This window comes from Lissotriton helveticus, assembly GCF_964261635.1.
Source record: "Lissotriton helveticus chromosome 1_1 unlocalized genomic scaffold, aLisHel1.1 SUPER_1_unloc_53, whole genome shotgun sequence".
Taxonomy (NCBI): Eukaryota; Metazoa; Chordata; class Amphibia; order Caudata; family Salamandridae; genus Lissotriton; species Lissotriton helveticus.
The window spans coordinates 765,066-909,244 of NW_027611696.1; the positions used below are offsets into that span (position 1 = coordinate 765,066).

General features: G+C 47.5%; 1 pseudogene across 1 annotated transcript; it reads left to right on the plus strand.

Annotated features, from left to right (window-relative positions):
- Positions 1-2,806: 2,806 nt before the first annotated feature.
- On the plus strand, positions 2,807-92,433 carry LOC144806211 (uncharacterized; annotated as a pseudogene). The gene is made up of 4 exons (XR_013605726.1): positions 2,807-2,951; positions 19,660-19,724; positions 88,528-88,642; positions 89,759-92,433. The product of XR_013605726.1 is annotated as an uncharacterized LOC144806211 (transcript).
- Positions 92,434-144,179: the final 51,746 nt, after the last annotated feature.

Here is a 144,179-nt window from a genome sequence, read left to right on the forward strand (position 1 = left end):
GTGGTAGCGATACCTAGGGCTTTGCAGAATTGTTTGAGTTCTTTATGGGTGTACTCCTCTAATAGTTCTTTCTGGAATTCTGCGGTTGTTCCGGCTTCTTTAGTAGTCATCGTGGTTGTGGGTCTCTGTTAGTAGTGGCGAGTTACTCGTTGTACGATTTGCGCGGGCTCGGATCCCGTCGCTTGCCACCAATGTTGGAAAGGCGACCCCAGGGGAGACAGAAGGTGTCTGACTGTCCGCCCCGAGACCCACCTCTCTGTATGGAATAGGCCGAGCGCCGTAGGGAGGCCTCCTTGGCGAGGCTCCTCTCCTACAATCGTAACAGTTGAGCAATCACACTACTTACAGATGGACACCACACAGGAGGAATATTCACAAGAATCTTTATATAAGCAATTAAGGCAAGTTCTTCGCAGGTTAGCAGGCAAGGATCGAGGGATCCGTAAAGTCTTGGTTTCGGGGAGAGGGGGTAGCGGGACAGTCTTGGCACCAACTGGTGCGTGGATAGTTCAAGGGGTCAGGCCGTGACAGCGTCAGCAGGGCCTCGATGATAGTTCAGCTCGGTCAGGCCGCGACAGCGTCAGCAGAGCCTCGAAGATGGTTCAGTTCGGTCAGGCCGCGACAGCGTCAGCAGGGCCTCGAAGGTGGTTCAGCTTAGTCAGGCCGCGACAGCATCAGCAGGGCCTCGAAGGTGGTTCAGCTTGGTCAGGCCGCGACAGCGTCAGCAGGGCCTCGAAGGTGGTTCAGCTTGGTCAGGCCGCGACAGCGTCAGCAGGGCCTCGAAGGTGGTTCAGCTTGGTCAGGCCGCGACAGCGTCAGCAGGGCCTCGAAGGTGGTTCAGCTTGATCAGGCCGCAACAGCGTCAGCAGGGCCTCGAAGGTGGTTCAGTTTGGTCAGGCCGCGACAGCGTCAGCAGGGCCTCGAAGGTTCCAGGTGCAAGAGTTCGGATCAGGATCAGCCGCGACAAGGTCAGCAGGGCTTCGACTCCAAGATACAACTGAAGTCCTAATCCAGGGCTGGCCCAGATATAGGACTGGAGTCCTTTGATGTCCGGACCCTCGCGCCTGGGGTCAGAGGGGCCGGGATGAAGGTGTCCAGACACCCAGCAGGGGGGTGGAGCCAGCGCCCAGGGAGGCTGAAGGGCGATCGATACCAGGCGTCCGGGGATGGCTGGAGGCCCCTCGAAACTCCCCTCTTCCGGGCTCCGCCAAGTGGCCACTCTACCACCTGGGAGGATCTTGGTGCCTCGATGTCGGGGCTTCGCTGAGGCCGGGGCCAGGGATGGCTGCGGCCACGTGCTCGGGACGTGATGGGCCCAAGGTGAGTCGGGCCGGAAATGGTGGCCTGGCATGGTCGCCAGACCGGTGGTGTTGGCGAGCAGGGTCCGCCGGGGTCCCAGGGGGGAGAGCCGTGGGTTGCCAGGGGGGCTTCTCTCGTCGATGGTTCGTGTTCAGGGGGGTCGACAGCGGGTTGACGGAGGGCCGATGTCGTCCCAGGCCCGCCATGCGGGAGGGGTAGGACCACGCCACGAGGCCGAGTCCAACAGGATTCCACGAGGACCCGCTGCCTCTCACACTCCCTTCCATCTCTTCCAGCCAAGACTGACAGCCAAAGCCCAGACTGACAACCACAGCCCAGACTGACAACCACAGCCCTGACAGAGGATTGATTTAAACACGGCCTCACCCTTTGTAAAATGGCACAAGAACTGTAACAGTGCCTCAGCTGTTTAAGGTGAGGAATGAGTGCGGTTTTGATTCCCCTGATATCCAGGCCACGATGCGCAGCTCGGTGATCTCCTTACCCACGAAGACAACGGTCGCCATTGCATAGAACGGAGCAATCCGCTGAAGAGCGCGAGTATAAACAGCAGCATCACACTGCCCAACAGCTAGCTACAAGCTGAGAAGTACAAGTAAAACAATTGCGAGCCAACCACGAGTTTATTATCACATCACGCAGACTGTCACATCTAAACCCCCAGGTCTTTACCGGCGCCAATGCTTGTTTCCCATATGAGACCCTGTCTCCATGGACTGCGAGCGTCTTAACAAAAATCACCCACGTCCGTGTCTTTACAGGCGCCAATGCTTGTTTCCCATTTGAGACCCTGTCATGGACTGTGAGCGTCTTAGAGAAACACCCATGTCTGTGTCTTTGCAGGCGCCAATGCTTGTTTCCCATACGAGATCCTGTCATGGACTCTGAGTGTCCACCCATGTCTGTGTCTTTACAGGCGCCAATGCTTATTTCCCATACGAGATCCTGTCATGGACTCTGAGTGTCCACCCACGTCTGTGTCTTTACAGGGGCCAATGCTTGTTTCCCATACGAGATCCTGTCATGGACTCTGAGAGTCCACCCATGTCTGTGTTTTTGCAGGCGCCACTGCTTGTTTCCCATACGAGATCCTGTCATGGACTCTGAGTGTCCACCCACGTCTGTGTCTTTACAGGCGCCAATGCTTGTTTCCCATACGAGATCCTGTCATGGACTCTGAGTGTCCACCCATGTCTGTGTCTTTGCAGGCGCCAATGCTTGCTTCCCATATGAGACCCTGACATGGACTGTGAGTGAAACAACCATGCCTGTGTCTTTGCAGGCGCCAATGCTTGTTTCTCTGCTGGAGCCTGGTTGCGGCGGTTCCATCAGCAGCCACCAGAGGGCGCTCCTCGCCTGCTGATGAAACCCACTGATCTGCACATAGGATGTAAGGAGAAGAGTTTCCTCTTCCAGGTCGGCAGCTGCAGAGACAGCACCAGCAGCGGGGAGGACATCACTTCCTGTCTCTCCTTGTGTGCAGCCTGTTGCAGAGGAGGAAGGAACCTCATCTGTCTGTGCAGTTACCTTCATCTACAGACCCCCCTCAGGCCCCAGATCTCCACCTGCCCCACCAGGGCCCCCCAGGAGGGGGAGAGAGCCTGGACATGTCTGCACAGGTCTCTGCTCAGGTAGGAGATTGTCAGCAGCTTCTGCTGTGTTTGTAGAAATAGACTGAATAATCCTGGAGGGAATCTCTGCAGGAGCCGGGCTGAGCTGGGCTCTTCTATCCGGGGGTCCTGGGCCTAAGCTGGGCCCTTCTATCTGGGGGCCCCTGGGGCTGAGCTGGACTCTTCTATCTGGGGGACCCTGGGAATGAGCTGGGCTCTTCTATCCGGGGGCCTTGGGGCTGAGCTGGGCTCTTCTATCCGGGGCCCCTGGGCCTAAGCTGGGCCCTTCTATCCGGGGCCCCGGGGGCTGAGCTGGGCCCTTCTATCTGGGGGCCCCTGGGGCTGAGCTGGACTCTTCTATCTGGGGAACCCTGGGAATGAGCTGGGCTCTTCTATCTGGGGGCCCTGGGGCTGAGCTGGGCTCTTCAATCAGGGGACCCTGGGGCTGAGATGGGCTCTTTTATCCGGGGCCCGTGGGGTTGAGCTGGGCTCTTCTATCTGGGGGCCTCTGGGGCTGTGCTGGGCTCTTCTATCTGGGGGCCTCAGTGGCTGTGCTCTTTTATCCAGGGGCCCCTGGGGCTGCGCTTGGCTCTTCTATCCGGGGCCCCTGGGGCTGAGCTGGGCTCTTCTATCCGGGATGCCCCTGGGGCTGAGCCGGGCCCTTCTATCCTGGGCCCCTGGGGCTGTGCTGGGCTCTTCTATCCAGAGGCCCCTGGGGCTGTGCTTGGCTCTTCTATCCGGGACCCCTGGGGCTGAGCTGGGCTCTTCTATCTGGGGGCCCTGGGACTGAGCTTGGCTTTTCTATCCGGGGGCACTGGGACTGAGCTGGGCTCTTCTATCCGGGACCCCTGGGGCTGAGCTGGGCTCTTCTATCTGGGGGCCCTGGGACTGAGCTTGGCTTTTCTATCCGGGGGCACTGGGGCTGAGCTGGGCTCTTCTATCTGGGGGCCCCTAGGACTGAGCTGGGCTCTTCTATCTGGGGCCCCTGGGGCTGAGCTGGGCTCTTCTATCTGGGGTCCCTGGGGCTGAGCTGGGCTCTTCTATCTGGGGGCCCCTGGGGCTGAGCTGGGCTCTTCTATCCAGGACCCCTGGGGCTGAGCTGGGCTCTTCTATCTGGGGGCCCTGGGACTGAGCTTGGCTTTTCTATCCGGGGGCACTGGGGCTGAGCTGGGCTCTTCTATCTGGGGGCCCCTAGGACTGAGCTGGGCTCTTCTATCTGGGGTCCCTGGGGCTGAGCTGGGCTCTTCTATCCGGGGACCCTGGGGCTGAGCTGGGCTCTTCTCTCCGGGGCCCCTGGGGCTGTGCTGGGCTCTTCTATCTGGGGGCCTCAGTGGCTGTGCTCTTTTATCCAGGGGCCCCTGGGGCTGCGCTTGGCTCTTCTATCCGGGGCCCCTGGGGCTGAGCTGGGCTCTTCTATCCGGGATGCCCCTGGGGCTGAGCCGGGCCCTTCTATCCTGGGCCCCTGGGGCTGTGCTGGGCTCTTCTATCCAGAGGCCCCTGGGGCTGTGCTTGGCTCTTCTATCCGGGACCCCTGGGGCTGAGCTGGGCTCTTCTATCTGGGGGCCCTGGGACTGAGCTTGGCTTTTCTATCCGGGGGCACTGGGACTGAGCTGGGCTCTTCTATCCGGGACCCCTGGGGCTGAGCTGGGCTCTTCTATCTGGGGGCCCTGGGACTGAGCTTGGCTTTTCTATCCGGGGGCACTGGGGCTGAGCTGGGCTCTTCTATCTGGGGGCCCCTAGGACTGAGCTGGGCTCTTCTATCCGGGGCCCCTGGGGCTGAGCTGGGCTCTTCTATCTGGGGTCCCTGGGGCTGAGCTGGGCTCTTCTATCTGGGGGCCCCTGGGGCTGAGCTGGGCTCTTCTATCCAGGACCCCTGGGGCTGAGCTGGGCTCTTCTATCTGGGGGCCCTGGGACTGAGCTTGGCTTTTCTATCCGGGGGCACTGGGGCTGAGCTGGGCTCTTCTATCTGGGGGCCCCTAGGACTGAGCTGGGCTCTTCTATCTGGGGTCCCTGGGGCTGAGCTGGGCTCTTCTATCCGGGGACCCTGGGGCTGAGCTGGGCTCTTCTCTCCGGGGCCCCTGGGGCTGAGCTGGGCTCTTCTATCCGAGGGCCCCTGGGGCTGAGCTGGGCTCTTTTATCCAGGGGCCCCTGGGGGCTGAGCTGGGCACTTCTATCCGGGATCTGTGCACTGCATCTTAGTGCACTATGAGGAATCTGTGCACTGGAGCTGCCCGTGCAGGTAAAGGTGGTGGGGCGGGGTGGGGTGGGTAAGGGAGTCAACAGCCGACGATGAAGGAAAATTCAAATTAAAAAAAAGAAAAACGCTTTCCTTGCGCTTGCTTATTTTTAATGCGTTTCCTTTTTGAACCTCTGGTACCTTTCAAATGCCATTGTGCTAAATCGACATTGTACCCTTGCACGGATGCATGAATCTGACACTATCAGTGTGAGAATGGATGGATCAGCCTTCTGTCATGTGAGCAGCAAGGCGTGAATATCTGCGAGCTGTGCAGTGCGGTCACCAAAGTTTTTAATGTGAGTCTATAGTGGTTTGAAGTTGGCGTTTTCACAATTTCTCTGCATGCAGCACATGTCACGGAGTATTTCTGTGTTATAATCAACCACAGGACGTGCAGAGCCATCTGTATAGAAGACTCTCTTATAGTCCTCCGTGGGTAGGATATTAGGACTTTGTGGTATATTTTGTGTATAGTGCATAAATTCTTAAATGCCGAGAGTCAGATCATACTCAAATGTTATATCAACTCCACTTAAAGATGCAGGCCATTGCGTCATCATCTGTTGTGGCCAGTAATTTCACTATACACTCCCCCCTGGTCAGGTGTCATTCCGTGCCATCATCTGTTGTGGCCAGTATTATTACTATACACTCCACCCTGGTCAGGTTTCGTTCCGCGTCATCATCTGTTGTGGCCACTATTGTAACTATACTTTCCGCCCTGGTCAGGTGTTGTTCCGCGGCATCCTCTGTTGTGACCAGTATTGTCACTATACACTCCGCCCTGGTCGGGTGTCGTTCTGCGTCATCATCTGTTGTGGCCAGTATTGTCACTGTACACTCGGCCCTGGTAGGGTGTTGCTCCGCGTCACCATCTGTTGTGTAAATGTTGTCAATGTAAGATGGCGCCTCTGGATCTCTCTGTAAGAGTTCCATAATTGATGCTGCAAATAAACCAGGACTATTCTTAAAGCCACTGGCAATCATGTATAACAGAACTGAGAAAGAGCTTAGACACTCCCTCTCAGGCGCTATATTTTGTCTGAAAAGTCCATTGTACAGCTTATGAGAGTGTGTGTGACTTTAATCTAAAACTATTCTGCATGTTCAATCAGGTTTTAAAACTGGAAAAAGAGGATTATTCAATGTACAACTACAAGGCATTATAATGCCGTGATCTTCAGCTGACCGCGGATAGCTTTAATGTTGTGTTTGCTTCTGGCTTCGGAGGATATTGAGCCTGTTTTGGGGCTCAGCAATGACCTGTAGAATAGATTCTTTATCCCACCCTTCTTGGATTCCATACAGCGCTGGAGCCTACTTTAAAGCTTACTCACACGCATTCTTTTCCCTCATGTCCCCGGGTTTGTAGGAGGAAAATGCTAACAATTTTACCTCCTCTCCTGAGGGCTCATCCCTTATGAAGGCTTGGGACTGTGACCCTCTGCAAGAAGGATGTTGTCGGCAGCTGATAAATGTGGACAGAATATAGCTTTAAATGTGTGTATGTATAGCTCTCAATTAGTATTTTTACAATCTGAACACTATCTGGAGGATTTACATGTCCATCAGATTTCCAGACTGTATGTATTCTTCAGTCTGACTCACCAACAGAAGTTCTCGAAGAATCTGGTGCACTATTTTCCCTTCAGCTGGCTGTCCACCAGCGGCGTCACCCAAATCCTGTTCCGCAGAAGAATCCGTCGTTTGCAGGGCATTTTCTTTAGTTAATCAAGTTCCTTTCTTTCTTTTTAAAGTGAGTAATAGAGTTCAACCTTTCTCTTCTGTCTTTACACTAACCTCAGCATCTTGTCCTGTTTCGCTTTTCTGATTAGTACACTCACTTTTCTGTGGTATTCGGTCCGTCCACTCCTCTTTGCCCAAAAAGAACGAGAAGTAATGCTATTAGAATACAGATGCCAGTCTGGCTGTTATATTTTTGTATGGCCCGTCAAATTGTATCCACCTTGCCTGGACTTCTGAGTTGATGGAAATCCAGTCCTTTTCTTTTTGTGTTACTGTCTTTTTCGTCTTTTTACATCCTTTCTAGTCTCTGGTGTATTTTTTTCCTCACCAGAACCCTCAGTCTAATTTTTTGTTGTGAGCTGCGGTTTGATGGCTCGTGACCCCAAGGTGTCACGCCCACAGAAGTATATGTTTCAAAATCATTTTAGGTGGCTCCTATTCACACTCTTGAACAGGGATTGCTGCAGCCTCTGGCGCATAGCCAAAGCCGCTGCTTCTCGGCTCAGCATTATTGAGGAAAACTGTTTTAAGATTTCCCATTCATTTAATTCCTAGATCTAGGGAGGGTGCAGCCTTCTACTCATTTGTTCTTGCCTTAGTACATCGGGTGTACCGCCCATGACGGCGTGCCATGGTTAGTACGGTTGATACTTCATCTCATTCCTAGATATAGGGCTGGTGCAGCCTTCTACTCATTTGTTCTTGCCTTAGTACATCGGGTAGTACCGCCCATGAAGGGGACGTCTCATCGCCACAATGCTGCTCCTCTGGTTGGTGTTGCAAGCGATCCAGAAGGCAGTTTTGTTGCTTTTTACAGGCACTTTGCCCATAGGCGCGCTTATAGTCCGTGGACAGATTGCTTGTGTGGAACCCTGAGTCTGTGGTACAGGTCCGACTCAACCCGCTCTGCTTGCTTTGTTCTGCAATACATACTGTCTGAGCCACCTATACAGGATACTGTGTGTACCGAGCCAGGACGGTATCAGGTGACCCCACTTTAGGGAACCCTGTCTGACATTCTGAGGTATGTGGGGGCTAAGTGACCAACAAACCATTCTTGTGACTGAACGGGTGAAAGGGTCCACCGGGTCGTGATATGCTTGGGGCTGAGTAGGAACGGCTGCATCTTTGTAGGAGTGGAAAGCGTAGTATCGGCATCTATAGGATCAAAGTTCACCCATGAATAAAACATTTCAAAGGCATACACTGCATGTGCATGTACAACAAATGTTACTGCCCCCCTGTGCTCAATGTTGCCTCTGTCTTCACAATGTTGTGTAACTTCTGCCCTGTAATTGACTCCGATCAAACCAGGAGCTTCATGTTTAACCCCTTCGACGCTCATGACGAGCCCAGCTCGTCATGGAGTTTCCATTGACTTCAATGGAAATTACATGGGAAGCCATAAAACACCTTAGCATCCAAGTGGTTAAAGAACCATTTCAACTAACGAAAGATCCAATGTGCAAATACCACAGATTTGTTTGGATTAGTAGTTTTGTGCTGAAAAATTCCCCTAATTGTTCGCTCTGGAAAAAAAAATCTACCTGAAATGTTTGTTAACTGCTCACATTGACCCTTTAATTGCTGGCCCCTCTCTCTCCCCTCCCCCACGTGCTGAGCACTTTCTTTTAACGTATTTTGGGTAGTTTGTGCTTAGGATACATAACTTTTTTTCACAAAAGGTACCCATGGCAAATTTGGCACCCTCTTATGTCTAACATCCAGGGGATTGTAAAGGTACCCAGGGTTTCTGGATTCCCCTGGAGGGGACCCAGAAAATAGGCAAAATAGGGAAAAAGTGCTCCAGAGAAAACTGTTTTTTTCCCTATAAATATCATCATCGAACTGTTTCTGTGCTAAGGTCACCATCTTCCCAGCTTGTAGGGACAAAAACAATTTTTTTACAACAGTTTTAGCCCATTTTGCCTATTTTTTGTGCTCTCAACTTTCTTACAGTTTTTGGTGGAATCCACTGTGAAACCCAGGGGGGATCCAGGAAAGTTGCAGATTTCTAAAAGGAGACAAAACTCAGAATTCACAAAGGGGTCATATGTGTAGATCCCTCAAGATTTTCCCAAAGATGCTGACTGTTGAAATAACGAAATATTGAAAATGAGTAGGACAAAAATGCCGTTTGTGACAACATTTTCATCTGTGAATTTCTGTCACAATGGCCAATTTACAAAACTGTTATTTGTACATCTCTAAATTTGAGGGTGCCCATACGAGAATATGATTCAGAGGACTGAGGTGTTCTGGATGGTGGTCTGGAGTTTGTGTAGCAGGGTTTTGTTGATTCCGGCGTACAGGGCGTTGCCGTAGTCCAGTCTGCTCGTTATGAGTGCATGGGTGATTGTCTTTCTGCATTCAGTGAGGATCCACTTTAAGGTCTTGCAGAGGATGTGGAGGGAGTTGAAGCAGGTGGAGGCGAGGGCGTTGATCTGGCGGGTCAAGGTTTGCTGTCTATGACATTCCTGAGATTCTTGGCATGGGTGGTGAGGGTAGATGTTCGTCCTGTCTTTAGTAGCCACCAGGTGGAGTCCCACGCTGATGTGCTTTTCCCAAAGATCACGGTTTAAGTCTGTCAGTGTTTTAGACAGTTGATCTTCATCTAGTGGGCAATTCCAGTCACACAGGGATAAAACTTCATCTGGGTACTGGGCGTCTTGACCATGAGAGACAGTTGTGTGTCAGTGTAGGAGAGAACGTTGATGTTATGAGAGTGGATGATTCTAGCTAAAGGGATCATGTATGCATTAAAGAGGGTCGAGCTCAGGGAAGATCTGTGTGGAACTCAGCAGACAAGGTCACCGGCATGCAACGTGTACGGTGACAGGATGACTGACTTGGTTCTTCCAGTCAGGAAGAAGCAGATCCATCGGAGTGCGTCTCGTTGGATTCCTATCTCCTGGAGGCGTTGGATAAGGAAGGGATGGGAGACTGTCTCAAACTCTACAGAGAGGACCAGGAGAATGAGATCACCATGTCTCTTGTGTCCAGAGTCATGCGGATGTCATCCTGGGCTCCTCGCCCTCCGCCTGGGACGACTCCTGGTGGCCCCCCGCCCTGGGCACCGCACCCAAACCGACGGACCACGCACGCAACCTGGGCTTCATCCTGGACTCCTCCCTCTCCATGACCAGACAAGTCAACGCCGTCTCCTCGTCGTGCTTCAACATCCTGCGCATGCTACGGAAGATCTTCTGGTGGATCCCCACCGAGACCAGGAAGACTGTCAACCAGGCCCTCGTCACCAGCCGACTGGACTACGGCAACGCCCTCTACGCCGGAACCACTGCCAAACTCCAGAAGAGACTCCAGCGGATCCAGAACGCCTCAGCCAGACTCATCCTCGACATCCCACGAAACAGCCACATCTCCGGACACCTGAGAGACCTGCACTGGCTCCCCGTCAACAAAAGAATCACCTTCCGCCTCCTCACCCACGCACACAAAGCCCTACACGACCAAGGCCCGAGCTACCTCAACAACCGGATCAACTTCTACGCTCCCAAGCGCCACCTCAGATCAACCAGCCACGCCCTCGCCGCCGTCCCCCGCATCCGAAGAGCGACAACAGGAGGAAGGTCCTTCTCCTACCTGGCCGCCAAGACCTGGAACTCCCTTCCGACCGACCTGCGCCTGACCCAAGACCACCTCTCCTTCAGGAAGAAGCTCAAGACCTGGCTGTTCGAGCAGTAAAGGCACCCCCCCCTCCTAGCGCCTTGAGACCCTACGGGTGAGTAGTGCGCTCTATAAATTTATTGATTGATTGATTGATTGATGGCAGGGATGTGGACAGTTTCCAAGCTGTGATTGGGGCTCAACCAGACTGAGTGGTTTTGAGGAGATGGTGGTCCTTGAGGTATTCAACAAAGTGTCTGTTGACCATTTTCTCCAAGACGTAAACCAGGAATGGTCGCAGGGAGATCGGCCTGTGGTTGTCGAGCGTTTAAGGGTTTGAGGGGGTTTCCTGAGTAGTGGGAGGACAGTGGTGTGTTTCTCTTAAGTCAGAACTTCTTCCAGGTCTGTACGAAGATCAAGAAATCCACCTTCAGGCACCACCAACTCTGAATTCTGTGTTAGCGCAGAGTATTGGAGTGGCCAGGCAAGGGAAAGGGGTTTAGGGGATATGAACTGCGAGGAGCGAGATTTTAAAAAGAGAGCATACATAATATTCAGATGGAACCTAAGTTTTGAGTTCCGCATAAAACATCCCCCGCTTTTGAAGGATTAGGCTTTTTTACCCTGTTTGGTGAACTTAGAACTCTCTCTCTATATATTCTGTTTTTTGAGGGTTTCTCTTTGTATACGGGTTCTCTTAAAATTAGGCCGCAAGATGAAGGGGATCAGGTGAAGTCACTTGTTCAACGCTAACCTTTTAACACCTTAGCTACACCCGATTCTAGACACTGCTACAAGGATACATTCCGTAAAGAGTTTCATTAAACATTTCTCTCCCTCTCCTTCAATAGTTCAACGCCCCAGGTTAAGTCATCTGGGTGCGAAAGAAAGTTACATGAACTGAACAATAATATTCATGAATCATGTTCTTTATTCTTCAGCCAAACTGTTATGTCTCTATGGAGCTGCCTTCCCTGGAATTGTTTCAACTAATAATGGTCTTTAGTGGCAGCGCAAGAAATCAGGTTACATTTAGTCTATTCCTTCGAGTTAGAACTAAACTATGATGAGGCTTGCAACGCTAAAAAGTTCGGCCGACTCAGCCCTTACCAGGGGTTTCACTCTCTCCCAAGTGGAGGCCGGATCTCTGGCAGGGCGGGCGTACTCACCACCAAAGCACTCAGCTGAAGAAACGTTGGCCAACAAACTTCGTCAACAAAACTGAGTGATCCAGTTTATCGCGGGAGCTCAGGAAAGAAGGGGTTACTTCGATCATTTCCTGGAATAGTAATCAGATGGTTCTGAACAGGCACCATTTTAGACTCAAACCCCACCCAGCATGGTCACCCAGCATGGTCACTCAGTATGGCCTCCCAGCATGACCACCCAGCATGGCCACCCAGCATGGCCACCCAGCATGGCCACCCAGCATGGCCACCCAGCATGGCCACCCAGCATGGCCACCCAGCATGGTCACCCAGCATGGCCACCCAGCATGGCAACCCAGCATGGCCACCCAGCATAGCCACCCAGCATGGTCACCCAGCATGGCCACCCAGCACGGTCACCCAGCATGGTCACCCTGCAAGGCCACCCAGCATGGTCACCCAGTATCGTGACCCATCATGGCCACCCGGCATGGCCACCCAGCATGGCCACCCAGCATGGTCACCCAGCATCGCCACCCAGCATGGCTACCCAGCATGGCCACCCAGCATGGTCAGCAATCGCTGCTTTTGGGAATTGCAGTGCAGATGCACGATCGTTCTCTGGAACTTAATAATTGGCAATATTAGTCCCAGTGCAGGGGATCCACGTCAGTCAGGGAGTGGAGAGGATGGTCGCCCCTCCCTTTCCCAACTCGTCATAGGGGGTGGATTCATCCCTATGACGAGTGGCGAAAGGGTGGGTTAGAGGCTGCAGGCAAACAGAAAGCTGGGAGCTTGAGTCTGTGCACTTTGTGTTCCGGACTTTAAAGACACACTGCGCAGACTCGAGGCGTCGGCTTCCCGCGCGTCTTATGATGACTGGAGCACGTGGGAGCAGGGTGCCATCATTCATTCGCAGCTCCAGTGCCTGTGTTTCACTGGCTGCCAGGAGGTGAGGAGCAGACACTGTGGTCGCACTGCAGCTGCATGTCCGCATCCCCTACAAGCTGCCCTTCCTTGCCCTGGCCTGATCCGAAGGTTACACCTGCACAAAGGATGCGTCGTCTGCGCCGGCTCTCCGCGGCTCCTCAGGGTGATATCAGCTGCTTGTAGGTTTATTCTTGTCTTCATTTAGAGGTGCAGTCCATCCTGCAGGGTACTCCGTTCTCTCTCTGCCTTCTCTGCAAAGCTTGGGGAATATTTAAAGTAAGAGGGGGCCCTTTGTGCAAGGCCGTAGTGGTCTCTTCCATGCCTGTGTGTGTTCACATTCGTATAAAAATGTTTGTAGGAAACTTATCAATGTAGTGAGTAGCGACCTTTTACTCATGACTGCTGACCGGGGCAAATGTTCACCACTAATGTTAAATGAAAGCACGGCAGAGAGTCCTAAAGACAGAGCAGCAGCAGGAGTCTTAGCGTGTAGATTATTCCTGTGTCGACACCTGCTGGGAAAATTCATATTTAACTCACAATCACATGGTGCTTTAAATTAAATAAATACACTTCCAGAACATGTATGGGGCTACCAAGTTCTACATAGATATTATCATGCATTAAACCAAACTAGTTTTTTAGGTCTCGCGTACGCAACACGCATAGGAGGAGACCTTTAGTTATCAATTTCCTTTTTCTGCCAAAAATGTGCACGCTTTGCATTGCTTTCAATGGCAACGTGTGCACGTTTGGTGATTCCCTTGTGGGAGCGAGCTTTGAAACCATCTGTTTGTAATTAACAGATGGTTCGTGCTCGCTCCCGCAAGGGAAACAGGTGCAGGCCCCTTCCTCTCTCCCCTGCCCCTACTGCCTCCTCCTGTCCTCTTGATTTTTTTACTTTTACTGCGAGGCGTGCGCGCTTGTTTTTAAATGCAGTAAAAACAGAAAACAGTTAACTTTTAATGGTTGATGTTCTACCCTTCCCTAAGGACCCAAAGTAAGTGAGCAAGTGTATGAACCAAATTGTCTTGTGTTCCCTGTGGCTTCTACAGCACACAGTGTGTGTTGCCCAGGTTGTATGAATGTGAGGGCTGGCTAGTTGTGTGGGATGGAGTCTTGAGGATGGGTTGGGAGGGTCTGGGCTTGCCAGATGAGTTGTTTTTGAACCGTTTGTGGTGTCATGGAGTTCTTAAATCCTGACTGTGTTCTTGGAAGCTGTGGTGACGGGGTTTGCCTGGCCTTTAACAGAAAATTATGCAGGCCTTTGATCCCAGGCCTTGCCGCCAGGGTGCTGGACGAGTTTCTTTTAAAGTGGCTGCTGCAGTGAAATTTTTAAAGCAACCAGCTATTTCAGTTATTGCACATGGGATGGATGCATCCGGTGTTCTGCTGGCAGTTTTAGGCACCAGAATATGCCATTCAGACACACTTATTCAAACTCATCATTTCCTGTGATATAGCATGCTGTCGTCCTACAGCTGGTGAGCTGTGTAACCAGAATTGACTGAAGAAGACACAACGGTCGGTCCCGGCACCAGTGATCATTATAACTAATTGTTCCATGTATATCATGATAGAAATGTAAGTAAGGTGATGTGAAGGAACTGTCCCCATGTCGCGGTACTCAGACGGCTCTGCCCGCGTGTTTACCTAGCAGGCTGTGGGCAGGTGGGTTGTGAGTGTAAGGCGAACACCTAAAGATATAGCGCCTAAACTAAAACATGGTGGATATTGGCTAAAACACAGAAACAATCTACATTGTTCAAAGAATAGGCATGGTGGGGTTATTCGTCCCTAGATTGGGCAAATGGATGCCATGTGCGTCTGGTTCAGAGGGCCCTGAAGCATGTTTGTATGTCCACGCAGCTGTGGCTATAGAAACGGGTGAGGTGTTTAACCCGCTGTGATGTATCCATGTAGGTGCGTTGTGGCAGTAGTAACGGGTGAGGTGTTTAACCCGCTGTGATGTACCCATGCAGGTGCGTTGTGGCAATAGTAACGGGTGAGGTGTTTTACCCGCCGTGATGTATCCATACAGGTGCGTAGTGGCCATAGTAATGGGCGAGTTGTTTAACCCGCTGTGATGTATCCATACAGGTGCATAGTGGCAATAGTAACAGGTGAGGTATTTAGCCCGCTCTAATGTATCCATGCAGGTGCGTTGTGGCAATAGTAACAGGTGAGGTGTTTAGCCCCCGTGATGTATCCATGCAGCTGCGTTGTGGCAGTAGTAACGGGTGAGGTGTTTAACCTGCTGTGATGTATCCATGCAGGTGCGTTTTGGCAGTAGTAATGGATGAGGTGTTTAACCCGCTGTTTGATTTGATTTGATTTGAAAATAATTTGTAGAGCGCGGCTAACACCATTAGGTTTCTTGGCGCTGTGCTGGGGCGTAGAGGAAAAGGATGTGAAACAAAATCTAAGGGTATGAAATAGTAAAGAGGAAAGTTTTAAGAAGTGATCTGAGCTGTGATGTATCTATTCAGGTGCTTTGTGGCTGTAGTAACGGTGAGGTGTTTAACCTGCTGTGATGTGTCCATGCAGGTGCGTTGTGGCAGTAGTAACGGGTGAGGTGTTTAACCTGCTGTGATATATTCATGCAGCTGCGTTGTGGCAGTAGTAACGGGTGAGGTGTTTAACCTGCTGTGATGTATCCATGCAGGTGCGTTGTGGCAGTAGTAATGGGTGAGGTGTTTAACCTGCTGTGATGTATCCATGCAGGTGCGTTGTGGCAGTAGTAACGGGTGAGGTGTTTAACCTGCTGTGATGTATCCATGCAGGTGCGTTGTGGCAGTAGTAACGGGTGAGGTGTTTAACCTGCTGTGATGTATCCATGCAGGTGCGTTGTGGCAGTAGTAACGGGTGAGGTGTTTAACCTGCTGTGATGTATCTATGCAGGTGCCTTGTGGCAGTAGTAACGGGTGAGGTGTTTAGCCCGCTGTGATGTACCCAGGCAGCTGCGTTGTGGCAGTAGTAACAGGTGAGGTGTTTAACCCGCTGTGATGTACCCAGGCAGCTGCGTAGTGGCAGTAGTAACGGGTGAAGAGTTTAACCTGCTGTGATGTATCCATGCAGCTGCGTTGTGGCAGTAGTAACGGGTGAGGTGTTTAACCTGCTGTGATGTATCCATGCAGCTGCGTTGTGGCAGTAGTAACGGTTGAGGTGTTTAATCAGCTGTGATGTATCCATGCAGGTGCGTTGTGGCAATAGTAACTGGTGAGGTGTTTAGCCTGCTCTGATGTATCCAGGCAGGTGCGTTGTGGCAATAGTGTGAGGTGTTTAACCCGCTGTGATGTATCCATGCAGGTGCGTTGTGGCAATAGTAATGGGTGAGGTGTTTAACCTGCTGTGATGTATCCATGCAGGTGCGTTGTGGCAGTAGTAACGGGTGAGGCGTTTAACCTCGAGTGATGTATCCATGCAGGTGCGTTGTGGCAGTAGTAACGGGTGAGGCGTTTAACCTCGAGTGATGTATCCATGCAGGTGTATTGTGGCAATAGTAACGGGTGAGGTGTTTAACCCGCTGTGATGTATCCAGACAGGTGCGTTGTGGCAGTAGTAATGGGTGAGGTGGGCAGAGGAGTTGATGCCTGTCCAGGGGTGAAGAGGAGGAGAGGCCTGTCCAGGGATGCAGAGGAGGTGAAGCCTGTCCAGGGGGAGCAGAGGAGGTGAGGCGTGTCCAGGGGGTGCAGAGGAGGTGAAGCCTGCCCATAGGAAAAGAGAAGATGAGGGCTGTCCAAGGGTCTGAGGAGGTGATGCCTGTCCAGGGGTGCAGATGAGGATAGGCCTGCACAGAGGGTGCAGAGAAGGTGAGGCCTGTCCAGGGGTGCAGAGGAGGATAGGCCTATCCAGGGGTGCAGTGGAGGTGAGGCCTGTCCAGGGGTCAGAGGCGGTGAGGCCTGTCCAGGGGTGCAGAGGAGGAAAGTTCAGTCCAGGGGTACAGAGGAGGTGAGGCCTGTCCATGGGGGTGCAGAGGGGGAGAGTCCTGTCCAGAGTGCAGAGGGGGAGAGGCCTGTCCAGGGGTGAAGAGGAGGTGAGTCCTTTTGAAGGGGGTGCAGAGGAGGTGAGGCCTGTCCAGGGGAGCAGTGTCTCTCTTCGGGCCTGTGCATAGCGCCCCAAGGCTCAGGGCGGAGTCAAAGGCGCTATATGGGGTGGAATGAACTCTGGGCTCCTCTGTCCTTAATGAGAATCCTTCACCGAGAGGCCTGTACAGAGGAGGGGCAGAGGAGGAGAGGCCTGTCCAGGGTTGCAGAGGAGGAGAGGCCTGTCCAGGGGGCAGAGGAGGTGAGGCCTGTCCAGGGGTGCAGAGGAGGTGAGGCCTATCCAGGGGAGTGGAGGACGTGAGGCCTGTCCAGGGGTGCAGAGGAGTAGAGGCCTGTCCATGGGAGCAGAAGACGTGAGGCCTGTCCAGGTCTCAGAGGAGGAGAGGCCTGTCCAGGTATGAAAGAGGAGGTAACTCCTGTCCAAGGGGGTGCAGAGGAGGAGAGGCCTGTCCAGGGGTGCAGAGCAGGTGAGCCCAGTCCAGGGGTGCAGAGGAGATGAGGCATGTCCAGGGGTGCAGAGGAGGTGAGGCCTGTCCAAGGGGGTGCAGAGGAGGAGAAGCCTTTCCAGGGGTGCAGAGGAGAGGCCTGTCCAGGGGTGCTGAGGAGGTGAGGCCTCTCCAAGGGTGCAGAGGAGGTGTGTCCTGTCCTAGGGGGTGCAGAGGCAGAGAGGCATGTCCAGGGGTGCAGAGGAGGTGAGGCCTGTCCAGGGGTGCAGAGGAGAGGCCTGTCCATGGGTAGCAGAGGAGGTGAGGCCTGTCCATGGGTAGCAGAGGAGGTGAGGCCTGTCCATGGATAGCAGAGGAAGTGAGGCCTGCCCTGGGGTACAGAGGAGGTGAGGTCTGTCCAAGGGGTGCAGATGATGTGAGGTCTGTCCTGAGGGGTGCAGAGAAGATGCCTCTCCAGCGGGAACTGGGGAGGTGAGGCCTATACAGGGGGTGCAGAGGAGGTGAGTCCTGTCCAGGGGCAGGAGAGGAGGTGAGGCCTGTCCAGGAGGAGCAGAGCAGGTGAGTCCTGCCCATGGGTAGCAGAGGAGGTGAGGCCTGTCCTGGGGGCAGAGGAGGTGAGGCCTGTCTACGGGGTGCACAGGAGGTAAGGCCTGTCCTGTGATACAGAGGAGGAGAGGCCTGTCCAGGGGTGCAGAGGATGTGAGGTCTGTCCTGAGGGGTACAGAGAAGATGCCTCTCCAGCGGGAGCTGGGGAGGTGAGGCCTATCCAGGGGGTACAGACGAGTTTACGCCTGTCTAGGGGGTCCAGATTTGGTAAGGCCTGTCCAGGTGTGCAGAGGAGGTGAGGCTTGTCCTGGGGAGAAGAGGAGAGGCCTGTCCAGGAGTGCAGAGGAGGAGAGGCCTCTCCAGGGGGTCTGACGAGGAGAGGCCTGTCCAGAGGAGCTGAGGCCCTCTCCAGGGGTACAGAGGAGGAAAGACTTTTCCAGGGGTGCATGAGAGCTGAGGCCTGTCCAGGAGTGCAGAGGAGGCGAGGCCTGTCCAGGGGTGCAGTGTCTTTCTTCAGGGAATGTGCATAGCGCCCCGAGACTCAGGGCGGAGTCAGAGGCGCTGGATGGGGTGGAATGAACTCTGGACTCCTCTGTCCTTAATGAGAATCCTTCACTGAGAGGCCTGTCCAGAGGTGGGGCAGAGGAGGAGGGGCCTGTGCAGGGGTGCAGAGGAGGTGAGGCCTGTCCAGGGGTCCAGAAGAGGTGAGGCATGTCCAGGGGTACAGAGGAGGTGAGGCCTGTCCAGAGCTGCAGAGAAGGTGAGGCCTGTCCAGGGGTCCAGAAGAGGTGAGGTCTGTCCAGGGGTGCAGAGGAGAAGAGCCCTGTCCAGGGTGCAGAGGAGGAGAGGCCTGTTCAGGGGTGCAGAGGAGATGAGGCTTATCCAGGGGGCAGAGCAGGCGATGCCTGTCCAGGGGTGCAGAGGAAGCGAGGCCTATCCAGGGGTGCAGAGCAGGTGAAGCCTGTCTAGGGGTGCAGAGGAGGAGAGGCCTGTCCAGGGGTGCAGAGGAGCTGAGGCCAGTCCAGTGGTGCAGAGGAGGTGAGGCTGTCCAGGGCTGCAGAGGAGGTGAGGCCTGTCTAGGGATACAGAGGAGATGAGGCCTGTCCATGGGTAGCAGAGGAGGTGAGGCATGTCCATGGATAGCAGCGGAAGTGAGGCCTGCCCTGGGGTACACAGGAGGGGAGGCCGGTCCAGGGGTGCAGAGGATGTGAGGTCAGTCCTGGGGGGTGCAGAGAAGATGCCTCTCCTGCGGGAGCTGGGGAGGTGAGGCCTATCCAGGGGGTGCAGACGAGGTTAGGTCTGTCCAGGGTGTCCAGATTTGGTGAGGCCTGTCCAGGTGTGCAGAGGAGGCGAGGCCTGTCCTGGGGAGAAGAGGAGCTGTGCATGAGGAAGTGAGCCTGTCCAAGGTGTTGCAGAGGAGGTGAGGCCTGTCCAGGGGGTGCAGAAGAGGTTAGGCCTGTTGTCAAGGGTTTAGTTTACTGACAGTGCAGACACTCCCACGAGCAGAACTATGAGATTTTTTAAATTCCAAAACTGGTTTTCCCACAGCCACCAACTGAAGAGTTAACTAGTGGCTTTGCAAACCCAGCCGGGGGGAAGGGTAATGGGACAGAGAAGAGACTGCCTGACCTTCGGGCGCTTCCACTCTTTTTCTTACTTTCTGCCGTACTCCGTTTTTTGTCTTTCTTACTCCCTCTCTATCTTTAAGCATGAGTAAAAATCGCTGTAATAGAAAAGCACACCATTACTAATTCCCTTCAATTCCTTCTCCACTTTCTTACTCTCTCTCTCTCTCTCTCTATTTCCTTAGCCAGAGTGCCTATGGCTTTTGCTCCTCTTCTATTCTTCAATATAAGTATTTTATTCTTTGGTAACCTGCATTATAAACAACATTTTAGCACCCTTTAACTCTGTGAGTTAATTTATTCCTTTTCAATCATTCGTTCATTCACTCTCTGCCTTACTTTCTTATCTTCTGAATTCTTGTTACTTCTCCCTTAGGCACCTTCTGGAGCCTCCGCCGTCAACCAAGCAACGAAGAAATCAGGAACTGAAGTATTCAATGGGTAAGTATTTATTCTTCTCTTTATATTTCTTTTTTCCTATTTACTTTAAATTGGTATTTCTCTTTAGTTCTAAATTACCTAACTAAGCGACGCACCGAAGAACTCTAACCTGTGCCTAAGCCTGGCACAAAATTGCACTTTTTCTATCTAACTAGACTACAGAAAGAACGTGACTAAGTAATCGCTGAAAATCTGTTGGTGAAGTGCCTCGGTTCTAAAATCAACCGGCGCACTTCACAGCTGGTCTAGACCTCATGTCTATGTCCAGGAACTCAGGACTAGACCGGCAACTTCCACCGCGGTCCTCCCTGTTGGTAGTACAGGGGAGAATGCCCGGTTACGTGCTATAATCACCCGCGACCTTTTGCGAGCGGGTGACCTTTGCAATGCCGGTTCAATGGCAGATACTACGAGACAAAGAAGAGCTTTGATTCCTTTTTCCTGCACCCTGACACCTGTCCAGGGGGTGCAGCAGAGGTGAGGCCTGTGCTGTGCTGAGGAGGTGAGACCTGTTCAGGGAGTGCAGAGGAGGCATTTGACTCCCTGGAGTAGCCTTTTATGATCGAGACGTTTAGGCGGTTTGGTATGTCAGGGAGTTTGAGATCACGTATGTAGCTGCTGGGCACACAGCCTATGGCCTGCGTTTATGTAAATGGGCTCAACTCAGACGCCATTCAGATCACCTGGGGCACTGGGCTTAGTGTTATAATTTCTGATATCTTCGTCTCAAACTGGAGGGTCGCTAATTTGAATCCTGGTTGGTGCACTAGGGAATAGTGACTTGTATATTTTTACAGTGCTGTGACGTCTGCCCGTGAGAGACAGCACTTTGAATAGGAAAGCCAATAGTTTAAAGAAAGAATTAAACAAAATATAAAATAGGCTACACAAATTATAGGATGGGCTGTACAGAGTATAAGATCAGTCAAGCATAATTTGTAAAAAGAGAAAAAGAGAAAAAGTGTAAATTCTTACTGTGCTATCACATGTTACATTTTTAGTAACCACAATCATACTGTAGCTAGTGTTAACCTTTTGTTAAGGTTTCCATTAAAATACTGCATTAAAGAAGTACTGGTAACACCCTCACAGTAATCTTAAAAAAAATTACTCTTTGTCACCGTGAACCTCCAGGTTTGTCGCTCCCTCGGGTGGTCTGCTCCATTGCCCGCACTCATCTAGTGCAGCTCGGTGATGCCAGCACAACTGGAACAGCCTGGCAGGGTGCACACATCTCAGCTATAAAAGTCCTGCTAGTTGGGTGGCCGGAGCTGCCAGGCAGCAAGGATCTCGAAGTGAGTGTCCACATGCCAGTTTGTAGATCGTGTTAGCAACCCAACCATATAAGCATACTACGATTCTTTGCAGCCACCAAACAAGCAAACTGACCCAGGAGTTACAAGTTAGCCATGGCGGCTCCGGGTCATTGCTTACATTGTTGGCCCCACCCAGGTCTCTGGCCCTCTGGACAGCTATCTAAACAGAGGACATGCCCTTTTGAGAAGCTGGTAACCCCAGTGCTTCTTCGAACAGTTCTTTTATCATGGCGCTCCATTTTAAGCGACCAACTCTCACCCCAATGGCCTCCTCAACATGGTGCGATGTTTGGGTGACGTTCGTTCCGCAAAGTCCTGAAGCGTGCATAAAGCACAAGCCCGAAATCCATCAGCCTACATCTTCCAGGATCAACACCTAACGAGAAGAACAAACGTAGAATTCAAATGTTTTGATAGATCAATGTCATAGTCACAGTTTCATGCGTTGTAGTAATTCACCGTATTATCCGGCCTTTTGTAATTAGGCGCTCCTACCTGGAGACGGTGGTTATGTGGTCATATTAATAAGGGGTTATGAACTAACTTGATACTTCGGCTTTTCCTTAACCTTTGTGTTGTTCTAAAAGTACCAGTAACCTTCATAAGGCATGTTGGTAAGCTTTATAATGTTGTCTATCAGTTGTCGCTTTATCCCCTTCTTGTAAAATATGCAAGCCAAACTTGAAATAAGTACACTTTGTTGTGAGAATAGCTATTGTTGCCGCTGATTTCTTTTATTGCAGCACAGCAATGCCTCTATTATAAATCAAACATTAATTATTCGAATAGTGTTCATTTCATTCCAGAGTGACTTTTGCACCATTAAGGTGATAAATAATACGTTGACCTCAAATTTGAGTTGGATGAGTTTATCCTGTTAGACCCCTGAGTCATTCGTTGTCATTTTCTAGTGAGCGGCCTAGGCTCTAGAGGATCATAGGGCTCTCCCCCTCCCTTTGCTTCGACAGTGTTTGCCTTTAGAGATGCTGATATGCAGTGCGGAGACCTGCACTTAAGCAGCTCTGAATGAGTGAATGAAATCCATGCTGGTGGTTTGAGCTGGGAACGTGCCTTTCATGTTTATTTCTTCCATCCATCCTCCTGTCCACATTGTCAAATCAGGGGACAGAGGCACAGAAAGAGTAGGATTTGCCTAGTACTAAACAGTTTAAGTCTGACGAACACAGGACTACTTTTTCCAAAGGTTATTACTTGGCCACGTTAAATTCTGGTGAATAGTCCATGAGAGTGGGCGCTGTGTACCCCTCCCCCCCACCAGAGGCAATGTCTATGTGGTAATCAAACTCTCGTGTCATCGGTAGGCTAAGGGTAAGATTTATTCACCACTCACCCAACTGCACCAGGAACGTAACTGCTGGGAACACTCCTGGCAACGCATCAACAACAACATTCCAGGAGCCGCTGGAAGGAATCTTTAGTTACAGACGCATCACCACAGTCTGGGCCCATTTTTAAAAGCACGGTTTTACTTACAACTTTAGGATGGTAGTAAATACCCCGATCTTGGACATAAATGGGGGGAGGCATAAATTTACTTAGTGATTCCTAAAGCTCAATATTTTACAAATTGGTAAGTCAGGGTTAAACACAGAGTCTCCTGGTTGCACAGTTTCCTAGTGCAGTAAACCACACGTGGGGTGGTGGAGATCGTGAGGGAGAGGCCGAGGGACTACAATCCCAAGATAAGGACCTGTATAGTGGCCCTGTCGAGAAGTAACATCTGGTGTTTATTTCCAGCATCTTTAGGTAAAGTGGTAAAGCCGGGATTAGATGTTATGTCTCCCCTCGGCCCCTCCTATGATGTTTGGTCTGTGTGTAAAGGCGCTTTCGTGTTCTGGATTCAAGTGAGGTGCAGAACCCATTTCAGGTGTCTCCCTGTATCTAAGTAGCCTCTAAAGTTGTGTGCTGTTCCATAACGTTAGTGATACTCTGCATTCTCTCCTCTCACTGCATGTCCCGTCGCTGCTTTTTACAGTCGCTCCTCATATTGAAATTCTTTGTAAAGCAGATGACCCTTGTAGGAAAATTTATAATATCTGTGACACCCCTTGGTACGTAATATCCCGTACCTGGCACAAAAAAAACTGACTCTGCATGATTTACTATATGGTAAATACTTCCTTAAAATATTGCTAATTTTGCCCATGCTTCAGTCCATATGAAACTAGTCTTTGCCCTCCCACCCTCTTGTCCACACAGTACACTAGATCACGCCAGGTATTACATGCTCACCTGCATCAGATTCTCCTAGCGCCTGGCAAGTGTTATTGCATTGTTTGCATTAGATTCAACTAGTGCCTGGCCTGTGTTATTGCATTGTTTGTATCAGATTCTCCTCGTGCCTGGCTTGTGTTATTGCATTGTTTGCAACAGATTCTTCTAGTGCCTGGCCTGTGTTATTGCATTGTTTGCATCAAATTCTCCTAGTGCCTGGCCTGTGTTATTACATTGTTTGCATCAGATTCTCATAGTGCTTGGCCTGTGTTTTTGCATTGTTTGCTTCAGAGTCTCCTCGTGCCTGGTCCATGTTGTTGCATTGTTTGCATCAGATTCTCATAGTGGTTAGCCCGTGTTATTGCATTGTTTGCATTAGATTCTCATAGTGGTTGGCCCGTGTTATTGCATTGTTTGCATCAGATTCTCTTGGTGCCTGGCCCGTGTTATTGCATTATTTGCTTCAACGCTGGTGCCTGGCCCATGTTATGGCATTGTTTTTGTCAGATTCTCCTAGTCCCTGACTCATATTATTCCATTGTTTGCATCCGATTCTCCGAGTGCCTGGCCTGTGTTATTGCATTGTTTGTGTCAGCTTCTCATAGTGCCTGGCCTGTGTTATTGCATTGATTGCATCAGATTCTCCCAATGCCTGGCCTGTGTTATTGCATTGTTTACATCAGATTCTTCTAGTGCCTGGCCTGTGTTATTGCATTGATTGCATCAGATTCTCCCAGCGCCTGGCCTGTGTTATTGCATTGCTTAAGTCAGATTCTTCCTGTGCCTGGCCTGTGTTATTGCATTGTTTGTGCCAGATTCTCCGAGTGCCTGGCATGTGTTATTGCATTGTTTGCATCAGATTCTCCTAGTGCCTCGCCTGTGTTAATGCATTATTTGCTTCAATCCAAGTGCCTGGTTCATGTTATTGCATTGTTTGCATCAGATTCTCATAGTGTTTGGCCCATGTTATTGCATTTTTTGCATCAGATTGTCTTGGTGCCTGGCCTGTGTTATTGCATTGTTTGTGTCAGATTTTCCTACTGCTTGGCCCGGGTTATTGCATTATTTGCTTCAATCCAAGTGCCTGGCCCGTGTTATTGCATTGTTTGCATCATATTCTTCTAGTGCGTGGCCCATGTTATTGCACTGTTTGCATCAGATTCTCCTCGTGCCTGGCCTGTGTTATTGCATTGTTTGTGTCAGATTTTCATAGTGGTTGGCCCGTGTTATTGCATTATTTGCTTCAATCCAAGTGCCTGGCCCGTGTTATTGCATTGTTTGTGTCAGATTCTCCTACTGCTTGGCCAGTGTTATTGCATTATTTACTTCAATCCAAGAGCCTGGTCCGTGTTATTGCATTGTTTGCATCAGATTCTCCTAGTACCTGATCTGTGTTATTGCACTGTTTGCATCAGATTCTCATAGTGCTTGACCTGTGTTATTGCATTGTTTGCATTAGATTCTCTTGGTGCCTGGCCCTTGTTATTCCATTGTTTGCATCAGATTCTCTTGGTGCCTGGCCCGTGTTATTCCATTGTTTTTGTCAGATTCTCCTACTGCTTGGCCCGTGTTAGTGCATTATTTGCTTCAACCCTAGTGCCTGGCCCGTGTTATTGTAATGTTAGCATTAGTTTCTCTTGGTGCCTGGCCCGTGTTATTGTATTGTTTGCATCAGATTCTCTTGGTGCCTGACCTGTGTTATTGCATTGTTTACACCAGATTCTTCTGGTGTCTGGTGTGTGTTATTGCATTGTTTGCATCAATTCTGGTGCCTGGCCTGTTTTATTGCATTATTTGCTTCAATCCAAGTGCCTGGCCTGTGTTATTGCATTGTTTGTGTCAGATGTTCCTAGTGCTTGGCCCGTGTTATTGCATTGTTTGCATCAGATTCCCTTAGTGCCTGCCCTGTGATATTGCATTGTGTCCACCAGATTCTTCTAGTCCCTTTCCCATGTTTTTGCAGTATTTGCTTCAACCTTTGTGCCTGGCCCATGTTATTGCATTGTTTGCGTCAGATTATCCTAGTACCTGGTCTGTGTTATTGCACTGTTTGCATCATATTCTCATAGTGCCTGTTCTGTGTTATTGCATTGTTTGCGTCAGATTCTCCCAGTGCCTGGCCTGTGTAAGCGCATTGTTTGCACCAGATTCTTCTAGTGCCTGGTCTGTGTTATTGCATTTTTTGCATCAGATTCTTCTAGTGCATGGCCTGTGTTATTGCATTTTTTGCATCAGATTCTTCTAGTGCCTGGCCTGTGTTATTGCATTGTTTGCATCAGATTCTCCCAGTGCCTGGCCAGTGTTATTGCATTGTTTGCATCAGATTATTCTAGTGCCTGGTCTGTGTTATTGCATTTTTTGCATCAGATTCTTCTAGTGCCTGGCCTGTGTTATTGCATTGTTTGAATCAGATTCTTCTAGTGCCTGGCCTGTGTTATTGTATTGTTTGCATCAGATTCTCCTAGTGCCTGGCCTGTGTTATTGCATTGTTTGCATCAGATTCTTCTAGTGTCTGGCCTGTGTTAGTGCATTGTTTGCATCAGATTCTTCTAGTGCCTGGTCTGGGTTATTGCATTGTTTGCATCAGATTCTCCCAGTGCCTGTCCTGTGTTATTGCATTGTTTGCATCAGATTGTTCTAGTGCCTGTTCTGTGTTATTACATTGTTTGCATCAAATTCTCCTGGTGCCTGGCCCGTGTTATTGCATTGTTTGCATCAGATTCTTCTAGTTCCTGGCCTGTGTTATTGCATTGTTTGCATCAGATTCTTCTAGTGCCTGGGCCGTGTTATTGCATTGTTTGCATCAGATTCTTCTAGTGCTCGTTCTGTGTTATTGCATTGTTTGCATCAGATTCTTCTAGTGCCTGGCCTGTGTTATTGAATTGTTTGCATCAGATTCTTCTAGTGCCTGGCCCGTGTTTTTGCTTTGTCTGTGTCTGACTCTCCTACTGCTTGGCCAGTGTTATTGCATTATTTACTTCAATCCAAGAGCCTGGTCCGTGTTATTGCATTGTTTGCATCAGATTCTCCTAGTACCTGATCTGTGTTATTGCACTGTTTGCATCAGATTCTCATAGTGCTTGACCTGTGTTAGTGCATTGTTTGCATTAGATTCTCTTGGTGCCTGGCCGTGCCTGGCCCGTGTTATTCCATTGTTTGCATCAGATTCTCTTGGTGCCTGGCCCGTGTTATTCCATTGTTTGCATCAGATTCCCTTGGTGCCTGGCCCATGTTATTGCATTGTTTTTGCCAGATTCTCCTACTGCTTGGCCCGTGTTAGTGCATTATTTGCTTCAACCCTAGTGCCTGGCCCCTGTTATTGTAATGTTTGCATCAGATTCTCTTGGTGCCTGGCCTGTGTTATTGCATTGTTTGCATCAGATTCTTCTAGTGCCTGGTCTGTGTTATTGCATTGTTTACACCAGATTATTCTGGTGCTTGGTGTGTGTTATTGCATTGTTTGCATCAATTCTGGTGCCTGGCCTGTTTTATTGCATTATTTACATCAGATTCTTCTAGTGCCTGACCTGTGTTATTGCATTGTTTGCATCAGATTCTTCTAGTGCCTGGTCTGTGTTATTGCATTGTTTGCATCAGATTCTCCCAGTGCCTGGCCTGTGTTATTGCATTGTTTGCATCAGATTCTTCTAGTGCCTGTTCTGTGTTATTACATTGTTTGCATCAAATTCTCCTGGTGCCTGGCCCGTGTTATTACATTGTTTGAATCAGATTCTTCTAGTGCCTGGCCTGTGTTGTTGCATTGTTTGCATCAGATTCTTCTAGTGCCTGGGCCGTGTTATTGCATTGTGTGCATCAGATTCTTCTAGTGCCTGTTCTGTGTTATTGCATTGTTTGCATCAGATTCTTCTAGTGCCTGGCCTGTGTTATTGCATTGTTTGCATCAGATTCTTCTAGAGCTTGGCCCGTGTTATTGCATTGTTTGTGTCAGATTCTCCTACTGCTTGGCCAGTGTTATTGCATCATTTACTTCAATCCAAGAGCCTGGTCCGTGTTATTGCATTGTTTGCATCAGATTCTCCTAGTACCTGATCTGTGTTATTGCATTGTTTGCATTAGATTCTCTTGGTGCCTGGCCCGTGTTATTCCATTGTTTGCATCAGATTCTCTTGGTGGCTGTCCCATGTTATTCCATTGTTTGCATCAGATTCTCTTGGTGCCTGGCCTGTGTTATTGCATTGTTTTTGTCAGATTCTCCTACTGCTTGGCCTGTGTTATTGCATTATTTACTTCAATCCAAGAGCCTGGCCTGTGTTATTGCATTGATTGCATCAGATTCTCCCAGCGCCTGGCCTGTGTTATTGCATTGTTTTTGCCAGATTCTCCTACTGCTTGGCCCGTGTTAGTGCATTATTTGCTTCAACCCTAGTGCCTGGCCCCTGTTATTGTAATGTTTGCATCAGATTCTCTTGGTGCCTGGCCTGTGTTATTGCATTGTTTGCATCAGATTCTTCTAGTGCCTGGTCTGTGTTATTGCATTGTTTACACCAGATTATTCTGGTGCTTGGTGTGTGTTATTGCATTGTTTGCATCAATTCTGGTGCCTGGCCTGTTTTATTGCATTATTTACATCAGATTCTTCTAGTGCCTGACCTGTGTTATTGCATTGTTTGCATCAGATTCTTCTAGTGCCTGGTCTGTGTTATTGCATTGTTTGCATCAGATTCTCCCAGTGCCTGGCCTGTGTTATTGCATTGTTTGCATCAGATTCTTCTAGTGCCTGTTCTGTGTTATTACATTGTTTGCATCAAATTCTCCTGGTGCCTGGCCCGTGTTATTACATTGTTTGAATCAGATTCTTCTAGTGCCTGGCCTGTGTTGTTGCATTGTTTGCATCAGATTCTTCTAGTGCCTGGGCCGTGTTATTGCATTGTGTGCATCAGATTCTTCTAGTGCCTGTTCTGTGTTATTGCATTGTTTGCATCAGATTCTTCTAGTGCCTGGCCTGTGTTATTGCATTGTTTGCATCAGATTCTTCTAGAGCTTGGCCCGTGTTATTGCATTGTTTGTGTCAGATTCTCCTACTGCTTGGCCAGTGTTATTGCATCATTTACTTCAATCCAAGAGCCTGGTCCGTGTTATTGCATTGTTTGCATCAGATTCTCCTAGTACCTGATCTGTGTTATTGCATTGTTTGCATTAGATTCTCTTGGTGCCTGGCCCGTGTTATTCCATTGTTTGCATCAGATTCTCTTGGTGGCTGTCCCATGTTATTCCATTGTTTGCATCAGATTCTCTTGGTGCCTGGCCTGTGTTATTGCATTGTTTTTGTCAGATTCTCCTACTGCTTGGCCTGTGTTATTGCATTATTTACTTCAATCCAAGAGCCTGGCCTGTGTTATTGCATTGATTGCATCAGATTCTCCCAGCGCCTGGCCTGTGTTATTGCATTGCTTAAGTCAGATTCTTCCTGCGCCTGGCCTGTGTTATTGCATTGTTTGTGCCAGATTCTCCGAGTGCCTGGCATGTGTTATTGCATTGTTTGCATCAGATTCTCCTAGTGCCTCGCCTGTGTTAATGCATTATTTGCTTCAATCCAAGTGCCTGGTTCATGTTATTGCATTGTTTGCATCAGATTCTCATAGTGTTTGGCCCATGTTATTGCATTTTTTGCATCAGATTGTCTTGGTGCCTGGCCTGTGTTATTGCATTGTTTGTGTCAGATTTTCCTACTGCTTGGCCCGGGTTATTGCATTATTTGCTTCAATCCAAGTGCCTGGCCCGTGTTATTGCATTGTTTGCATCATATTCTTCTAGTGCGTGGCCTGTGTTATTGCATTGTTTGTGTCAGATTTTCATAGTGGTTGGCCCGTGTTATTGCATTGTTTGCTTCAATCCAAGTGCCTGGACCGGGTTATTGCATTGTTTGTGTCAGATTCTCCTACTGCTTGGCCAGTGTTATTGCATTATTTACTTCAATCCAAGAGCCTGGTCCGTGTTATTGCATTGTTTGCATCAGATTTTCCTAGTACCTGATCTGTGTTATTGCACTGTTTGCATCAGATTCTCATAGTGCTTGACCTGTGTTATTGCATTGTTTGCATTAGATTCTCTTGGTGCCTGGCCCTTGTTATTCCATTGTTTGCATCAGATTCTCTTGGTGCCTGGCCCGTGTTATTCCATTGTTTTTGTCAGATTCTCCTACTGCTTGGCCCGTGTTAGTGCATTATTTGCTTCAACCCTAGTGCCTGGCCCGTGTTATTGTAATGTTTGCATTAGTTTCTCTTGGTGCCTGGCCCGTGTTATTGTATTGTTTGCATCAGATTCTCTTGGTGCCTGACCTGTGTTATTGCATTGTTTACACCAGATTCTTCTGGTGTCTGGTGTGTGTTATTGCATTGTTTGCATCAATTCTGGTGCCTGGCCTGTTTTATTGCATTATTTGCTTCAATCCAAGTGCCTGGCCTGTGTTATTGCATTGTTTGTGTCAGATGTTCCTAGTGCTTGACCCGTGTTATTGCATTGTTTGCATCAGATTCCCTTAGTGCCTGCCCTGTGATATTGCATTGTGTCCACCAGATTCTTCTAGTCCCTTTCCCATGTTTTTGCAGTATTTGCTTCAACCTTTGTGCCTGGCCCATGTTATTGCATTGTTTGCGTCAGATTATCCTAGTACCTGGTCTGTGTTATTGCACTGTTTGCATCAGATTCTCATAGTGCCTGTTCTGTGTTATTGCATTGTTTGCGTCAGATTCTCCCAGTGCCTGGCCTGTGTAAGCACATTGTTTGCACCAGATTCTTCTAGTGCCTGGTCTGTGTTATTGCATTTTTTGCATCAGATTCTTCTAGTGCATGGCCTGTGTTATTGCATTTTTTGCATCAGATTCTTCTAGTGCCTTGCCTGTGTTATTGCATTGTTTGCATCAGATTCTCCCAGTGCCTGGCCAGTGTTATTGCATTGTTTGCATCAGATTATTCTAGTGCCTGGTCTGTGTTATTGCATTTTTTGCATCAGATTCTTCTAGTGCCTGGCCTTTGTTATTGCATTGTTTGAATCAGATTCTTCTAGTGCCTGGCCTGTGTTATTGTATTGTTTGCATCAGATTCTCCTAGTGCCTGGCCTGTGTTATTGCATTGTTTACATCAGATTCTTCTAGTGTCTGGCCTGTGTTATTGCATTGTTTGCATCAGATTCTTCTAGTGCCTGGCCAGTATTATTGCATTGTTTGCATCAGATTCTTCTAGTGCCTGGCCTGTGTTATTGCATTGTTTGCATCAGATTCTTCTAGTGTCTGGCCTGTGTTAGTGCATTGTTTGCATCAGATTCTTCTAGTGCCTGGTCTGGGTAATTGCATTGTTTGCATCAGATTCTCCCAGTGCCTGTCCTGTGTTATTGCATTGTTTGCATCAGATTGTTCTAGTGTCTGTTCTGTGTTATTACATTGTTTGCATCAAATTCTCCTGGTGCCTGGCCCGTGTTATTACATTGTTTGCATCAGATTCTTCTAGTTCCTGGCCTGTGTTATTGCATTGTTTGCATCAGATTCTTCTAGTGCCTGGGCCGTGTTATTGCATTGTTTGCATCAGATTCTTCCAGTGCTCGTTCTGTGTTATTGCATTGTTTGCATCAGATTCTTCTAGTGCCTGGCCTGTGTTATTGCATTGTTTGCATCAGATTCTTCTAGTGCCTGGCCCGTGTTTTTGCATTGTTTGTGTCTGACTCTCCTACTGCTTGGCCAGTGTTATTGCATTATTTACTTCAATCCAAGAGCCTGGTCCGTGTTATTGCATTGTTTGCATCAGATTCTCCTAGTACCTGATCTGTGTTATTGCTCTGTTTGCATCAGATTCTCATAGTGCTTGACCTGTGTTATTGCATTGTTTTCATTAGATTCTCTTGGTGCCTGGCCGTGCCTGGCCCGTGTTATTCCATTGTTTGCATCAGATTCTCTTGCTGCCTGGCCCGTGTTATTCCATTGTTTGCATCAGATTCCCTTGGTGCCTGGCCCATGTTATTGCATTGTTTTTGCCAGATTCTCCTACTGCTTGGCCCGTGTTAGTGCATTATTTGCTTCAACCCTAGTGCCTGGCCCCTGTTATTGTAATGTTTGCATCAGATTCTCTTGGTGCCTGGCCTGTGTTATTGCATTGTTTGCATCAGATTCTTCTAGTGCCTGGTCTGTGTTATTGCATTGTTTGCATCAATTCTGGTGCCTGGCCTGTTTTATTGCATTATTTGCTTCAATCCAAGTGCCTGACCTGTGTTATTGCATTATTTACATCAGATTCTTCTAGTGCCTGACCTGTGTTATTGCATTGTTTGCATCAGATTCTTCTAGTGCCTGGTCTGTGTTATTGCATTGTTTGCATCAGATTCTCCCAGTGCCTGGCCTGTGTTATTGCATTGTTTGCATCAGATTCTTCTAGTGCCTGTTCTGTGTTATTACATTGTTTGCATCAAATTCTCCTGGTGCCTGGCCCGTGTTATTACACTGTTTGAATCAGATTCTTCTAGTGCTTGGCCTGTGTTGTTGCATTGTTTGCATCAGATTCTTCTAGTGCCTGGGCCGTGTTATTGCATTGTGTGCATCAGATTCTTCTAGTGCCTGTTCTGTGTTATTGCATTGTTTGCATCAGATTCTTCTAGTGCCTGGCCTGTGTTATTGCATTGTTTGCATCAGATTCTTCTAGAGCTTGGCCCGTGTTATTGCATTGTTTGTGTCAGATTCTCCTACTGCTTGGCCAGTGTTATTGCATCATTTACTTCAATCCAAGAGCCTGGTCCGTCTTATTGCATTGTTTGCATCAGATTCTCCTAGTACCTGATCTGTGTTATTGCACTGTTTGCATCAGATTCTCATAGTGCTTGACATGTGTTATTGCATTGTTTGCATCAGATTCTCTTGGTGCCTGTCCCATGTTATTCCATTGTTTGCATCAGATTCTCTTGGTGCCTGTCCCATGTTATTCCATTGTTTGCATCAGATTCTCTTGGTGCCTGTCCCATGTTATTGCATTGTTTGCATCAATTCTGGTGCCTGGCCTGTTTTATTGCATTATTTGCTTCAATCCAAGTGCCTGACCTGTGTTATTGCATTATTTACATCAGATTCTTCTAGTGCCTGACCTGTGTTATTGCATTGTTTGCATCAGATTCTTCTAGTGCCTGGTCTGTGTTATTGCATTGTTTGCATCAGATTCTCCCAGTGCCTGGCCTGTGTTATTGCATTGTTTGCATCAGATTCTTCTAGTGCCTGTTCTGTTTTATTACATTGTTTGCATCAAATTCTCCTGGTGCCTGGCCCATGTTATTACATTGTTTGAATCAGATTCTTCTAGTGCCTGGCCTGTGTTGTTGCATTGTTTGCATCAGATTCTTCTAGTGCCTGGGCCGTGTTATTGCATTGTGTGCATCAGATTCTCTTGGTGCCTGGCCTGTGTTATTGCATTGTTTTTGTCAGATTCTCCTACTGCTTGGCCTGTGTTATTGCATTATTTACTTCAATCCAAGAGCCTGGTCTGTGTTATTGCATTATTTGCATCAGATTCTTCTAGTACCTGATCTGTGTTATTGCACTGTTTGCATCAGATTCTCATAGTGCTTGACCTGTGTTATTGCATTGTTTGCATTAGATTCTCTTGGTGCCTGGCCCGTGTTATTCCATTGTTTGCATCAGATTCTCTTGGTGCCTGGCCCGTGTTATTCCATTGTTTGCATCAGATTCCCTTGGTGCCTGGCCCATGTTATTGCATTGTTTTTGTCAGATTCTCCTACTGCTTGGCCCGTGTTAGTGCATTATTTGCTTCAACCCTAGTGCCTGGCCCCTGTTATTGTAATGTTTGCATCAGATTCTCTTGGTTCCTGGCCTCTGTTATTGCATTGTTTACACCAGATTCTTCTGGTGCCTGGTGTGTGTTATTGCATTGTTTGCATCAATTCTGGTGCCTGGCCTGTTTTATTGCATTATTTGCTTCAATCCAAGTGCCTGACCTGTGTTATTGCATTGTTTACATCAGATTCTTCCAGTGCCTGGCCTGTGTTATTGCATTGTTTGCATCAGATTCTTCTAGTGCCTGGTCTGTGTTATTACATTGTTTGCATCAGATTCTCCCAGTGCCTGGCCTGTGTTATTGCATTGTTTGCATCAGATTCTTCTAGTGCCTGTTCTGTGTTATTACATTGTTTGCTTCAAATTCTCCTGGTGCCTGGTCCGTGTTATTACATTGTTTGCATCAGATTCTTCTAGTGCCTGGCCTGTATTGTTGCATTGTTTGCATCAGATTCTTCTAGTGCCTGGGCCGTGTTATTGCATTGTTTGCATCAGATTCCTCTAGTGCCTGGCCTGTGTTATTGCATTGTTTGCATCAGATTCTTCTAGTGCCTGGCCCGTGTTATTGCATTGTTTGTGTCAGATTCTCCTACTGCTTGGCCAGTGTTATTGCATTATTTACTTCAATCCAAGAGCCTGGTCCGTGTTATTGCATTGTTTGCATCAGATTCTCCTAGTACCTGATCTGTGTTATTGCACTGTTTGCATCAGATTCTCATAGTGCTTGACCTGTGTTATTGCATTGTTTGCATTAGATTCTCTTGGTGCCTGGCCCGTGTTATTCCATTGTTTGCATCAGATTCTCTTGGTGCCTCGCCCATGTTATTCCATTGTTTGCATTAGATTCTCTTGGTGCCTGGCCCGTGTTATTGCATTGTTTTTGTCAGATTCTCCTACTGCTTGGACTGTGTTATTGCATTGGTTCTTTTTTTTTAAACTTTATTTTGAGATTGTGTGTAATACAAAAAGATAGAAAGCACAGAGCAAAGCGCCTACATCCATGACATCAAGAGCAATCATTATATGACAGTATTATAGTATCACATATAAGAAAACACATCAGCGTGTTATTGCATTGTTTGTGTCAGATTTTCCTAGTGCTTGGCCCGTGTTATTGCATTGTTTGCATCAGATTCTCCTAGTGCCTGGCCTGTGATATTTCATTGTGTCCACTAGATTCTTCTAGTCCCTTTCCCATGTTTTTGCAGTATTTGCTTCAACCTTAGTGCCTGGCCCATGTTATTGCATTGTTTGCATCAGATTCTCCTAGTACCTGGTCTGTGTAATTGCACTGTTTGCACCAGATTCTCATAGTTCCTGTTCTGTTTTATTGCATTGTTTGCGTCAGATTCTCCCAGTGCGTGGCCTGTGTAAGCGCATTGTTTGCATCAGATTCTTCTAGTGCCTGGTCTGTGTTATTGCATTGTTTGCATCGGATTCTCCCAGTGCCTGGCCTGTGTTATTGCATTGTTTGCATCAGATTCTTCTAGTGCCTGGTCTGTGTTATTGCATTGTTTGCATCAGATTCTTCTAGTGCCTGGCCTGTGTTATTGCATTGTTTGAATCAGATTCTTCTAGTGCATGGCATGTGTTATTGTATTGTTTGCATCAGATTCTCCTAGTGCCTGACCTGTGTTATTGCATTGTTTACATCAGATTCTTCCAGTGCCTGGCCTGTGTTAGTGCATTTTTTGCATCAGATTCTTCTAGTGCCTGGTCTGTGTTATTGCATTGTTTGCATCAGATTCTCCCAGTGCCTGGCCTGTGTTATTGCATTGTTTGCATCAGATTGTTCTAGTGCCTGTTCTGTGTTATTACATTATTTGCATCAAATTCTCCTGGTGCCTGGCCCGTGTTATTACATTGTTTGCATCAGATTCTTCTAGTGCCTGGCCTGTGTTGTTGCATTGTTTGCATCAGATTCTTCTAGTGCCTGGGCGGTGTTATTGCATTGTTTGCATCTAATTCTTCTAGTGCCTGTTCTGTGTTATTACATTGTTTGCATCAGATTCTTCTAGTGCCTGGCCTGAGTTATTGCATTGTTTGCATCAGATTCTTCTAGTGCCTGGCCTGTGTCATTGCATTGTTCGCATCAGATTCTCATAGTGATTGGCCAGGGTTATTGCATTGTTATCATCATATTCTCTTGGTGCCTGGCCCGTGTTATTGTGTTGTTTGCATCTAGTGCACGGCCTGTGTTATTGCATTGTTTACGTCTAGTGCCCATCCTGTTGTATTGCATTGTTTGCATTAGATTCTTCTAGTGCCTGGTCTGTGTTATTGCATTGTTTGCGTCAGGTTGTCACAACGCCGGCCCTGTGTTATTGCATTGTTTGCGTCACATTTTTCTAGTACCTGGTCTGTTATTGCATTATATGTGCTGCTTTTGGTATGTTATTATTCTAATAGTTGCAGCTTTTCTAACAAACATGGTACCTTTTATCCCAATCAAGTCCATCTGACTGCAAGGACACTGCCCTCTTCCTGCAGTGATGTGTGGCCCTTTAGGCTCCGAGTGAATTTTCCCGATTCATGCCCTTATATAGGTACGATTCACACGGCCCTTACATAGGCATAGAAATCAAGTCCTTATTTAGACATATCCCATGCAGACCAAATACAGGCATTGCTACTTCCACCCGTACCAAATGTCACGACAATTTCTTGGAAAATCGGCTTAAGCTGTTAGGGAACTTCCCCTTGCTCGAAAATTGATTTGTTCAAGAACTCATGTACTTTGCAAAGAACAACTATTCCCTAGGGGTTCTTTCCTGATGTTATTATGCCCGACTTTAGGTCAAACTATGGCATTACTAGACACCTTCAAGGTATAAATATACCTCCACTTGCTCTAGCAAGACACGGTGTTTCGGAGCAGTTCGACTATCTACTTGCCCGACGGAGCTCGCTACAGCAAGTGCCGCAGGAAGACGACCCTCCAGCTGACGCATTGATCAGGAAGCTGTCTCTTCTCCTGCCGAGAATCCAGCTCCAGTGTTACCAAGCTCCCCTTGCAGGGTGTTGGGAAATCGAGTCCCAAGACAGAGATACCAGACCTCCTTCATTCTAACTAAGGTATGGAGCTGATTAGAACCTAGAGAATTCTTGGATAGATTCTTGGCAAAGAAATCTAAACCTATTCTACTCAATACTTACTTCTTCCCTCGTACTAGACTTAGGTTAGGTACATCTGGGTATTGGTATTCTAGAAGCACCAGTTGAGTATTTTAGCCTGTGTATTTATGTATATATTGTATATGGCTTAGAAACCATACAATGCTCTTACAGTATTATTTTATAATACTATTCTCGATGTACGCATTATACTTTGCAGTATGTTTAACGATTGTAGCAATTTACTTTTCTTGTATGAGAAAGAAAACTGTTCAATAAACCTTTTTATTGAAAACGCCTGTCTCTCTTTTTCTCAACAAACTCTGTTGAAACGAAGCATGCACGATTGACTGAGTGAAATACTTATCTATTGTTTCCGCGACTCTAGAGATATATTTCTTATTCTTGGGAAACAAAGTTGTCATGTTTATGCGGTTGTCAGAAACTAATCCCTTCTTGTGAATTCGAGAAAGTTTCTAGTGACCTCTGAGCTAGCTGGCACTCACTATGAAGTTTAATATATTCGATAGAGACTAAGTCGACCGTAGTCCTACATCTAATCTATAGGATATATGATTCCAATGCGCAGAGCCTATTGAGAATATAGGAACTACTCTACCTGGCACCCAATATTTGGTAAGGCACTAATTTAACGCTCGATACTAAAGTAACTCAGTTGTACTTTTTTCAGAGACCCCCTTTTTTCCGTAAAATACTCCAATAGACGTCTGGAGTGGGTAAAAGGATACAATATTCGCCATAACGGAGTAGTACGAAAAAATCATATGTATTAGTTTTTGGCTTGTTCAATGTTGAAGGATACAGTCTTCCAAAATATTGTGCACCGTATCTTTGTTTCCTTGAAACTTGCTCTGCAAACTTTCAGTCAACAAAAATGTCAGTTAACGGCGACAACACCGCTACCGGTGGAGCTGCAGTAAAGCCAGCAGCTTTTGACGTAACAGGCTTTTATGAAGCCGACGATGATGCTATAATCATCCCAGAAAGTTTAAGGAAAGCAATCACTATAAAACTTATAACAAATGGCCTATCATCAAGAGGTGGTAGGGTCATTTTTGTAATTGAGGCATACGAATATCGTCAGACAGAGGTATTCTATTCATGGATGATCTTCCCTGAAGCAATCCAGTATCACATGTGTTTCACTTCTACAAAGAAGAGGAACCTCCAACAGAATACGTTCCTTTCGATGATATTGAAATTCAAGTAACTTACCAAGAGCATGCGCTCTGGTTTAAAGGCGCCCTAAAACATATAAATCACATTACCAGGCTCGGTCCACTAGGTAGACCAGGAGCAACATGGCCGGTATTATCCAGCTATACACCACATCCTGCCATTGAGGAAATGTCAGGTGCACAACTATTAGTTCAACTAAAAGAACTAATCAAAATCCATAGACAATTGGTTGAATATGTCATGCTGACTCTAACAATCCAACCTCCTATAAGGATTCCTCAACACACCCCTCATCAGGGGAACACAAATAAAATTACACCACAGACTATACAACCAGTCATTGGTAAATTACCTGCAAAAAGGGAACAAATTCCATTCTAGATAGCTCAAAAGATTACTCAAATAGAGGTGGTATTTCCTGATAGTACACCTCATGAGAAACACAGAATTCTAACAATATGTTTACCAATGGGGATCGCACCACACATGGAGGACTGTGACACTTGGGGTACAGTCTTTGCTGCAATCTACACTAAACACATGGTGTTTCCGTCTATGGCGGTAATACCAGACGTCCTGAAACAGAATCAAAATGAATACGGGGCAGACCCTGCTTTAAATTTAGGTATGAAATTAACCAAAGATTTCAAACAGGTCTCAACAATAATATTAGCTAATATTAAAGCTGAAGCAGCATCCATGGCGATCCGCCAAAAGTTAAGGGAATTTGATGTAAAAGAGCAACCACAAGAACTGGCCAGAATAATTGAAAAATCCTATGAAGAACTAGGTAGAGACAGTTTGGGTGGTAAACCAGTGAAACCCCAACTGACTGAAAGTCCTGGAAAGCATGGGCGAATTTTGCGAATCTGGCGTTCGCGAATTTGTGTATTCGCGAATTTCGCAATCCGGAAAATCCGCGAACTCTCGCGAATTTGCGGATTTTTTTTTTTGTGTTCGCAAGGGTTTCTGCCAGTTCGCAAGGGTTTTGTACCAGTTCACAATTGCGAACTTACTTGTCAGCTCGCATCGGTCGCGACTATGTTGTTTCTATGTCTGGTTCATCATCACAGGTTCACAGCAGCACCCTCTGTTTCACCACTGCCACCCTCTGGTTCACCCATGATGCCACCCTCTGGTACATCACTGCCACCTGTAGATTATGGGGGGGGGGAAAGCAAGCACACCTGCCCTGCTTCAACTGACATGAATTAATTTGGGGTTGATTTATTAATGTGTCACTGAATTTAAACTTCCAGTCTGGCACCTGCTTCCTTATCTGTAATTTGCTTTCTGTTGCAGTGCAATTTTTTTCCCCAGGACCTTTGTGGCCTACTTGTAGCTATTCTATGAGCCTGCTGTGAGGGTCAGAGCAGGGTCATAGAATGGTTGCAAGTAGGCAACTGAACTCTGGAGGGGCCCCTCAGGAAGCACTACAGGGAATGGTTACTAATGATGAGTTTGAACTTTTGCACCTGCTGAGTGCTTTCAGTTTTGCAAAACTCGTTTTTCTGCAATTTCGCGGGGCGCGAATTTGTGCGAGATCGAATTCGGAAGCCGCGAATTCGTGCGAATAAGCGATTTGTTTTTTTGTGGTGTGTTAGTTCGCAAGGTTTTGTGCGTTTTGTAGCGCAACGGTGCAAAGTTACCCTCATGGTAGTTCACGGGCGCGGCCATCTTGTTTGCATGACTTATTTCCGTTTCCGAGCGCGATGTGTAATCTCGCAAAGTGTGCGGCTCGCTAGTACAATTTCGCATGTGATCGCGAGGAAATTCTCGCGCGAACTTACCCACGCGGTCGTGAACGGGCACGGCCATCTTGTTTCTCATTCATTGCTATGGTTCTGGGCATGCTTTCTGTATCCTCTCTGAATCTCTGCCATCCTTTGCTTGTTTGAAGTTTTTTTTAATCTATTTTACTTATTATCTATCCCTTTATTTTTCTAGCTCTATATTTTTGTGTTTTCTGCTACTTTTGGTTAATTTTAAACTACTTTTTAAAACTCTTTTCCTTTCTTCTTCCCTATTCTATTTCTTCTTTATTATTTAGCTTCATTTCTGCCCAGACCATGGTAAAGGGAGCCGGGAAGCATCCTTAGAAGGGGAAGGGTCTCGCACCCCGTGCCTACACCCCGTGCGGGCATTTGAGGGGGGAGCAGGTCACAGCCCGGGAGATCTTCAGCACGGAGGAGGTGGCCGCACTAGTGTTTTATGTTCAGCGCCGCCTCCCCAGGACCATCATGGCAGGCGGCAAGATCGCTAGCGGGTACGGGATCCGGGAGCGCCGGAAGCGGTGGGAGAAGGTGTGCCGGGCCATGTACCAACACTCTCGGGTCCGGCGCACCTACAACCAGGCCACCCACCGTTGGACGGATCTCCTGGACCAGGAATGCAATCTGCTCGACCTGCTCGGCCTTGAGATCCCCGGGCTTGGTGAGTAGTAGTAGCTATTTCTTTACTACTCTGTTTTCTCCTGCTCTGTGTGTTATTATCTTGCAAATTTTTGTTTTTTACCAAGAGCAATAATGCTGCTGATTACATTGTAGGTAAATTATATTTCAAAATCTTCTGTGCATTTCAGGTGCACTGCTCTCCTTCTCAGTAGCGCTGCTACTATGCTTATTTGTTTTCGATTTTGTGTTCATTTCATTGGCCTGTGAAATTATGCATGAGTGTAGTTTAAAGAACTGCGTAATGCTAGACAGTAAGGGTCAGATTTTTAATTACCGGCGCATCCCTGCAAAGTAGCTCACTTTGCCACTGGATTCAAGCAAGCTGGGCTGAAGATGGCTGTAATGCCAGAAACCGGTCCTTGGAAGCTTGTTTCCGGTCCAGGGAAGGCATGGCTTGGCAGTTCGGGCTGGACTGTTCCCATGAGGCACAGGGTCAGACTGATTTGCATATAGCCATGTCTGAACTGGGGTGGCAGAGTGGGCTAAAGAACGGTGATGGATCAAACCCAGATCTTTTGACTGGGTGTGAGTGTTTGATTGGTTCAGATGCTCCGTCTATCACCACCCCCTTTTGTACCGCTTTTGGCCACCATAAGTGTGGCAGGGTATGCTCAGACGTGAGTCCCTTGCTCACTTTGCCACTGGATTCAAGCAAGCTGGGCTGAAGACGGCTGTAATGCCAGAAACCGGTCCTTGGAAGCTTGTTTCCGGTCCAGGGAAGGCATGGCTTGGCAGTTCGGGCTGGACTGTTCCCATGAGGCACAGGGTCAGACTGATTTGCATATAGCCATGTCTGAACTGGGGTGGCAGAGTGGGCTAAAGAACGGTGATGGATCAAACCCAGATCTTTTGACTGGGTGTGAGTGTTTGGTTGGTTCAGATGCTCCGTCCATCACCACCCCCTTTTGTACCGCTTTTGGCCACTATAAGTGTGGCAGGGTATGCTCAGACGTGAGTCCCTTGCTCACTTTGCCACTGGATTCAAGCAAGCTGGGCTGAAGACGGCTGTAATACCAGAAACCGGTCCTTGGAAGCTTGTTTCTGGTCCAGGGAAGGCATGGCTTGGCAGTTCGGGCTGGACTGTTCCCATGAGGCACAGGGTCAGACTGATTTGCATATAGCCATGTCTGAACTGGGGTGGCAGAGTGGGCTAAAGAACGGTTATGGATCAAACCCAGATCTTTTGACTGGGTGTGAGTGTTTGATTGGTTCAGATGCTCCGTCCATCACCACCCCCTTTTGTACCGCTTTTGGCCACCATAAGTATGGCAGGGTATGCTCAGACGTGAGTCCCTTGCTCACTTTGCCACTGGATTCAAGCAAGCTGGGCTGAAGACGGCTTTAATGCCAGAAACCGGTCCTTGGAAGCTTGTTTCCGTCCAGGGAAGGCATGGCTTGGCAGTTCGGGCTGGACTGTTCCCATGAGGCACAGGGTCAGACTGATTTGCATATAGCCATGTCTGAACTGGGGTGGCAGAGTGGGCTAAAGAACAGTGATGGATCAAACCCAGATCTTTTGACTGGGTGTGAGTGTTTGATTGGTTCAGATGCTCCGTCCATCACCATCCCCTTTTGTACCGCTTTTCGCCACCATAAGTGTGGCAGGGTATGCTCAGACGTGAGTCCCTTGCTCACTTTGCCACTGGATTCAAGCAAGCTGGGCTGAAGACGGCTGTAATGCCAGAAACCGGTCCTTGGAAGCTTGTTTCCGGTCCAGGGAAGGCATGGCTTGGCAGTTCGGGTTGGACTGTTCCCATGAGGCACAGGGTCAGACTGATTTGCATATAGCCGTGTCTGAACTGGGGTGGCAGAGTGGGCTAAAGAACGGTGATGGATCAAACCCAGATCTTTTGACTGGGTGTGAGTGTTTGATTGGTTCAGATGCTCCGTCCATCACCACCCCCTTTTGTACCGCTTTTGGCCACCATAAGTGTGGCAGGGTATGCTCAGACGTGAGTCCCTTGCTCACTTTGCCACTGGATTCAAGCAAGCTGGGCTGAAGACGGCTGTAATGCCAGAAACCGGTCCTTGGAAGCTTGTTTCCGGTCCAGGGAAGGCATGGCTTGGCAGTTCGGGCTGGACTGTTCCCATGAGGCACAGGGTCAGACTGATTTGCATATAGCCATGTCTGAACTGGGGTGGGAGAGTGGGCTAAAGAACGGTGATGGATCAAACCCAGATCTATTGACTGGGTGTGAGTGTTTGATTAGTTCAGATGCTCTGTCCATCACCACCCCCTTTTGTACCGCTTTTGGCCACCATAAGTGTGGCAGGGTATGCTCAGACGTGAGTCCCTTGCTCACTTTGCCACTGGATTCAAGCAAGCTGGGCTGAAGACGGCTGTAATGCCAGAAACCGGTCCTTTGAAGCTTGTTTCCGGTCCAGGGAACGCATGGCTTGGCAGTTCGGGCTGGACTGTTCCCATGAGGCACAGGGTCAGACTGATTTGCATATAGCCATGTCTGAACTGGGGTGGCAGAGTGGGCTAAAGAACGGTGATGGATCAAACCCAGATCTTTTGACTGGGTGTGAGTGTTTGATTGGTTCAGATGCTCCGTCCATCACCCCCCCCTTTTGTACCGCTTTTGGCCACCATAAGTGTGGCAGGGTATGCTCAGACGTGAGTCCCTTTCTCACTTTGCCACTGGATTCAAGCAAGCTGGGCTGAAGACGGCTGTAATGCCAGAAACCGGTCCTTGGAAGCTTGTTTCCGGTCCAGGGAAGGCATGGCTTGGCAGTTCGGGCTGGACTGTTCCCATGAGGCACAGGGTCAGACTGATTTGCATATAGCCATGTCTGAAATGGGGTGGCAGAGTGGGCTAAAGAACGGTGATGGATCAAACCCAGATCTTTTGACTGGGTGTGAGTGTTTGATTGGTTCAGATGCTCCGTCCATCACCACCCCCTTTTGTACCGTATTTACAATGCGGCGCACCATGGGCCCAAAACGTCACCGAAGCGTTACGCTTCTGTGCCGTAAAGGCGGCGCATTGCTGGAGTTGCGTCGCAACGATGGCGCAGCTCCAGCAATGCTCTGGGGTGCCCTATCTCCCCAATGCTGCGTCAAGCCGTACGTCTACTTCAAGCAGGCACAGGGTTTGAGTCACGCATCATTGTCCTCAAAGTGACTGATTGAAATCTTGTAGATTTCCCTCAGCCACTTTTAGGATGCGTTCCTGTGCAGGAACGCCCTCCCTTGCGCCGGAACGCCCCCTGATGGCGCACGGCTTTACAACGTGATGCATCTCCCATATGCGTCACGTTGTTAATATACGCCGCACCATGGCGCCTCTTTTGTTCTGCCGCTGCGTCACAAAAGTCACGCAACAATGGAGCAAAAGAGCCGCAAGGGGCTTCTAAATCAGCCCCTACAGACTCAAGTCCAGTCCTTCCTTTGTACACCTGGCAATAAGAAGAAATAGTGGTGGTGGATTGATAGTTTGAGTATTTTAATGACTGGTTAATGTAGTAGGAAACTTTTTAGTGCTGTCGCTGATCTGCAATCACGATGGACTTTGTCTGTCACTTCGCGTGCTGCGGACTGCTGCCTGCCATTCCTAGGCGAACCTTTTTAGTAGTTTGTTTAGTGAGTTACATAACTTTCCAAGTCCACGGTCCGCAAATCAAGCAATACTAATATCGTAGTAGCCCACATGAGATAGGTCAATATATCCTGTGGAATACTTGTCCATTTGCTATTTCGCCAAAATATTTTGTTATTGTTCTTTTGAAATGTTTGATTTGGTTGACAAATATCATCCATGTTTTCTGGTCTTTCTTTCTTTCATGTTGTACATCATCTCCCCCCAGGGGCAAGAGGGCATTGGAGGAGGCTGCTGCTGCTGCTGAACAAGGCCAGGATCGGTCAGGCGAGGGCTCCTTTGCTGGCCCCGGTAAGTTTTAATTTTAATATAGAGTACCTATTTTTTCCTAGCGTTCCTCATTCATTTTTTTCTAAATCGTCTTTGATCTTCTTGTAGACTGTATCTAAATTCTTATCCTGCCTCAACTATGACTCCCTGTGGTATTACTACTAGATTATTCTTATTAGTCTGTCTGTGTAGCTAACTAAGATTGCACATTTGGCAAAAGGTGTAAAACGAAACTCCCATTCTAGTCAGCAATAGCTCTATGCACTGAGTGCAGTCCTCTGGGATTGTCCATAATGTCTTTCCAAGTCTTCTAAATGTTTATGCTTTGACAATTCCCAACAATAAACTGTCAATGACCACCAAGAAATAATAAGATACTACTTTACTTTTGGTTTGGATCGGAGGACAATCCATTCTACTACTGTTGCAGGGACAAATCTGCACAAACAGAACTATGGACACTAAATAGTGCATTGTTTATCAATTCTAATAGGCGCAGGTAGACTTTCTTTCCACATACCTCAGTGATATCAGACTTTGAAGAACCCCCAATCTCCTTACTGACTAGATAGTGTGGCAGAGTCATTTAGCTCCCAAATTCATCGATGATTGATCCCCAATGATGATTATCCAACGCAGGACAAGGGTACGGAGTCAGAGTCCAGAAGTGTCCGAGGCACGGACTCATGCTTGCAAATTGCAAAACCTTTTGCTCATTCACTCATGACCAAAAACCACAGAGTCTATTTAAGTTTTAAAGCTTTATTAAAAGTAAAAATTTTTATTAAAATCAAGCTTGTCATAAAACATAAACGGTTGATTAAAAATGGAAAAGAGCTTAGTCATTTTTTATTTCACACATTTATTGTGGGCGAGCCGAGCCCTCACCTGGTTTGAACTTTCATTTTTCTTTTTGGTGCTGAATCATTGGTCCCTTCGTCCTAATGATTTGTTCTTAGAAGTGAAGCTTCTGTCTGTTATGAGGAAAATGGTGCGTGTTAAAAAGCAAGCATTCATCAGTTGTGCCAAAAAATGCAGCAAGACAACACCCTTCCCTGGAAAAAGGGACATTTTTACTTTAGAGTAGACAGTCACAAATTATTACATTGGTTACTGTATTCACATTTCTTCATTCCTAGACATAATACTAGTGAGTGGTGTATGTCTATGACATCTAACATTCTTAAATGTACTTTGTAGGTGGAACATCTGGTACTGGGCCCAGCGCGGAGGTGGAGGAGGAAAGCTCAGGGGAGGAGGCGGTGCAAGTGCCGGACCAAACTGCTGTGCGGGTTGCCACGGTAGTGGCGGGCAGTGGTAAGCTCTTATATTCCCTACTTATTGAGATTGCAGACTGCATAGTGTGCTGCTCCCCGTGAGAAAACGTAAGGTTTGTCCAGATGAGAGACATGAAGAAGAATGATTGACATTTAGGGGCCTATTATGATGGTGGACGGACCTGAGTCCGTCCGCCACCATAGAGTAGGAGGGACCATCCGCAGGGGCAGCGGTGGTCCCTCCGTGGTAATTAGGATGTGACCGCCACCCTGGCGGTCACATCCTGTATTTTTATCATTGCGACGGGTGCTGCTTGAAGCAGCACCCGCCGCAATGATAAAAATGTAAGTTGTGCATTTGCCTGCACAAAGCGGCAGGCACTGCGCAATGCCTGACGCTTTGTGCAGGCAAATGCAGGGGGGTACCATAGGTACCCCCCATGTGCACCCCCACCCCCCCTTCACCTCTGGGGGCCCGCAACGGGCCCCCAAACAAAAATCCGTATGCCTTTGCACGTCAGAAATGCCGCCGTGTAAAGGCATGTTCCTCCAGACATCCTAATATGGCTGGCGGTGTCTGATAGACACCGCCAGCCATGTTAGTGCTTTTCCGCCGCTGACGGGAGGCGACCGCGGCGGAAAAGCTGCGGACTGAAAAACGATCCCCCAGCCATCCTAATCTGGCGGAGGGTCTTTTTCAGTCCGCTGCGGATTTCTCGCATCCTCCGGGCCGGAGGTGGACTCTGCCGGCCCGGAGGATGCGGGAAATCCGCAATCCTAATCTGCCCCATAGTTTGAATGGATGGATGCCTGGATCATGGTACTATCTGACTCTTAGATAGCATATGTGTATCTAGAGAGAGTAGACGGTCACTGGATGAACTAAGTGTTACTTTGAAGAGCATGTAACACCGCACCCCCACGTCCGTCCCAGTGTAGGAAAGGCAAGGAAAAGAAGTTGTAATTTTGTCCGAATACTACCATGAATAGTAGCAGTAGTTTGTATTGCAAGCACAGCATATATCCGGCTATTACGATGGCCACTCACTACCTCTGTTAATAAGTTTAGTAGAACTCGGTCATTCATGTGTGGATGTATCACTGTTCACTCAATAAAAAACAAAGCACCTAAAGTCATCCCATATGTAAGCAAATACATACCATGTGCAGTGATAGATAATCAGATTATTTATCTTCTTCATTTTCCTTTTCTAGTATTCATTGGCACTGTAGGGTGAAAGTTAAATTAATTAAGCAGTATCCCTTGTAATAGAGTATTCTCAGTGCCACCCGTAATAGAAAAGTAAGAGCATCACCACCTGCATGTACTGGACTGGTACAGTAACGCAAGTCTGTCTCACTCATCATGGCGGGCGTCTGTTTTTCTCGGGTGGAAGTTGACTGCGCTGGCATTATGCCGGCTTGCAGAAGTTAACGTACCAATTTTGCTAAACAAGAGAGAAGAAGAAGAATAAGACTGGTGTACTGTCATAGTCGACTCTAATGGAGTGAGTCCATAGTGCTCGTAGAATTGATTCCTTAAACTCCCACTAATGTTAGAACAAGGATGAAGAAGTGGGAGGTTAGATAGATACTGGCCACAATAGTTATGTACTGCGCTTGCAAGTTGCTAGTTCTACTGTGACACAACTTTCTGCTGAATCATTTTGTCTTAATCTTAAAGAGCATTGGTTACAGACTATGTCTTTCTTTCTTCATATAGATGCTCCTTCCAAACCAACCCGGAAGGAGCTGGCTAGACGGGCCCGGCAACGGAGGCTGGAGGCCATTGTGGCTGAATATCGGCGGCTGGTGGCCCAGGAGGAGGGGTCACGCAGTCTACAACAACATCTACCGGCACAGCTGCATCCTCCTCCGCGCTCCCTGGGTCACCCAGTCAGCGCAGAAGGTCTCCAGTGGTACGGAGCCGGGGTACCGCTGCCACAGCCACCCGCCACTGCCGAGCAGCAAAAAAATCAGCTGCCCCCCACAGCAGTTGCAAAAAACGGATGCACCGCCTTTCCCTGAGGGTTTCCTACCTCGAGCAGGAGCTGCTCAACACAAAAACCCTGCTCGAGAAACTCCGCAAGGAGCATTCCGACCTGGCCCGGAAAGTCAACAGCAGCAGCCAGCAGTAGGAGGAGAGACTGTCCCTTGCCTCTTTTTTAAAGACTTCTGGGTGGTGGGAATTGAGAGTTGGGTTTTTTCACTTTTTTGGACTTTTCACGGACATTCGTTGGGGTTAGGGAGTGGGGGTGGGTTGGGTCTTTTGGGAGATTTTTTTGTCAGGGATATAAATATACTTTAAACTTTATCTTAGCATATGTGTTTTTTTACTGCTTTTGAGGCTGGTGGGTGGGGGTTTAACAGTAATTTTGTTTTCCTGTAACTTAAGTGGCATCTTGATTCAAGTTGTGTAATTAATTGCCCAAATGTTTTCAAAACTAAGTGCCTCTCACAGAGTAAGTGAACTGAATTCAAACAATAGTCCTAGGACTTTACTAGTACTAGCGTCAGTCTCTCGTCTCTCCTAATACTCCATTATACTTCCTCCCCCCAAGCGCTTATCTTACCTGTAATTTGTGTTTGGAAATAGGGCTAGGCACAGGGCTGGCTGCACGGCAAATGGTGATTAAGGTTGGCAATCCTGGGCGGATGAAATGTCATCATTGCGGTGGTACTAGTGGTGTTACACAGTGGCAGTTGCAGCATCTGAAAAAAAAGAAAATGAAACCTTGTTTGTCCTTACCGTAGCATTACAACGGTACAATAGAGAATATAGCAGCTGACAGTACACTAGAACAGTGCCACAATGTAGCCTAACAAATGGTAAAGTATTGTAAGTATAACTAGTACTTGCGTTGAATTTCTTTGACATTGGCTACTACTACAAGAAATAGTACCGAAGGTGAAGGACACAGCAGCGTAATAATTTGCCACGTCTAGGAGGAGGATGTTCTTGATGACCAATCAAGTTGATGGCGCACATGAAAATCTGCTTTCATTTGCCAATAGTGACTGAGTGTCAAGCTGAGTAAGAATAGAATATATCCTCGGATTCCTTCACCAGCCTGTTGCTATGACCTTATCCTCCCCAGCAAGTGTGTGGAATTATTGCTGTCATTTAGTCACACATCAATCAAAACCACACAGCCCGGGGGAAGAGGGTTAGGGTTTGGAAAATGGATGGGAATGGGGGATTTTGGGAACGTTTTGTTGAGAGAAGACAAAAAAAGCACAGCATGAACAAACAATAATTGAAGATAAAGAAATCTTTGGGTACAAAGCTAACCATAAATCTTTTAAGTGACATAAAGGAAGTGCATGCACTACTGCATGCATGGTTACTGAAAAATAAGTAGTACTTTCGACAACCATGAATGACAGAATGCGACAGTACAGGGCTGCAGCGTTTTCACCTGCCTATCACTGCACTCAGAGAAACACTTCTTACATTAAATTAGGTTTAAAAAATAGCAGAAGTAAAACCTATAGAATGGCTGTAGGGATGAATTTAAAAGCAAAGATCCAAGAAATGCAGACTCACACTCATAGACGTTCACAGCAATAACACATTACTTTAAAGATAATTAGAAAAGAACGGATACTGTATCTGTATGTTGTTGTAGTTGTCCTGTTGAATTTGGTAAGTTGCATGCATCAAACCATTCCTCTTATTAGCGGGACTCCTCCATTCCATCTGACGCTCCGTCCATCAATGTTGGTGACCAGAAGACACCCTGTCCACTGCCTGCCTGGCGGATGCTGAATTGCGGCTCGCTAATGTGAAGCCTGACTTCATCCTTTTTTCCCATTGCACAGACTGAAACCCGACCTGTAATTATTTTTATTATTTTATTTTTTTTTAAACCTTTATTTGCAAAGTTAGGGAAATACAAATTCTTGCCTACAACCCTCTGGGCCGGCCAGACAAACATCACAAGATATATCATAATACACAGCTCATCAGCCGACAACCAGGGGTCCGGCAGCCATGGTAAGAAAATCGTTAAGTTCCAAACGACAGGATATGAATGGTTTCATTTTATAACATCAAAACAATGAAAGAAACAAGGCTGCACTCCGATCACTATGGTCGTTTCGCATGTTGCAGGAAAAAGCGGTCAGGAAACAGTACGGGAAACAGGAGATGATTCAGGATAGAAACGAAAAAGGGAGGGAGGGACAAAGCGGGAACCCAGAGCCATCAAAAGCATCAGTAGAGCTGTACATGAGAGAGCTGGGGTGGACAGTCAAGGGGAACAAGGAGTATCGGGGGGATCATCGAAGGGGGGTTCACAAATGTCCCCGCGGAATGCGTTCCACTGGTTCCATATCCAACCCCACTTACGGGGCCTGCCACGGGAGATGTAGACAATTTTCCCGACCTGTAATTATTGATGGAAAAACAGGAAGTGATATCAGAACACCACCGACAAATAAATATAAGGTATGTACGCTGTGTAGTGCAAAAAGTCACACTTTGAGTTTCCTAATAGACTGTACAATATTTTTGAAAGTGCGTACTCTGTCTGAGTCTCCTTTTGAAGGATAAATAAGTATGGGCAAATTAATTTAGCGGATCTTTCCCCTCAAGCTAGGTGTACTGTAAACTGTGTTTTAGAACAAAATTAGACCTTCCCAGCAGTGCTCCCACCCAGACCCTTACTAAAGCCAGTCGCAAAAATGTAGAAGACCCCCAATCAGATCTCAAAAAACGAGGCCTAGTAGAAAACTGGTGATAAAACGTACTTTGAAAGTAAAAGTAGGCCCAAATCCCCTTACCACAGTGGATTGTATTCAAACCACTTGCAAGCAAGCAAAAGTATCCATACCCAGCATCGCTCCAAGACTGGCAAACCCCCCCACAAACAGCCCCCCGCCCAAACACATGCAATACAAATACTGCTAACCCTAACGAGCCCTAAGTTACAAAAAGTGCCAAAAGGCTTTTCCGCATGGATTTTTTTCCAAACCAGTTTTATCCGGTATTAGACCTTCCCAGCAATGCCCCAAGACCCGCCAACCCACCCGCAAAAAAGCACAACACCCCCAAACAGCCAAAAAGCAAAAATGGGAAATCTCATGCTTACAATATTTTTCGGCCTTCTGTCCAAACTCCAAACGCGCTGTGCAGCTATGCCATAACTCCCGTTTTCCACCATGGATTTCCTGAAAAGCAAATGCAATCAAAATTAGACTGTGCCAGCAGTGCTCCCAGACCCCGAAACCCACCCACAAACACCAGGAACCCCCCCAAAGAGCACCTCTAAGACAAGCAAGTCAGCAAAAACGCAAAAAAAATTTGCCTCCCGATTTGGTCCAAAACAGTTTTATCCGGTATTAGAGCTTCCCAGCAATGGCCCCAGAGCCGTCAACCCAGGCGAAAACAAGTAGAAGACCCCCAAACAGCCAAAAAGCAAAAGTACAAAAATGGGCACTTAGTCATTTTCTGTGCAATTTCCAAAATCACTCCGCGCGCGCTCTGCAGCTAGGCCCTAACTCCCCTCTGCCACCATGGATTTTCTTCAAACCTCTTGCTATCAAAACTATCCCTACCCAGCAGTGCTCCCAGACCCCGAAACCCACCCACAAACACCAGGAAGCCCCCAAACAGGCCCCCGAAAACGCTAAAGTGACCGAAATGTCAGAAAAAGCAAAAACTTTTTCCTCATGGATTTGGTCCAAACCAGTTTTATCCGGTATTAGAGCTTCCCAGCAATGGCCCAAGGCCCGCCAACCCACCCGCAAAAAAGCACAACACCCCCAAACAGCCAAAAAGCAAAAATGGGAAATCTCATGCTTACAATATTTTTCGGCCTTCTGTCCAAACGCGCTGTGCACCTATGCCCCAACTCCCGTTTTCCACCATGGATTTCCTGAAAAGCAAATGCAATCAAAATTAGACTGTGCCAGCAGTGCTCCCAGACCCCCAAACCCACCCACAAACACCAGGAACCCCCCCAAAGAGCACCTCAAAGACAAGCAAGTCAGCAAAAACACAAAAAAGTTTTCGCCTCCGATTTGGTCCAAACCAGTTTTATCCGGTATTAGACCTTCCCAGCAATGGCCCCAGAGCTGTCAACTCACCCGCAAAGAAGTAGAACACCCCCACAAGTGCAGAGTCTTTCTTCATTGGGCGTAATCCAGCCCTCTGCTTTGAGGGAAATAGGAGTCTGGAGGGGGAGGATAGAGGAGCATGTTCTTGTGAACTTGTGAACCTGAGGAATGCAAACTGCGGCACCTTCAAATCAATAAGCAAATAAGTGAAGACAGTTCTGCTGATGGGCTTGTTTTTGTGATTAGGTGATTAAAGTTTTTATTTATATTGACTTTGCAAAACAAAGAAAGACATACACACAGGAATAAAAGTGAATAAGGACGAAAAAGAAAGTTATTGATTCATTGGCTCATTTTCAGGGCTCGGTGTCAGGGAAGCAGAGTTCGTCCTCATACTCTGGTGACCGTCCCTGCTCTCTGCAGACGAGGTCGCTCCCCCACGCTGCTCCCTGACCTGATTGGTATCGTAGCGCTTTGCTCCTTGTGAAACTGACGAGTGATATTGACGCCTGCTTTGCATTTATTTCACCTTATTGCGCCCTGCTTTGTGTAGTGCTTAGACACTCTTTCATTTTTGCTGCTTAAGGACATCTGCTTGCTCTGGGGAAGGCCGCCGGCCATTTTGCTGTTGTTGTTGTTGTGTCGCCCTGCCCTGGTATCTACCCCTCTCCCGCCTTCCCAGCTGACCCTCCCTCCCACGAACAGTACCTGCGCTGATCTGCCCATATCGCGCTGTGACCGTCCCTGCTCTCTGCAGACGAGGTCGCTCCCCCACGCTGCTCCCTGACCTGATTGGTATCGTAGCGCTTTGCTCCTTGTGAAACTGACAAGTGATATTGACGCCTGCTTTGCATTTATTTCACCTTATTGCGCCCTGCTTTGTGTAGTGCTTAGACACTCTTTCATTTTTGCTGCTTAAGGACATCTGCTTGCTCTGGGGAAGGCCGCCGGCCATTTTGCTGTTGCTGTTGTTGTGTCGCCCTGCCCTGGTATCTACCCCTCTCCCGCCTTCCCAGCTGACCCTCCCTCCCACGAACAGTACCTGCGCTGATCTGCCCATATCGCGCTGTGACCGTCCCTGCTCTCTGCAGACGAGGTCGCTCCCCCACGCTGCTCCCTGACCTGATTGGTATCGTAGCGCTTTGCTCCTTGTGAAACTGACGAGTGATATTGACGCCTGCTTTGCATTTATTTCACCTTATTGCGCCCTGCTTTGTGTAGTGCTTAGACACTCTTTCATTTTTGCTGCTTAAGGACATCTGCTTGCTCTGGGGAAGGCCGCCGGCCATTTTGCTGTTGTTGTTGTTGTGTCGCCCTGCCCTGGTATCTACCCCTCTCCCGCCTTCCCAGCTGACCCTCCTTCCCGCGAACAGTACCTGCGCTGATCTGCCCATATCGCGCTGTGACCGTCCCTGCTCTCTGCAGACGAGGTCGCTCCCCCACTCTGCTCCCTGACCTGATTGGTATCGTAGCGCTTTGCTCCTTGTGAAACTGACGAGTGATATTGACGCCTGCTTTGCATTTATTTCACCTTATTGCGCCCTGCTTTGTGTAGTGCTTAGACACTCTTTCATTTTTGCTGCTTAAGGACATCTGCTTGCTCTGGGGAAGGCCGCCGGCCATTTTGCTGTTGTTGTTGTTGTGTCGCCCTGCCCTGGTATCTACCCCTCTCCCGCCTTCCCAGCTGACCCTCCCTCCCACGAACAGTACCTGCGCTGATCTGCCCATATGGCGCTGTGACCGTCCCTGCTCTCTGCAGACGAGGTCGCTCCCCCACGCTGCTCCCTGACCTGATTGGTATCGTAGCACTTTGCTCCTTGTGAAACTGACGAGTGATATTGACGCCTGCTTTGCATTTATTTCACCTTATTGCGCCCTGCTTTGTGTAGTGCTTAGACACTCTTTCATTTTTGCTGCTTAAGGACATCTGCTTGCTCCGGGGAAGGCCGCCGGCCATTTTGCTGTTGTTGTTGTTGTGTCGCCCTGCCCTGGTATCCACCCTGCTCCCGCCTTCCCAGCTGACCCTCCCTCGCCCCTCCCCCTCCACTTATCATTTATGACAGCTGACTTTCCTCGCAGCGTTTATGCGCAGCGATCGCGCCCCAGTCGCGCCGAAGGTGCGCCAAAGGTAAGCCCGTCTACGCCCGTCCGCGCCAAGACCGCGCCCAGTGCCAGACCCCCTGGCCCCCGCACCACCCACCCCACCCGCATTACATACGACGCCTCCACCCTCTTAGCCCTAAACCCCGGCCGACTCCCCAACTGCGCCCAAGCCGCACCTGGACACACCCATGGACCCTTCACATGCAACTCCTGCAAGTATGACGGCACCAAGACCAACTCCTCATCCACTAACACCAAACAGAGATCTGACACCAACCACCTAAAATGCATCCTGCTCAACACCCGCTCGGTCCACAGACACGCCATCGACCTTTGGAATCTACTAGACACCATCTCTCCGGACGTCGTCTTCCTAACAGAAACATGGATGAACGCCTCCTCAGCCCCAGACATCACCATTGCCATCCCGGAAGGCTACAAGATCATCCGAAAAGACCGCACCTACCAAACAGGAGGAGGCATCGCTATCATCCATAAGAATTCCATCCGCATCTCAACCAGCTCGGACGTCAACCTCGCTAGCGCCGAACACCTTCACTTCCAGATCCACACCGACCCCAAGACCACACTCAGAGGCACCCTCCTCTACAGGCCACCAGGACCCCGTGCACAATTCAGTGAAGACATCACTGACTTTATCACCCCACACGCCCTCCTCTCCGAGGACTACATTCTATTGGGAGACCTCAATTTTCACCTGGAAAAGAGCAACGACAGCAACACCACCACCCTTCTGGACAATCTCGCCAACCTCGGACTCAAACAACTTGTTAATACCCCCACACACTACGCAGGTCACACACTCGACCCTATCTTCACCTCCAGCAAACATATCTCCTTCAGTCGCACCACAGCTCTCCATTGGACGGACCACAGCTGCGTTCACTTTGTCTACAAAAAGACCACAACCCACAACCATCCTCAACCTACTCTGCGAAGAAACTGGAACAAAATCACCATCGACCAACTCTCCTCATCGCTTCTTCAAAACCCCCCTGCCCACTCATCGATCCCCAACCAAGCAGCCATTAACCTCACTCAATGGCTATCCAACAGCGCCGACAACCTAGCACCTTTGAAAAAACGTCAAATCAAACTAGGCAGCAAAAACGCCCCCTGGTTCAACGATGATCTTAAGAAATCCAAGAAACTCTGTCGCTCCCTTGAGAAGGCCTGGAAAAAAGACCCAAACACCAGCACCAGGGACGCCTTCAAAAACGCAACCCGCATACACCACCAACTGATCCGGACTGCCAAGAAAGCCGCATTCAAAGTCCGACTAGACAACAACGCCCACAACAGCAAGGAATTATTCAACATCGTCAAAGAGTTTACCAACCCCACTGCCAACTCCAACGACATCACTCCCTCTCAAACCCTTTGCGACTCCCTAGCTTCGTTCTTTCACGACAAAATCGCAGACATCCACAACAGCTTCGACAACCAACTCGGAGACCAACCCACCCAACCTTCTGCCGTACCTTCACCCCCCTTGAACATCCTTAATGACTGGAACGCAATCTCCACTGAGGACACCATCCGCCTGATGAACTCCATCCACTCAGGCTCCCCCACAGACCCATGCCCTCACCACATCTTCAACAAAGCAGACTCCATCATTGCACCTCACCTCCGAGACGTCATCAACTGCTCCCTCAACTCCGCCACCTTCCCGGAAAGCTGGAAACACGCCGAACTCAGCGCCCTTCTGAAAAAACCCACAGCTGACCCCACCGAACTCAAAAACTACCGCCCCATATCGCTCCTTCCATTCCCGGCCAAAGTCATAGAGAAAGCTGTCAACAACCAGCTTGCCGCCTTCCTCGAAACCAACAAATCCCTCGACTCCTCACAATCCGGCTTCCGAGCCAAACACAGCACTGAGACCGCACTCATCGCAGCAACAGACGACATTCGAACTCTACTGGACAATGGAGACACAGTCGCCCTCATCCTCCTCGACCTCTCCGCAGCCTTCGACACAGTCTGTCATAGCACCTTGTTACAACGCCTCAGAAACATCGGAATCCAAGGAAAAGCACTGGAATGGATCACCTCGTTCCTTTCCGGAAGAACTCAGAGAGTCCGCCTCCCACCATTCAAGTCGGAGGCCACTGAAGTCATTTGCGGCGTGCCACAAGGATCTTCACTCAGCCCCACCCTCTTCAACATATACATGAGCCCCCTCGCGGCCATCGCACGCCAACACAACCTCAACATCATCTCCTACGCTGATGACACTCAACTGATCCTTTCACTCACCAAAGACCCTAACACCGCCAAAACCAACCTACATGAAGGTATGAAAGAAGTAGCCGAGTGGATGAAGCACAGCCGCCTGAAACTGAATTCAGACAAAACAGAAGTCCTTATCTTAGGCACCTCCCCCTCCGCCTGGGATGACTCTTGGTGGCCAGAGGCCCTTGGAAAAGCACCCATCCCGACGGACCACGCACGGAACCTGGGCGTCATCCTGGACTCCTCACTCTCGATGACCAAACAAGCCAACGCCGTCTCTTCATCTTGCTTCAACATTCTTCGCATGCTCAAAAAAACATTTCGCTGGATCCCCACCGAAACTAGAAAAACGGTCACCCACGCACTGGTTACAAGCCGCCTGGACTAGGGAAACACCCTATACGCCGGTACCACCGCAAAACTTCAGAAAAAACTCCAACGCATCCAGAACGCATCAGCCAGACTCATACTAGACATCCCGCGTAAAGACCACATTTCTGGTCACCTGAAAAACCTCCACTGGCTCCCCGTCAATAAGAGGATAACATTCCGCCTCCTAACCCACGCTCACAAAGCACTTTACGAACTTGGACCCGAATGCCTCAACACACGACTTTCCTTCTACACCCCCTCCCGCCAGCTACGCTCTTCCAACCAAGCCCTTGCTGCTGTTCCCCGCATCAACAAAACCACCATGGGAGGAAGATCCTTCTCCTACCTGGCGGCTAAAACCTGGAACTCACTTCCCATTCACCTTCGCCTCACTCAGAACCACCTAGCATTCAGAAAGCAACTTAAAACCTGGATATTCGACAAGTAATTCCCCACCCTTCTTCAAGCGCCTTGAGACCCTCTGGGTATGTAGCGCGCTATATAAATTTATTGACTTGACTTGACTTGACTCTGCGAATTCAGGCGGGGGTAGGTCACCTAACAGAGAAGAAATTCCCTCATCTAAGTTGGTGTCCTCCTCGTCTTCTTCTGTCGTGTATTCTTGTACTTTGTAATCTGGTGGTATGAGGTGCTGATTCATCTTGATCATTGTTAACCTCTCCACATTTTTGGGCGAGAGGCGGGTCCTTTTGCAAGTTACAATGCCGCCAGCAGCACTGAAAACACGTTCAGAAGACATGCTTGCGGGTGGGCAAGACAAGTAATTTATAGCCAGGTCGGTGAGCTCTGGCCACAATTCTCTTTTCCCATGCCAATACGCCAATGGGTCATCATCAACATAGACCTCTGTTGAGTCATTCAGATAGTCCTGCACCATCGACTCAAGGTTCTGCTGGGTTCCTCCACTTTGCTTTCTTTTTGCTGGGCCCTTTTCAGAAGCAAACCCAAGCTGAGTTAGCCAATCGTCTTCTTCACACAATGTTACTGTTGTGTCTGGTGCAGATGATCCGGTTGCTGGTGTCTTTAACGGCTGAGAGGTCTCTTCTGCCACAGCCACAGGTGCAGAAGTGGATTCTTTGGACTGCCGATGGCCTGCTGATGCTGATGTACTGCCTTTTCCTTCAATTTGCTGCCGTTCTCTTTCAAACCTCATGGCTGACAGAGCTAGCCAACGTTTGTACTTTGAAACTTCTTCGTCACCAAAAGCAAACAATGCTCTGCCTGCCAGTGCCTTTTTGTAGCGTGGATACAGAATAGTAGCACAAATGTAATGCTGTTCTGTGTGGATCTTTTGAATACGTTCATTGCAAAGTAGGCGCTGTAATAATTTCTCCGCCAAATCAAAAGCTTCTTGCTTTTCTTCATCTTTTCGAAACGTAGAAGACACAGCCTTCAGTTGGTGCTATAGCATGCTCAACAATGGGAAAGCTTTTCCTAAACTACAGTCCTCCCTGCTGACTGCACGCGTGAAGACCTCAAAATGACGAAGCATGTCTGTCAGGCTTTTAACTAGCTCCCATTGCTCCGCATTGAACCTCAGGTCCTTCACAGCTGTACCCAGTGTAAGGAAATACTGATCGAGTACTGTATACTGCTCATACAGACGCTCAAGCATGTAGAAGGTTGAGTTCCAACGTGTTGCCACCTCCTGGATGAGTGCTTTCACTGGCAGTCGACGTTCATGTAGCAGGCGCCTCAGATGCTTCCGGGCCTTAAAAGAATGGCTGAAATGTGTGCACATTCTTCGGCAGGTGGTCAGTAACTCGCACGCTGGACTTTCTTCAGTCGAGAATTTTTTAACAACCAGGTTTATACAGTGCGCCAAACACGGCACTCTGAAATAGTCACCCTTATCCATGGCCTTTACTACATTGGCGCCATTATCCGTGGAAACATAACCAATCTTGCATTTTTTGGGGGACAGCCATTGAAAGACCTTTGTGTTAAACTCCTGCAAAATGTTTTCCGCTGTATGACTTGACTCCATGCCAAACATGGCTAGTGTTGCATGTTTCCGAGCAGCTTTAAAAACGTTGTCCGTGTCAACACCTGCCCTTAGCTTTGCTGTAACTCCTGAAAAAGAGACCCAGTGTGCAGTGATGCACATGTAATCAGTGCCTGCGCCACTGGTCCACACGTCTGTTGTCAGATGTAAAGTGTGAACAGCACTCTTCTTCAAAGCTGCCCCAATCGCCTCCAGCACATCTGCATGTAGTGCTGGAACCGCAACTCTGGCAAAGTAGAACCGGTTAGGAACCTTCCATTTAGGGCAGAGCGTTGCCACTAATTCAAGAAAACCAACCCCTTCCACAAAAGAAAAAGGGAGAAGGTCCAGAGCTAGCATTTTAGCCAGCTTAGTGTTATACAGACGCGCCAGTGGGTGGTTGCGTTCAAATGGCGCTTCTGAAAACAACATGGTTCTAATGTTGGCCTGGACCATTTTACGGGATGATGATGACTTCTTCGACCCAGTTACGCTCGGTGATGATTAAATTTTTCGCATTGGTGTCTCACTCTCTCCCACCCTCTTAGTGAGGCTCACAGGGGTTGTGCTGCTGACAGGGGTACTGGGTGTAAGTGAAGTGTTTGACGCTTCTTCCTCCTCGTCATCATCAGATGAAACATCAACGTTTACAGTTTGTTGACTTCCAATTCGGGCTTCCTTGATCTCCTTTAGGTGCGCAAACCATTGGACAGTGTGCTGTCTCTCAAGATGACCTCTCTGGCCTCCGGTACCATAGTTGGTATCTAACTTACCACGACTAACTGCAAGCTTACAAATGCTACAAATGGCTATGTTTTCCTTTTTTGGACAAACACTAAAGAAGTCCCAAACTGCGGACTTGAAATATCTGTGGGGGCCGGAGGAGGCGATACTGGTGGTGGTCATGCTGCTAATGCCAGATGAAGGGGAGGATGTGTGTTGCCGAACTTTACTACGTTGTGCACTTGCACCACCACTAATTGAGGTCGAGGTGGATGGAGGTCCCTTCTGGCGAGAAAGAAATATGGAAGCGGTAGGTGGTGTACTAGTTAACTCCAATGATGGTGGTGTTTCCATTGCCTCCTCGTCGACAACATCATCACGCTCAGCAGCTTTTGGGGCTAGGGTCAAAATGTCTGTTTGCTGCATGCCCGCTGAGGCTGGAGTGACGTGTATGATGACTGCGTCGTCATCGTGAGAGTCTTCATCAGCAGGAGTATACGCCACTTCTTGTTGAGCGTCATCACACTCCATAACTTTGAGACTTTCGGGGACCTTCCTTTTACGCTTAGCTAACTTTGTCAGATCATGGTGTGCCTCACTCTTAGACGGCAGTGGTTCCCAAGTTTGATCCATATCATCAGAAGGAGGTGGGCTTGAAGAAGATGTAGACACCATCCTTGATCTTTTCCTTGCTAGGGATGTAGAAGACAATGAATGATCAGGAGTGACTTCCTCAAATGGTACCTCGGCTTGAATGTCAATTTCCTGATTTGCCCCTACTTCGGGAGGAACAACTATTGTGGTTGTGGGCACTTGTGCCCCTCCATGCACCTCTGCTTGCGCATCTCCTTGCGCTGCCTCTCCTTCCACATGTACTTGGGCTTGTACTTGCACATGTGGTTGTTGTTGCGGCTGTGGTTGTTCAACACTCGTCAGATGAGTTACAACAACCTGTGTTGATTGAGGGACATTGCTGCTACTTTCTTGCGATGAGCCAACATCACTGGTCGATGGTGATTGAAGAAGTAGACTGGCTGCCTCTGCAGCACTCAAGGGCTTGGACTTAAGTTGGCGTGGTGGTGGTGGTGGCACTGAGCCCAATGGAGCGGGGGTGCTACTCCCAGCTTGGTCCCCAGCAGATCCCGCTGCTGCAGGTGTACTTTTTTTTGTATTCCCAAAAAATGTGGCGGGCGGCACACCAGTCTCCTTGGTAACTTGCTTCTTCTGCTCCTTACTGGCAACTTTCTTGCTAGAGGAGCTACGGGGAACTTTTTTTGGGGCCTTCTTCTTCTGAGGTCAGAACAGCAGGCCGCAGTTGCACGAGTTGCAGAGTTGTCTGTGGCCAGACGTGACGTCGCGTGACGTTATGCTGCACACACACACCGCTGCAGGCACTTCTTCCTGGCACTGGTGGTTCTCTTGAGTCTTGTGCACCTAAAAGCAATGGAAGACAGAGGAACATCAGTTCAGTTATACAACCCAAAAAATCGAAAAACACACAGAAATCAGCACAATCCCATGCCATCCATGCCCTCCATGATGTTTAAATTCAAGACACCCCACAGAAAGACTAGGCCCATGCCCCACTCACTACCCCTGGGCAAAAGGCCCCAATAGCAGCCAAAAAAATCGAAAAACACACAAAAATCAGCACAATTCCATGCCCTCCATGATGTTTAAATTCAAGACACTCCATAGAAAAACTAGGCCCATGCACCACTCACTACCCGTGGGCATAATGGATGAAAGGTAGGCAAAATGGGGGCAGGCCTGAGAACACTGCCTGCATTCAAAATGGCCCCTTGCCTCCCAGCACATGGCCAGGGCCTGCCTGTACCAGCACTCAAAATGGCCCCCACCCACATGGCCAGTCTCCATGAACACCCCAAAAAATCGAAAAACACACAAAAATCAGCACAGTCCCATGCCATCCATGCCCTCCATGATGTTTAAATTCAAGACACCCCACAGAAAGTCTAGGCCCATGCACCACTCACTACCCCTGGGCAAAAGGCCCCAATAGCAGCCAAAAAAATAAAAAAAACACACAGAAATCAGCACAATCCCATGCCCTCCATGATGTTTAAATTCAAGACACCCCGCAGAAAGACTAGGCCCATGCACCACTCACTACCCCTGGGCATAATGGATGAAAGGTAGGCAAAATGGGTGCAGGCCTGAGAACACTGCCTGCATTCAAAATGGCCCCTTGCCTCCCAGCACATGGCCAGGGCCTGCCTGTACCAGCACTCAAAATGGCCCCCACCCACATGGCCTGTCCCCATGAACACCCCAAAAAATCGAAAAACACACAAAAATCAGCACAATCCCATGCCATCCATGCCCTCCATGATGTTTAAATTCAAGACACCCCACAGAAAGTCTAGGCCCATGCACCACTCACTACCCCTGGGCAAAAGGCCCCAATAACAGCCAAAAAAATCGAAAAACACACAGAAATCAGCACAATCCCATGCCCTCCATGATGTTTAAATTCAAGACACCCCACAGAAAGACTAGGCCCATGCACCACTCACTACCCCTGGGCAAAAGGCTCCAATAACAGCCAAAAAAATCGAAAAACACACAGAAATCAGCACAAACCCATGCCCTCCATGATGTTTAAATTCAAGACACCCCACAGAAAGACTAGGCCCATGCACCACTCACTACCCCTGGGCAAAAGGCCCCAATAACAGCCAAAAAAATCGAAAAACACACAGAAATCAGCACAAACCCATGCCCTCCATGATGTTTAAATTCAAGACACCCCACAGAAAGACTAGGCCCATGCACCACTCACTACCCCTGGGCATAATGGATGAAAGCTAGGCAAAATGGGTGCAGGCCTGAGAACACTGCCTGCATTCAAAATGGCCCCTTGCCTCCCAGCACATGGCCAGGGCCTGCCTGTACCAGCACTCAAAATGGCCCCCACCCACATGGCCTGTCCCCATGAACACCCCAAAAATTCGAAAAACACACAAAAATCAGCACAATCCCATGCCATCCATGATGTTTACATTAAAAAGACCCCACAGAAAGACTCAGTCCATGCACCACTCACTACCCCTGGGCAAAAGGCCCCAACAACAGCCCAAAAATCGAAAATGCCAAAATTGTAGTTGCAGCAACTGTAATGCCCCAAACAAACTTACTTGTGAAATTTCTAATCCAAAAGTGATCCAAAGAAAGTCAAAAAGGCCTCAAATCCAAATATCCAGCAGCATCCACAAAAAGGAATCCTTCCAGGTCAAGATCCGAATGAAAGTGACCAGCACATGAAGAAAGCACTGGGAGGAGTCTGCTGGACAGGAACAGGAAGTTGGAGACTGTGGGGCACTTCCTTCCTCCCACCCCCCCCCCCCAAAATGGACTCCTTGCAAAAAAAAGTGCAGGCAAATGTCAACCTGAGGAGTTATTCTGATAAAAATCATCATTTTCAGAAGGTTTATGCTGCTTGCTGGTGGATTTCTTGTGCAGAATTGCTAATTTTGTAATTTCACGAGTGCGAGATTGTTGCTGCCCGCCGCATCTACGTGTTCGCAATTGCGAACTCCCGCGATACGTGATCACGGCGTACTAGGGATAATTTGAGAAACCCTGATAGATAGCAAGATACTGATACACTCTCCTATCGTACTTTTCAGACTTCATCACAGAAATTCGAAAGAAGAGTTTGGTCAGAACAAAAGGAAGAACACGTGAAGTCCAAAGACAATCAACCTTTTAAGAAAAATAAGAAAACTCAATTCACCAAAAAGAAGGTTGCAGGTCTAAAAATCAGACATGCAGAGAATCTTGAGGACACAACTCAAGAACGGGGAATGGGCTCAAACGATGTTGGACAGCGCAGCAGAAGTCACCATAGCTCGCAAGATCTTGAAGGATCATCTGGAGATAGTGGACTTGATTGAGTCTATCAAGTTGAAACTGCCGTTACCAGGGCTAGTGTCCCACACAAGTTATATGAAGTAACTGTCGTGCTCTCACCTTGTTGTCTCAGGAGTGTCACGGAGTCAGACGTTAGTTCCACAACTTCCCCCTATCACCAATCCACGCCAGACTAAAGACTGACACATATTCTGGTGATCTGGGGGAAAGAGGGAAAACAAAACAAGGGTAGATAGGGAAACAAGTATTCTTCTTTCTTCAAGGAGGTGAGGATGTCTGTACTTCAGGGAGTAGGTTCTCTGCACAAAGAAAATAATAGACAATTAACATCCAACCCTACCTATCTATGTTCTATATGATATTCTCTGGATTATATATATATATATATACCTTCTGTAATTAGTGTCTCTCCTCCTTCATAGATAACATGTGTTTACTCAATGAATACTTGATGTGAGGAAGTGAAACTTCTATAAAAGAGAATGTGAAAATTAAATCTAATCCTCTCTAGTAAAGGAGAATGGCTATACTGAAGTTAAATCACATGCTCACCATGTTAATAAAAATTAAAGAGTCCAAAGGTAATCAGGAATTCAATTAGCGTATCTTAATAATACTTGTCGTCAGTATACCAAGACTGCTCTTCTGAAAACTATACATCCATTATCTAAATCCCAAACTAAAGAGGGAAATAGTATCTCCAAGCTGTCTCGTTAAAAGTACTAAGTACAAAGTAACAGCCAAACCACTAGTAGTCCCAAAGAAAAATATCTCCTAACCTCGGAGCGAGCTTAGTGTAACAGACAGGAATGTTCCCAGACTAATCAGAATAGGAACTCAAAGTTTAGCGCGTTCCTTGCGCTCTTATTCCTAAATGCGGAACGAGTCTAAGTTTAACAAGCAAAAAATCCCCAGAACTACTGGGAGAAATCAGGGCAAGACTGCTTTTAGGCAAAGCGCGGTACTCATGATACCGTCGTAATAGAGCAAGCTTTAGCGCACTACACAACTCACTCGTCTCTCCTCGGACGCCACCACCATGACCCGGAAGTGGAAACAGGAACCTCTACGAACGCAAAGCGCTTCCGGAAAGTCGAGATTTTGCCAACCATTGCCGCTGTTGTCTGGCGCATGCGCATTTCCCTCGATTTCGGAGTTTTGCCAACCACGTTTACGTGTGCAGGCATGACAGCAACACTCCGGATGGAGGGGGACATAACTAAAAAAATAAGAGCACTCTTTTGGGAGAAGCTCTCTCAGGGTTATGGCATTCTTCTAGCTGAACAAGACTGGCCACCTAAATTTGTCAGGGAGTGTCCACATGGCGAAGAAATAATTATGCCAGCCTTCTCCAACCATATTCCAATTCATAAAAAATATATATATGCCAGAAAATGGAAAGTGGCCCAGGCTCCAGCATTATACAAAAATCACGTAGGATGGGATGAGGATTCTCCTCACCATAAAATTAAATTGAAAAATCAACCAACTGCACAAAGGCAGTATCCAGTTAAGCAAGAAGCTAAAAAAATGGTCAGGGAGATCTTAGATCAACTTGAATACCAAGGGGTGATTTAAACATGCACCTCGTCAATGAACAATCCTTTGTTTCCTGTCTCCAAACCAGATAATACATATCGTCTAGTTTTGGATTACAGACATTTAAACTCTTGCTGTAAAACTTTTGCAGTATAAAATGCACACAGTGAAGCGCTAATGAATAACATTGTGCGTAAAAAATATAAAACCACATTAGATATTTCAAACGGTTTCTTCTGTCAAAACATTGCACCAGAAAGTAGGTACTTGACCGCTTTCTCAATTATGGGGACACAGCGTCACTTCTGTCGTCTTCCACAGGGATTAAAAAATAGTCCAGGGTTATTTTCAGTCAGAGTAACAGTTTTACTACAAACATATGATGACGAAGCTCTATCATATGTCAATGACATCTATCTTACAGACGATGACTTGGACAGGCAATTGAACAGGGTGAACACCATAATATTGGGCTGCGCCTCTGAAGGGTACAAATAAATTTCAAGACATCGAGAATTGCCCCCTTAAACCTCCTTTTTCTAGGATATGAGTTATCAAGTGAAGGCAAAAGCCTGGCAGCAAACTTTCTAGAGAAATGTGTGCTGCTCCAACCTCCAAAAACGCTGAAAAACTTACAGTCGATTCTAGGTTTCCTAAATTTCGGAAGAACTTACATTCTAAATAACGCAGAAAGGGTTAAACCTCTCTACGAATTAATCAAACCTGATTTTAAAACAATTAAGTGGACTCAAAAACACACAGAAATGTTGCATTCAGTCCAAATGGACATGTTGGCAATAACACACGTACAAACACGCGTAAACGCACGCAACTTTGAAGGAGAAAAAGTACCAATAGCTTATAAATCACATCTGTACACACAGCAGAAATGAAATTCACTTCTACAGAAAATATTCTGACAGCGGTTCAAACTGCAGTAGCAAAAGAGAGAGCCCTCGCACAGGGTAAGCGCATAATGGTCGTTACTCCTGTTCCTGCCTTAGAGGCAGTAACAAAGGCGAGCATTCCAAATGCTAAAGCCTTATATCCAAGATGGATACAATGGGTTAATTCTCTTGCTGCAACAGACGTTGAATACGTTTTTGACCCCTATTTAAAAACACAAGAATTTCTACAATATGAACAAGAATGCCCTCTGCCTACTGATATTCTGCCTCTAGAACAGTATGAATGTATCATTTATACTGACGGATCAGCACAGCCCGCTATTGGGGGTAAACAAGCTTATAGTGCTGCATGCACGATCATTAAAGGTCGCTGGAGAGATGGCAAATTCCGACCTATGGACACTAAAACTCAATCTCTTGGAGATTGTACAGCTCAGCTAGCTGACCTACAAGCATTCAAGATGTTGCTTGAAAATACTGATCGCGAATTCCCCACACTCATAGTGTGCGATTTCTATTACTGCGTCCAATCTTACAATGAATACTTGCAGAACTGGGTTCAAAACGGTTTCAAAGATGCAAAAGGTGGCACAATTAAGCATGAGTTGGTTTGGGAACAGGTAGTTCAGTTACGACAAGAACTACAAAAGACTCACGTGATACATACACTGAGTCATCAACGTGATGTTGTTCACGTTGCAGGGAATTCATTAGCTGATGAAGCCGCGAAGGCAGCTGTGCATATGGCTTCCGTAGCTGCAATCACTTGTTCAAAAACTAAAATAGACTGCAAAATAATGCTAGCTGTCAATGCCAAAAGCAAAGGCAATGGTGCAGTGTTACTTCAAAACTATCCACTCCAATACTCATACATAATTGATGCAAACTCCGTTCCTTTTGCTTGAATTCCTGGAGTGGGGGTGTCCCAGGGGGGGTTGCTCGGCTGGGAACTGCCCTGAAGAGACTACAGGGCTAGGGGTGAACACAAAGATTGGATCCTTAATCAGGGATTTCAAAGAGGGTTTTATTGGGATGTAGGTCTTCCTCTGCATAACAAACAGGGCTTTCTCCGTGTCCTTAGGAGGGGGAAGGGGGGCTGCAGTCTTGGATCAAGGTGAATAGTCACGCCCTAGAAGGACCGCGGGGTCCGTATAGAGGATAACAGTACAGGTCAAGGGGTGGTCAGGGTACTTCCGTTGTCCTACTCCGATGTTCCCGCTGACTCTGAGGAGGACCTTTGGCTACTCTGGTCTCCGGTCGGGTTGACCCACCGTGGCTGTAGCTGTTGTCTTCCTCTTCGGGCGAAGGGACCACAATACCCAGAAAGCAAAAGGAGAAGGTAACGGTTACTGGGATGACCAGTATAATTATCGTAGGGGCCGGGGAGTGCAGGAAACCAAGTGCCGGTGAGGGTTTTCCCAATGTAACGCAGTGCTCTCAGTGCTCGTGAAGGGAGGGGCACAGGGGATAATATTTACACTTTAGACAGCGGCTTACTCGGTAGGGAGACTCCTCCGTCCCACCCACCCCGCAACTCTGCCCCGTACCTTGTTAAGCCACGCTCCTCCCTCGGGAACGTGGCGGGGCGATGCACAGAGACGTTGGCCTCCTGGCTTGATGATATCAGCTGGGCTCGTCTGCTCCTCGTCCTCTTCCTCCGGATACTCCCTCGCGTTGCTTCTTCTCCTCGCCACACCGTCTTCGTCCTCCAGGGAAACGCCGTCCGTCGTTGCAGAAACACTTCCGCCTTTTGACGTCCCTCCGCTGTAGAGGGGCGGGGCTGCACCTTCCTCGTCGTTCCACTTAAAGGAGCCCGGTCCCGAGTCTGATGCTGTCCCGCAGCCGTCCTGTTCCTCCCTCCACGAGTTCTCTGGCAGCTGTGGGGACAACGGGCAAGGTGAGAGGGGAGTGGCGGACCACCACTCCGGGGCATTGTTCTGCATGGGTTCTCCTAGTTCAAGTGCCCCGTCACATACCTCCCCCCCTGGCATCTCCCGATCGGGGAGAGGAAAGACTCGGGACAGGAAGTCCGCGTTCCCATTGTCTTTACCTTTGCGATGCTGCACAGAGAAGGAGTAGGGTTGTAACGGCAGGAACCACCGAAGCACTCTAGGGTTCTGGCTACTGTTCTGGTGGATCCATTTCAAAGGGGCATGGTCCGTATGGAGGATAAACTGAGTACCGTCTAGATAGTATTTTAGCTTATCGATGGCCCACTTGATGGCTAGGGCCTATTTCTCAATGGTGGAGTATCGGCACTCCCTGGGAAACAATTTCCTACTCACAAACAGTACCGGGTGTTCAGTCCCATCCTCCCCTATCTGGGATAACACCGCCCCTATCCCCGCATTAGAGGCGTCTGTAGCCAGTATAAAGGTTTTCTTGTAGTCAGGAGATAGCAGGACCGGGGCTGTGGTCAAAAAACCCTTTAAAGCTTGAAAGGCTTCTACCGTCTCAGGGGAAGGATGTGTGAAATGTTTTAGCTGGGTGTCCTTTCGTTGGAGATCTGTCAGGGGGGCAGCTGTCTCGGCAAACTTAGGAATGAACCTGTGGTAGTATCCTACCAGCCCTAGAAATGCCCTCAAGTCTCTTTTACTGGCGGGGAAGGGCACCTTCTCTATTGCTCTAACCTTTCCATTTTGGGGAGCTATGGCACCGTCGCCCAAAACATATCCCAGGTAGTTGACCTTCGTGAAGGCTGCTCTTGATTTTTTTGCATTAATATGTAGACCTGCTCTCCGCAAGGCTGTGAGGATGATCTGCAGATGTCTTAAATGTTCGTTCCATTCCTTGCTGTAGATGACGATATCATCCAGATAAGCTGAGCTGAAGGAGGTATACGGCCGCAGTACCTGGTTCTAGAGACGCTGAAAGGTGGCGGGGGCTCCATGAAGGCCAAACGGGAGGACGGTGAATTCGTACGAGCCGTCATCAGTAACAAAGGCGGTCTTCTTCTTGTCCTCCTCACGAAGAGGCACCTGCCAATACCCCTTCGTGAGGTCTATGGTGGTGATATAACGGGCGTCTCCTATCTTCTCCACCAACTCGTCTACCCGGGGAATAGGGTAGGTATCGAAGTGGGACACCGCGTTTAGCGCTCTGAAATCCATGCAGAATCTCTTCGATCCGTCTGGTTTGGGGATCATAACGATCGGGGAGGACCAGGGACTCTGGGACGGACGTATCACCCCCAATTGTAGCATCTCGGTGACTTCTTTTCTCACTGCTTCTCTTCGGGCCGCCGGTATTCTGTAGGGACGTTGTTTCACTATCTTCCCGGGTAAGGTTTCAATCCTGTGTTCTACCAAACCTGTTCTCCCGGGGGTATCCGAGAACACATCAGAGAAGGGGGCCAGTATGCCCTGCAACTCTTGTTTCTGTTCCTGGGTTAACTCTGCATTCACCACTAGTTGCTTTAACGAGGACTGGGAAGATGCTGCCGGGACGACTAGGTGGCCATCTTGTGGGGGTGGTCCCAACCACTCTTTTAGCAAGTTAATGTGGTAGGTTTGTGTTTTCTTTGCGGTTAGCCTTAATCGGTAGGTGGTTTGCCCTATGGCTTCGATAACTTGATAAGGGCCTTGCCATTCACTCTTGGAACTGTTACTGATGGCGGGTAGAAGGACGAGAGCCCACTTCCCTACAGCGATCCTGCGTAACCTCTTCCCTTTGTCGTAGGTCTGTTTGTACCTCACTTGTTGGTGGTCCAACGAGGAGTGGGCCAAATCCCGGAGTTTCCCTAGCTTGTTTCTCAGCTGGGTCGTATACTCCAGCATCCCTTTCTTGTCCTGTTCTTCCTCTGTCTCCCACATTTCTTTGGTCATTTCTAACAGTGACCTGGGAAGGCGGCCATACAATAGTTCGAATGACGAACAGCCTAGGCTGCTCTGCTTTTGTGAACGGATTACAAAACGGGCCAGGGGTAACAACCTGTCCCAGGAGGGTCCTTCGGCACTCAACATCTTCTTCAGGGTCATCTTAAGGGTTTGATTGTAGCGTTCGACCAGACCATCCGTCTGAGGGTGGTATACTGAAGTCTTCAGATGTTTGATGTTTAAGAGGCGGCATACCTCCTTCATTAACTTGGATGTGAAGGGGGTTCCTTGGTCGGTGAGGACTTCTTTAGGAAAACCTACCCTAGAGAACAATTCAACAAACTTCTCAGCAATGGCTGCAGTCGTGGTGGTACGTAAGGGGAATGCTTCCACAAACCTAGTGGCGTAATCGACGACCACCAATGCGTACAGGTGTCCTCGGGGTGTCTTAGGTAGGTGTCCTATGAGGTCCATGCCGACCCTTTCGAAGGGTGTTCCTATTATCGGCATCCGGTGTAGAGGGGCGGCACTAGGTCTTTGGGTGTTTCTCTTTTGGCATATGTCGCATTTGGCACAATAGTCCTGAACATCCTTGTATATCCCCGGCCAAAAGAAATGACGGAGAATGACATCCGTGGTTTTCTCTTTGCCCGCATGACCAGCTGTTAGATGTGCATGGGCAAAGAACAGGACCTGTTCTCTGAAGGACTTTGGAACCAACAATTGGAGATCCCCGTCACACTGCGCTTGACGATACAGCAATTCCTTTCTGATCAAGAACCTGGGATTTGTCGGGGCGCTGGCTCCTTCACTAGACTGGGCACTTTCCCACGCGTTATATAAGGTTCTGTCTTCTCCCTGGGCGAAGCAGAAACTCTTATCTATCACCCATGGTTCGGGGGACAGGTAGGTGGATGGGGTGTCGACTTTCGCAGAGGTGGAGGGGGACAGGGTTTCCCTAAAAAGTTAAAGGAATTCAGGGTTATCAGTCCCCAGAATCATATCCTCGGGTAAGGAATCCACCACCCCCACCCTAACCTGGCAAGGTTCTCTATGGGGCAAATACAAGGTTAGATCTGCTACAGGATAAGGCTTCAAATCGCCGTGTACACAGCGGATGTACACTGTGGCAGGAAGGGAAACCTGTTCTGGTTTAACAAAGCGTTCCTGGATCACCGACTGTCGGCACCCTGAATCTAGGAGGGCCTTTACCATGAGTCCGTTAAGCTTCATACTCACATAGAATGTGATACCCAGTTCCGCCGAATACAGCACTGTCCTTGGGAGGTAGCCGACCTCCATGGGCTCTTCGGGGGTTTTTTTCCGGGGACACATCCTGGCTATGTGGCCCCACTCCCCGCATTCGAAACATTGGGGGCCCCTGGACATGGGGGACGTCATCCCTGTTGGTCGGGACCGAATAACTTCAGTCCCACTCTTGGGTTTCTTCTCCAGCTTCCCAGTGATTGTCTGTTTATGTGATTTGTCGTTTTTTTCGGTATCCCATACTATCGTCCGGGGCTGGGCTCGGGCATAATGAGAGGCCATCGCAATGGCTTGGTTAACGTCGAGACTGGCATGCTGACGTAACCAACGCTGGGTGGCGTAAGGCAGGGCCTCCATAAACTGCTCCAAGTATACCTTGTTCAGTATTTCCTCCTTGCTGCACACATCCGGTCTTAACCATTTATCGGCAGCCATTCTTAGTCTGAAGAAGAGGGTCTTCGGGTTCTCTCCCGGTGCTCCCCGCTCCTTCCTAAATTTCACTCGATAGGCCTCCTGATCTAGGCCCAAATGATCAAGGATAACTTCCTTAATTGTCTTATAGGCGGTGTTCCCTAGGGGGTTCGCAGCTTGATAGGCCGATTGGGCCTCGCCAGTGAGGAGAGGAGCTAAGAAAAAAGGCAATTTTTCTTCGGGCCATCCCATAGCCCGGGCCGCCCTCTCAAAATTGAGGAGGAAGGCGTCGGGATCCTCTCCTGATATATACTTTTGTAGGGCCACACCTGCGTGATGAGGGGCGATTTGTCGTACCTCTCCTGTGATGACCGGTGTGGGAGGCGGCACATTCCTAAGGCCTTCGAGTTGGGCGGTAATGGTGGTTTTAAACAGGTCCCTGTCTGCTTGGGCGGTCTGTATCTGTTGCTGTACTGCCCACTCCAATTTCTCCTGGCCTTTAATGATGTGGTCAATGAGGGCTTCCATCTCGGGGCGGCAGATGGTTGATGTGTCTAATCCCACTTCTGACACCAGTTGTCCCAGGGGGGGTTGCTCGGCTGGGAACTGCCCTGAAGAGACTACAGGGCTAGGGGTGAACACAAAGATTGGATCCTTAATCAGGGATTTCAAAGAGGGTTTTATTGGGATGTAGGTCTTCCTCTGCATAACAAACAGGGCTTTCTCCGTGTCCTTAGGAGGGGGAAGGGGGGCTACAGTCTTGGATCAAGGTGAATAGTCACGCCCTAGAAGGACCGCGGGGTCCGTATAGAGGATAACAGTACAGGTCAAGGGGTGGTCAGGGTACTTCCGTTGTCCTACTCCGATGTTCCCGCTGACTCTGAGGAGGACCTTTGGCTACTCTGGTCTCCGGTCGGGTCGACCCACCGTGGCTGTAGCTGTTGTCTTCCTCTTCGGGCGAAGGGACCACAATACCCAGAAAGCAAAAGGAGAAGGTAACGGTTACTGGGATGACCAGTATAATTATCGTAGGGGCCGGGGAGTGCAGGAAACCAAGTGCCGGTGAGGGTTTTCCCAACGTAACGCAGTGCTCTCAGTGCTCGTGAAGGGAGGGGCACAGGGGATAATATTTACACTTTAGACAGCGGCTTACTCGGTAGGGAGACTCCTCCGTCCCACCCACCCCGCAACTCTGCCCCGTACCTTGTTAAGCCACGCTCCTCCCTCAGGAACGTGGCGGGGCGATGCACAGAGACGTTGGCCTCCAGGCTTGATGATATCAGCTGGGCTCGTCTGCTCCTCGTCCTCTTCCTCCGGATACTCCCTCGCATTGCTTCTTCTCCTCGCCACACCGTCTTCGTCCTCCAGGGAAACACCGTCCGTCGTTGCAGAAACACTTCCGCCTTTTGACGTCCCTCCGCTGTAGAGGGGCGGGGCTGCACCTTCCTCGTCGTTCCACTCAAAGGAGCCCGGTCCCGAGTCTGATGCTGTCCCGCAGCCGTCCTGTTCCTCCCTCCACGAGTTCTCTGGCAGCTGTGGGGACAACGGGCAAGGTGAGAGGGGAGTGGCGGACCACCACTCCGGGGCGTTGTTCTGCATGGGTTCTCCTAGTTCAAGTGCCCCGTCACAGGGGGATAGAGTAATTCCAAACAAGAAACGTAGAGTAGCTTTTATTTATTTATTTTATTTTTAAGGTTTTATATAGCGCGAACAAGACTCTTGCGAGTATCAGAGTGCTTTACATGACAAGTAGAAATATATACAGCATATATTACGATATAGTGAACCACGAAATAAGTAAGTAATACATACATCTAGATCAAGAGAAGGCAGTGCGAGGCTAGTGCAAAACAGCAAAGATAAACAGGACGAATATAAGCGAAGAGAAGCAAATAATATAGTATAGTGAATAGAACATAGAGTTCACGTGGATTGAGCCATGAGGATAGCTTTCACTTCTCTTTTGAAGGAAGCAGAGGAAGGGTTCATTCTAGTTTCACTAGGCAGAGCGTTCCATATCCTTGAAGCCATACCGGAAAAGGACCGGTTATATGTTTTTTTCTTGGCTAATCGTTGAGGTTGTATGAGAAGAGTCTTGGCACTCCTGGAAGCTCTGCTGCCCGCTGAGAGCACCAGTTTCTGAGCTAGGTATTGTGGGGCATTGTGGTAGAGAGCCTTGTGTGTCATACAAGTGATTTTTAAATGAATTCTGGCTTCAAACGGTAGCCAGTTTAGGACTCTCAGGTCTGGGGATATGTGGGCGTTTCTCTCTGAACCTGTGATGAGTCTCGCAGCAGAGTTGATCGTGGCTCTTAGCGGGGCTGTCGGTGACCTTGGGAGTCCGTATAAGGTTACTGCTCCATATTCCAAGCGGGGGATAACTAATGCTTGAACTCCTGTTTTGAAATCGAAGGCGGGCAGATAGGGCTTTAGTTTTCACTGGGTCTTTAGGTGGAAGTTGGCTCCCTTTGTTGAGGCGCTTATGTGTTTCAGCATCTTGAGGTTATTGACCAGCGTTACCCCTAGAGATTTTGCTGAGTCGACTATGAGCTGTTAGGTGCTCCATCCAGTCTGTGATAGTTTGAGTTTTTTTGGGGGGAGCGATTATAAGGAATTCTGTTTTGAGGGAGTTAAGTTTCAAGTGGTTTTCGGACAGCCAGATTTGGGTTTTTTGTAGTGTGGAGTTGAGTGATTTGATGTCTTCCAGAGAGTGAATTTTGATGTAAATTTGGGTTCGTCAGCATTCATGTGGAAGTGTATCTTGGAGAGGCTTGAGAAGATCAGTGAGGGGTTCCATGAAAAGGTTGAATAGGGTGGGAGAGAGGGAGGAGCCTTGAGCAACTCCCAGAGTGATAGACAAGGGGAAGGACAGGGATTGGTTGACCTTGAATCTTTGGGATCTGTTTTGGAGGAAAAAGACGAACCAGTTAAATACACTTCCAGACAAACTCATCCTGTGTTTCAAGAGATTCAGCAGGTTGTCGTGTTACACAAAGCACATTTGGGAGAGGGTCTGATACATCAGGGGATCTTTGAATCTATACTAGAATTAAAAGAGAGGTACCGGTGGCCAGGGATGAATGGTCATATTCACACGTTTGTAATTAACTGCCAAAACTGCAACAGAGATCGCAGCAGAGATCGCCGCCAGATACCTGACTACAGTGTAGCCAGCCCAGTACAGACACCATTGTTAGACAGCATTAGACTATCTACATGCAGACTTCCCAATGGACGAATGCGGTCCCACAACTATTAGGACAGATTCATTTGGATGTGGTCTCAGCGCTCGGCTGACACTCAATCTGTTATGAAAGATTTGCGAGTCTTTATTGGCACATACGCAGTCGGCACGCTACATTCTGACCAGGGTTCTGCCTTTAGCTCAAAAGTTTACAAGGAGGCCATGGCCAATCTGGGCGTTGCATTGCTGTATTCTAGTCCATTCCACCCTGAGGGAATTTTGGTAGTGGAAAGAAAAAACCGGGACATAAAGCAATCTATAACAGCTAGGGTATTAGGCTCGGGTGACGGTGGGTCAAACATCTAATAGGTGTCCGACGTAGTCTTAACAATCTGTCAAGAAGTTCTCTAGGGGGAATCACTCCATATGAAATCCCTTTTGGAACTAGAATGATTGTTGAGGACCTCGATTGTCACACTTCAGTGGTAGAACAAAAACCCTTTAATATCAAAGATCGTTTAGCGGTTTTGCAGGACTTAAATGAAATAAGGAAAAGCCAAAGCAACGTGTTACTGAAGCCAACGGCCACTGAAGAGAAACCACCCATCCCAGTAAGGCTGGCTTGGATTCCAAAGATTGGGGATCTAGTCAGAGAAAAGATCACAGACAAGAAGGAATTTGGGCCTTCTTACAGACAACCAGTACCTGTCCTAGCAGTCCACGGATCAAGAACAGTTTTACTAACGCCCCTTGCTGTTAAAAAGGAGAACAGGTTTGTGTCCATCAACCTGGGCAAACCACATCATGTGGCCGATCATAAGTAGTAGGCCATGTGGACTCCAAAGATGTAGCAGATGCCCGAATCTGGCCACTATCCAAGAAGTTCAAACTGAGAGACTCATCACCTTTGAGAAATCTGCAGAGCGAAAAAAAGGACTATGCAATAAAGCAATGGAACTTTTACCTCTTGAGACCCAAAAAACAGTTTGTCAAGAAACACCTGTCTACAATGAAATAGCATCTGACTATACAAATATGACAAGTGAGCAAGGGGTTCCAGCGATTTCCACGAATACTGATGCAATTCCGACAATTGACAGAACTGCCTCAGGCTATTTCATTAACTTTGATACGTTTTCCGACGATCCCAGTGAACCTGAAACAACGCCAGTAAAGAGAACTTTTAAAGAACGAGCAACAGACCTTTTGCATCAATTGGAAAAGACTTATCTGGTTTCACCATGGATTGAACTTTGGATTGTGTTGGGTGTACTGTTTCTTCTACTTTGTTTGACTCTTGTATTTACCTTGGGAATAGTAATAACTGGAAGATATGTTAAAAAGGACACAGTAAGTAAGAACATCCACTTACTCCTCAAACCACACAAATCATCTCATCGTGAACAAAGAGACTTGTCATTAGTGAACATCACAGCCTTTCCTATACCAGGTGGTATAGCTTGGGACAGAACTGATTATGACATGCTTGGTCCTGCAGAGCTGTTGAAGATTCTACACCAATTCAAGGTTTCCTTAAGTGACTTTGTTTCATCTAGTACCTTTTCTGATGATTGGGACTTTGAGACTGTTAATAATATGATGTCAGACTTTGAAAGGTCTGCAAAATTTACGAATCATGAATACTTAGAAGGTTCATCGGATTACAAACAAATGTATTGTAACAATCACTCTGGTCATCATTTCTTACATAAATCTGCAAATCCTAGAAATGTATTAGCTTATAACCAATGGGAAAATTGTCCTACGCCACCAAAGAGTAGCTCAAAGACATTTTATAACAAGTGTCCGTACTTTTCAGGTTTTAAAGTTTCAAATCCAGAAACATTTTACTTTAAAAATGTTAATAAGACAGGAATGAAAAGTATGCTGACTAATACTCAGCAAATAATGTTTTGAATGACACTGTTCAACAGACATATTGTCTTGGGGTAGCCAAGATAAAAGATTTAAACAATCCGTCCATACCTACACCGACACCTGATAGTAAATAGTAAAAACACTACAGAAGGGGGGGTCGATGTACAAACTATTTTTCTTCAAAACAGAACAGATCCTTCTTGGAAAACAATGGTTAATCTGGCCCACAGACACAAACAACTATCAAGATAGATTCCTGAAAAAGACACAAGGGTTCACATTCACTAGGCCAGATCCAAGATATATCCAGAGACAACATCCAGGGATAGTAACATCATACAGTGTGGGGAAACTGCGCCTTGAGTGGCTACAGAAATCTACACTAAAGGAAGTAAAACAACACTTATCTTTACTTAAAGATGGCGTTGATATAAGGGACTTCTTACAAGGACCTACGAAACTGCATCATAAACATTTCATATACGCCGGTATCTATGCTGCTGTCCCGGGGTCGAGCTCCCTGACTCGGACGAGCTCCCTGACTCGGACGGACGGGGTGTACCTGCTAACGTTTCTTCCTTTCCACCCCGTCCACAGGACCCTTTGGACGTTTCCTGGGTTTCCCCGTCACTGCATCTGCCTTCCGTGACGCTGGGGGTGTGTTCACCGGCATTCCCCACAGTCGGCCAATCAGGTGAACAAACGTCATCTGCAGCGGACCAATCAGACGTGCAGGGGGCGTTTAAGGAAGCCCCGTCTCTGGTTGTCGGCGCGGAACCTCTCGGAAGCCAACCGACGCAGGAGGAGAACGCCAAGGACGAAGAAGGAGGAAGTACCGAAGAACCGCTACTGGGACCCGTGGAGCCGAGACTCAACAAGCCAGGAGGCCAACGATACTACGAGCCGCCCTGCCACACTTCCAGGGGAGAAGTGTGGCTCCACAAGGTACGAGGGTGCTTTCAGGGCTTGTTTAAATCACGGGGTGGGACGGGGTAGCCTGAGGGTGGTCACACGCTCCGTGCACTGTTTTCCGCCGATACTGAAAGCCTGATATAAATGGTGGTAGCACCCTGGTGATCCCTCACTCCCCTACCCCCCTCCCACTCGTTACATATCGTTCCCAGCCACTAACACGGCTGTCTCTTTTCCTTTCCTCGAGCCTACGTCTGGACCAGCGACCAGCCCTGGTAAAGCCAAGACGGGAATTGAAGCCACCGGAAAATCATCAGAGGAGGGAGCCCGGGACTCTCGTGTTGTGTGCCTTGTTGGACATCCCCTTGTATACACCCATGAGACCTACTAAGTACTGTCATACCAAATAAAACGGTTGTACACAGACTTCTATTCGTGACGTTTCTCATTCCCCCCCCAACCCCACTCCTCACAAGTGGTGCCGTGACTTGGATCCTTCAGGGAACCACGCCATCCGCTACAGAATGGAAACCATATTAACCCAAATGGAAGCAGACCGGACTGCATTTTCCCAGGCCATCCAGAGCCAGTCGGAAAACATACTAAAACTGGCAGAAGGACAAACGCAACTAATGACCGTGTTAGGTCAAGGAAGGGCTACCGCCCCACCCCCAGGCACTGTGGTTCCTCTACAGAAATTCAGTCCAGGAGAGGATCCCCTTGCTTTCTTCTTGAATTTTGAGAGAGCAGCGAGAGCCAGTTCCTGGCCTGGGGAGAGGTGGCCTTTTTATTTGGCGCCCTTATTGATTGGTGAGGCCCAGGCAGCGTACCAGACAGTAAACCGAGACGGAACCACCGCTTATGCAGTGGTGAAACAGTATATCCTTGATAGGTTGGGGGTAGATGAGGAAACCCATCGACTACGCTTCCGTCAGGAAAAAGGGTCTCCCGGGGATCTACCCAAGACTTTGTTTTTCAAGTTGAAGGAATCTGCTGACTTATGGCTAAAACCCCATGAAGGTAACATCGATGCCATTATGAACAAAGTGTATCTTGAACAGTTCATCGAAGCCCTCCTCTATAGCACTCAGAGATGGCTTAAACAACATGCAGGCTTAACACTGGAGCATGCCATAGAAATGGCGACTTGTTACGCCGGGCTCAGGGTAAGCCCTATATGAGAGAACCTGATAAACCTACCAAGACTTTACCACCCCTCAAACCCGAAAAAAAATTCAAAAACCAGTACCAGAACCACCACAGGTGCGGTTCCAACGCCCTGAACTGCCAAACTCTGCACCCCAATGTTATGACTGCTGAGAGTGGGGTCATATTGCTCGATTCTGTAGAAAAAAAAAGAAAAAGAAGACAAACCCATGGACGTGAGCTATGCCCCCAGGTCCATCCTGTATGCCCAAGAAACGGGAACCACTTTCTATGTACGAGTCTCTCTGAACGGTACTAGTATAAGGGCATTGTTGGATTCCGGCTGTAAACACTCAGTTATAAGAGAGGAGCTAGTAGATAAAAACTCGCTCATTCCGGGGAAACAGGTCAACATTCGTTGCGTCCATGGGGATGTTAAGGAGTATCCCGTAGCCAGAGTCACATTGTACACTCCCTCAGGGAAAGGCATGGAAGCCACCGTAGGGGTTATGTCTGGACTACCAGAACCCATAATCATAGGGACAGATAATCCTTCCTTTACAACTCTGTTGTTAGATACTCTCCAACACTTGTCCCTTCCCCGTGATACTTTGTTAGCAGCAGAACCCTGGGCCAGGGACACCCATTTCCGGACTGCCCAATTGAATGATACAAGTCTCACCAATGCATGGCAGCTCGCACGAAATGGACAAGATCCATCCACTAAATGTTATCCTACATTCGTTGAGAAAAATGGCCTGCTCTATCGGCTCGCTAAAGCTGACGCCGAGCCCCAACTGTTGGTCCCGAATGACTTTCGTGACCAGATATTGTTTTTTGGACATGCTCATCTGTTAGCCGGTCACTCTGGGGTGGAAAAAACGGGACAGTCCATATTACGACATTTCTTTTGGCCAGGAATTTACGCCCAAGTCCAGAAATACTGTCAGGAATGTAGAATATGCCAGAAACGGAACCCCTACACTCCTCCTCCTGTACCTTTGGTCCCCATGCCTATCATAGGAGTCCCATTTGATCGTATAGGTATGGACTTAATCGGCCCTTTGCCGAAGTCATCACGAGGACACCAGTACGCTCTTGTGTTGGTTGATTACGCCACCCGATATCCTGAGGTGTTTCCTCTTAAGGCAGCTACCTCAGCAGCGATAGCCCAGAGGTTAGTGGAGGTGTTCTCTCGTATGGATTTTCCAAGGGAGATTGTCACTGATCAGGGCACCCCATTTGTTTCCCGTTTGATGCAACAGGTCTGTGTGCAATTGAACATCAAACACATCAAAACATCTGTGTATCACCCCCAGACAGACGGGTTGGTTGAGCGATACAACGGCTCCCTCAAGCTAACGTTAAAAAAACTCCTGTCTGGTGATGGAAAGAACTGGGATCAGTTACTATCTCTTGCCCTCTTTGTACTCCGTAGTCAGAAACAGTCTAGTCTAGGAACCTCTCCATTTGAGCTACTGTTCGGAAGACCCCCTAGAACACTTCTTGAAATAACTAAAGATAGTTGGGAAGCTGAGGGAGCACAGGAAGCTGAGGCCCTATTAGATTATACCCGACAGCTGCAGACCAGGTTACATAAACTTAGAACGCTTGCCCACGACCATTTAGCCATAGCCCAAACCAAACAGAAAACCCTGTATGATCGAGGTACAAAATGGAGGGTATTGGATGTCGACGATTGGGTTCTGATTTTATTACCCTCCTCTACACATAAAATGAAGAAGGAGTGGCAAGGACCCTTCAAAATTGTGAGGAAAATAGGACGCACTACTTACTTGGTACAGTTAAGAAGGGGCAAAACTCAAATGTACCATATCAACCTTCTAAAAAATGGTTAGGGAAACCCCCACAGACAGTCAATGTGGTGTCTTCTGTATCCGATACGAACCATACAGTCGGTGATGCCCCTATTAATCCTGATCTGCCTGCTACACAACAAAAAGAAATCATGTCCTTGCTTTTGTCTTGTTCAGAAGTGTTCTCGGACCAACCGGGCCGTACACACTTAGCGGAACACTGTATACCTACACTTCCAAACACTGTCGTAAAGCAAAAACCCTACCGGATCCCAGAGGCAAGACACCTGGCGTTCCAGGCCGAGGTACAAAGCATGTTAAAATCCGGGATCGTAGTCCCTTCCCACAGTAACTGGTGCTCCCCAGTGGTGTTGGTACCGAAGCCTGACGGTAGCATCCGCTTTTGTATAGACTTCAGGGCCGTTAACAGGGTGTCTAAACAAGATGCCTATCCCTTACCTAGGGTCGATGAACTCCTGGAACGTCTTGGTGAGGCCCGTTATATCACCACCATAGACCTCACCAAGGGATATTGGCAGATACCCCTTGCACCTAAAGATAGGGAAAAGACGGCCTTCTCCACCCCTTCTGGTCATTACCACTTTACGGTACTTCCCTTTGGGTTGCATGGGGCGCCAGCAACGTTTCAGAGAGTCATGGATACGCTACTGGCACCTCATTTACAATATGCGTCGGCTTATTTAGACGACATTGTAGTGTTTAGCAAGACATGGGACGACCACTTGATACACCTTGGGAACATACTGTCTAGTTTGAAGGATGCCAATCTGCACATCAATGCAAAAAAATCTCGATTTGCTTTTCCACAGGTCAAGTATCTAGGTTACTTTCTAGGGGACGGTCAGATTAAACCCCAGACCGAGAAACTCAAAGCCATCAAGGCGTTACCCTACCCTTCTACAAAAAAAGAGCTCAGGGCCTTCTTGGGGTTGGTGGGTTATTACCGCCGGTTCATTGCTCAGTTTTCTAGTCTGGCCGGTCCTCTCACTGATCTCCTCGGTAAAAATGTGAAGTCCTCTTCGCTTCCGGCCCCCTCTGTCATTCACACCTCTGCTTTCCAGGCTTTAAAGGATGCTCTGACTTCTTCCCCTGTTCTCATTTCCCCTGATTTCCTTAAACCGTTCATTCTGCAGACGGACGCTTCAGGGGTTGGCATCGGAGCTGTTCTTTCTCAGGTGGATGTCCAAGGGGCTGAGAGGCCTGTGCTCTTTATCAGCCGAAAGTTGTTTCCAAGGGAGCAGGCGTATTCTACGATCGAAAAGGAATGCCTGGCTGTCCGTTGGGGAATGGAAAAACTGAGGTACTATCTCGAGGGGAGGCCGTTTGTGTTGTATACGGACCATGCTCCTTTGACCTGGCTCCACCGTAACAAAGGGAATAATGACCGAGTCCTGCGTTGGTTCTTGGCTCTGCAGCCCTTCCAGTTTGAGGTCCGTCACCGGAAGGGTTCTCTGCAGGGGAATGTTGACTTTCTCTCCCGTTACCCTCTTTCCCCCGATTGGGTCAATCGTGGGGGTGGGATGTGTCCCGGGGTCGAGCTCCCTGACCCGGACGAGCTCCCTGACTCGGACGGACGGGGTGTACCTGCTAACGTTTCTTCCTTTCCACCCCGTCCGCAGGACCCTTTGGACGTTTCCTGGGTTTCCCCGTCACTGCATCTGCCTACCGTGACGCTGGGGGTGTGTTCACCGGCATTCCCCACAGTCGGCCAATCAGGTGAACAAACGTCATCTGCAGCGGACCAATCAGACGTGCAGGGGGCGTTTAAGGAAGCCCCGTCTCTGGTTGTCGGCGCGGAACCTCTCGGAAGCCAACCGACGCAGAAGGAGAACGCCAAGGACGAAGAAGGAGGAAGTACCGAAGAACCGCTACTGGGACCCGTGGAGCCGAGACTCAACAAGCCAGGAGGCCAACGATACTACGAGCCGCCCTGCCACACTTCCAGGGGAGAAGTGTGGCTCCACAAGGTACGAGGGCGCTTTCAGGGCTTGTTTAAATCACGGGGTGGGACGGGGTAGCCTGAGGGTGGTCACACGCTCCGTGCACTGTTTTCCGCCGATACTGAAAGCCTGATATAAATGGTGGTAGCACCCTGGTGATCCCTCACTCCCCTACCCCCCTCCCACTCGTTACATATCGTTCCCAGCCACTAACGCGGCTGTCTCTTTTCCTTTCCTCGAGCCTACGTCTGGACCAGCGACCAGCCCTGGTAAAGCCAAGACGGGAATTGAAGCCACCGGAAAATCATCAGAGGAGGGAGCCCGGGACTCTCGTGTTGTGTGCCTTGTTGGACATCCCCTTGTATACACCCATGAGACCTACTAAGTACTGTCATACCGAATAAAACGGTTGTACACAGACTTCTATTCGTGACGTTTCTCATTCCCCCCCCCCCCAACCCCACTCCTCACAGCTGCCTATAATGTAGCATGGAAGATTACGCAAGCAGAGACAGCAGAACGTATATGAGAAATTGATCGTATTATCTCAGAGAAATCTCTCCCTGTAGTTGACAATGGGTTAATGACTCTGTCATCCAGTTTATATTCTTTGGACTGCATACTATCCTTTGCCATAGACATAATGGAACAGGACTTGGTCATGTTACAACATGGTCAATCACAATTGTGTTCTATCATGCTTTTGGGCTGGACATTGCAAAACCTTCGTTCAGGCTATATGCCTTGGAGTTTAATCAACACCACGTCATTGTTTTCTGAATTTGACCTTACAGATAAATAAATCACACTGGCACAGAGGGGAGCAGAGTATACGGTGCTGAGCATTGAAAAACTGGAAAGATTGCCATTAACTGTTTCTGAGAAACCAGCGACAGAATGGATAAAACATGGTACAATCACTCTGCCTATGACGATTTTCCATTTTCAGTATTGCTTAAAACATATACCAGCAGGCCTATATGTAAGGTTGAGTAAAGAATACATCAAGACATCCTGGGATTTACCTTATACACACAGATGTTGGAGTGGGGGTAAAGTAGTGTTTCTTAGTGATACAAATTGGGAAAATGCACTAAGCGGTTCACTCATGTGTCGGGATATTAATTTACACAGGGCCTGCGATGGTTCCACAAATAACTTATCCTACCTCCTGCAAGGTTCACCAGCTGCGGTGATTGATCCAATTTTTAAGCAACTGTCTAATGGAAGTTATATTGTGTTGAATGATCACAGCTGCTGCGGCATGTTGTCAGGAATAGCCTATCTCGTAACTGTGTCAGCCAGGGTCACTTGCTGTATGCAAGTATTGTTTCCTAAAACAAAGACAGACGGGGAGTCGCCATTATGGCCTTCACTGAACATCTCTTCTAAACGAATTGATACTTTAAGCAGACTGAAAGCCATTCTTTTACAGAAAACGGTGCCACTGACCTCTGCCAAAAAGATGTATGATCTGCAAGTTGTAAGGACTTCTGCAGAGATACATGCCCTTTTAACAACGAACTGCCCTAAACATTTCTCGGAAATGTTAGGTCATATCTTAAACATGTCTGATATGAGTGGTATTGTACATGTATTTAAGACCGTTTTTTCGGGACTGTTAGCACCTTTTCAAGCAGTCCTAGGTATATTTCCAAACTTCGTGCACTCGGTGTTTGGCAGACTGCCTCTCGTTTTGGGGCTCGCAGCAGGGATACTATTTTTGCTCCTTCTGCTCCGATATGGCAAGCCAACTCACCAACGACGCCCAGATCACCTTGGAGAACACTCTTCTGGCGATGAGGTGTCATGAGCGCATAATCTAAATTTTGAGGTTAACTTGTTTAAGAGAATTGAATACCACATGGTTTCTAGCATTCTAGCATTCAGACCAATATGGCAAGATTGCATCTAACCTGTTCTATGATGCCTGCTATGTGGAGAGGAATGCGTGCTAGACATCTGTCTGACACTCCCATCAGTCATGCCAATGGAAGTTGATACTTTGCTTGGACCAGTAACGGCTCATGTACTGTGTTGTCTCCAGCGGCTACCAATCCTGATGACGGCATTCATTGAGATCTCACAGATGCAACATGCTAATGGTGAGGTACGAGGAACAACAGACGCACATCTACTTTGAAATGTGCGGTAATCCAACTTTCACCTACGATGGTAGACAAATTCTTTACAGACTTAGAAGACTTGATGTTTTCTCCAAGCCCTAACACTGACTTTTGATTTGGCACGCAGTGTTCTGAGAGACTCTGAATTCGACCTTCATTTTTCAAACAAAGTTCTAACTTTGGGACTCTATTTTTCCTATGATTAATTTTTGGTTTTCCAAATTCATATTTTTAAATTTTGGGCACCAAGTAATCTGCTTAAAGTAAAACTATTCATAGAGAACTAGATTTCTTTGATAGACTTCCAAGAGACAATAATTGACCTTGTCCTCATACAAACAGTTCATATAACCTGCTCGACTTTTTTTCTGTATTGAAGAGCCATTTCATAAATGTATATTCGTGATTCATTCGGATAGCATTTTCAAATGTCAAAAATGTATGCTTTTGAATGAAACATTGCTTTGAAATGCATACAGCACAAATGCTCTTTTTCATGTACAGCCAATGCATTTTTATGTATTTTGGGTGGGTTTTAACGCATCATGTTTAGATATGTTTTTATGTGATTATAACTTAGTAATGTCATACATAATAAAGTGGAGTGGGTGTTGTGTGGCGTTTTAGGCTCCAAGTGAATTTTCCTGATTCATGCACTTATATAGGTACAATTTGCATTGCCCTTATATAGGCATAGAAATCAAGTCCTTATTTAGACATACCCCATGCAGACCAAATACATTCATGGCTACTTCTACCCATACCAAACATCACAACGATTTCTTCGAAAATTGGCTGAAGCAGTTAGGGAACTTCCCCTTTTCGAATATTGATTTGTTCAAGAACTCATGTACTTTGCAAAGAACAACTATTCCCTAGGGGTTCTTTCCTGACGTTATTATGCCCGACTTATGTCAAACTATGGCATTCCTAGACACCTTCAAGGTGTAAATATACCTCCACTTGCTCTAGCGAGACACAGTGGTTCGGAGCAGTTCGACTATCTACTTGCCCGACGGAGCTCGCTACAGCAAGTGCCGACGGAGGCCGACCCTCCAGCTGACGCACTGATTAGGAAGCTATCTCTTCTCCTGCCGAGAATCCAGCTCCAGTGTTTCCAAGCTCCCCTTGCGGGGTGTAGGGAAATCGATTCCCGAGACAGAGATACCAGACCTCCTTCATTCTAACTAAGGTATGGAGCTGATTAGAACCTAGAGAAATCTTGGATAGATTCTTGGCAAAGAAAACGAAACCTATGCTACACAATACTTACTTCTTCCCTCGTACTAGACTTAGGTTAGGTACATCGAAGTAGGCGTATTTGAGAAGCACCAGTTGAGTATTTTAGCCTGTGTATTTATGTATGTATTTTTAAATGGCTTCGAAACCATACAATTCTCTTACAGTATTATTTTATAATACTATTCTCACTGTACGCATTATACTTTGCAGTCTGCTTAACATTAGTAGCAGTTCACTTCTCTTGTATGAGAAAGAAGACTGTTCAAAAAACCTTTTTATTGAAAATGCCCGTCTTTCTATTTCTCTACAAACTCTGTTGAAACGAAGCATGCACGATTGACTGAATGAAATATGTATCTATTGTTTCCGCCACTCTAGAGATATGTTTCTTATTCTTAGAAAACAAAGTTGTCATGTTTATGCGGTTGTCAGAAACTAATCCCTTCTTGTGAATTCGAGAAAGTTTCTAGTGACCTCTGAGCTAGCTGGCACTCAGTATTAAGTTTAGTATATTCGATAGAGACCTAGTTGACCTCAGTCCTACGTCTATTGTATAGGATATATTATTCCAATGCACAGTGCCTATAGGGAATATAGGAACTACGCTACAGCAGTAGCAATCTACTTCCCATTTATGAAGCAACAGACAGCACAGCATGTCTGCCAGAGATGTTGTAGGGTCAGAAACAGTACATAGGTAAGTAGGTATGATGGAAAACTAACTGATGAGTAAGATTTTAAATGAAGAAGCTGCTGTGATAGCCGGCAAAACATCCATGTCAAAACATCAGCAGTAGGACAATGGGTCATGGAATGATAATGGTAGATTTATATACACGTCTGTGCAGTGCGTGTCACTTAATGTTCTTTTCTCCCACTCTCATGAGATGGTTTTACAAGGCAACTCTGAGCTCACTGGGTGTGGAGCTTCCACGAATCCCAGAGACAGGCCGTTCCAAAGACGGTAACAGAGAAGGTTGAAAGATCTGAGTTTTGATCCTGGCAGATGGACTGGTGATCCCTGAGGGGGTGTAGTTGGTCTGTGTGTTGCCACGGCTGTCCAGTGGGTGTAAGAAAATGTCAGCAATTTGTGGAGGGCCCTCTTTTGGGTGAGAACCACCCAGCTTCATGCACTACGGACTAGAGGGTTTGGGTCTGCGCAGGAGGAGTTACATTCTGATAGCAAAATGGAGGACCTTGTCCATAGCGGATAGATGTTACCAAGGATTAACATCTTCAGTTACGACAGATAGAGAAAGTCCATTTACGTCGAGGTGCTTGAAAAGCTTTCTGCACTCTGCTGGTGCAGGCAGGATGTTTATTCTCTAGTTGGAATTTGCCAGGGGATGTTCAGATACAGTGGGTGAATCAAACCTTGGAGCAGCACTGGTAGCGTTGACTCTTGGAGTCTTGTAGTGTGTGCTGGATGCGGTAGAACTGTCTCAATGCTCTACGGAGCTCAGAAAATCCAGACTCTCCTTCATCTCAGAGATCGACCTCTGTGGCTTGACCAGTTGAACTGCAATAAAGAAGATGACCTGGACCAGTTCTACCTCTCCTGACCTTTGAACTGATCATTGAGGAACAAAGCCCTGCCTGGAAGGAAGATCTGCACAAGGCACAGCTGTCAGAAGCCCTGCCTGGAAGGAAGATCTGCACAGGGTGTAGCTGACAGAAGTCCCTGCCTGGAAGGAAGATCTGCACAAGGCACAGCTGACAGAAGCCCCCGTCTGGAAGGAAAATCTGTAAAAGGTGCAGCTGATAGAAGCCCCCGCCTGGAATGAAGGTCTGCACAGGGCACAGCTGACAGAAGTCCTGCCTGGAAGAAAGATTTGCACACGTCCTGTCTAGAAGCAAGATCTGCACAGGGCACATCTGACAGAAGTCCTGTCTAGAAAGGAAGATCTGCACAAGGCACAGTTGACAGAAGCCCCCGCCTGGAAGGAAGATCTGCACAGGGCACAGCTGGCAGAGGTCCCGCCTTGAAGGAAGATCCGCCCAAGGTGCAGCTGACAGAGGTCCTGCCTGGAAGAAAGATCCGCTCAAGGCGCAGCTGACAGAAGAGATCTGCACAGGGCACCGCTGATAGAAGTCCAGCCTGGAATGAAGATCTGCACAGGGCACAGTAGAGAGAACACCTGTCAAGAAAGGAAGATCCATACAAGGCGCAGCTGACGGATTTTCTGCCTGGAATGAAGATCTGCACAGGGCACAGTTGACGGAAGGTCTGCCTGGTGGTGACCTCAAAGTAGTGAGAGACCCACAAACCACAAGATCCTTGAAGCCCAGCTAGCCAGACTGGACGCAATGTACACCAGAGGCCTGATTTAGATTTCAGCTGATTGTTTATTCCATCACAAATGTGACAGGTATCCTGCCCGACCCATTAAAAATGCATTACATCCTGTGGCAATTATAATAAGGCAGACAGGATATCTGTCACGCTTTGATAATGCCTTGGTCTAGTTTGCAAAGTTTTACTCAGCGGAACTCCACAAAGTGCCAGGGAAACTCCACCGCATTCTGCAGACTTCTGCTAGTGGCAGAGTTTGTTAAGTTGCACTGCTCTCACTGATTTTTAATGCCAGGAGTTTAACCCCCACTGTAAAATCAGCAAGAACAGCACTACGCGTCGTTTCAGAGGGCGATGCTGCTTTCTGCCGCTCTAATTGATATTCTAATCGAAAGGCAGCTTCATCAACGAGAATGGCAGATTTTAACACTTGAGTGGTCGCGACCTGCCGTGACCTCCCGCAATGAGAAATCTCGCCAAGAGGAGGTCTATCGTGTTATATTTTCTCACAAGCGCTCACCACCTTACCGGTGGCGAACCGCTTGAGAAAATAATTCTGTTCTGCATGGAGTTTTTTGGACCAACTCCGCACTCTTGGGCAAAACTTTGCGAGGTCTGCCGGCAGAGCTGAATTCTTCACCCACCCCTAGTCGTGAGGCAATAATCTGTTGGACAAACTCCTAACTAGGCCCTTTGTCTGCAATAAGTGCTGTAGAAGAAGTGAAATCCATGGCCTTGTGAGTATGAGGCAGTTATCTGACTTCTGATGAACCCCACAGAGTGAGTGTGCAGCCAGAGAGCAGTAGGGGGGCCGAAGGACAGGAAATTAGGTAAACTTGAATATGATAAATATGGAAAGGTATAAATGCAGCATCACCTGTGGATAACTGACACCTCCTCTCACTCTTCAAAATGCCCATCCGGTCACAAATGGCATCCTGGGTCCCAAAAGGACAACATCATGCCAGATGTAAATGTAAATGTACAGGAATTTATATAGCGCAAATCACCAAGCGGTTTTTAAGCGCTTGCTTAGGGAACCCGTCCTGGTATTCCCCTGTGAGATAACCCCGGCAGGGTATCCGCAAGGTGAAAGCCAGGCATCCCGCCGCGAGGGGTCCTTATGGAGATTAAGCAAGCTATTGCCCAGAGTCGCAGAGTGTGAACCCGTGAATCGAGTAGGCACCGGAGCGAGAATTGTCGAGTCCATGGACATTTTAGGACTCAAGACCCCGCCGAGCCGGGAATTGAACCCTGGTCCCAGGCTGACCTCTGCTTCCAGGTTTGCCTCCTCTAACCAGTGAGCCACACTTCTCCACCATGCCATGTAATGTTGGAAAAGGGGGTAATGTTGGAAATGTTGGAAAAGGGGGTAAAAAGAGTAATAGGCACACATCTGCTGTGGTGATATGTCAGGTAAATTATTGGTTGTGATGGATTCTCTACAAGTAGTAAATGACTGATATCGTTGAATATTAAATTATATGACTCAACGTTTGTTTGCCATATCTGCGCTTATAATGTAAAGGACGGGCCTTACAGTGAACCCCTCGCTCTGTTTTACACAAAAGAAGGAGCTGCATCTTACAGAACTTTATCTAACTTAGGAAGAACTAAAGACTTGCTTTTTAAAGTTGTCTTTCAGGGCCAGAAACGGGTGCTGTAAGCTACACTAGTTTCAGGGAGATGGACAGATGTTATGGCGATAGGAAACACCCCTCAACTCACAATAATGTTCCAATCTTCCAGGTTAGTAGAAACCAGAAATGCTTGAACCAAGGGAGCTGTTGAATGTGCCAAAGGTGACTTATGAACAGCGAGGTAAAGACAGGAGTTGGTATTTGAGATGATCTTAAGTAAATCGGAAAGAATGAGAAAAAGTGTGTAAATGGAGTTACTTTTGTTGTATACTTCGTAAAGAGTTACTGGAAATTTTACAGCCCAGCCTGATCCATCTCTTTTTCTATACTCTACTGTTGTTTAAATGAAATCTTGACCATATGCGTCTATCTTAAGCTATACCTCAAGCACTTGGGTGCTCCGTGAGTGCCCTTACTTTGCTCAGTTACTCTGTAAACATTGGTAAATCACCTCTTTTCCAGACATTAATAAAATGTCACCTGATCAACAGAACATTTAGTTAAATATCTGTGTATGATGAAATATTCCTTGCAAAGTTTCAAAAGCGATAAAGAAGAAGGGGGAGCTTCACTAAGATTTTGCACTGTGTTTGCGTCACAAAAGAGGCACAAAATGGCGCAAAATCTTATTTTCCTAATTTACTTTCCAGCGCTAAACTTGTTTAGCACTGGAAATAACGTTAAAGTAATGTAAGACTGCGCATAGCATTGTTTGCTATTACTTTGTGCCATGGGGGCCTGCCAAGGTTGGTGCATGGGTGTTCTCGTGCAACCACAAAACTAGGTGCAAGGAAGGAGAAATGCTTTTATTTCTTCTTCCTTTTCTGACTTTGCATGTGTGCTGCACTGTGCAACACGTATGCAAAATGGTATAAGCTTTCCCTCGTGTCGAGGCATAGTAATTTGTACAGGAAGGGTGTCCTTCCTGTACAAAACCCATGCTGGACTCACAGACTCACACACCCTAGTGCTCTGGTGCTAAGGTGTGTGCATGGCGCAGGCCCTCTGTAATCAGTGCTGGTGCAAGGGAAAGGAAAGGAGAGAGCCATATCTCTGAAAATATGGTGCTCTCCTGTTTCCTTCCTGTCGCGCCACGCAGCGTAGCCTCGCGGGGGGAGGGCAGCGCTGCATTGTGTGGAGTGTCTTTTACAACTAGTTAAACATTGTGAATTCTCATTCCATTATGTTTCCATTTAGTAATTTTAAATATCTTTACATCCAACAGAAAACAAGCCTTGAATGTGTGAAATGACCATCAAAAATGAAGCGAAGGCTGTAACTCTTCAATAATAGCAGAAATAATGAGGTCCAGTATTCAGGAAAACATCAGCGCAGTCGGGGACAGAGGAACCTGCACACAAACTGACAGATCCCGGATGAAGCATCAAGGGCAGTTCAGTGATTGTAAGAGTCTGAGCTTTGCACCTCCACGCCACAAGACGAAGAAATGACCTTACTAAAATAAAGGCAACAACAATAACAAACCGCCTCCTGTATAAACAAGTGTCCAACACCAGCTTTGATCATGGGAGCGGTATGATGTGATTACCGCAGTGCTCTGTTTTCTAAGATGATTATAAGCCATCATTCCGTGCTCTAGGTGAATTCTAAACTCTTTCTGGCCGAACCACAGTAACCAGAGAAGAGCACAACAGAACGGAGCCAGACAACTGACAAGTAAAGGAAAGAGGAGTTCTTATATCTACAATACAACAGACTGTCCCGATTTGCACCGGCCAGAAGGAAGATACATCTTTACACGCAAGCGTGCATTGCCATAATCCAATCTAAAGGCACAATCGCCTACAAAGATACCTTCTACATATTAGGAGTGTGGCAAATATTTGGTGGCTATTGCATTTTATTGTTAAAACAGAATTCAAACGTGGAAAATACTACACACATAAGTGTGTGAGAAAAAGCCAAGTGCTTTATCAGACATGTCGGCCCATCAGGAAATGCAGTCATGGGATATAGACAAATATATACCCGACCCACAGACACTAACCAAGAAAGAGGAATCATACACATACAAAAAGAGCTTTAGTTTGTCATCACTATGCAAGCTTCATCAGCAAACCTACACAGGAGAAAAAACATTCAAATGCAGTGAATGTGTAAAGAGCTTTGGTCAGTTATCAGTCCAACAGATACATCAGCATACACACACGAGGGAAAAGCCATATCATTGCAGTGAATGTGCAAAGTGCTTTAGTCACTTATCAAACCTCCAACAACATCAGCGAATACACACGGGGGAAAAACCATTCAAGTGCAGTGAATGTGCAAAGTGCTTTAATCACTTATCACACCTTCAAACACATCAGCGAATACACACAGGGGAAAAACCATTCAAGTGCAGTAAATGTACAAAGTGCTTTAGTCAGTTATCAAAACTTAAAAGACATCAGCTAATACACACAGAGGAAAAACCATTCAAGTGCAGTGAATGTGCAAAGTGCTTTAGTCTGTTATCACACCTTCAAACACATCAACGAACACACACGGGGGAAAAACCGTTCAAGTGCAGTGAATGTGCAAAGTGCTTTAGTCAGTTATCACACCTTCAAAACCATCAGCGAATACACACAGGGGAAAAACCATTCAAATGCAATGAATGTGGGAAGAGCTTTAGTCAGGTGTCAGACCGAAAACGTCATCAGCGAACACACACGGGGGAAAAACCTTATCATTGTAGTGAATGTGACAGTAGTTTTCGCAACTCTTCAGCATTAAGGGTTCATCAGCGAACACACACAGGGGAAAAACCATTCAAGTGCAGTGAATGTGCAAAGTGCTTTAGTCAATTATCAAACCTTCAAAAACATCAGCGAATACACACAGGGGTAAAACCATTCAAGTGCAATGAATGTGGGAAGACCTTTAGTCAAATATCAGAACGAAAAAGTCATAATCGAATACACACGGGGGAAAAACCATTCAAGTGCAGTGAATGTGGGAAGAGCTTTAGCCAGATATCAGCCCGAAAAAATCATCAGCGAACACACACGGGGGAAAAACCTTATCATTGTAGTGAATGTGACAGTAGTTTTCGCGAATCTTCAGCATTAAGGTGTCATCAGCGAACACACACAGGGGAAAAACCATTCAAGTGCAGTGAATGTGCAAAGTGCTTTAGTTACTTATCAAACCTTCAAGATCATCAGCGAATACACACAGGGGAAAAACCATTCAAGTGTAATGAATGCGGGAAGAGCTTTAGTCGGATATCAGACCGAAAACGTCATCAGCGAACACACACGGGGAAAAAACCTTATAATTGAAGTGAATGTGACAGTAGTTTTCACGACTCTTCAGCATTAAGGTATCATCAGGGAACACACACAGGGAAAAAAACATTCAAGTGCAGTAAATGTGCAAAGTGCTTTAGTCAGTTATCACACCTTGGAAGACATCAGCGAACACACACGGGGGAAAACCGTTCAAGTGCAGTGAATGTGCAAAGTGCTTTAGTCTGTTATCACACCTTCAAACACATCAACGAACACACACGGGGGAAAAACCGTTCAAGTGCAGTGAATGTGCAAAGTGCTTTAGTCAGTTATCACACCTTCAAAAACATCAGCGAACACACACAGGGGAAAAAACATTCAAGTGCAGTAAATGTGCAAAGTGCTTTAGTCTGTTATCACACCTTCAATGCCATAATCGAACACACATGGGGGAAAAAACCATTCAAGTGCAGTGAATGTGCAAAGTGCTTTAGTCGGTTATCACAACATCAAAGACATAAGCGAACACACAGAGGGGAAAAACCTTTCAAGTGCAATTAATATGTAAAGAGCTTTAGTCAGTTATCAGACCTAAAAGGTCAGCAGCGAACACACACGGGGGAAAAACCCTATCATTGTAGTGAATATGACAGTAGTTTTTGCAGCTCTTCAGCATTAAGGTATCACCAGCGAACACACACAGTAGAAAAACCATTCAAGTGCAGTGAATGTGCAAAGTGCTTTAGACACTTATCAAACCTCCAAAATTATCAGCGAATACACATAGGGGAAAAACCATTCACGTGCAATGAATGTGGGAAGAGCTTTAGTCAGATATCAGACCGGAAACGTCCTCAGCGAACACACACGGGAGAAAAACCTTATCATTGTAGTGAATGTGACAGTAGTTTTCGCGACTCTTCAACATTAAGGTATCATCAGCGAACACACACATGGGAAAAACCATTCAAGTGCAGTGAATGTGCAAAGTGCTTTACTCCCTTATCAAAGCTTCAAAAACATCAGCGAATACACACAGGGGAAAAACCATTCAAGTGCAATGAATGTGGGAAAAGCTTCAGTCAGATATCAGACCGAAAACGTCATAATCGAACACACATGGGGGAAAAACCATTCAAGTGCAGTGAATGTGGGAAGAGCTTTAGTCAGATATCAGCCCGAAAAAATCATCAGCGAACACACACGGGGGAAAAACCTTATCATTGTAGTGAATGTGACAGTAGTTTTCGTGACTCTTCAGCATTAAGGTATCATCAGCGAACACACACAGGGGAAAAACCATTCAAGTGCAGTGAATATGCAAAGTGCTTTACTCACTTATCAAACCTTCAAACACATCAGCGAATACACACAGGGGAAAAGCCATTCAAGTGCAGTAAATGTGCAAAGTGCTTTAGTCAGTTATCACACCTTCAAAGACATCAGCGAACACACGGTTGAAAAACTTGTCTAAATTTGCGATTTTTCCTTTGGATTATGTCCTCTTCATATTCATCCAAGATTTTGTTCAGGATATCATAGTTTTTCATTGTAATATCACCCCAATTTGCTTCCTCAATTCGTTTGGATAAAGTATCAACCTCTGATTTGTTTTTTTCAAATTCTTCTTGCGCTATATCTTTTAGCTGTCTTAGCATGTTATTGGAGACTTCGTAGATTTTCTTCCCAAAGTAGTAATTTTTCAGGAGGAAAGATAAGAATTCGTAATCCACGAGGGATAAGATTGTGTTCCAGATATTTTTTGAGTGATGCTCCTTCCCACCATTTGGAGGTTTCTTTTTTGGCTACTTTCTCCAATGCTTGAAATGTACTTTTAGCTGATAATAAATTAGTTGAGCTCGATGTTTTGCTAATGGCAGCGCCCGAGGGGTCAAATGCTTCTTCTAATCTATTGTTTCGTCTTTCGCGTCGAATTGTATAGGTGGACATTTTGGATTAGGATCTTTTTATGCACCAATGCTTTGTTTTCTGGCAAATGTCGATTTATTGATGTAGGCTAATCATTTGATATCTTATGATATGGTCCTGGATAATCCGTAATTTAAATTTTCAACAAAAACAATAGGTCCAAGGATTCCAGGCCTATATCTGTTTTCACAATTTTTATAGAGGCAAGGAAATCATACTGAAAGCTCTGGATCCTATGAGCTTCAAAATTGCAAAGTTTTGAGGAAAGTATGAGTATGTCTTCCGGTTCTGTAGATGTATTAATTTGAGGCTAAATCCTTTTTCTTTGGGTGCACAGTGCCGTTCAGACGTAAAAAATTCATTCCATTTTTATTAAAGTTTTTCCAAACAAGTCCTTTATTGATTCAAGATTGAACACAAACAGCCGACACGTGTTTCTCCCTGTGTGGCGAGTGGTGCCAGGGCTTTCTCAAGGCTGTAAATAAAAATAAAGTGTATTTTATCAAAAGATTTCTCTGTAGTTTGAGTGACCCCAAGAGAGCAGAAGTAAAGAAACCAAAGAGTGCAGAGGAATAAGTGGCGCAAGGGGAGTCTTCTAATTGCAGATTTTTAAAGAACATTTTTTCATTTTTTGATTGGATTAAAATACCAAGGCAGAGCTTCTAAACTAAGTTCAGAGGTTCCTTAGAGAAGAATATAACTAAGTAACATATGTGTATATGTCAGAAAAGGTAGGGGGAAGGGGTGATAAGGAAGAAGAAAAAGAAGAAGAGTGAAAATTCCAATATAAAAAGTGGTATTTACATGTAGTAGTTAGTAATCAGATATTATAGATCATGGAGACAATTGCATCATTTTGAACTATTATACCACATTCCAGGTGATGCATGCAATCTGATATAAGGGACCCTATTTTGCCTTACAAGAATAGATAGAAGTGAGATTTTAGAAAAGGGAATATGAAAACACCCACGATGTCTGTGCAAGGGATAGCATTGAACTTTTACAGAAACAGTAACAATACCTATTTCAATTTCATTTGAAAATTCTGTGTGTTTCTTCAGTTTTCATCGTTGTGTATAATTAAAAAAAAGATGGTTTCCCAAACTTAATTATGTAGATAAAATAACTCATTGATTGCTGGGAATGTTTGAAGAGCTTTAGTCAGTTTTTAACTCATGAAAACATCAACAAACACACACAGGAGGAAAGCCTCTCAAGTGCAAAGTCATCACACCTACAAAATCATCAGTGAACACAGGGAAAAAACGATTCAACTGCAGTGATTGTGTGAAGAGCTTTAGTCGATTATCAAACCTCCAAACAACTCAGCGGACACACAGGGGAGAAAAACCCTATCATTGCGGTGAATGTGACAGCAGTTTTCGCTTCTCTTCAGTATTAAGGTATCATCAGCGAACTCACACTGGAGAAAAACCATTCAAGTGCAATGAATGTGGGAAGAGCTTTAGTCAATTATCAGACCTACAAACACATTAGCGAATACACACAGGGAAAAAACTATATGATTGCTGTGAATGTTTGAAGAGCTTTAGTCAGTTATCAATGCTACGAAAACATCAACAAACACACACAGGCGGAAAGCCACTCAAGTGCAATGAATGTGGGAAGAACGTTTGTCGACGATTAGAGCTACAAAGTCATCAGTGAACACACGGGGGAAAACATAGAAGGGCACTGAAAGTGAGAAGGGCTTTTATCAATTTTCGATCCCACACAGCCCTCAGTGAATACACTCCTTCATTTAAATCACATGGAAATAATCCTAGAGATGCAGAGATTCCGGAAAGAACTTAAGAACATCAAAAATAATATTGACCCTTCTGAAGACATAGAAAAGAGCAAAACAGTGCAGTTATTGTGAGAGGAATGAATTATGGAAAAAGATAAAATTCAAATTATGTAGGACATTGAAATACCAGATGATAAAAGACCCGAATAGCAGTAAAGAAGAAAATCAGATAACAGTATTTGCAGAATTATAAAAGTGTTTGTTTCCAGTGATTGTTCACTTTCGTACACATAGCAAAGTGACATGATGTACCAGGATACACAGTGGGAGACAAGCACAATGTGGATTAAAAGAAAAGAAACATTGTTGATTTTTATTTGGAGAAGAAGAGATACAAAGGAAAATATTCAATCGCCCCTGACCACACTACCTGTAAAAGCAACACTGAACAATACTGGGACTAACAGTGGTATTTTCAGCTAACTTGTCGGATTAGTGATAAAACCTATAAACCCAACACACCCAGAGTGGACATGTTGTCAGGGCTCTGGAGATGGAAGCTTCATTGGTAAAATGCATGTACTACTATTAACAAATGCAACTGCAGTATATGTAATGAAATAAAGCGAAGCACAGATGTTCAAGAAAAAAACTATTTTTAGATATAAAAGAGCATATACCTTGTTTTTAAGTAACGTTTGCTGCATCTTTTACACACTGTTATCAGTTGATGGATCAGCTCGTGCCTTGCGCCTGCTTACTAAGTGGGACCCGTGGCTCCTCTCCGACTTGGCTCTCCCTATTCATTTTGAGACTTGCCAAACTCTACTTTGTACCAGAATTGAGCCATTGTAAGCAGTAGACTCTGAAGAATGTGGTGAAATAGCGAAATCCCACATCAAAAGCATATATGTGACAGGATAATCAGTTGCACTCCCAGCAACTCATCTTCCACAATTGATTGTCCCTTGTCCTCAAATGTTCTGAAGGATTTGTCGTATGAATACCAGAAGTGGCAGTGACATTCATGAAGCTAAAGCTAACAGGAGTGTGTGGGAGATAGAGAGGGGGAGAGATAAAGAGAGTGAGAGTGACAAAGAAAGGGGGAGAAAAAGAACGAATTGGAAGGAGGGGGAACAGTACGTTATTTGTTCTCATCTAAAAATAGAAGAAGCAGCTGAATACATGCCAATGTGTGACATCACCAGAGAAATGGGCTGAACACCTATGAGTTTAATAATTATTTTTAATACCTATAGACCATGTCATGCCAATGAACAGGGCACAAGTAAGGAAAATAGTGAAGGAGCCCATTATCATATGCAAATCACAGTGACGTCACATGTAGTGACAGCACAAGAAATGATGTCAGACCCTTATAATAATTTTCACGTGAAAGGTTGACGGCCTGTTTTAAAAACAATAAACAAGAAACATAAAATAATGTAAAAATAAGTTTTTGGTTTCAGTTTTTTACATCATGTGTTTTGCCCACTATTAGTTTGTAACTAAACTCGGAAATGACTGAAAGTGTAAATAAAATGTGCTTTTAATTTGTGCTTGTTTCATGACGTTATTCTTTATCCAGCCCCTAAACCCCAAAGTGTTTCACATTTACAATGTATTAAGCAATAGAAGGTCTAATTTTGTTAAGTTCTCTGTTCCTCTCTTGCGCCACTCACACAAACACTCAGAGGCCTGTGTCTGCAGTGCTGGGGCACAAAGTAACAATTACCAGTTGCAGGCTAAGGAGCTAAGTGGAACTGAGTCCCGTTTCTAGATGATAGTGGGGGGACCCCTTCAAACTGTGGCTACCCTCCGACTTTTGCCCTGCTGATAAAGCAATAGTGAATTTGAATAATTCATGATGAATTGAAATGAGAGAAAGAGAAGAACAGAGCAAGGTGCAGGATATATTAAAGAAAATGAAAAAAAGAGACACAAGACTTTAACCTGTTCTGTGTACTAGCACTTTACGTAAACAAGTTGTGCTGTGCGTTGTGAACAGGCTGTCACGCCTTTGTATGTAAATGAGCTTCTGTGACCAGACACCCCAGGCTCCCATCTCTTCTAGTGCGGATGATAATGTGAACACTGTAAGGTAATCACAAACTAGGACTAAATTGAGAAACAATTGGCTTCCAGGTCACACAACTGTTGTTATGTAGTTCTTTATTAATTCTTTTTCATTTACTTTAATTTGCAGCATTCCTCCAGGCTACTTTTTCTCAGTATTACACTTCAGGTCGCTCATTTGTCGGCATGGGTTTTGTCCTCACACTAGTCTAGGACAGGCCTTCTCAAGGTAGAAGGCGCTGTAATAGGACTAATAAATCAGACATATATGAAATTGTATGTAAACAAATGTGTGCCTTTCAGTTATCAGGCACCACCCGACTCACATTTACACTTGTAATTGAGCACCAGACTAAAGTGACTCCTCCCTGTATAAGTATGTGCCATCAGTAATCGGGCTGATGGTTCCGCTGATGGCACAGCAAATACAGTTTCTGGGATTGTGCGCATTGGCCTAAATTTTAATTGCTGAAGTTGCACGCAGTTTCGCTGATGCGCACATTTAATAAGGTTTGTGGATATTGCGCACTGTAAGCAGATCACTGAAGTTCACCCTTAAGTAGTAACTAGGTCAAAACATAGTACGTGGGGCGTGGCGGGTGCCAGCGAAGATGGCCGCCTGACTCGGGAGCTCCATGGAGCCGAGCCTTCATCCCGCATAAATCCGCTCAATATCCGGAGAATCCTACACTCCACATGCGGCGCTGAATCGGCGCTAGGAAGGGGCACCGACTGATCCGTCTCCGGCCGCGCTGCCTGCAGCGGAAGCCAAGTTACGTCCCTGTGGTCCGGGGCCGGCTGCCGGCGGGAAGCGCTGAAGCGAGTGGCCTGAGGTTTCAGGCAAGGGCCCGGCTCGGCGGCCTAGTTGGGCGGTTACGGAGCTCGACTCGGCCTGAGGGGAGCCATCTGGTCTGCATCGTGTGGCCCAAAAGTGTAGCGCCGCCAGTTTGGGACTACCACACGCTGTCCTACGTCGAGGCTGGCTGCAGGCACCAGTGGTTGGGAAGGTTTGGAGGCGGACCGGAGGACACCTCAGGAAAGCAACCGGGGCTGCGTGGGTCCCGGTTCAAAGACAGTAGAGGAGACAGACTGCAGGAGAATCGAGAAGGCGGGACGGAGAGGCCGCGGCGGTGAGTTGGCCCCCATGAGTGAACCCTCTCCCGGAAGGCAAGGGTGACCATCACATGTGTGGGGGCAGATAACGTGCAACACCACCCCGGGCTGCACAAGAGGCGGGCTGCGGAGAAGGGACGCCTGCAGCCTGCATACACGAGACGGAGCTGCGGCTAGCGGGACAGGGCTGTGTGCGGCAGCGAAACGTGCCCCTGCTGGGGTGCGGCGAAGAGCATAGCGGCGGGAGCGCTTCACAGCCTTGGGCCTGGACCGGTGGAGTGGAGGCCTGCCTGGTGATTTGAAGGCCTGAGCTGCGGTAACCCTAGGGGCATGCCGAATATCAACAGTGGCTGCAGATGCCATTCTTGGATGGACCGGGGCGTGTTGCGTGCCACAGACTGACCGCGTGGGATTATAGCCAACATGAGGCCCAAATACAATACAGCGACGCAATCAAACAAACTGGACAAATACAAGGTCCAGATGGGGACGCCACAAGCGAAGAACGCTGCAGGTGACCAATCAGGCGCGAAAGAACCATCGCTGACCTCCATCATGGCAGCCATACAGTCACTTGGCGCCAACTTAGAGGCGAAAATTGACAAGGTCTCCATCGAAGTAAATCTCCGGGTCGACCTCGGGAAAACATCGGAGAAGACGAAAGCCAATGAGGCCGACATCAAGGTGCTACAGACGTCAACCAAGGCACTGGAACAACGTGTCAACGACCTAGTGCACCAACACTGCCAAGTGGCATTGCGGCTGGAAGACCAAGAAGGGAGGGCCCGCAGAAGCAATATACGCGTCGTAGGCGTACCGGAGGATTTGGAGGGGCCCAGTGTGGAACTTTTCCTGAAAGACCTGATCCTCAATCACTTGAAGCCTAAACGCCTCTCCAACATATTCACCGTGGAAAGGGCGCACTGTGCACCTATCCCTAAACCCAAACCAGGGGCGCCGCCCAGGACAATTATTGCAAAAATCCTGAACTATAGGGATAGAGATGCCATCTTGCAAGCAGCTAGACAGGCCGGGCACCTCCTCTACGACAACGCCACGATTCGTTTTTTTCCGGACTTTACCCTTCAGGTACAATGAGAGAGGCGCTCCTTTGTAGGCGTGAAGGCAGCGCTGAGGGAGAGAGGCATCAAATACATGATGTTTTTTCCTGCCAAGCTCAAGGTTCTTGCTGGAGGCAAATCTTTATTCTTTACCTCGGCTGCGGACGTGCAGGACTGGATTGACCGGAAGATGTCGACGGCTTGGGATCAGGCCAGAGGTGGGAGTTGGAGAGACGCACAGGCTGCGTTGCCATAGTCTGAGCCGGCAGGTCGGATGTTGATGGACAGAGTCAGCGCTCGTGGAGGTCGAGGTCTGCAAGTCCTCATTGGGGGACGCTTCGAGGGGCGACTGAACATTGAGGGCGACGGACACGCAACTGTGGACCTCTGCTTACTGTAATGTACCGAGGGTTTGTGGTTTGGGTGTGGGTCATGATTTTTTGAAGGACGTCTGGTTGGGGGGGAGGGAGAGACGATGTTGTATGATACGGGGAGGAGGACCGTGCTATTGTTGGAGGCTTTGCTGAAGATCCCCCCTCTCTTTTCCAACTCCGTGACCCAAGTGACCCCGCGAGGGGCTGCCTTCTCGTCCAAAGGAGTGTAATGCAGACTGAAAATGAATGACTCTTTAGATACATGGAGTGTAGGTTTTTCATGGTACACTGTTACAGTTTACGGGGTGGGCATGGGTGGCGGCTGGAGCTGGAGCCGGCACACACCCCACTTGCACAAGGTTCATCTGTTGGGAAAAGGGGGTTGTTTTTCTGTTTTATTATTCTCCAGATTCCAGGTTGGGTAACGGGCGAAAGGCGCTCTGCTAATTGGGGATGTGGGTAGTTCGAGACCTACGGAGCAGGGAAGCAGGGTTGGGGGGGTTGCATTTGTTGGGGGGGAGGGACGAGAGTGAAGGGGGAGAGACAGGGACGGTTGCACATTGGAGGGGGAGGGGCGAGGTTGTTAGCAGCACACCACGGCAGGGCACATATTCTGAAACAGCAACATAGGACACACAGGAGAGCACTGGTTAGCTACATGGTCCATGGCTATGAAGTGGGATAGGAGTCTTAAACTAATTAGCTGGAACGTCAATGGTATGGGGGACAAACTCAAACGGTGTATCGTGCTGCAGTTTGTGAAGAAACACTTGCCAGACGTAGTCTTAATGCAGGAGATGCACCTGAGGGGGAACACATGCCAGGCACTAAACAGATGGGGATACACACTAGCGGCACATGCCGGTTTCACTTCGGGGTCTCGAGGGGTAGGTGTTTTGGTGTGATGCACCTTTCCCATGGTGGTGGAGGTAGATCCCATGAGGCGCTTTGTGGCTATTTCTGGGAAATTGGAGGGCCGTAGACTCACCCTAGTGTCGGTCTACATCCCTCCAGGCCTCCAGACACAATCCTATAGTGACCTGGGAGTGCTCGTACTGTCCCTCCCGGAAGGCCTCCTGCTGCTGGGTGGTGACTTCAACGCGGTGGTCTCGGGGCAGATAGACAGGCAACCGGCGAGAGATATCGGGTGGGGCAGCGGTGGCTCCCCAATCTCCGGGAGGCGTTCGGACTGGTCGATCTATGGCGCCTCCTGCACCCAACACAAAAACAGTACACTTTCTTGTCAGGTCCACACCACACTTTTTCGCGCCTAGATTACCTCCTGGCACCAATGCACCAGGACATGACGATACGTGAAGTCACCTACCTGGCAAGGGGCATCTCGGATCACTCCCCTCTCTGGGTGCATCTTACGCTAGGCGACCGGCAGGTTAGCTGTGTCGCTCCCATTGCCTCGTGGCAATTGAAGGGTGAAGCTATACAGAAGAACGATATCCAGGTGATCGATCGCTACTTTGATGAAAACTCGGGGTCTGTGGACTCAGGGGTGGTCCTATGGGAGGCCTTCAAGACGGTGGTAAGGGGAGAAGCACTCTCAGCAATAGCGGGACGCCACAAGGAACATGAGACACAACTGCAGACTCTGGAGTCTGAGTTGCATACCCTTGAGGACACTGCGCACTGCACTGGGAGCCTAGACACGATACACCAGCTCCAATTGAAGGCCACAGAGTACAGGGACCTTGCTACAGACGCAGCCAGGACATTGGCGAGGGACAGAGAAGGGAGGCTCTATGATCAAGGAGATAAGGCGGGCAAACTTATAGTGTGATTGGACAGGAAGCAACATGCTCAGAAGGTGGTCGCTGAGTTGCAGACGGCTACGGGAACGGTTCTAACGGACCCGCAAGATATAGTCAGGGAGTTTGCGTCATACTATCAACAAGTTTATGCTCGGAGATCCGCAATGACGGAAAGTGATTCGGCGGCCTTCTTGGAGGACATTTTCCTCCTCCTCCCTCTCCGAGGACGAAAAAGAGACTCTAGAAGCACCCCTGGTGTTGGAAGAAATAGTGAAGGCCAACAATGAACTTCACCCTGGGAAGGCCCTAGGGCCCCATGGGCTACCTGTGGAGCTCTATAAGCTCAAACCAAACGGCCTGGGTGAGCACCTCAAGCAGATGTTCGAGGAAAGTAGGAAGCTAGGTAGTCTGCCCCATGACCACCGGATAGCCACAATCCTGGCAATCCCCAAGGTGGGGAAGCCTAAAGAGTTCTGTGCCTCCTATAGGCCGATATCATTGCTCAACATGGAACCAAAACTCCTGGCCAAGGTTTTGGGCAACAGGATCAGACTGGTCCTCCCTACACTGGTGCACCCAGACCAATCGGGCTTTATGCCTCACCGCAATACAGCGTTGAATCTATGATGCCTCCATGGGGTGCTGGGCTGCTGCCACTGGCTACGCAGAGAGGCAGTGGTGGTGTCATTAGATGCGGCCATGGCTTTCGATACCCTAGAGTGGCCGTACATGATGACAGTACTTCGAAAGTTGGGGTTTGGCCCTAGCTTCATTAGCTGGGTATAGCTCCTTTATGCAGGTCCGTTAGCTCAGGTCGTAGTCAACAACAAACTTTCAGAGGCCTTCAGTTTAGGGAGGGGGGCACGACAAGGATGCCCCCTCTCACCCCTGCTATTTGCTTTGGCCCTTGAACCATTGGCAGCGTGGGTGAGGCAGACCCCCTCACTGCAGGGGATATGATGGGCAGACGGCTAGGAGGATAGGATCTCGCTTTATGTGGACGACATCCTCCTGTACCTCACGAAGCCACAAGAGTCCCTAGCGGCAGCACTAGACATTTTCCGGAGGTTTGGGGAGTACTCCGGTTACACTATTAACTGGGGGAAATCTCTCATTTATGTTTTGTGCAGACCCCCCCCGCACCTGCCGATTGCCCGATCCAATAGCCAGCAACGTGTTCACATACCTAGGCATTTACATATCCAAAGACCGTGCTGCACGGTACGAGCGAAACCGTTTGCCTCCCCTGCGGCAGCTCCAAAGAGACGTAGCGGTCTGGAAGAACCTCCCACTATCGCTACTAGGCCGGGCCGCCCTATTTAAAATGATGGCGCTGCCAAGATTCCTTTATGTCCTCCAGAATCACCCGGACCTAGTCCCGAATAAATACTTTGCCGCTTTGAGGCAAACCAAAGGGACCTTCTCTGGGCGGGTACGCCCCGCATCTCCCTCCAGAAGCTAACTCTGGGCTGGTTTGATGGGGGATAGCATTAACTGACATCAGGAAATATTACTGGGCGGCGCATCTATCGGCCATCAATCAGAGGACATACTGTGCAGGTAATGACCCTGGGTACGAGATGGACAAATGGCTCCTTCCAGGGGGTAACTTCGAGGCGGCTCTTTACTCCAGACAGGGAAGGTACCGATTGACGGGGCCAACCAATCACTCTGTCCAGCTGTGGCACATAGTTCAGAAGAAACTGGGCTGGGTGGGCAAACTTACCCAGGTAACCCCACTGTGGGCCTCTGAGAGGCTAGGCACCCTTAGCCGCACGAAGGGCTTTAGGAACTGGGACTTAATAGGCATTTCTCGGGTCAAGGACTTATGGGGCCCCGCGGGAGTGCTCACATTTGACACCCTTCAACGCACGTATGATCTGGCTCAGACAGAACACTTCCAATACATGCAAGTCCGTCATGAACTACAGGCCAATATTCCTCCTGGGACACAGCTCCCAGAGTCCTCGCCACTAGAGGACAGACTGCTAGATGGCCACCTCCCGGAAAAGGCCATATCGCTCACATACAAAAAACTCATTAACCATACCCCTGACCCACTGTGGGCCCTTAAAGAGAAGTGGGAGGCAGACGGACTGAAAATTGATGACGAAGAATGGCGCGAGGCGCTAGCGTCCCCAAAAGAGATAGCAATACCAGCCAAGTTGCGACTCATTCAATTAAAAGTCCTACACATAGTGTATATTTCTGGTACCGGCTGGTCCTGATGGGCCGCAGCGATGACGGAATCTGCCGAAGACGGTGTGGGGAGGTGGGAACCTTTCTACACATATGGTGGGAATGCCGGGAGGTGCAAGTTTACTGGGCACAGGTGCTTGATTGTATGAGAGATGTGTGGGGTGGAATTGCAGCCTGAAGTGAAGAGGTGCCTCCTTAACATCTGGGAACCCTCTGACCTCCCTGCAAAGGGCAAAATATGGGCCACACTGGGTCTGGCAATAGCAAAAAGAAACATCGCAAGACTATGGGGTGCGGCCACACCACCAACACTGGGGGCCTGGCAGAAAGATATGGACTGGAATATGGTGCAGGAAAAGACGGTATACATGTCTAGAGGCTGTCCGAGGAAATGGGTTGCTGTATGGGCTAAATGAAATGAGTACATCTGTGAACCCCCCATGATCAGGACTGTTGACGAGCTAATTGATTAATGTATAGAAGAATGTATGAACTGGACCTACTTTCATGATGCTTATTGAAACGTCACACTATTTAATCCATGTGTCTTCCTGGAAATGTACTATTGCTAATGATAATATGCTAATACGTGCTTGTGCTGTGGTGATTATGATCTTTCTTTATTTTGAAAATAAAAAGTATTAAAAAAAAACATAGTACGTACATCATACATAATGTCACTGCCCCTCCCTTCTTGTTGACATCTCCAGGAGTTCCTTCTCTCTCGTGGCTGAAGTGAAAGAAGGTTTTCACACATTATGCTCGTGTCTGTGGCATTTCCTTAAGCGCCGAGAGGAAAGCCTCATTGTTAATGCATTGTTTGGGCTCTGAGGGACAAGAATTCTTTGAACACCTTCCTGAACTCTCTGAGAGTGACTCTGCCACTCTCAATGAATACGAGATCTGCTTCAAAAAGTTGGACTTGCACCACCTCCCCAAAGTGAGTACTGTCCTTGAACCATATCTTTTTGGGAGAAGGATGCAAAGGCAGGATGAGTCAGTCAAACAGTACATGACTACCTTGCGCAAATTGGCTTCCACGTGCAATTTTGGTGCAGCTTAGAGGAGCGGTTAAGATATCAGTTCATGTTGGGATGCGTCCTCGACAAAACGAGAGACGCCCTGTGGCAAAAAGAAAAGCCCTCGCTTTAAGAAGTGCTGACCATAGCTAAAAGTCACTAGCATTCAAGAGCGTGTGTTGATATTATACGCAAAGACAGTTCAGGTGAAAAAAGGAGAACATTGATGTCAAGGTGCTGGTGGGTAGATTTGTTGAACCCAAATTGAGCACCACTTCAAAACCCTTTAACACCAAAAAATTTCAAGTGAAGTACTTCAGGTGTGGCAACCCTGGCCATATGGCCAACTTTAAAGACCGCCCAGGCTGGAAGGCCATGTGAAAAACTAGTGAGAGAAAAGGTCACGTCTCAAAAAGCTGCAGAACGGGCAACAAGCATAAAAAAGTCATGGAAGTTGAACTTTATGAAGAAGAATTGGAAGGAATCAATATTCTCCCAGTCACAGGGAATGCTAGTGATGGCCCTCAGGAGCGAGTTTTGATCAATGATGCTCCAATGAGCATGCTGTTCGACTCTGGGGCGAAGATAACTCTAGTCCCAAAAACATTTTATGAGCGTAATTTGCTGGCCAAAGTCACCCTGTTGAAGCCAGACATTAGACTGATAGGTTAAGGTGGGGTGACTATTGAGTTGCTGGGTTATTTCTGGGGCATGATTGACTTAAAAGGGAGAGCCATGCCTGTTAAAATCTATGTCTTGATGAAAGGGGATTCGCTCATAAGTTGGTTCCATCAGCATGATCTACATATCTGCCTTGATCACAATGAGATCTGTCTGCGTAAAAGAATTACCACCAGTTGGGGTTGTTAGTAATGCTAATCGAAACTGGATCAAGGAATTCCCTGAGGTCTTTGCTGGTGAGCTGGGTGTGTCTCAAAAGCTATGTACATCGGATAAAGGTCAAATCTAATGCTGTTCCAAAAACTGCTAAGGTTAGGAATGCACCTCTGTTAGTAAGGGAGTGCATGAAAGTTGAATTAGACAATCTCTTAGCCAAGTGCATCATTCAAGAAGTTGAAGCAACGGAGTGGGTCCCTCCTGTTATTATGGCCCGCAAGCCAATGGGGAAGCCAGGCTCTGTGTCGGCTCGAGGGAGCTCAACAAAGCAGTTATTGTTGATCATTACCCTTTACCCAACATAACTAAAATGCTGGATTCTCTTGAGGGGGCAAGGCATTTTTCATCCTTGGATTTGACCTCCGCCTATCACCAGGCCGGGCTTCAATCAATCAATCAATCATAGCATTTGTAAAGTGCAGTACATACCCGTGAGGGTCTCAAGGCGCTAGGGGGGGATGTGCTGCTACTGTTGAGGAGTCTCCTGAAGTTTAGAAGGTCTTCGGTCTGCCGTAGGCGGATGGGGAGGGTGTTCCACATCTTGGTGGCGAGTTGGGAGAATGATCTGCCATCGGCGGTCATTCTTCAAATGCAGGGGACGGTGGTGAGGGCGTGGTCTGCGGAGCGGAGCTGGCGGGCGGGATTTTAAAGGCTGAGTCGTCTGTTGAGGTACGCTGGTCCGGTGCCGTGGAGGGCCTTGTGTGCGTGGGTGAGGAGCTTGAAGGTTATCCTCTTGTTGATGAGGAGCCAGTGCAGGTCTTTCAGGTGGGGTGTGATGTGGCGACGGGAGATGTCGAGGATCAGGCATGCTGAGGCGTTCTGGATGCATTGAAGTCATTTCAGGAGTTTGGCTGGGGCTCCTGGGTAAAGTGCGTTGCCGTAGTCCAGTCTGCTGCTGATGAAGGCCTGGGTGACCATCCTTCTAGTTTCGGTGGGGATCCACTTGAAGATTCTGCGAAGCATGCGGAAAGTGTTGAAGCAGGAGGAGGAGACGGCGTTGACCTGCTTTGTCATGGAGAGTGTGGAGTCAAGGATGACCCCTAGGTTTTGTGCGTGGTTGGTGGGTGTAGGGGATGCTCCTAGTGCCGTCGGCCACAGGAGTTGTCCAAGCCGAGGGGGTGGAGCCGAGGATGAGGACCTACGTATTGTCCGAGTTCAGCTTCAGTCGGCTGTTCCTCATCCAGTCGGCGATGGCCTTCATTCCTTCGTGGAGGTTGGTTTGGGGGATGTGGGGGTCCTTGGTGAGCTGTGGTAAATAAATAAATAATACCTCTATTTTTGACTAGATATACAATAACGGATAGCTCAATAAATAAGAGTCAAGATTCGAGGTAGCTGGAGTTTGCAGGTTTAATACAGCATAAAGGACAGGAACAGGACAACCTGCACGGGAATAGGATGGCAGCGCTGCCTGGGGCAGGGACAAAGGAATGGTAACTTTTAATAACAGTGCACAAGTATATATACTTAAACAAAATACATGATGTTCAATACAATAGGCGTAGCAGTGGGCAGGGCCTGTAGCAGTCGCGAAAGATAAGGCAGAAAGTAGGTGTAACAAGAGGCGTGAACAGGGCGTATACATAGACATGTGATGTAAACGTAACGGAATATGTCATAAATGGGGCGGAAACATGGAGGGGGCTACCTAAGGAGCCGGGACCTCTAACCTAGTGGTGCGCGCAAGCTGGCAATGACGTGTTACTAGGAGAAGCTGGGGGCTATGACTTCTGAGCTAGAAGGAGAGACGAAAGTCTGGAGAGTCAGAGCGACATGTACCTAAACACTATCTAGTATCTGATGTTTAGAGAACATGTTGATAGAATCCAAAAGTTATCAGGGCAAAGGCTAACAGACACTAAGACTGGTGCATGCATAATTCTACATGTAGTGTGTGTTGAGGAATATTAAATGACCATTAATACAGTATTTCTCTTACATGGAGACGTAAAGGCTAGACGATGACTGAAACTATTGATGCGATTCAGTAGCTTAGGAATGCAGAGAAGGAGAGCTGGACTGATAACTAGAATCATAACATACTCTTGGCAGACTGACAGGCAGAGCCAGGCCGAGCCGGGCACTGTGAGGCAGGAAGTAAGTGAAGGGTCAGGGATACAGGTGGGGGCTGTATCGCTCCTCGGAGAGGGTTCAGGAGACAGGAGCTGAATCTGAGTCCGGGCCCTTTTGAGGCCTAGAAACGGGGATTTTTACAATGAAATAACGTGCACACTGTGAAACGCGGCAACATAACTTTACATAGGCCTGATGCTCGTTGTATTCACGAAAACTAGGAACTGGCATACTAGAGATGGACACAGCTGTAATTGCGTCTTTAATCGATCATAGGGAATACATATGCATATTAATCATGCACATATAACATAAGATGGGGAACACGTAGGGACACAGAACATGGCAAAATTTAATTTTCCACATTCCCTCCTTGTCACTACGTTTCCATCAGGAAACATCAATATTCATGATACCATCTATCATTTCATACAGTATCATTTGCTCGTCTCGAATTGTCTTGGAACGGGACTTAGGACTAGGACTTGGAATACAGGATGTAGCACAAATGCCGCAAATCGCAGGGCCACATTGTAAACAGAGGCAGCAACTGAATATGATCGCTACTGCAATACCTAGAAATGACAATACTTTCCATCCCCAGGCAGAAATTATACTCCAAAACCAACCGGACCATGTCCAGGTGCCTGGATTCTGGTGTAACTGATGGGCGATTTTATGAAGTCTGGTTATAGCTGAATAAACAGACGGCGCGTTATTAGGAATGAAAATGCAGCAACTAGATCCGATGACTCTACATGCTCCTCCTCTATCGGCCAGTATGACGTCAAGAACGAGACGATTTTGGAGCACGACAAATCTCATAGCAGATTGCTCTTCGGTTAAGTTACCTAGGGCAGAGGCAGTCTCATTCACTACTGCTTCAAGGGTTCTTGTTAACCTACGGATTAACTTACTATTCTGGATAGGTCCTATAAAAAAGAAGAATCCTTTATTGAAATCTGTATACTGTTCTAGAGCAGTTTCAGTTTGATCGACAATCGGGGACTCAATCTCCCTTCTATGTCTAATGTGTACTAGATGTGTGTTTCTATGATAATCGGATGGGGCTAGGAAAACTGGTGGCAGTAGGAAGGCAATGTAACATGTTCCATCCCAATCGAGGGGCAGACGAACATATGCGGTCTGACCACAAACAAAATAAGAATGACGTGAAGCTTTGAAAATAGATTTCCCACTGTCACTATACTTGACAATAGTAGTACAATCACTATGTCCTACATGTGCGGAACCATTATTTCGGACACATAATTCGCGTTTGACTGGTAGTACTGAAATAGCAGGTAAGTCTGGAGTAGGATCAGACTGAACATTCAGAACCATGAAATTCGAAGAATAATTACCCAAATTATAAACTTCATTTTCTAGATCTAACCCTGTTCTGTGGGGAAGACCTTGCTTGTCTGGAAAACATGTACTGTTCAGAAGGGACATATCATTTGAAGATGACGTTAACATGGACCAGGCTCCACATGAACCATTATGTGAAAACGGATAAGGAAACAGTGGCAGAACTCCCTTCGGTGTCTGGAAAGGGGGGAGTCGACCACACACCCAACAATTAGTGGCATTGCTGGTCTGGTGTGAATAATGTAACATACGGATAAATGTATTGTTGCGCATAGCAAGACGATAAGATAGTTCATGAGGAGGCAGATCACTAAACGTGTGCTCTACTGTAGCATTAGAATACTTATTTACATGAGAAATTGGAAAACATAAATGAAATGCATAACTTGTACAGGTAATCATTAAACTCAAAAACAATATAAAACTTAGAAAAACGATACATCGGATAGAGTTTTGACTAACTCTCTCACTATGGGGGTCTATCTCATACATGTCAGATACCTGTCTAACCGTTTCACCCAGGGGGACTTAGACAATTAAACTGGCTGACTTATTTTACTAGACCGGAGCTTACTTTTATACTCCTGCTGTGGAGTTTTCTCTAACAGGGAATCCTTTGAATCAGAGTCAATAGCGGGACAGTCCTTGATAATAGTATCTTGGCAGTCTTTAAAATCTTGACAATCCTTGGAAATGTTCTTGGAAACAGTTTTTAGTCGGAGTCCGTGAAATTTCTTGACATGCGACAGGTGCACCCACCCCTTCCGGCCTTCCAACTTGACGGCAGTGCGGGTGGTCAAATGGACTAACTTCGGTTCCTTCCAGCGAGGCTCCAGCGGACTTGAACGATCGAAATTCCGGACAAGCACTAGACTTCCTGGAACGATTTCATGCGGTTTCACCTCGGTATTGTCTGGAAATGCGGTGGCGACCTGTGAACGACAAGAGTGTAGGGCAGACATCAAGGAAGCTAGGTAATCTGTCAGCATATTACTGGAAACATCGGTAATACTTCGGGGTCTGGGTGTACCCCACATATTCGGGGGGCGGCCGAATACGACCTCATAAGGGGACAGACCTGATCTGGAATGTGCGACCATGCGCATATAAAATAGAGCGACTGGCAGGGCAACTAACCAGTCTACACCTTTTTCTTGACAGACTTTGGCAATACGGATTTTCAAGGTTTGATTATGTCTCTCTACGAGACCTGCTGCTTCAGGATGGCGTACACAATGAAACTTCCACTGGTACCCTAGTAAAAGGGAAACGTGCTTCATAAGTTCGGATGAGAATGGCTGGCCGTTATCTGAGTACACGACCCTAGGGAGTCCATAACGGGGGAAAAATTCACGAACCAACTGCTTGGCAGTGGTCGCGGCTGTATAATCTGGGACTGGATATGCTTCTGTCCACCTGGACAAAGCGCATACAACTACAAGGACATACTTGAAACCTCGACATCGCTCCATCTGAATATAATCCATCTGGAGGACTTCAAAAGGGTGGTCAGGAGGCTGGAATCCACCTTGTTCCACCGGGACACTTTTACCTGGATTGAACTGACAACATATCATACAGGTACGGACTTTCTGCTTGGCTGCAGCTCGTAAATGCTTGTTGGACCAAATGTTCTGGATACTGTCTATCATGGCTTTTTCTCCTAAATGTGCAGGACTATGTGCGGTATTGATAATGACTTGAACCATAGAGTCGGGGAGAAACCATGTGGCCTTTCCCTTCGTCAACCATCCCTGATCTGTCTGGACCCCTCCTTGTTCGGACCATTTCTTAATTTCTTCGGGAGTAGCATGTAACTGGATATCTATGACATCTTGAGTAGGGTCCTTGACTGTCATACAAGTAGTCTGTTCTAGAGTGGATGTCGGTGTCTTGTTAACTGGTATGTCTGGTGTCTGTGCTGTAAGCTTGGCTGTTCGATCTGCTAGATCATTACCTTGAGAAATAATGTCAGTGACTTTCGTATGTGCTTTGCACTTCATGATAGCGATAGATGTCGGTAAATGTATTGCGTCTAACAGAGCTTGAATAAGGAACCCATGCTGAATCTTGGTTCCATGAGAAGTCATGAAACCTCTCTCCTGCCAGAGCACTCCAAAGTCGTGTACGACTCCGAATGCGTAGCGTGAATCTGTGTAAATATTAACTTTCAGGTTCTTGGCATGTATGCAGGCTTGTGTCAGAGCGACTAGCTCTGCTGCTTGAGCAGACAGGGTGTCAATACGGTGTGTCTCTATAACTTCAGTCTCAGTAGTCACTGCATACGCGGCTACTAGTTCTCCTGTACTTGTTCTCATACATGAACCATCCACATAAAGTGTCAGGTCGGGATCTGGTAATGGAATATCTGTCAGGTCTTGTCTTGGCTTTGTCATGGTGTTAACTACTTCCACACAGTCATGTGTGGCAGGATTTGAAGTAACTGACGGTAACAGTGTAGCAGGATTTAGAACGTTGCAGCGTCTGATTTCTATGTGTGGCTGGAACAGTGTCAGTTCATAACCTGTCAAACGTGCAATAGTCAAGTGCTGAGTCTGTGTTCGGTTTAAAAGAACTTCCACGGAGTGTGGAACTTGTACTGTCAGGGAATGTCCTAACACTATGGAATCACTTTGTCTGATAGCTAGTGTTGTGGCTGCAACTGACTTGAGGCACGCAGGCAGAGCCTGGGCTACTGGATCTAATGTGCTCGAAAAATAAGCACAGGGCTTGTATTGTCCTGCTTGATCTTGGGTGAGAACAGATAATGCAGTACCATCACGTTCTGTGACAAAAAGTGTAAAAGGCTTACTGTAGTTCGGTGTTGCTAAAACAGGTGCTTGGCATAAAGCTTTCTTCAACTCATTAAAACTAAGTGTATGTTCCTGGGTCCAAGGGAGGACAGTCGATACGGCTGCCTCCTGTGTCGTTAACTGTATCAGTGGTTTGGCTAGAAATGCATACTGAGGAATCCATTGTCGGCAATAAGAAGTAAGGCCGATAAAAGCACGTACCTCCTTCTGGGTCTTGGGCTGAGGAAGACTCGCTATTAACTGGATACGGTCGGGTGTCAACTGCCTACCCCACTTGGACAGTAAGTGGCCTAAGTAGATCACTTGCTGGACACAGAATTGAAGCTTTGAAGGGGACACCTTGTGCCCCATCTCGGCTAGGAAGTACAGAACTGTAAGTGATGCTCGCTCGCAAGCACGTTCAGAACGGGCTGTGATCAGTAGATCATCGACATATTGGAGCAGGGCAGTGTCAGTTGGCATGTGAATATTGTCTAGTTGTCTCTTAAGTGCTTGACTGTAAATACTAGGACTTTCTGTGAAACCTTGAGGAGCTCGTGTGAATTTATAGCTCCTTCCATTTAAACAAAAACCGAAAAGGTACTGGCTGTCTGGATGAATCGGAACACTGAAAAATGCATTCTTGAGGTCGATTACGGTAAAGAATATTGCCTCAGGGTCAATAGCTGTCAATAGGGATGAGATATCTGGAACAACTGGGTACTGGGGAATGATACATTTATTGAGTTCTCGAAGGTCAATCACTAATCGATATACTGGGGGTGCATTTGGATCAGTACGTTTCATGACTGGAATGATAGGAGAATTACATACATTGGAGTCAGTTTCTGCAACTACTCCTTGAGCAATGAGCTCGTCAATAATTTTGGATAAGGCTGCTACAGCCTCAGGTGGCAATCTGTACTGTCTGATTCGTGGTAACACTACACCTTGCTTGAGAGTCACACGATGGGGTGTGATTTGCATAAAACCAACATCAGTTGGACCTTGCGCCCATAGATGCTGCGGAACATTAGACAATCTTGGATCAAAATCTCGTAAAACATAGTGACCCTTGAAGTCACGTAAAAACAAACGTATTCCCTCTGGGGAACAACAAATAACTGCACCTAATTCTTTCAATGTCTTAATGCCTAACAAATTTTCTGGACATGACTTAGTAAGTAATAGATCAGTAGTTCGGGACAATGGACCTACTTCTAGAGTAACTGGTTTGGAAATCTCGTTAACTATTGGCTTTCCTGAAAATCCAAGGGAAACATTTCTAGAGCCTGAGAGCGGAGCCCCTGGAACCTCGTCATGACTAATAGTCGTCCTACTTGCCCCTGTATCAATCAAAAACTTTCTGTCTTTCCCTAATACTTGACTGTGAACATAGGGACCCTCTTGATCTACAGGAATCTCGATGAGAGGCAAGCCTACCTCCCTCTCTAGGCTGTTTCATGAATACGCTTGATACTCTGGATACTCGGACTGTGCATACTGGTACATCTGCTGTGTAACATGCTGTGTTGCAGCTATAGGCTGCGGTGCTGTAACTGTCTGTGGTGTATTCTGTGGTGACTGAGAAGTCTGTGAAACTTGTTCTTGTCTAGGCGGACGTGGTCTTTCTTTAGTCTTACCAGTGGCTATGTTGTGTTTCAGAACTGCACACTCGTTTATAAAATGACCTGGCTGTTTACAATAATTGCAGGTCCCTTTAACGGGAGCTGCAGGATGACTGGCTTGATTCGGACCCCTCTTCTGACTGTCTTGTGGAACAGATTGTGCAACTAGTACTTTCATTTTCGTGTCTTTCATACGTCTTCTCTCGTGTTCTTGCTCTTCTCTGATTCTATTCTGGTGATACTGGAGCATCTGTAACATCTGTGACGGGGTACTAGCTTGCCATGTACTTTCGACCTTCAAAACTCGATTCTTAACTTGTGGACTTGAATTCTCGACTAATTTAGTAACAAAAAGATGAGGGTATGACTCGCTACTCGTCTTTAAACCACTGTTTATTATAAAACATTTCTCAAATCTAGAATAAAAATTACTAGTGTCTTCGTCTTGTTTCTGTTTACAGGCTGAGATTGCATCCCAGTCTTCCTTTTTAGTGGCTAATAATCTAGGCAAAACTTGTATCAATAATTCTGGTAGTTCTTTACATTTGTCTCCAAGACCGGTACCTGGTACTCTTATCTTATCTTCAGCTTCTAGAGCTGTCCAATCGATCTTTTTCTCTCCCACCTCCCAATCCTTTTCCTTGAGTTTTTCGTATATGCCCGCAGGCAACAGGACTTTTAACATTTTAATAATATCAGGATACGTGTATTCTCCCATACGGAGCATGTCTTTTAATTCACGGTGGAACCCTGCTGGATCTTTGTCGTGACAGGGAATTAACTTTTTCATCTCTAAGAGTTCCATCTTTGTAATCGGGGTGTAAACAAATACTCGTTGCATTTCACCACCCGCTGTCCTAACTGGGTGTACTTCTCGTAACGGATGCTGTCTGTCTATGTAAAAGGGTTTACTTTCTGGGGGTGAGACGTCAACAAAATGCGGGTTCAGAAACGTTCTATATTTGTGGCGCTGTTCTAGAATGATACTAATTAAGTCGGTACCTAGACCTCTCCATTTATACTGGAGTAACTCGTTCAGGATATCATGTAACGGACCTGGATCAGAATGTTGACCCTCATACAGCGTAATGAGGTGCTGAATCATATACATACCCACCAGTCGCTGCTCGGCTGGGGGCAGTTTCAGAAACATTTGTGCCACTATTTCGTCTGGAAAAGTGGTAGAATCAGTAATCCATCGGACTGCTGATCGGGCTAGTTCTTGTTCATGCATGGTACTAAGTTCACTATAACCGATTCGTGATTTCAGAATGTGATCGGTAGCTTGAAATACTTGCTCTAGAGAACCTTGTTCTGGTGCTGGAAGAGGAACAGTTTTCTTGTGTTCTAGGCGTAAATGTCGGTCTGGAAATCTAGATTTACCTACATACGCTATTCTGGCGGTATTCTCGTCTTCCACCTCTTCAGTAGAAGAGTCATTTTCTTTCTCGCTTCCTAGAGCTTCTTTGCGTTGTTCGTGTAACCTTATTATTTCTTTACGTATTTTCTTGTACATACTCTCTATACTATTGAGTGTCTTGTGCTTACCCTCGGCTATATTATCACTCCACCTTGTCAGGACTTTCATTTCGGTCGGATCTTTAGTCGGGGAATCTTGTTCCCGTATTAAACAATTGATCAGAAACTTTAATAACATGAACTGGATCTCAGCTTTCCTGAGAGACATGACTTCACCAATACTTTCTGGATCATCCCCTGTACGGATGAAACGATATATTCTGTCTAGATCTTCTTTCATATTTAGTAGGGTGTCCAAATACTCGGTCACCCGTCTTACACGTAATGAATATATAACCATACTATCATCACCTGGGACCGGATCATAACGGCATTCGGTAAGAGCTCGTCTGATATCTGCAACAGACTGATGTTTGGGCGTGCGCTGTAACGCACGTTCATGTAACTCGACTGACGTTACACGTTTGTGTGGCGGCGGGGTACCCGGAGGACCTCCTCCCGCGGCCCCTAAACTGGAATCGTCGACTGATACTCTTCGTGCTGGCAGAGTGACCAGTGTAGCGGGTACTTGTAATGTAGGCTGGACCGGGGGTACCGTAACAGATGCTGTAACAGGTGCCCCGGTGACTGGAGGAGCAGGATTTACATTATTTACAGGAGCTGGCGGAACAGGATTTGCATATTCTGGGACTGTGTCGTCCAAATAGGACGAGAGAAAAATATCAGCTGCGGTCGGTTTGTGACGTAGCTTGGTCGGAACTAAGGGTGGCGGAAAATTACTGGATGCCTCCGGGGTTGCTTTTGGCAAGCCCTCGGCAAGAAGAGGGTACATACCCTTAATAAGGGCATTCCTCTGTCTGTCTGACTGTTCGGTTTTAACTCGTTCACCTATTTCGATTAATTCCCTTTCTTGGGCTCTTTCTGAGGATTCTCTACTTAATTCTGACTTTCTGATTTCTTTTTCGGTTCTTTTATGAGATTCTTTGCGCCATAACTCGATGGCATCTTTCTGTTACTGTCTGGCTTTCTTTTTCCATAATACTTCTTCTACTCGCATGATGCACTCGGCATCCCATGTGCCTGATACAGGCCATCTATATTTCTCTTCTAATTCCTTAGTGTACTCGACCCATAAGTCTAGATATAATATGGCACTTATGCCATGCTTTTGATACATAAAATGACCTGGACTGTCCCTAGGCGGGACAGGAACTGCTTCTTCTAACAGACCTTTTCTAGTTGTTAACTGACGTAACTTGGAAAACAATGGCATGACTGGGCTGGAGTCTAGACACAATACAATACACAATGAACACGATAATTACTGAAGAAACACCACTTTCATACCACGACATTGAAATACATGAATGACATTTAGGATAACAGTTCGGACAAAATACTACCTGGAATACTGAAAACAGAATACATGAATTTCTCGAGAACAAAACAGGCTAGAACAGAAACTAGATGCACTGCTAAAACAGTACGAAACTTACAGGTCTCATAAAGAGACACGTCAGGACCCGCATCCACCTAAGTGGACACTTCGTGTTGGATCTGTGTACCCAAACCCACGGACCAGAGACAATGCAATTGACCCTGTCTAGATACTACCCCAGCAACGGTACTAACCGGGCAGCAAGAACGGAAGGCCTCGGACTGGACTGGACTGCTACGACGACGGACGGACGAACTTCGGACTTCTGTTACGGGTGGGCCTCTGGATACCTCGGACCTTGGACTCTCGGCTTGGGCTCTGGTCGGGACTCGCCGCGTTCCTCCACCGCCTCGTCTGGATGCTGGACCGCAACCTCCGTCTCCTCCGTGGGCCTGAGGGATACTTGAAGCAGAAATATCTGCACGTGCACGGTATGGTTCCGTCACGGCTGCAGAGGATCAGGGGGCTTGCGTGGCTTCTCCGGCGCGTGGGGAAAGGGCAAGTCCCTATTCGGGCGCCATTATGTGGTAAATAAATAAATAATACCTCTATTTTTGACTAGATATACAATAACGGATAGCTCAATAAATAAGAGTCAAGATTCGAGGTAGCTGGAGTTTGCAGGTTTAATACAGCATAAAGGACAGGAACAGGACAACCTGCACGGGAATAGGATGGCAGCGCTGCCTGGGGCAGGGACAAAGGAATGGTAACTTTTAATAACAGTGCACAAGTATATATACTTAAACAAAATACATGATGTTCAATACAATAGGCGTAGCAGTGGGCAGGGCCTGTAGCAGTCGCGAAAGATAAGGCAGAAAGTAGGTGTAACAAGAGGCGTGAACAGGGCGTATACATAGACATGTGATGTAAACGTAACGGAATATGTCATAAATGGGGCGGAAACATGGAGGGGGCTACCTAAGGAGCCGGGACCTCTAACCTAGTGGTGCGCGCAAGCTGGCAATGACGTGTTACTAGGAGAAGCTGGGGGCTATGACTTCTGAGCTAGAAGGAGAGACGAAAGTCTGGAGAGTCAGAGCGACATGTACCTAAACACTATCTAGTATCTGATGTTTAGAGAACATGTTGATAGAATCCAAAAGTTATCAGGGCAAAGGCTAACAGACACTAAGACTGGTGCATGCATAATTCTACATGTAGTGTGTGTTGAGGAATATTAAATGACCATTAATACAGTATTTCTCTTACATGGAGACGTAAAGGCTAGACGATGACTGAAACTATTGATGCGATTCAGTAGCTTAGGAATGCAGAGAAGGAGAGCTGGACTGATAACTAGAATCATAACATACTCTTGGCAGACTGACAGGCAGAGCCAGGCCGAGCCGGGCACTGTGAGGCAGGAAGTAAGTGAAGGGTCAGGGATACAGGTGGGGGCTGTATCGCTCCTCGGAGAGGGTTCAGGAGACAGGAGCTGAATCTGAGTCCGGGCCCTTTTGAGGCCTAGAAACGGGGATTTTTACAATGAAATAACGTGCACACTGTGAAACGTGGCAACATAACTTTACATAGGCCTGATGCTCGTTGTATTCACGAAAACTAGGAACTGGCATACTAGAGATGGACACAGCTGTAATTGCGTCTTTAATCGATCATAGGGAATACATATGCATATTAATCATGCACATATAACATAAGATGGGGAACACGTAGGGACACAGAACATGGCAAAATTTAATTTTCCACAGAGCGAGAGGATCAGCTGGGTGTCGTCGGCGTAGGAGATGATGTTTAGGCGACGTGGACGAGTGGTGCCATGTAGACGTTGATCAATGTTGGGCTGAGAGATGAGCCTTGGGGTTCGCCGCAGATGATCTCGGTGACTTCGGAGTGGAAGGGGGGAGGCTGACGCTCTGGGTTGTCCCGGAGAGGAAGGAGGCGGTCCAGTCCAGGGCCTTCTCTTGGATTCCAGTATTGCGGAGGTGTGCTCTTAGTGTGCGGTGGCAGACTGTGTCGAAGGCGGCTGACAGGTCCATGAGGATGAGGGCCGCGGTTTCTCCGTTGTCGAGCATGTTCCTGATGTCGTCAGTGGCGGCGATCAGGGCAGTTTCAGTGCTGTGGTTGCTGCAGAACCCTGACTGGGATGGGTCCAGGATGTTGTTCTCTCCAAGGAAGCTGGTCAGTTGTATGTTGACAGCCTTTTCTATGACCTTCTCTGGGAACGGGAGCAGGGAGATGGGCTGGAAGTTCATGAGGTCCTTGGGGTCCGCCTTCGGTTTCTTTAGTAAGGCGTTGATCTCTGCGTGCCTCCAGCTCTCCGGGAAGGTCGCTGTCTTGAAGGAGATATTGATGGTTTTCCGGAGGTGGGGTGCGATGGTGCTGCTGGCTTTGTTGTAGATGTGGTGTGGCCAGGGGTCTTCCGGGGATCCGGAGTGGACTGTGTTCATGATCTTGATGGTGTCGTTGTCGTTGATGTTGTCTAGGCGCGCAGGCGGTTGATACGGGTGGTGGTCATGGGAGCGGGGGTGTGGGCTGTTGCCGGGGTGCTGACAGCGTCAAAGGTGTCGTGGATGTCTTCATTCCTCTTCAGAACAGTCAGAACATTCACTCCTCTTCCCAGGACCGTACCTCTTGTGTAACACCCTTTGGTACCTTTAGATTTCTAAGAATGCCTTTCGGACTAATTTCTGCAGCTTCAGTTTTTCAGAGGGCGATGGAGGGCATTCTTGGAGGCCTTCAGGGTGTCAAAATGTACCAAGATGATGTGCTCATCTTTGGTGTGGATCTTGAGGAGCATGATGGGAGGCTGAGGTCAGTATTGAAGAAGTTACGTGATGCTGATCTCACCCTTAGGTCTGACCAGTGCAAATTTGATGTCAAAGAATTAAAGTACCTAGGGCATTTTGTGTCGGCTGCAGGCATCAAACCCAAAGACTCATTGGAAAACACCCTTTGTAATTTGCGCACCCCTTTAAACAAAGAAGAGTTTGTAAAGTTTCTGGGCATGGCTGAATTTTATCACAAATTTGTTCTGAACTTTGCAGGGAAAACCTCTTGTTTGAGGTCTCTCCTTCAGAAGGGAAGCTCCTTTGTTTGGTCCAAGGGCTGTGAGGAAGCGTTTGAGTGCATTAAGAAACATCTGATTGAAACACCTTGTCTAGGAAGTTTTGACCCCACAAAGGTATCTTATCTCATGATTGATGCCAGCTCAAAGGAGTTAGGAGCAGTTCTTTTACAGAAGGTTGATATGGAGGATAAAATGATTCTTTTCGTCTCAAGGCCCTTGAGGGAGGCTGAATACAACTGTTCTGTTGTGGAAATAGAAGTGCTGGGAGTTTTCTGGACGGTGCCACGCTGAGAAAGGTTTTGTGGGGGAAAAGATTCAGAATTCTTACTGACTACAAACCTCTTAGGGAGGTCTTCTCCAAGAAAGGCATTGACTTTGTCTCCCGTGGGATACGGAAGTGGTTTGTGGCGCTACAGTTCTGGCAGACTGTCTGTCAAGGCTCGGGGGTGTGGAGTGTGAAACGACAGATGATGTTGACTGGTTTAGAGGTGAAGAACTGGAGGAAGAAATTAATGTGTGTGTGATTATTGAAGGGTTGATTTCCGAGAGAGAGTGGAGGGAACATCACATGATCAATTTAGACTTGCGGAAAGTCCTAACCATGGTCACAGGAGGCTGGTGTGAGAAGAAGGACTGTGAAGAGGTCCTCGAAGGCTTTTGGCGAGTTAGGGAAGATCTGACGGTAGAGAATGGTCTCCTCATGCGTGGTAGTAAGTTAGTTGCACCCCTTGAAGTAAGGGATAAGATAGTAAAGAGTGCTCACACCTCGCACATGGGCATTGCCAAGACAAAGGATCAGGGAAGCATATTGGTGGGCTGCCATGGATGTACATGTAGAGAGGTTGGTGCGTTAATGTGCTGAATGTGCGTGTTGTGACACGATATTGAAGTCCAGGGTGCAACCCAGGGTGTTTAGGGAACAGGCTACTGGTCCTTTTAGTCTCAAAATCCCTATTTGCGTAATGCTTCCTGTCACATGATGTCATAAGTATGTTAGGTTAGCATTGCGTGGCTAAATAGATACAATTCGCATTTCATGTTGTACAACCCACTTAGCTATCTGAGTAATGAGTAGGCCCCTATGTATACTTGTGACTTCATTTGCATTTGCAGTTCCTATTAGGTTGCTTTAACCAGGCCCAAAGTAGGCGGCAAAATGTTCACGTTGCTTGCCTCAGCAGAATACTGCATTTCGTTATTATTTTCTGCCTGCCTTTCCAAGGCCGCTTTCTAATGTACTGATGAATAAGCCATTCTGTGTGTAATGTTTATCTGTAGGGAGGTTTCTGCTCCCACGTTAAGGAGATGCTGACACCCAGCACCATGGCCTTGAACCCCTGATAGTGTGCACATCTGGCAAGGTGTTAGCTCATCCTACGGTGCACGCATTGTTCCCTGTTCAGCCTGAGCTGTTAGTTTTCCATTGTGGGCGTGGTTGGGGGTTTCTTGGAGGGATAATTGTGCATTACTGACCGTTAGGGGTCAGTCCTTCGCCGAACACCACAGGGTGTGGGTCAGACTGGGCTTGCTCTGCAGAGATATGTTAATAAAGTACGTTTGAATTCTCCACTGTCTGACCGACTCTTCATTTGGGAAGGCATAGTAGGTGGTTGTGTATATAACCCGTGGGGCACTTAGTGGCCCTGTACTTCAGTTGGTGGCTGAACAGGGACCCCACAAATTTGTGGCCCCTCACCCATCAGCTGGTGGCAGGGGCCAGGGTGGTGTCTGGTCCGTTGGGCGGATTGTGGCCCAACATCTGAAGACCGAGCTTGGTTCTTGCAGCTGCCCCGCCCTTCAGATCGGGCGGATCCGTGGCTAGTGGTCACCAGCTGGGATCCTGAGAAGGCGAACCCTGGATTTGACTGTTTGGTCCGGAGATCAGTGGAGAATAATTTGCCACACTCTGAGTGCACCAGGTGAGTGGTTTGTTTCTTTGGTTCTTTGTCCTTTGGTTCTGTGGAAGTGGCACCACATTTAAATGACACTGGCCTGTGGACAGTGCCTGATAACGGTCTTCGGACCGTCTTGAATGACACCAGCCGACGGGCTGAGTGCCTTGAACGGCAGTCTGTGGATGACCCAAAGGTGTGATGATAGTGTGCGAAAGTGACCTGTTCTGGCATGGAGAGTTTATTTTTGAACGCTATTTGCTTGCGTGGAAGTGTTTGTAACAGATTGCTCATTAGTAACGGAATTTTGCAGTGTCTTGGTGGGTCTGCGTACCCTTGAGGGACACAGAGTGCTTGTGAGTGGTCTACTGGGCCAACTGGTATTTGGCTTCTTGAAAAGGTCCAGGACCATTTGCAGACAATCTGCCAGGCCAACTGGGAATTCGGTCCGCGCTTGAAAATGTCTGGGTTAGAACCTGTCCTCTTGAACTTGGAATAGTCTTTGGATTGTGGAGTATGGTTTTTGAACAGTGTGGGTCTCTTTAAAGTGGTGATGCCTTGTTTTAGTAAATGTATGTGTTTTGGATGCCAATGCTGTTTTTCTGATGCCCGATTGGAAGAGAGACAGCCTGCATCTCTGGAGGGTACCCCAAATTTTGACATATATGTCAAGCATGGTATTGGTCCTAATATGTTTAGCACGCTGTGGCATAAGTATACGAGGGACAATGCCAAGCTGCAATGGCGACTTACTGGCTCCTTTGATGAACAAAAATTGGGTTTCTTGCAAGATAAATTGTTCGCTATGAAAAGCAGGCAGTCAATGTTTGATTCAGTAAGAGTGGCAGAAGGAAGCAAAACAAAAACGTATGAGAGCAGAAAAGGAGGAAAGGAAGTGACAGTTGCAAACAATTACGCAGAAAGTAGTGGCATATGAGAGAGGGAAGATAAAGTAAGCAATAGAATGTGCCGACAGGAAGTTTCGATTGCAGACCGAAAAATGTTATGTTACTATGGAAGAAAAAGACGATTTTCTTGAAGAAGTATTGGATTCTTGTCCGCCACCCCTTATGCCCCTGAACGGATATATCCAATAGTCCAGACATCTTCGTCCGCAACCTCTGGGTCTGCCCCCTCCGGCTCCCCTGTACCTAGCTCTGTTGCATCAGCATTATCACGCGGGAAGGGCGGGAGCGGTCGGTTCTCTTGTTTTCCCTACTATCTTGTCTGATGATGCTGCCTCGGCCACTACTATCCCTTTCATCCCTGTAGTGCTATCCTCTCATGTCATGGTACCTGTCTTTGCATCTGCTCTTTCTTCTTTGAATGTGACACTCCATACATTGCCGAATGTGGATACGCCTGTGTGTGGAATGTTTGAGGGGGATTGGGCAGCAGCACGCCATCGTATAGAGAAGGTGCTGTTGCGTTCTGCTGTCGGTACTGAAGTAAAGACGATGGTGGCGAATCAAGTGGCCCTGTGGGGTCGGAATGCGATTTATACTGTGGAAGACATGTGGAGTGTGATGAAAGATTATGAGCCATTTTTGCAGCAACTTGCTCTTAAGCACATGTCGACCACATTGATAGCATTATGAGAACAATATTACAGGGGTGTCGCACCATAAGCTATTTATGACATACGGGACAGGGTGCATGCTACTGCTATGGCCCCAGGTGAAGTTTTTAGTAATGTGAGGATATTAGTAAGTTATCGAGAACGGCTGCCTCAAAAGGTTCCAACAGTAGGGATGCTGCACCCTATGAGGGAAGTTCATCCCATATCATCCCGATGTACCCGAGCTGAGTGATTCCACGAACACAGTAATTAGACAGTGGGTGGATGCTTGATTTCAATAACAATGGATATATATACTCCTTCGAAGAGGAATGAGGTCCTATCCTTAAAGAGCCGGTTGCATGATTCTAGCCTCTCCACAATAATGGTGTTAGCTGACACAGAGTTATTTTTTAGACTGTTGGTACTGGTAGATACCTGGCGACAGGTACATACGCAGGATCATGCGCTGGAACTGGGGGGACATGGGACGAAATAAAGGTGTGGGACAAGGAGTGCAAGCCCGGTGACAAGTCAAAAACAGAGTTGATGGCATTGCGGGCAGGATTATAACGTACATGCACTCCCTTATCCCGCTGAGGAAGGTGGACTGGGATAAGTTGACTGCATGTCGTCAGAAAAAGGATGAGAGCATATCAGATTACTTTACTAGGTTTGAGGGGGTGTTTATGGATTTGATAATATATATAATTTCTTGATAGTATGCTCCATAGAGACAATGAGGATAAGGAGAAAGTGGAGAAAAAGACAAAGGATTTGAAGACAAGGGTGTTGCTGCAGCAGCTTCCGAGGTAGGGGTTAGGGGCTAGTCCAGAGACCACCTCACTCAAACAGTCGCAGGGCTGGTAGAGGTGGTGGTTCCGGCTCACCCGTTGGGTACAACTAGTGTGCGTACTGTAAAAAAGAGGGGCATTGGCGGAATGAGTGCCTGGAATTGTGGCAGAACAACGCAGCACCGGGAGGCCGTGGGTTTAGAGGAAGAGGAGGAGGAGGAGGAGGAGTTCGGGAACAGATGCAGTCAGAGAATGCTTCAGGATATAGACAGAGTGGGAATTATTTTGATGACCCTCAGAGCAGACAGTACTATAATGAGGACTACGACATGGATGAGGTGACGGGGCTGTCTCACAGCTAGGACAGCCAAGGGGAGGGCAAGGGACCAGTTCCGGTGCCTGTCGATCAGTGCGGACCTTATATCACAGCTGATTTGCAGGGCGCCATGGAGAAATGTTTGATTGATACGGGGGCTATGAATAGTTCTGTTTCCCATACACTGGTCTCTGTCTGGGCAAAATAATGTTTCAGTTGGGTTTTCAGGTGTGCCAGTTGTCAGCCCCATTTCTAAACTGCTTGCTTTGACTGTCTGTCCTTTTACTCTTGACTCTCCATTTTTATTGACAATGAACGGTGGTGAAAATTTAATGGGACTGGATCTGTTAAAAAGGTTGCACGCAGCAATGTCTTGCTCTCCAGGCGGCATCTTTATGACAGTTGGGCCTAGATGGCCCCTACAAAACAATGTCTTTCACAAGGTGCGCCCCTCTTAATAGAATTTGACGGTGTCCCACATACGCTGTGGGCCACAGGAGACACAGATGTGGGGCTGCTCCAGATCCCACCAGTGTCTATCAATATGAAGGATAATGTAAAACTGCCCCGTATTCCCCAGTATAAGATTTCCCAATCAGGAGAAAAGGCCCTATTGCAAATTATACAGGATTTGATTAAGACTGGAGTAGTGGAAGAGACAGTGTCTAATGTATGCATTAGCCATATTCTTCCCATTCTTAAAAAGGCCCCTTCGGACTCTTCTGGTGTCCAATCAGATACGTCCCGCTTTGTGATTGACCTGAGAGAGGTTAATAACATTGTGATCCCTCAGTATCCTGTGGTTCCAACTGCAATATTGACAATGATTCCCCACTTGGCAAAATCATTTTCTGTTATCGAATTAAAGAATGCTTTTTTCAGCATCCAAATACATCCAGACAGCAGGTCGCTTTTCAGCTTTGCTATAGCTGGTCGAAGTTTTAGATTATGTTGTGCTCCACAGGGCTATACAGAAAGCCCTAGTATTTATAGTCATGCTTTAAAAGCCCAATTGTATACACTGGAATTTGCTTCTAGTAATGTTTTGTTCCAGTATGTTGATGACCTCCTCATAGCATCAGACACTGAGGAGGGCTGCAAAGAGACCACGGTTAAATTATTGCACTATTTGGCATGCCACGGACACAAGGTGTCCCTTTCAAAATTTCAGTATTGTCGACAGGAGGTCACCTACTTAGGTCACCTACTGTTGACAGTGGGTCACAGACTAACAACTGAACGTATTGCTGCTATTCACAGTATGGCTGTTCCTAGGACGCAACGTGAGGTACGCACGTTTATAGGGATAACATCATATTATCGCCATTGAATCCCAAATTATTCCTTACTAACGAACCCCTTCTTTACCTGACCACCAAGGATGTGCATGAACCCCTGCCTTGAACACCTGAATGTCAGCATGCTTTTGAACATAATAAAAGCTGCGCTTTGCTCTGCTCCTGTGCTTGGCACCCCTGATTATCAAAAGCCCTTTGTGCTCTATGTCCGTGAGACGGATGGTTGCACTCTTTCTGTGTTAACACAGGGTTTCGGTGGTAAGCAGAGACACTGTACTTATTTCTCAGCCATGTTGGATAATGTTGCCAGAGCACTCCTGAGCTGCCTGAGAGCTACAGCGGCTGCTGCAGTTTCTATCAGACAATCGGTAGGGCTTGTTATTGATACTGATCTCACAGTAATGGTACCTCATGCTGTGGATACACTTTTGAATAAGACAAAGAGGCAGCACCTTACTAGTGCACGTCTTAGTGGATATGAATTGACTTTGTTTACACAGCATATTACTACTTTGAACCCAGCCACGTTACTACCTCTCCCGTTGGAAGAAAAGGACAATGACGTCCATGATTGTTTGTTTCAGACTGAGGAGGAAACAAAGGGATGGGTAGACCTGACTGACGTTCCCTTATCTGTACCCCAAGGGGAACTGTATGTTGATGGCTCGTGCTTCAAGCTGCCAGATGGTACCACTACTGCAGCCTATGTAATCGTGACACTGCATTCCGTAGTTGAGACATCCTGCATCCCACACCAATCGGCCCAAGCTGCAGAATTAGTTGCGCTTTTAAGGGCTTGTGAGCTGAGTGAGGAACTGGCTGTTAATGTTTATACAGACAGCCAGTACGCCTTTGGTGTGGCCCGTAACTTTGGGCGCCTCTGGGCGGAGAGAGGTTTCCTAACATCGCATGGACAGTGGATACAGAATACCCCATTGATACAAAGATTGCTGTCCGCTTTGGCGCTCCCTGATAAGTTAGCAATAATAAAGTGTAGTGCTTACAAACCCATTACAGATGATGTGGGGAGGGGCAATGCGTTTGTGGACCAAGTTGCCAAGGATGCAGCAAGATCAAAAATGACTCAGGTGATTGTAGCTGGTCCCGCTAGGTTGATTCCGGATAATGTCATGTTTGAGGATACACTGGACAATGTCAGAGAAATTCAAGGTGGGGCTACTGTAGACAAATTGGCAGTATGGGAGGAGGGGACAGGCCGATTGGACGAAAATGAGCGTTGCATTGATCTGTCAGGAAAGCAGCGATGGTTACTTCCTATGCGCTTCCTGTTGTTACAATGGCCCATGGTCCAGCACATATTAGCAGTAACGGAATATGTAAATTGTTAGACCCTATATGGCAAAATGATAATATTAGCAAGGTAGCTCAGCACCTAGTGAAGACTTGTATTATTTGTTTGAAGCACAATTCATGAAAAGGCATTCCTACGCCCACTGGTAACTTTGCCCCAGCTTCCTTCCCATTTGAGGACCTTCAAATGGATTATATTGAAATGGAACGAGTCAATAATTTGAAGTACGTATTAGTGGTGGTCTGCTCAATCAGTAAATGGATCGAGGCCTACCTTACTAAAGAGAATACAGCTGTGGCGAAGGCCCTTTTAAAGGAATACTTCCCGCGCTACGGATTGCCCCGCGTGATCTGGAGTGATAACGGAAGTCACTTTAATGCTAAAGTGATTGAATTAGAGTGCAAGGGTTTACAGATTACACAGACGTTTCATGCAGCGAACCACCCCCAGACAGCAAGCCTGGTTGAAAAGTACAATGGTACTCAAACTGAAACTGGCAAAGATTCAAGAAAGTACAAGATTGCGATGGCCAGATGCGCTTCCCCTAGCCCTGTTATCTACTAGAGCAACTGCACATTCCCGAATAGGATTGTCGCCCTATGAAGTGGTTTACGAGCACCCTTCTAATATCTGAGGCATTCCAAGACTCAAGCATTTATTTTTCTGAGATAGAGTATCCCTTGCTTCTCGATTTTTTATATGAGTTGTCTAAAGATCTCCGTTCTCTTCACCAACAGGTGCATGCCACATTGCGACCAGTACCAGATGGGCCCGGGCACTGCATACAGCCCAGCGATTATGTAATGATCAAGAATTTTCAGAGGAAGAACAGTCTGGAACCGTGGTGGAAAGGCCATTGATCGTCTTGCTTGCCACCCGCTCCTCAGTAAATGTGTAAGCAAGGAAGCACTGGGTGCACGGAAGCCACGTAAAGAGAGTGCCACTCTCGCTTCCATATGACCGCTGAGTCAGCGACGGCATTCCTGATCAAGAATATGGGCAGGTGCCCCGATTTGTTCCTTTCTCTAATGCTCTATTAAGGGGGGCGAAGACAGATGAGGAGAGTGACACAGTCCTGCTTAAAGCAGTTCCTAAGGAGATAAGGGCTGCCTCAGATCACTCTGCCCCCAAAACGCCTGTTTCAGAGCCCAGATCTTTGCCTGACCCTGAGTTCCTACCCCTCTTTGCTGATGACACAGTGCCAAGTGTAACTTGGTATAACTTACGGCCCAGGAAGAAGAACGGGACAACAGCTGAACAGTTTAGGAGCTAGGGAAGGACTTGAATTTAGGGCACAGGTGCTGTGCCTAAGGTGCCTGTTAGAGTAGAACGAACATCATTGGTGCACTGTGTGTGAACACTGGACAGGATTCGTTGAGGGTATCCTCCAAGGAGGGAGGGGTGCCCTATCCTGCAAGAAGAGACTTTTGAGTTCAGAATACGAGCTCAGCAAGCAGCTCCAACGCCAATGCTCAACCGCACCTACGCCTGATGAACAATAGGAGTCTACTAGTGCAGGGTCATTAAATGGACACTGCAAAGAAGATTTTGCTTTTGTTCCCTCTGATACTGTAGTTGCAATAGTGGCTCTAGCCTGTGAAAATTTTTTATCTTTATAGTACGTATAGGTTGTTTGAAGTTTTATTGAAGTTTTATTGAAAATGCTCCCTTTTGGCCATCTAATTATGAGAGAAGAACAGCCCCTGATGGTTCCACCACCTAGACAGAATGGTAATGGGTGGTCCGGGTGGTCAACAGGAAGTAAGGTAGTGGTGGTAGTGTTTATCCTCATGGTGATGAAAACGCTGTTCGGGTGGTTTGGTATTTGGAGGAACAGCATCCGTTGCATATTTTATGGTTCAAATGTCTTTATTGATTTTTAAACACATAATCATATCCATATACATTTGGCTAGTGCCAGGCAATATCTATGCAATACAACCGGACAGTGTCAATTGATGGCATGAGCCCAGCTTCAGACAGAATCAGTTTGTTGCATGTATATGGAAGGAAACAATAATAAGCAGAATAAGGAACAAAACAACCCCTTTTCCCTAGAAACCCCCCTCTCCCCTGGTCCAGTGTCCCTTATCTTTTGCCGACCCCCTCATCTTCCTCCCTGCCACGCTAACCCCCTGATGACCCATTTAGCAATCCATCTTACGTGGTTCTGTAAGACGTAGCAATCTAAGAATTCGTGGGCATGTTACTTTGCGAAACTCCGTCGCCAAGAGCGACAGAAATGGGTGCCAAAGCTCATCATAGGTAGATCCCTCTTCCGCCATAGTAAGGGTCAACTTCTCCATCCCAAGGACATGCCACAGTCGATGAAGCCAACCCGCGAAGGAGGGTATGTTGGGAGTGCACCAATGTGTAAGTATATTTTGTACCACTGAGCCTGAAGCAATAGCTATCTGTCTGCCTCTATGGGATTTTAGCGGGTAAGTTAGGGGGTTAGGAAGAGCCAAGAGCACATAAACTGGAAAGCGGGAATTTCTGTCTCAAAATGCTTATTCACTTCCGCCGGCACCTGAGTCCAGTAAGGTTGGATATGTTTGCATTTTGAACAAGTGCACCAGAGTGCCTACTTGGCCACAGCCACACCAGCAGTTCTTCTCTCGTTGGCGATCCAGTGCATGTAGCCTCTTCGGAGTATAGTACCAATATGTCACTACTTTTGTGAAGGTCTCCGTCAATCCCATATGGTATGCAGAATGTCGAGCCCGGTAGTATATCCCCTCCCACTCTTTGCGGCTGAGCGTCCTGCCAAGTTCTCCCTCCCACCTTTCTCTGCCAGGACTATACGTGTGTGCCCGGTGCATATTTTAGTGGGAACTACCCCATCCCCATCTGAGCATATGTTTGTTTCATTAGCCCGGCATAAGGAGAGACACTGACAGACCTATGTTGATAATGCATTTATTCAAATGCTTCATCAGGTGCCCAGTACCACTAATACCACAAATTGTTGGGTGATTTGCTAGTCTCTTTGCCGCTATCATATTTAGGCAGTTGCGAGGCCTAGTTCCAGTTGCTTTCCATGGTGTATATGCATTATTATGGCAATGTTATGAAAATGGGAGCGGATGATTATGAAGCAGTGCTGGAGTATATAGTGATACACCAGGGTTATACGCCTGGGAAGGATGGTAAGGAGGATACTCTGCATCCCGAAGCCTGTAGGAATTTGTTCACATCTAATGAGAATGTGACGTGGTTGCAAGGTGAGATGTTAGACTTCAAGGGGTTCAATGTTACTGAGTATTTGAAATGTTTCTAAGAACAAAACATTACAGAAGACCACGCCATGCCCGTACCAGTGATCAATGCCTCAGCCAGTTTTTGTGTCGCAGGTTTAGGGAATGTACCAGTGGAGCAGTGCATTTGTAGTAACACCTATAGGTGTAATATAAGTAGTAGCCCGCCTTTGCATACACCTCCAAATGTATATTTCATCTGTGGAGACAGAGCTTATACTTGGCTTCCTAAGGGCTGGTCTGGTCATTGCTATGTCTCTTTCCTCTTGCCTCCCATCTACATTTCCCCGCCCAGTTATCACAAACATAGCAAGTGACAGTGAAGAGATCTCCATGTCTACAGAGTTAAGAGAGTGATTGATTCAGATGAGATCGATCAGACAGTCTCCAGCAATTTACGGACATAATGAAGCGCATTATACCGTTCTGGGGTCCCTTATTCAATAGCTGCGATATACGTCGCTTGACCAGAGTAGTTGAGGGAGTGATTAACACTACTGTGAGTACATTGACTAATATCACGTTCGAGCTTCAGTCTACGAAGATGTTGCTCTTCAAAATAGGATGGTTTTAGATGTCATACTAGCTGATGGGGCGGAGCTTGCTGCGTCATCGGAAGTAGTTACTGTGTTTTTATTCCTGATTCCGCCACTACAGTATACTCAGTCAGTCAATCACTTTTATTCGATTTTTAAAAAATTGAATAAAAAACCACAGGATACTGTACATGAAATAGACAATGAAATACAACAATACGAATATCTACATAATATATCATACATCAGGCCATCAGATTTCATACTTCATTGGTTCATAAAAAGTATATATACACAAGTAATACATCATGTTAAATTAGCCTGAGCGAAAGGTCAATTTACGTAAAAAAGTTTAAAAGATCGCGGTTTAATAAAATATATTAAAATATTTCGTTTTGAATTTGTCCTTGTCTCCATTTGCAACGCCTTTTGTTTATACGGACTCCTGCTACTAGAAAATTTGCAACATGAAAAGTTGTTCGTACATTGTGCAAGAGTTGCAAAAATAGGAGTGCTGGTCTGACCTGTAAAAAGCCAGCCTCTCGCAGAATTGGTAAGAGATATTTTCTCCTGATTTGTGCATAATGATCACAGAACATAATAAAATGTAAAGTGTCCTGATGTGAAAAGTGATCACAGTCACAAGGACTTGCATTGTCAGGTGTTTCCCATCTAGAGTAAGTGCCTAACAAAAAGTGTATCAAATTTAAACCAAATCTAGTTAAAAGAAAACGATGAAATGGTTTATTAACAAAGACCAGGTAGGGTTCTAGGCCAGGGAATGTGATGAGGGCATAGTTTTTTCTAACAGTTGTTTTTTTGTGCTCTGCTTCCTCCCGCTCAACCATGAAGGAGCTTATCAATGATGTTTTTATCATCATGACGTCTTCCTTTTGGATGCTATCAGGGGAGTGGAAAAGATCTATTCGACCCACATGAGATAGCATGGTTTTTACATAATTTAGCCATGGGATCTTTAGGGCTCCATCCATGGCCAAGCAATCTCTGAGGATTTGATGGTTTAAAGAGATTTCCTCATTTAGCCAAGTTTTTAGCCAGGAGATCACAGGGGCAGATTTTATGTGGTCTGAAACAAACCCAGTGCCTAACTCTGTATGAATGGTAAAAGTGGGTGTAGACTGGGGGACGGAGAGTAGAGATCTAAAAAATCTATTCTCCGCCCTCTGGATGTTAACTGGATTTGTGTATCCCCATATTGAGGCTCCATAGGTAGCAATTGCTAAGCATTTGGCGATATATACATTCAGAATAGCTTCCATTGGGCGTGACCCCAATCTTTTTGCAAAGTTCAAAAGGGCTCCAGCGGATCTGGTAACAGCATTCGATTTGGACTTATGTTGAGCGCCCAAGGTTCCTTTGTCATCAAAAATCACGCCCAGGTAGGTAAAAGAAGAAACCCGTTGTACTTCCTTTCCTGTACAACTGAAGGTAGTGGGTTTCCTCTTTCTGCCCTTAAGTCCGTGATCATGACATGGGATTTTTGTGTGTTAATTTTCAGGTCTAACGAAGTCATAAAATCTCCAAAGGAAACCAATAGCTTGTTAAGGGCCACGCCCGTGCGGGCCAATAAGACTGCGTCATCCGCGTACAGGAGGACCGGGATGTTAATCTCTCCTGCACGCGGGACGTCGGCCCCCAGGGTGGAGAGCGCGGGCTCAATTGCATTTATATATCAAGTAAAAAAGAGAGGGGCAAGGATGCACCCTTGCCTCACCCCTCTCTCGGATTTAAAGAGTCCAGTGCATCTTCCATCTTGAGTGACTCTAACAGAGGCCTCTTGTCCTTGGTGAAGATCCGCTAAAAATCCCACCAATGATCTATCCATGCCCATTTCCAAGAGGACTCCCCACAGCCTTGACCTGTTAACCAGGTCAAAGGCTGAGAAGAGATCCATAAATGCCATGTACAGGGCCCCTTCTTTCACTGTTGTATATTTACTAATGATCAGGTGCAAATTTAACCACTGATCCAGTGTGCTTCTTTTGGGCCTGAATCCGTGTTGGGCATTTGATAGAATTCCCCTACCTTCTAGCCAAGATGTTATCCTACCCAAAATGACTCTGCCCAAGATCTTAACGGCAGAGTCTATAAGGGAAATAGGTCTGTAGCAAGCAGGGTCGCCCTTTAGGCCCTTTTTGAAAATAGGTATAATTATTGATCTTGCCCAAGATTGAGGAAACGTGTTTTGTCTTGCACAATTAAACAAATTTGACAAAATCTTTGCCCAGAACTTAGGTGCCGCTTTATATAGGTCCGCAGGGACCCCATCGGGGCCCGGTGCCTTATTCTTTAGTGTGTCAATTATGGCTTTTTCTACATCCTCAGGGTCAAACGCTTGAATTAACTCCATATGAGGATGAGTAAGGGAGTCCTGCATGTGATCAGTTGTGGGCTGACTATAGATGTTGCCAAAATGGGATAACCACTGCTCATCGGATATAACACATTCCGCGGCGTGATTCTCCACCCCTGAAAAATAGGGGTGATTAATCACCTCCCAGAATTTAGAGCTATCCCGGAGGACCTCAACTGATGTGAGATCATTCCATGCTTGTTCTTTAATCTGCTTCTTCCAGGCATAAATGGCCTGTTTGTATGCCTTCCTCAGTTGGACTATATTTCTTTTATTTCTCTGTGTCTCTTTTAGTCCCTTTAGGAGGGCGGAGTGGGCCCTGGAGCAGTTGGTGTCAAACCACCGTTTACCTCTCTGCACACCGGGCTTAGCTTTAAGCGTTAGGTCGTGATTTACTTGCCGACATATTAAGTTAAAGGCCTCTACTGTGCTATTATGAGAGGCAAGAGGATCTAAGCAAATGCCAACCTCTTCTTCGACCTTTGCTAATACCTCTTTTAGGAAGGTAATTGGGGTCACATTAGACCATTTCAACCTTCTGCCCTGGTCTTTGGTTATCAAATCAGTCACACAACGCGTGACAGATTCTTTAGGAGTTTTAAAATCTAACATCCCCCCCTGTGAGACCTCTAATACCACAGGGTTGTGGTCACTAAAAATAGAGTCTACTACCCTATTACTAAAAATAAAAGCCAAAATAAAAGTTGATATAAAAATATAGTCTATAACCGAGCCTGTATCTTTCCCTTTAAATGTTAGGGATCTAGGGCCTATTGGGCAGCAACTGGATTCGTAAAGATTAAAGGAGGCCAAAAAAATCTCAAGAGCTTCCCCATGTTTAGTGTGCTCAAAATGCGTGAGGAGCGAAAAAGGTGGGCCCCCTTTATCTTCCATATTGCAGTCCATTTGGCAAGGATGAGTGTTGAAGTCTCCCATAAGGATGACCTCAAAGCTGCTTTTAATTAATTTATAACTTTCCAAAAAATCCTCAAGTGAAACTAAAAGTTGATTAGTACTGACAAATTCTGGTGAATTTTAAAAATTAATAAGGAGAATGGTGAGTGCGTTCGTCACTAACAATTCTACTGCTAAAAAGTGTGGGGAACAAGTCTCTAGCTGTTTGGCTTTCCCTTTCAGGTTAAGTGAGAGAAATGTGGATAGGCCACCTTTTGCTCTGCCCGACGCACTTGGTATAGCAGGGATGCTAAAATGAACGAACCCATCTAGTTCAAATCTTTTAACTGTATCCCACGTTTCCTGTAATGATATAATGTCGAAAGATGAGATGAAACTCAGCCAATTCTCATCTTCGACCTTGGATCTTAAGCCTGCGATGTCCCAGCTAAGAATCCTACACAACTTCTTGCGTATTGGAGAGGGGGTCTGATTACTATCTTTAATCTTGCGTAGTCAGTCCGAATTATCTGGGAGTGAAAGTGCTGCAAAATGGTTGGATAGGGGAACGCCCTCAGTCTGTGTGCCATTCAGAGTCGATGTATGTGTTGTGACTGATGGTAAACGCTGGGGCGCAGAGATTGAAACCCCCTTCTTGTGTTGCATAGCAAAGTGGCATGGCCCTAGGGTAGGTGTAACTTTTTTCCCCAAGTACCTTCTGTAAATTCGAATGGGCCTTCATGCTCCCCCGCGGGGGTAAAAATACCCCAAAGGGAGTGGTCTAATTGCATTGTGTGTAATAGGGGACCCATCCCAGAATAGTTTTTCTGCAACTTCTTTCTCAGAAAAATTAATAACAATACAGTCTCCCATTATGTTCTTCTCCCCTTGTCCCACCCACCCCACCCTTCTAGCCATAATGATGTAACGGGTTATACCGTGTTCGCCACTAGAGTATTGTTTACACAATTCCCTAGATTTATCTAGTAAATCCCTGGTGGACTCTTTCTCATTTTGACGTAAAAAAGGGACCCCAGTTATCACTGCCACAAAAGGGGCCGCCTCAGGTGGTAAATGCAGCCTGGGAGTGCTTGGAGAGCTAGGGTTAGGTGGATTATGGGTGGTATTAGAGCTTGCAACAATATTCGCTTGTGTGGCTAGGATGGGGTTGTGTATTGACAGTGACTTATTAGTGCCGGAACTAACCTCCTTGTGGGATACGGTTGATAGTTGGATTAATGGGGCATGTATGGGTTGCAGGCGTACGTTCACTGTACTAGCTTTTATCGCTGTGCATTCCATAGGCTCCAACATATGAGTCTCATTATTCTTAATATTGTTCGCAGACAGATGCTCTCTGGCGCGAAAATCATTAATAAACAAGTCCATTTTTTCGCACCTCTTTAGCAGCCCAGCCAAACAGGTGTTCAAGCAATCAACAATGTCTTTGCCAATTTCTTCCAAGATTGGTTCTAGTCGGGCATTAATCAGTTTTTCCATTTTATCCCCCATGAGTAAGCAAATGTCCTGAACAAGGTCCTTGTGGAGGGAGGCAGGAGTACCTTTCCCCTCACCTTTTTTAGGCTTCAGTTTTGCCTTGTTTGATGTGGTGTTTAGACTCAAGTCCTGGCTCACTGTATGTTGTGACGGGGATTCATTGGACTCTGTTACCCTGGCAGAAGATGCCCCGACCAAACAACATTCAGGGGTTGACTCAATGGGATGTGAGGGAACTGTATTGGGTAACTCAGTGGCCTTTACTAGTTCCAATTCCTTTTCAGCGTTGGCTATTTTCTGGTTAATGGCGTCAACTGCTGAAGTAAGGTATGAAATTATTGTATCTGCTTTACGGGGTACCTTAGCATATTTAGCCCCTTGTCCCTCAGTTCCCAAATGTTTGCGCTTACCCATTGAGTCGATGAAAGGGGATGGCCCTGTCCGGCCTCTTCTGGCCCCTGATGGCCACCGATGGCCCACCCTCTGCCCGGGCTCAGCCCGGCGCCGTCCGCACGCGTCCCGTGGGGCTGGAGAAGTACCGTGATGTTATGGCGCCAGGCGGCGCAGCAGGAGCGTCACGGGAGCGCCGTGGGGCCGGGCGTGCTGGGGTATGTAGTCCCTGGCCCTCGATGTGCTGAATGTACTGGCCGTTTCCCTCACGGCAGAATGGCAGGCTGTTGTGGTGGCAGGCAAGGTCTGCGAGCTTTAGCGTCCCCACCGCCCCGCTCGAAGCACTGTGATGTTATGGCACTAGGCGGCGCAGCAGGAGCGTCACGGGAGCGCCGTGGGGCCGGGCGTGCTGGGGGATGTAGTCCCTGGCCCTCGATGTGCTGGATGTACTGGCCGTTTCCCTCACGGCAGAATGGCAGGCTGTTGTGGTGGCAGGCAAGGTCTGTGAGCTTTAGCGTCCCCACCGCCCCGCTCGAAGCACCGTGATGTTATGGCGCCAGGCGGTGCAGCAGGAGCGTCACGGGAGCGCCGTGGGGCCGGGCGTGCTGGGGGATGTAGTCCCTGGCCCTCGATGTGCTGGATGTACTGGCCGTTTCCCTCACGGCAGAATGGCAGGCTGTTGTGGTGGCAGGCAAGGTCTGCGAGCTTTAGCGTCCCCACCGCCCCGCTCGAAGCACCGTGATATTATGGCGTCAGGCGGCGCAGCAGGAGCGTCACGGGAGCTCCGTGGGGCCGGGCATGCTGGGGGATGTAGTCCCTGGCCCTCGATGTGCTGGATGTACTGGCCGTTTCCCTCACGGCAGAAATGCAGGCTGTTGTGGTGGCAGGCAAGGTCTGCGAGCTTTAGCGTCCCCACCGCCCCGCTCGAAGCACCGTGATGTTATGGCGTCAGGCGGCGCAGCAGGAGCGTCACGGGAGCGCCGTGGGGCCGGGCGTGCTGGGGGATGTAGTCCCTGGCCCTCGATGTGCTGGATGTACTGGCCGTTTCCCTCACGGCAGAAATGCAGGCTGTTGTGGTGGCTGGCAAGGTCTGCGAGCTTTAGCGTCCCCACCGCCCCGCTCGAAGCACCGTGATGTTATGGCGTCAGGCGGCGCAGCAGGAGCGTCATGGGAGCGCCGTGGGGCCGGGCGTGCTGGGGGATGTAGTCCCTGGCCCTCGATGTGCTGGATGTACTGGCCGTTTCCCTCACGGCAGAATGGCAGGCTGTTGTGGTGGCAGGCAAGGTCTGCGAGCTTTAGCGTCCCCACCGCCCCGCTCGAAGCACCGTGATGTTATGGCGCCAGGCGGTGCAGCAGGAGCGTCACGGGAGCGCCGTGGGGCCGGGCGTGCTGGGGGATGTAGTCCCTGGCCCTCGATGTGCTGGATGTACTGGCCGTTTCCCTCACGGCAGAATGGCAGGCTGTTGTGGTGGCAGGCAAGGTCTGCGAGCTTTAGCGTCCCCACCGCCCCGCTCGAAGCACCGTGATGTTATGGCATCAGGCAGCGCAGCAGGAGCGTCACGGGAGCGCCGTGGGGCCGGGCGTGCTGGGGGATGTAGTCCCTGGCCCTCGATGTGCTGGATGTACTGGCCGTTTCCCTCACGGCAGAAATGCAGGCTGTTGTGGTGGCAGGCAAGGTCTGCGAGCTTTAGCGTCCCCACCGCCCCGCTCGAAGCACAGTGATGTTATGGTATCAGGCGGCGCAGCAGGAGCGTCACGGGAGCGCCGTGGGGCCGGGCGTGCTGGGGGATGTAGTCCCTGGCCCTCGATGTGCTGGATGTACTGGCCGTTTCCCTCACGGCAGAAATGCAGGCTGTTGTGGTGGCAGGCAAGGTCTGCGAGCTTTAGCGTCCCCACCGCCCAGCTCGAAGCACCGTCTGCGAGCTTTAGTATACTCAGAAATACAGAATTGCTTCAGAAATACATGAGGATAATGGTTCATGGTCCATATCAGGGTGGTTCTTGGACCTGCTGACATCATGGGGTTGGAAGATACTCCTTGTCCTGATAGTTATCGCAGGCGTCATCTTCACATGTTGCCTTTGTATTATCTTCATTCCAGCATTCAGTACCTATTGTATGAGCGAAAGGGAAAGTGGAGGGGGCGCCAGGTCCCAATGGGATTCCCCCAACACATTATAACCAAAACCCGGACTACTGGGCAGCGGCCCTAGTGCCACTCTTCAAACAGATATCTGACACTGCAACAATTCCAGCGTCATGGAAAGGTTCTATACTAGCACCAATACACAAGAAGGGCAACGTTAAGGACCCAAATAACTACAGATTAATAGCACTAATTGACAACGAAGCTAAATACTACGCCGGTCTCCTATTAGAGAATCTCCTAGATTGGACGGAAGAAACTGCAGTAATTCCTATCACCCAGACTGGATTCCGTAAACAAATGGGTACAACATCAAACATGTTAGCTCTTTCACTCTTCATCGATGCCACAAAAGCAGCAAATCTACCCCTGTATGTATGCTTTATCGATCTCACCTCAGCGTTTGACACCGTTAACAGAAACTTACTATGGTCAAAGCTGGAAAAAAGGAACATACCATCAGGCCTGCTCACACAGCTGATCTTACTACACACGGACACATGGGTCCAAGTCAAGCTAGGGCCAGGTGACCTCCTCTCAAGGAAAATAAAGACCATGAAAGGTCTAAAACAAGGCTGCGTCTTAGCGCCAACATTATTTAACATCTTTTTGTCCGACCTTGCCCAGCAGCTGGACAAAACTAACTCTCATGCTCCTAGCATAGGCGGTCTCACTCTTTCTAACTTAATGTACGCTGACGACATTGTCCTAATCAGTAGAACACCGATAGGGTTACAACATCTGATCACCACCACGTATAAGTACTCATCAGATAATAGCTTAAGCATCAACCTATTAAAAACCAAAACAATGAGGATCATTGCAAAAACATCGTCAGCTGGATTTCACTGGCGCATGGGAGGGACCACACTGGAAACAGTGGAGGAGTACAGGTACCTGGGGGTAATCCTCGACAGAAAGGGCTCATTCCACCAGCAAAAGGAAGCAATAAAACGCAGGGGAATTAGCGTAGGGATCGCGCTAAGGAGCCTTAAAACAAAGGCAGTTGGCCGAAGCTTCACCCCCCTGCTTCAAGTACTTCAGGCAAAACTAACACCGGCCCTAACCTACGGTAGCGAATGCCTCCGAGGAAGGGACGCCCAGCAACTGAACTGCACCATCGCGAAGGCCATGAGAATAATTTTCAGCCTGCCCAATTACACCTCTCAGGCGCAAATTAGGCTGGAATTTGGCCTGAGAAATCAAACATTTGAGCGAATGGGTGCCTACGCCAAAAGATGGCACAAGATCCAGAGAGGAGATGCCACAAGCCTAAATCACCATCTATGGAAAGAGATGGAAAGAAAGAGCAACAGTGCGGCTGCGATATATCTCAAGCACTCCATAAACTCCTTGTGCCTACAAGAAACCTGGAAGATCGGTGGATCTCATAATACCTTTAAACAGTTAGTTAACAAATCAGTTAGATCTATGTCATTAATTGAGGATAAAGCAAGTCTAGCAACCCGGGCCCACGGTTGGACAGTTATCCAAAGCTACACAAGCAGCTTCTGCCAAAGCTACTTAGGAGTTGGCTTCACCAGGCCCACAAAGAAGTTTCTACGCCTACGGCTGGGCCAACTTCCCGTACAAAACCATCTCCCTCCATGGAAAAGGCCCCAAGAAACAATCAATTGCCGAGTTTGTGGGAAGGAAAAAGAAGACATCATGCATCTACTATGTACATGCAAAGGACTGGACATAGAACGTAGATACCATCTAAAACAGCACCTCAACAGGCTGGGAATAAGAACGCGCCGGCAGGCGGTAAAGGCCTGCTTTGACGGGACGAACACCCAGCTAGCAAGTCACGTTGTCAAATTCTTGGAGAAAGCAGAAAAGAAACAAAAATGACAGAGGGCAGAAACAAGCTGACACCAACTTACGAAGCGAAACCCAAACGGACATCGACAAGGGATCAATCACTCGCCTGAAGGCTAAATAGCAAGGCGGTATATACGTGCCTCACCTTTTTCTTCTACGCTTAGCCCGAAACAAACTCAAATTTCTGTACTAATTATTACTTTTATATGTAGTCATTCCTATTTTATATTTTTACACACTAACTGTATTTTACTAATGGTTTTATTTGCTAACAATTGCAATGGTTTTAATTAACTGAGCAATAAAGATGATTACTTACTTACTATTGTATGAGCAAAATAATAGCTGCTCCGCAAACACCAGGACATGATGCAAAGGCTTCATCTATGATGATGCAAGACGTTCAGGATCTGATGCTGATTGATAAAGGCATCTTCAAAAACTAGTAGTATTGATGCGTTCAAGAGTGCTGTATTCCTCTGTTATATCCTGAGTGTTATATCCTGTGTGTGCCTATTTCTTCCCTCACCTCGGCCACCCCCCCTAAGTATTGTGAAGATCCTACCTGATGGCAATTAAAGCATTTTTTAGCCACTTATGCATAAAGGAGGATCTGTTAGACTTGAAATCCTCATTTGGGTAACGCCTCCCGTCACATAACATCATAAGTATGTTAGGTTAGCATTGCGAGGCTAAATAGACACAATTCGCAGTTCATGTTGTACAACCCACTGAGCTATCTGAGTAATGAGTGACCCCCATGTATACTTGTGACTCCATTAGCTTTTGCAGCTTTTGCAGTTCCTATTAGGTTGCTTTAACTATGTCCGAAGTAGGCCACAAAATGTTCACGTTGCTTGCCTGAGCAGAATACTGCATTTCATTATTATTTTCTGTCTGCCTTTCCAAGGCCGCTTTCTGATGTACTAATGAATAAGCCTTTCTGTGTGTATGTTCATCTGTAGGGAGGTTTCTGCTCCAACGTTAAGACCAGTGATGGGTGGTAAGAATGGCTTCAGACCAGTCATGGTGAATATTCCAGGGAACTGGAGGAATTAATGATATGGGAAGAAAGGTATAGTGAAGCGGAAAACTTCACCTCAACCGAAATGTGTCCCCCAACATTTCTCATAGTGTAAACTTGAGGCCGTGCAATTGTGGACAATGGGCGTTATCCCAAGTTGCAAATTTGTCACCCTGGGGGGTCCCACAGGGCTAACATGTTCTGCACCAGAATCCAAAAGGAGATGCCGCTCGTGGTTGGCAAGATGATGCCAACTCAGGCTGAGAGCTGACCAGATGGTTGGCACCTAGCCAGGTCCCATGCTGGTGCACGTAGAACCCAGAGACTGGCACATTTGCGCCGCTGGAACTTCACTTTTTTGATGTTCCTGTGGCGCAATGTGCCACTGCATATTTATAAGGCGACGTAAAGCCACATAAATACATGCTCCATTCACGTAGAACGCTGCATGAAATGGGTGTTCCATGGGTGTTGCCATGGGTGTTCCAACACAACACTCATGAAACCTGACACAATCCCAGATTTACAAGAAATTGTGAACTTGGGAATACATCAGAATCTAACGCCACCCCAGGGGTGGTGTTACGGAGGTGCAACAAGGAGAATTTCTCCTCGTGCTTTCCTTTTTCTTTTTGTGCTGCATTCTGCAGCACAAATAGAAAAAGGAAATCGCCTCTTGTGATTTAATTTGTGCAGGAAGGTATCTCTTCCTTCACAAAATGCAGGCACCCTTGCACTGCATCATGGTGAAAGGCTGCCTGTATTGGGGCACAGCAGCCCATTGTGCGCCTGCGCTGGGGACAAGGACAGGACTGCGCTGTATCACATACATACGGCGCATTCCTGCCCTTTTGTTCTGGTGTACAGCAGTGCAGCAAGATTCCTTGTGGTGCTGCCCTACCCAAAATCTCATAAATGAGGCCCAGAGTCTCTGGGCTTCCCGACGGAGGAGGAGAGAACTGCAGCAGGACGGCGTTCGATCGACTGAATCCAGTCAAGAGTGAACTAGAAAAAGAAGAGATCCCATTCTTTGGCCACATGTACACCGACACAAGATGCTTGGAAGAAAGAGCCAGACCACCCGTAGGATCATGAGACCACCATGAGCTAGACCACACTAGGATCATGAGACCACCATGAGCCAGACCCCCCGTAGGATCATGAGACCACCATGAGCCAGACCACCCGTAGGATCATGAGACCACCAAGAGCCAGACCACCCGTAGGATCATGAGACCACCATGAGCCAGACCACCCCTAGGATCATGACACCACCATGAGCCAGACCACCCGTAGGATCATGAGACCACCATGAGCCAGACCACCCGTAGGATCATGAGACCACCATGAGCCAGACCACCCGTAGGAGCATGAGACCACCATGAGCCAGACCACCCGTAGGATCATGAGACCACCAAGAGCCAGACCACCCATAGGATCATGAGACCACCATGAGCCAGACCACCCATAGGATCATGAGACCACCATGAGCAGACCACCCGTAGGATCATGAGACCACCATGAGCCAGACCACCCGTAGGATCATGAGACCACCATGAGCCAGACCACCCATAGGAACATGAGACCACCATGAGCAGACCACCCGTAGGATCATGAGACCACCAAGAGCCAGACCACCCGTAGGATCATGAGACCACCATGAGCCAGACCACACTAGGATCATGAGACCACCATGAGCCAGACCCCCGTAGGATCATGAGACCACCATGAGCCAGACCACCCGTAGGATCATGAGACCACCAAGAGCCAGACCACCCGTAGGATCATGAGACCACCATGAGCCAGACCACCCCTAGGATCATGAGACCACCATGAGCCAGACCATCCGTAGGATCATGAGACCACCTTGAGCCCGACCACCCGTAGGATCATGAGACCAGCATGAGCCAGACCACCCGTAGGATCATGAGACCACCATGAGCCAGACCACCCGTAGGATCATGAGACCACCATGAGCCAGACCACCCGTAGGAGCATGAGACCACCATGAGCTAGACCACCCGTAGGATCATGAGACCACCAAGAGCCAGACCACCCATAGGATCATGAGACCACCATGAGCCAGACCACCCATAGGATCATGAGGCCACCATGAGCAGACCACCCGTAGAATCATGAGACCACCATGAGCCAGACCACCCGTAGGATCATGAGACCACCATGAGCCAGACCAACCATAGGAACATGAGACCACCATGAGCAGACCACCCGTAGGATCATGAGACCACCATGAGCCAGACCACCCGTAGGATCATGAGACCACCATGAGCCAGACCACCCATAGGATCATGAGACCACCATGAGCCAGACCACCCGTAGGATCATGAGACCACCCTGAGCCAGACCACCCGTAGGATCATGAGACCACCATGAGCCGGACCACCCGTAGGATCATGAGACCACCATGATCCAGACCACCTTTAGGATCATGAGACCACCCTGAGCCAGACCACCCGTAGGATAATGAGACCACCATGAGCCAGACCACCCATAGGATCATGAGACCACCATGAGCCGGACCACCCGCAGGATCATGAGATCACCATGAGCCAGACCACCCGTAGGATCATGAGACCACCATGAGCCGGACCACCCGTAGGATCATGAGACCACCATGAGCCAGACCACCCGTAGGATCATGAGACCACCCTAAGCCAGACCACCCGTAGGATCATGGGACCACCATGAGCCAGACCACCCGTAGGAGCATGAGACCACCATGATCCAGACCACCCGTAGGGTCATGAGACCACCATGAGCCAGACCACCCGTAGGAGCATGAGACTGCCATGAGCCAGACCACCCGTCGGATCATGAGACCACCATGAGCCAGACCACCGTAGGATCATAAGACCACCATGAGCCAGACCACCCGTAGGATCATGAGACCACCCTGAGCCAGACCACCTGTAGGATCATGAGACCACCATGAGCCAGACCACCCGTAGGATCATGAGACCACCATGAGCCAGACCACCCGTAGGATCATGAGACCACCATGAGCCAGACCACCCTCAGTATCATGAGACCACCATGAGCCAGACCACCCGTAGGATCATGAGACCACCATGAGCCAGACCACTCGTAGGATCATGAGACCACCATGAGCCAGACCACCCGTAGGATCATGAGACCACTATGAGCCAGACCACCCGAAGGATCATGAGACCACCATGAGCCAGACCACCCGCAGGATCATGAGACCACCATGAGCCAGACCACCCATAGGATCATGAGACCACCCTGAGCCAGACCACCCATAGGATCATGAGACCACCATG